This window comes from Scardinius erythrophthalmus (genome assembly GCF_964197995.2).
Source record: "Scardinius erythrophthalmus genome assembly, chromosome: 6".
NCBI lineage: Eukaryota > Metazoa > Chordata > Actinopteri > Cypriniformes > Leuciscidae > Scardinius > Scardinius erythrophthalmus.
The window spans coordinates 11,714,683-11,858,861 of NC_138226.1; the positions used below are offsets into that span (position 1 = coordinate 11,714,683).

Below are 144,179 nucleotides of genomic sequence, written 5' to 3' on the forward strand. Positions count from 1 at the left end.
ATTTGTGTGTGGCAGCTGCATGCAAAATTATTAATAATAATAATAATAAATACGTTTTAAAGGGTTTATTGCATGAAAAACAGGCTTTTTAATTTATAAACAAGTGATCAATGCATAGTTAACAAATGTGAAAAAAATCATACTTTGACATTTAAATTTCAGCATTGTTTGTGAAAGTCCAAAAGTTAAATGTGGCAAAATAAATAAATAAATACTCAAACCTGAACAGTTGTGTGGCTCCCACACTGTGCTACAACTAACCCCGCTGTGTAAAAAATTGTTTAAGCCTATAGCTAACAGTAAACAGTTGCGGATATGTTTCAAAATGGATGGTGCTATGTTTTAGCCAACAAGACAGTGATTAAGGTAATATAAAGTTAAATTTGGTGACGTACACACCCAACTCAGAAACCGAAAAAAACGTATGATGAAAAAAATTACTTGCATGGTGTCAAAACACTCTTTGTCCAGAATCTTCACGAAATCTTATCAAAACTTTCCACAAATCCGCGGGAGACCGTCTTCTGGCAGCGAGAGAAAAAGAGCGGAAACACAACCTGCTTGACCCTGACTAACTATGTAAAATTAGGCTAGTTAGTTTTTTTACGTGCTATCACTTGAAAAACAAAAAATTTACTCAACATGATAAATGTATGAAAGAGTTATGGCTATCAAGCGGTATTTCGTCCAATCTAACACTAGAGGGCATCCTGGGATTTGTATTTGGCTGTGCAATCTGACAAACAGCAAATAACCAGTGTAATGTGGCAACACTGGAAATATCTATTAAAAAAGAAAAAAATGTCCAGTTTCATTTTTAGATTGTTTCCCTTGTTTAACCACCATCACCAGTCCAACAGTAGAGGAAAAGGAATTTTAGCTTGACCTATATTTTATTGAAATGTGTTCTGCTCTGATCAGGGTCAGAAAAGGATCAGAGATCACAGCAAAATGACAGAATGTGGTGAAAATGCCTTAAAAAGAACTATTTAAAATTATTACATATTTTAAAGCATTATTGATTGTTTTGTGGTACAATACTTACACATAGAATGTAAGTATTGTGATTTGTTTTTATTTCATTGTTTATTTTTCATTTCGTTTCAATTAATTTCAATTCATTTCATTTCATTTCATTTCATTTCAATTCATTTCATTTCATTTCGTATTGAAACAAAAGTTGAGTTCTCTCAGAGCAAAGCTTGTTTTGGCTGCTTGCCTCATGCTCACTCTGATCGGCTATTACATCTTCTCAGTCCATGACTCCAGGGTCATTAAAGACCTCATAATGGCCACACTGGCCCTCAGCCCATCTCATGCTGTTTATTTGTCTACAAAATTACTATATTTAACAATAGAAGAAGCTGCCAAATTCAACAGACATAATTCAAAAACTGTTTGAAATTGTTATTTACTGATGGTTTTATCTTTCTACCTTCATGTGAAATGCTTATTATTTCAAGGAAAGCGATCAGACATAGTAAAGTGTTACAAAGAGAAACAGTAAACTGTTCGTCATCTGAAAAACATTTGAGAATAACTGGAGATTTCCTCAATAACACTGATATACTTTGGAACAATGCATTGCATTGCACGCACGCACACACGCTAGGCACACACGCACGCACGCACGCACAAAATTCTTGTACAGTCTAAAAAATGCTGGATTATTATGTTTTAACCCAAATACTAGATTCAGCCTAGTTGGGTCATTTCATTCAAGAAGTTTCTCCTCAGGAAGTTATAATATATATATAGAGAGAGAAATGTCACCATAGGCTGCCATTCAAATTCAATTGTTGATATCAACAATTGATTTCTTACTAGTTGAAATTCCAATTTCATATATCAGAAATACAATTCTTACTAGTAAATCCTTTATTTTCGATATCAAGAATTAAATTATCACTAGTTGAAATGTCTATTCTTGATTTGCAAAATTCGAGATGTTGGTGTCCGTGCCGGAGATGGTGGTGTCCGTGCCGGTGTCTGTTCTGAAGAAGTTGGTGTCCATTCTGGAGACATTGGTGTCCATGCCGGAGATGGTGGGTGGTGTCCGTGCCGGAGACGTTGGTGTCTGTGCCAGAGACGTTGGTGTCCGTGCCGGAGATGGTGGTGTCCGTGCTGGAGATATTGGTGTCCGTGCCAGAGACGGTGGTGTTCTTTCCAGAAACGGTGGTGTCCGTGACGGAGACGTTGGTGTCCATGCCGGAGATGGTGGGTGGTGTCTGTGCCAGAGACGTTGGTGTCCGTGCCGGAGATGGTGGTGTCCGTGCTGGAGATATTGGTGTCCGTGCCAGAGACGGTGGTGTTCTTTCCAGAAACGGTGGTGTCCGTGACGGAGACGTTGGTGTCTGTGCCGGAGATGGTGGGTGGTGTCCGTGCCGGAGACGTTGGTGTCCGTGCCGGAGACGGTGGGTGGTGTCCGTGCCGGAGACGTTGGTGTCCGTTCCGGAGACTTTGGTGTCTGTGCCGGAGACTGTGGGTGGTGTCCGTGCTGGAGACGTTGGTGTCCGTTCCGGAGACTTTGGTGTCCGTGCCGGAGGCAGTGTTGTCCGTGCTGGAGTTGTTGGTGTCCGTGCCGGAGTCGTTGGTGTCCGTTCCGGAGACGTTAGTGTCCGTGCCGGAGAAGTTGGTTTCTGTGTCGGAGACTTTGGTGTCCATTCCAGAGACGTTGGTGTCCATTCCATAGATGGTGGTGTCCGTGCCGGAGACAGTGGTGTCCATGCACTTGTCCGTGCCGGAGACGGTGGTGTCCTTTCCGTGCCGGAGACGTTGGTGTCTGTGCCGGAGACGGTGGTGTCCTTTCCGGAGACGGTGGTGTCCTTTCCGGAGACGGTGGTGTCAGTGCCGGAGACGGTGGTGTCCATTCTGGAGACATTGGTGTTCATGCTGGAGACGGTGGGTGGTGTCCATGCCGGAGACGTTGGTGTCTGTGCCAGAGACGTTGGTGTCCGTGCCGGAGACGGTGGTGTCCGTGCACTTGTCCGTGCCGAAGACGGTGGTGTCCGTGTACTGTGGGTGGTGTCCGTGCTGGAGTTGTTGGTGTCCGTGCCGGAGTCGTTGGTGTCTGTTCCGGAGAAGTTAGTGTCCATGCCGGAGAAGTTGATTTCTGTGTCGGAGACCTTGCTGTCCATTCTGGAGATGGTGGTGTCCGTTCCGGAGACGGTGGTGTTCGTGCACTTGTCCGTGCCGGAGACGTTGGTGTCCGTGCCGGAGACGGTGGTGTCCGTGCCGGAGACGGTGGTGTCCTTTCCGGAGACGGTGGTGTCCGTGCTGGAGACGGTGGTGTCCATTCTGGAGACATTGGTGTCCATGCTGGAGACGGTGGGTGGTGTCCATGCCGGAGACGTTGGTGTCTGTGCCAGAGACGTTGGTGTCCGTGCCGGAGACGGTGGTGTCCGTGCTGGAGACATTGGTGTCCGTGCCAGAGACGGTGGTGTTCTTTCCAGAAACGGTGGTGTCTGTGTCGGAGACGTTGGTGTCCGTTCCGGAGACGTTGGTGTCTGTGCCGGAGATGGTGGGTGGTGTCCGTACCGGAGACGTTGGTGTCCGTGCCGGAGACTGTGGGTGGTGTCTGTGTCAGAGACTTTGGTGTCCGTGCCGGAGATGTTGGTGTCCGTTCCGGAGACTTTGCTGTCCATTCCGGAGACTTTGGTGTCCGTGCCGGAGACGGTGGTGTCCTTTCCGGAGATGGTGGTGTCCTTTCAGGAGACGGTGGTGTCCGTGCCGGAGACGGTGGGTAGTGTCCGTGCCGGAGACTTTGGTATCTTCCAAAGATTGGAATTTTGGTGCAATTTTTTCTCTATAGAGTGTTGATATGGCATGTAGTAAATACACTAAGTTTCGTCATTCTAGCATGTGTGGAAGTATTTAAAACAAGGGTGTTACAAAGGACGGTGGTGTCTGTGCCGGAGACGGTGGGTGGTGTCTGTGCCGGAGACATTGGTATCTGTGCCAGAGACGGTGGTGTCCTTTCCAGAGACAGTGGTGTCCGTGCCGGAGACGGTGGTGTCCGTGCTGGAGACAATGGTGTCCATGCTGGAGACGATGGTATCCGTGCCGGAGACGGTGGTGTCCTTTCTGGAGACGGTGGTGTCCGTGGCGGAGACGTGCCAGATACGTTGGTGTCCGTGCCGGAGACGTTGGTCAGTGGCTTTTAGCCAGTCATAACCTTTGTTAATTTTAATACAATAAAATATATATATATATATATATATATATATATATATATATATATATATATGCCAACAGGGACTGATCCTTTTTCTCTGATCTAGGCATTTCTCAGATTTTTAAACTTCTGTTAAATCACTTTTAAATAAAAAGCCTGATTTCTTCTGACCCCCACCCTTGTTTTTCAAATATCTTCTCCTCTTTACTGGCTCTGGACAAGAGAATATTTTGCCCCCCAGAGATCCTGTTCAAACAACACACTTAAAAAAAATAAAAATAATGGTTTCCAAGATCTCAGCACACTAATGAACATACTCTCCCTCTTCAGGCTGTGGATTAAGTCCAGGGTGAACTGTGAGGAAGGAGTTGGCTGTGGAATGATGGATATCAGATGGACTAGGTTAATAGCCATCTGGAACTTTATAAGTGTGATATGATGATCAGAAAATGAAATGATCATTATAATTGACATTGAACAATGACATTAATATTAACATTGAAATGGTGACCCTTGTTACAAGATATCCTGGGCATCAGATTCAGGTACAATGACCTGATAATGGGCGTAGCCATCATTTCAAAAGGGAGGAGGACAGAAATGTCAAGTGTTAGGGCTGGTTCACACAGAACACATTTTTGCTTTGAAAAACGATAGACACGGCCAAAAACCGCAAGGTCTCGCGATGCTTCTTTTAAAATTTTTACTTATTTTAACTTGAGGGCCATGTTTTTAGAGCGCTGTGCCTAGCGCGTGATGCTGCAAAAGACGCAAGGCGTGAATGCAATGGTCAAACACATCCGTCTAGCGCTTGTTTACATAGAAAAATATGGGAAAAGTAGCGCAGTGGAATGGAAAAACGCGTTCTGTGTGAACAGCCCCTAATAGATTTTTTTTGTCTAATTGACAGATTTTATTTTTTCTTGTCTCTTGCTTCTAAATGCCTAAGAATACACTGCTGACCAATAACCAATAATTTGAGTTCTATAAAATTATAATAATTAAAATAATATTTCCTGTATTTTCCTAATGACAGTTTTATGATTGGTGTATGGAGGCTAAACTTATGTACATCACACTTGTGCATTGTCATCATGGATTTAAAACCATATTTTATTACAGAATATTTAAGTTCAGTAATTTCACTTTAATGACAATTCATAGGTAATTTTCATTGTCATTTAAGTGAAATATACGAGCTTGATAAAAATGATCATTCTAGAAGAAAATTTCAGATGGCACTTAGAGGCTTTTGCATCTGAACTCTTCATATATCTATTCTAGGAATAACTTGGATGTATGAACTTGGAATAACAATGGATGTTTATTAAATAAAAAGTACTTATGTTAGCAGGCCTAAACTAGTCAACAGATCTCACTTTTCTAGTGCAGCGCTCGGTGCTTAAAGTCACAGATCAAAGTCAGGAGCTCTTATTGTTCAGCTCACACTACACACAATGTCACCATTCATGCATGGATGTCTTTTAAGCCAAAAGCCTCTCATAACCAAAACCATTGCTGGGTAAGGAGAGGAGGGTGCACTTGCGCCCCAAACCCTGACCCGGTCAGATGTCTTTGATCCCGAAGCCTGTGTTCTTCGCGAGCGTCCTTTGATGGAAAGTATTAATCAACACAATGAAAGTACAGAGGACAGGCTGCAGTAAAGTGGATTAGTTTAATGTGATGACCTTCTCCTGAGGTCAAATTGAGACAATTTTTTAATGCACTGAAACAGCACTTAAAGCCTTTATGATGCAGGGATATGTGATGAAATGATATATCATAAAAGCTGGTACAGGTGTCAAGTTATTTCTAGAATAAATATTATAGTTTGCATATTTTGTTAGTCCCTGAAATACTTTTTCGTCTTGGCATAAAAATGAAACCCCTTAACCGGGCAACTGACCTTTTCCCAACTGTTCGACGTCTTCCTAAGATGGGACCAATGCACAATAATACTTGCAAGGGTAATAATGCAAGGGTGCATTATATTGATTAAAAGTGGCAGTAAAGACTTTTACAATATTAAAAAAGATTTTGATTGGAATTCTTTGGAATTTTCTATTCATCACACACACAAGAATATCATGGTTTCCACAAAAATATTACAAATGCAGCTTTGGTGAGCATTTAACATTACACGTGAGCATTCAAAAAACATGAAAAAAAGACCTTACCAACCCCAAACTTTGGAAACATGTACCGATACAGTACTGTTGGACAAACTTTTCTGGAATCGTCAGTGTGGTTCCTTATCATCAGTTGCTAGTCAACTCCACTTTCGTGCTATCCTCCTGTTCTTCATGCTTCTGAGATTTACCCTGGGGCTATTTTTCCTCCATCATTTCTCTGAGAGAATAAAGAATTACAAGGCAAGAGAAATTATTTGGATGTGGATCAAATAAATCCTCAACAACATTTTTCTGTAAGGCTGGAATTATATAATTCGCTCCCTGTGCATATCAGCGTACTACCAGTCTCCACGATTCGCAGCTATTCAACTAAAATCAATAATTTAAACTATAGGAAGTGCTCAGTATGCATTTCGTTTTTGTTCATTTTCAAACTAGGGTGTCGTGCATACAAATTTAGAAATAAATGCTGTTACACAATGTTACACAACTACTTCCGCATTCTAGTTAGTACATATCGGGAGTTTCCGGTTAGAGCGTTCAGTGCACCTACATACATGAGAATGCAGATGATCACTGTTTTATGGCTGCCGATTGATTCAAACAATGAATAATGATCTCTGTATTAATTATCTTGAGCCTGCTGAAATGTACCTATAAATATATTTTCTTTCCAACTGTGCATTCTGAATAATAAATATATATTTATCCACTAAGTTGCAGCAGTGCTCGTCTTCTCATTAACAGTTTTTTTCTGGGTAAACTCGTGAACGCCCCCCATGAACACAGGACTTATCTAACTCTGGGGGATACGGTGAATAAGCTAAAGTCCCAAAAAGTTCCTTTAAGGCAATTCACTAGTTCACACTTACAAATAAGTCAGATAGAAATAGATGCGTATTTGGCGTGCTGTCCGAGGAGAGGGCTCCGGGCTCGGTATTCGGCCCGAACCCAGAGTACTCCCCCCGTATTCCTGGCTGTAAAAGATTGAGCCAAGAGTGAGGAGTCGGGGTGGTGGAGGGATGCTGGAAAACTGTCACGGAGTATTAGGTGAGTTGACAGAGTGGATATATATATACTTCTTGTCATGCTGATTAGGGTAGACATAATTGTTTGATGACGAGTAGATTGGATTGATTATTTGAATGTGCTCCTCCCGAACTTTGTTTATAAAACATCATTTAACAGAGTGCAATGCCCTCTTACAGTACACATCCACAAAATACCTAAAACTATACAAATGAACAGATATATCTGTGTTATGACAAGCTCATGGTGATATTATTACTTTTTGCTACTGTATTTTAATGAACATGCTCACTTTGCACTTTTTCCACACTTATTTCTTAAATTCAAAAGAGTGCGCTAGAGAGCTTCTGAAACAATACCTGCTCCACAAGGAGCAGATGGAAGAAGAGACTAAACAAAACCAGTAAACAGAAAAGTTAAGATGCTTTATTGAAAATGTACAAAAGCTATACATATGCTGAGTTCTGCAAATGGCATCACAAAATACCAACCAACGCCGATAGTTTAGACTTTCAGAATCGCTCTGTCCTTGGTGGGAATTTCTTGTAGCGGTCCTAAATCAAAGGCAGAAGTCATTTTAGTATGTGCCTGTGGTTTATCACAAGCTCAAGAGGGTGATGGACCTGTTAATTGGGATGCGATGTCCGCTGAGAGCATACAGAGTACTTGCATATTCCTTTAAAGACATCTCAAATGGACGCACGGGTTGCAGTCCTTGGATGCAATGCTGCCCTTCAACATCACACAGCCAGATGAGAAGCAACTACAGAGATCTGAAACTCCTGGAGCATGCTTTGAGGGAATCTGTCAATACAGATGAAATTGACCAGCTCCGAGGAAATGTGCAGACATTTATGTCCATCAGTTTCTTATAATTCCCCTAAGGAGTGACAAGGGGGTACATCAGAGCATTGAGCACATTATGAAGAAGCATGTGCAGTTAATATGCAGTACACATAATTTAAAGCATGAAGGATATGGAATAACTATAAACAAAACAGCAAAATGCAATAAAAATATCCATAACTCTATTAGTTTAGCTACATACCAGATTACATAGCATTATATGAGTTTAAATCTTATTACTTCTTTTATGTGAGGCACTTAGTGAATTTCAGTGCACTGTTGAGAAAAGGAAAATCAGACTTATACAAGTCCAATAACCATTACCCTGATGTACACTAATAAGCATTAACAAACAAACTTACATAAAACATATATGGCTTTGTGAAACATCATCTTGAGGTTTTTGCCAGCCTGGTTGCATACAACAGTTGTGTTAGCAAATGTCTGATAATGTAATTGACAGTGTCCACCTGAATGCTGCAAGTTTAACTTTTGCAAGATACTGTACTTCAGTGCCTTTGCCATGAAATAATGCATAAACATGTTTTTCTCCCCTTTAGAGAACAAATTAGTGTTCATTTTTATTCTTTGTCACTTTATTGTTCAATGTCTTTACATTTAAAGAACATTAAAAGCCACCCCTGATTTTTGAATAAATTCTTTAATTCTCAAGCCATCATGTTTAAGAATTTGCTTTCCTCTGCAAGGGCCGTTAACATTGAGCTCATGTCACCAATGGCCATGTTGCCAATACCTGCCGGTATCGAGGCTAAAGTAACAGAGTTGCGAGGGGTGGTGAGCCGTGAGGAATTCTGCGAAAGACTCTGCAGAATGCCCGGACTTAATGTGCCGGACATTAGGCTTGAATGGTCTCCATCATCCAAAATGGCATCGAAGTCTATTTGAGTGTGTTCAAGGGTTTGAGTGGAGTCCACTGTGCTGGTGACCTGATTAACCCCAGGAGACGCCATTGTAGACACTGAAGCAACAGGGACTTGGTTTGCACACGGGGACATGGGTGAACCGTAATCCACACTGGGGTCCAACATATGGATCTCTCCTGAATAATACACAGTGCCGTTCCCATTGCTGTGTTGACCAAAGTCACCTGGTCTCTTTGGGATAGCTTCTGAGGAGTTGACGTTAGACAGGGAGCAACCATTCTGTTGAACCATACCTGACCCTGAGTGTTGCCTATTCAAAGGTTTGGGCTCGGATGGAGGTCTGGGCTGTATCAGTCCTCTGCCTGCATTTTGACCGGCAGTCAGAGTAAGAGGAACATAACTTTGCTGGTTGGCGTTATTCATATGTGTAAAGTTTGATCTGAAATTCTGCATCTGTTGGTTTTGCACCGCTCTTCCATTGGGCGGACCCATGCTGTTGCATGTTAGGTGTTGACTGGAGTTGAAATTGAGGTCCTGCCGATATACCGGTTGAGGGTTTACTTGCTCGCCGAGATTCTGACATGGATTGGTAATAGACTGCCGACACAACTGGACAGAGTTCATCCTCTGGATGGTCCTCTGTGGATAACCCTGTTGCATGCTAGCCAGATTCTGGCTCATTGATACAATCTGTTGATTAGAGCCAAAGCCCTGGTAAGGGCCAAAATTCTGCTTCTGCTGAACCACTGCCAAGTTCCCTCTGAGTTGTTGCTGCTTTGGAAGCCTTGCATTTGTTTCTACAGAACCAGAACTGACCTCGTTCCATTGCACAGGCATGTTGTTCTTGTTCATGTCTTGCGTATTGGCCATTTGCTCTGGATGTGAGCAAATAGGCTCTACATGGCTTCCATTGTTGCTTGTCATGCTAATTCGCCGTTGCCCGTAGAACTGTTGTTGTTGAGAGGTCATATTACCATGGAAGTCTAGTGCATGACCACCATTGAAAGAAATCCCTGGGTCCTGATTTGAGCTACCATTCTGGGACCTGAGGTACTGTACCATGTCATCCGGAAGCACCAAATCATCCTCTTGCTGATCACCTCCATCACTGGCCATATTCTCCATTAAAACGTTCTCTGAAATACTAGGAGGCCTTTGGCTGAAGGGATGACGGTGCAAGCTGCCATCAGAACAAGCGTTGCTCTGCAAGTTGAAAGCACGTCGATCTAATGCAGGCAGACGAGAAAAGTTCATGTTGCTGATGCTGTTGAATCGCTGAACCCTTGGCAAGGAGAGCGGGTCGAAAGTTGTTCGACGAACAGGATCACTTGCTCGTCGCAGAAGATTAGCCTGAACTTCATGAGGCATCATGCCAGGGGCACTGTAGCCGGTGTCACTGCAGCGTCTTGAGTTGACTACACCTTGGGAGTGGTGTAAATGTGTTGAACTTTCTTGCGAGTCGTTGTACAGGGCCATTCTAGTTCTAAGACTCATGCGATCCATGTTCGGTAGAGGTGTCGGTGGCGCACCCCCTGTGGCTGCAGCGTATTTCGCCTTGAGACGGTAGTGTTGTGCCGGCGTGAGATTTAGTAAACTTGGGAGTCCACCTGCACCGCCGCAGTGGCTAGCTTCACTGGAGCGCCGCGACATATCTGTGGAGATGGGGTCATAGGAATCAGCTGAGCTGATGTTGTTGTTGCGGATTCCAAATTGCGAAGTCTCGCTAGAGCGACGACTGGAGTAGCAGGGTGAAATACCAGAGGACCGACGACTTAGCGTGTATGCTGAGCTCATCGTGCTGGTGGAGCTGTCTCTGCGCTCATGCAGCTGATTTAGGATTGTCATCTCATACGAAGACAAATCTCCTGAACGTTGGGTTGGAGGTCCAGGCATCTGAGTGCCCATATTTGAAGTCTCCAGCAATGAGTCTAAAAAACAGAGTAATGAGAGTAATGTTACTTTCGCACAAAGCATGAGAATGCAAACATGGAACTCAATTTCCAAAGTAATAAAATCACTTATAATTTTTTGGCTGCAGTACTCACCAATAGTGGGTATTGGAGGCAGCTTGGTATTTCGGACTTGAGGTGAAGCATTCGCCCAGGAGCAGGAGTCTCTTAAGGTTTTTAGTTTTTCCTTCTTGATGTGATCAAGATGTAGTAGTCCTCCCCTGTTTTTACGCAGCTGAAGACCTACTCCTGCAGAAGAACCCGGAGAACCGGTAGAATCTACAACAGGCATGTCATCTAAAGCATTCAGGTCCCCCAAACTGCCTCCACTGTGCATGGCCATCTCTACTCCACTGTCATTGTTGGTGGCACTGCCAAGTGGCGATGGCTCACTGCTACATGATGACTGACCACCAGGGCTGGACTGGTACATCTACAGAGGGACAGTAATAAGCAAAGGTCAGTTCCACAGTTCCATTTAATCACAGAATCAGTGACATTTGTGGAATTAAGGAAAAAATGGTCATGTGAAATGGAAACATTCAGATGTTTGCTGCCTCGTATTTATTATCTGGTTAATGGAATCCTGAAATAAAACTAATACTGTTATGTAGTTGTATTAGCATTAAGATTAGTTCTTCATTAATGTTAGATACAAACTTGTGTAAGGGCAAGTTCCTTTTGGTTTCTCCTTGTGAAATGTACAGCTTACTTGCATATAAGGGAACATGTTTAAATATTTTATAAATAAACTGAATTGATAGTTCTTTAATAGTTCTACAGAGAATGAACTTTTTACACTAAAAGCAGGATGTGACAAGGGCAAAAGTGTTGGCCTCTATCATAGCACGCAATGAAGTTAACATCAAATCACTTCTTTTACAACTTATATTTGGTTTCAGTTACAAAAATTTTCACAGTACAACTAAATCAAACATTACTGAAGTTTTTTTTTTTAAAAGTAATGACTTTGCCATGCATTAAAAAGAGATTTCTCCAGTGCTCACCTTAGTACAGTCTGTCCATTATTTTCAAAGAGAAGCAAGTTAGTTAAGAAGAAAGGATAGTGTTAGTATATTAGTAGAGGAAATGGTTAGTACATTAGTTTGAATTCTGCATAAAGAGCATTCCACACAGTACATGATAAACAGCAAGCTCTGCACATGCTGCATCTCTGCATGAGGTGATTACTGTAAAAACTGCATATCTTACGTGCAAAAAACGAATATCTTAGTCAACAAAAATAAGTAGTTATAGCATTTATCCCTCCATAAAATAGATTAGACACAATCTTACATTTTAAATAGCAGCAGCATGGAGCAGCAACAATGGCCATTGTTTTCTCTTCCGTGTTATTTGACCAGATAAATGCTAAATAATTAATTGATTGTACTGGTTGTGAATAACATCACCTTCGATTGTTCAATAACATACCACAGTAATGAATCTTGTACTGCCTCTCTCGCAATGGAAAATTATCTGGGAACTTGTGCTTACCATGCACCGTGTAAAACTGCTTTTAGTCAAGAACTTTGACAGAACCTCTCATCAGTGATGTAATCATTTGTTAAGAATAAAACTGACTATTCTTACCACTGTTTTTTCCGTCTTGATAGACTTGACATTTTGGCAATCCTCCACTCCTCGGGTGGTGCTGTTGGCCTCCCCTAACCCGTCTGCTCTTCCCCTTGCATGCTTTGTGTGGGCCTCATTTTCTCCATTCCCTTTAGGGGGATGAGGTTTAGGTGGCACATCACCACGCTGCTTCTTAGTGACATGTGCTTCTGGACCATGAACGGTCTTCACATGTTTCCTGAGAGAACTGGGGTCTGTATAGCGTTTTGTGCAACCTGGGATCTTACACACATATGGTTTCTGCAAAGGAGTGACAGATAGCTTTCAGAGTGCAATCAAATCTGACTTAAATCAAATCTCTTGGTCTCAATGAGATGGGAAACAAGATGCACATAATGAAACCTATGTTGAATGCTCAAACCTCATTTGAGTGTGTGCGGTTCTGGTGCTTGGCTCGGTCTGAAGCATTGGAAAACGCCTTGTTGCAACCCTCATGCTCGCATACATAAGGTTTCTCGCCTGTGTGGGACCTCAAGTGAGTTTTGAGGTTTTCCAGTCGAGAGTAAGCTTTCGAACAACCTTCAAACTAGACAGAGAGAGTAAGAGAAAGAGAAAAGCAAGTTATTACATCAGCCCTCTTCAGTCTGAACCCAAAATCAAACAGCTTTATGAGTGAATCTCATAAACCTGTCAAGAACATGTCTGGGTTATATTGCACCCCTAAATCAAAAATAAAATAAGAAATTATACTTTTCTTAAAATACATTGTAGTCTATTGGACAATGAAACATATTTGCTATAAAATTATCATTACCATAATGAAACAATTTGTTTTTGTTAAAATGTGACCTGGATATGTTTTCAAGAGATTCACCCTCAAAGAAACATTTTTTATTGTGATAGCTTTGATAATTTTGCTTGTTCAGACCATGTCATCCTCAGTTATTATGATAAATCTACTGGGTTTTATATATATTAAATTTGACTGAAGTTTCCACACACCTTCAGTGTATGTATGTGTATATATATAATTATATATATATGTGTATGTATGTATGTATGTGTGTATGTATGTATGTATGTATGTATATATATCCCAGTATATATACACACACACACACACACACACACACATACATACATACATATACACACTTACACTGAAGGCGTGTGGAAACTTCAGTCAAATTTAATAAAGAACCGTGGCACCTTCCTCTCCTCAGACTTTAATTATGTCTCCAACCTGTCAATCAGCACGCTCAGAAGTTCACTTTTTAATAGGATCTCAAGCCACTAAAATTGGCTGGAAACGCAAGACAGCAGAGCGCCTTCATGATGTTTTAGGAAAATAAAAGTAGCCAAGATGAAAATGTGTCCTGTTTAAAATCATATGTTTTGCTGAAATAAGAAACACGCCTTTTTCTGTAAAGCAATGCGTGTATTCTTACAATTAAAGGTAAAGGCAGTATATAGTTTTTTAAATAGTGAGGGGGAGGTAGTAAGTGTGGTTACACTTTATTTCGATAGTCCACTTTAGACATTCTCCTAACTATAAGTAACTTTGCAACTATGTGTCAACCAATTCTCATTAATTTGCAACTACATGTCATGTAGAGCAACTAACTCTCTTTAGAGTATTAATAGACTGTTAGTTTAGAATTAGGGTTAAGGTTAGTAGAATAAGTTGACAAGTACTTATAGTCAGTAGAATGTCTGTTGGGGACCATCAATGAAATGAAGGCCCGGTGAGCAGTGGTGCATCACTTACTGTGCACTTATGGGGCTTCTCCCCAGTGTGTCGACGCATGTGAACCACAAGCATGTACTGGGCCTTAAAAGGCTTCTCTTCTCGCGAGCACTCCTCCCATCGGCACACAAACTCCTTCTTCTCTCCATGGATGTGGTCATTGTTGATATGCTGTAGGTAGAGAAAAGTGACAACATGAATGTCAACAATGGCCTTAATTCCTTAACTCTGCAATAAACGGCCGATGATATATATTTCTGTTAAGAAAAAACTAACTCTCTGAGAGCTTGTCATGGTAATGGATATGACAACGTTAATATATTTGGTATTGGCGGAATAGATCTGCTAAATGTGTTTTTGCTGAATAACATTAAATAATAATAATAAAAAAAAATCATACTGACCCCAAACTTTTGAACGGTGTGTATATGTACACATATAAAATGAAAAAAAATACAAATAACTGCATTCTGTGTAGCTTGAACAGTACTTGCTTTGTATTCTTCTAACAGCATCTAACCTATTCTAACCCTGAATGAAGTTCTTCAGGGAAGGATTGCATGAAATAAAATCAAACCATGCCATTATTTTGTTTCTTGAGGTGTATAATTTAGATCGCGAGCAGAGAGCACAGACTGTAGCCTTGGGACTAAAAAGGGTGTGTAGGAAGGAAGTCCAGGCTCTCAGTTTTGCTCTGGTCTCTAAACATTCCTTTGTTTCCACTTCTGATTCCTCTTCCTTGTCTTCTCTGGCTGTAATTATACCTTACACTTGGTCTCGCTTTTCAAAACCATTTTATCGTATTTCTTTGAAATCCGAATAATGACGGACAGCAATCTTGTAATCCCCAACAACAATTCACTTGCAACTACTTAAGACCATATGTTTATTTGTGCCTTTATATTAGACTAGTGTGGGTTTAAAAAAAAAAAAAAAGGCTCAGCTTAGACTGGTTTGGGCTTGTTCTGGAATTAGAGAATGGCAGGAACCTAATTCCACTGATCCAGAACCCCAGAGAATTCCTAAGCTCCAGGTTCAGGTCTCATGAGGAGCCAGACTGGCTCGGTGTGTTCCTGTCTAAGTAGTGAGTCTGACTCTGGGCCCAAGTGTATCTGTCACATCGTGGCTTTCAGATTGTTAATAACGCCCAGCAGAGGGGCTGAGGTGTCAGAGGTGGAAAGGGCCACTCCAGAGCTGCTGGCATGATGACGGATTTACTATATGGCCTCAGGGAAGTTTAAAGGTCAGAGGGTGCACAGAGACAGGAGCCATACATACGAGAGCATGTGTGTAAGTGAATGTGTTCTGCACCTCTGCGGGTATCAACATGCTCATTAACCTTACACGTGTCAGTGACAGGAAAGGATCAGTTACAGCTATGGCTGTAGTGTTTCTAATTATTTACAGTTGTTTCTGCTTTAAAAAGGCAGATAAGTTGTTTGCAATTTGTGTTTGTTTTGGTTAGTCACAATGACCATTACAAGAAAATAGCTCTGTTCCAAAACTGAGTAAGCTGTCTAGCTTGACAGCATTTTAAGGCATCATATGCACACCCCTAACATGAAGGCTCTTTTGTTTTTTCATTAATTAAGATGCTTTAGAAGATTATTAACCGTGATAGTAAAGACATTATACAATTTTACAAAAGAGTTGTATTTAAATTAATTGCTGTTCTTTTGACTTTTCTTTTCATCAAACAATCCTTTAAAAAATATCTATAAAAAGCCCTGACACCAAGAATCAGGGTTCCAAAGGTCTTGAGAAACCTAGAAATTTCAAGTTTATAATATGTACTACTGTTTAAAAGTTTGGGGTCAGTACGTTTTTTTGTTGTTGTTGTTGATGAAAGAAATTAACATTTTTATTCTGCAATGACGCATTAAATTGATTAAAAGTGAGAGTAATCCTTAAAAAAACAAAACAAAACCTGGTACCACAAAAATATTAAGCAGCACAACTGCTCAACATTGATAATAATAAGAAAACATTTTGAGCAGCAAATCAGCATATTAGAATGATTTCTGACGGATCATGTTACACTAAAGACTAGAGTAATGATGCTGAAAATTCAGCTTTACCATCAAAGGAATAAATTACAATACATTACATAAGACACTTATGAAAAACATAAAAAAAAACACTTAAAAACATTAAATTGATAGTGAAACTAGTGAAGTTACATAAAAGTTAGGATGCTGCTACAGAATGTAGGCAGGAGACAGCAAAGGCAGCTCACTAGGTTTTGAAAAAGAGCCCTTGTACTGTGGACATTAATAGTGCTTAAAAGTTAGAATACATTTCAAAATCAAAGGAGTTTAATAGAACAGTGTGACTAACATGAACTAGCTGGTCCTGGGTGTCATACTCTTTGGAACATCCTTCCCAGTGGCAGTTGGTCTCATACACAGCCTCAGGTTCTTGCTTGCATTCGTCTTTATCAAGTTCCTCCCGTAACTCCATATGATCCTGTTGAGGAGACAACACTGGTAAACTTTATTTGTTTACTTTATTTTATTAAGCCTATCATAGGTCAGTCAAGAGTAACTGTTGCTTCTCAGTGTTTGCTTTTTAGCTTGTGAGACTGAATGTTATATATAGCTGATATATTGTAAAAGCATAGAGCTATAAGCTATAAGCTATTGACTGATATGGATAGTGTAGCTTTGATTATTTGGTCTTAGAAGAATTTGATGAGAACTGTTTGAGTTCATATTGTGATCTCTGACTTCTGATTCCAGACTTTGTTATCATGGGAAATCCAGGCAAAGCCTGAGATATGCTTGTCTGATACTCTAGAAGAGACATGATAAGTTAATAGGCTGTTTTTCTCAGAAGAAAAATATGACAAGCAGGGTACCTAAGGTACCATTTGGTCTCACTGTGGTCTAGAAAAAAAGAAGAGGAGATATTAAATAGATCTCATTAGTGTTTTATATTTCTTATGGGAACTGATCCAGGTCTTGAGTTATTGAGAATCAGATGGGAACTATTGTTGGTGGTCATGTCGATTTTGCAATCCTCGTTTCTCTTAAGGTTTGGGAATGTTAAGAATGCTTTTGAGATTTAATGAAGTTTAAAGCTAAATGGTTCGAAACCTCTATAATGTGGCGAGAGAACGGAATGCTTCATGGCCACATCTAATGTCACCTCCCACATGCTAATTTGTGTGATATCCAGTCAAAAGTCAAGGGTATGTCTACCAGCGAGTGCTATGTTGTTAAGAGCACTAAAGCAACAACTGATAATGGTTCCTTTGAAACTATCCAGAGTTTGGTTTCTTTCATTCCAAGTGTTGAAACCTCAAATATGAAGGGTTTTGAAAGAGGTCCATTATATTTTATATTTGGCTCACTATTGTGTGGTCATCAATTCACATCTGCCCTGATCACACTCCACACCCCTCCTCATGTATCTTACCAGCACACTATCACAGAACTGGAAATGAGCCGAGAATTCTTCAAAAGAGTAAGATACAAGAGAGACTTAAAAGAGGTGAGCAGAGATGAACAGAGAGATACATATAAAGTGGTTTTTGTGAAGTGGATCAATAATTTATTGAAAAGATTAGAAAAAAAGGACTTTTTTTTACTACATTTTTTAACTTAAATTTAGGGCTGTTTTCCAAACAAAGCCATTGTTTAGCTTCAGAAGACTTGGAATATAGAGCAAAAATCATATGGACTATTTAATGAAGCTTTAATAGTTATTATTTTGAGTCCATTTTGAAGCTTAAGATGACCTAAAGTGATAATGAACATGATCCCACAAACCTGAGAACCAGGTGAGATGGGGTGGGGTCCATCTGCTTCAGTCTTCACCTTTGACCTCTTGAATATCATAGGGTTGACAGTGCTGCTGACAGCAGGATCTCCACCAGCATTCTGCAAGAGAGCAAGAAAAGAGTCATTGGAGACACCATGTCGACGGTTTGGCTTCTGGCATGAGTGGTGATTTCACGCCTACAAGGGCACCATGCTCCAGATGCCATATTTCACAAAGCAACTTGCCGCAGAGACTAAACAGTTTAGACTGCACTATGAGCATCTGTCAGATGGAAATATGAAAAGGAAGAAATTATTACGCCCAGAGAGCGACTACAGACTTTGATCCTCAGATGGATTCATAATTCAACAGACAGTCTCTGTGAACATGCAGGCTCTCCGTTGAAGTGGGGGTGCCTTTTCTTCCAACCACTATAGTATGGCAGAGGCCCATGTTTTCTATTAACTCAATAACCCTGACACGGTTTGCTCAAAAGTGAGGGAAATGTGTTTCTCATAACTATAGTGTGTGTATGTGGTTTGGAGATCAGCAATAAAGCTGGAAGGAAAACTGATTTGGTGAGTTTCTGGATAGTGTGAGAGGAGGTTAGAGGAAGTTTATATTCTGGATGGCCACAGTGTTTACATGGGAGTGGATCCTTGGATCCTTGGTTGATGAGCATTACACAGCCTTCTATAGAAGCTGATGAATGAAAAAATGGGGATGAATGAAAAGATTAGTTCAGATTAGCCTGAATTCCCTGGTTTGTTTATGTTGGGTAGTGATGGTGTACCACTATAGCAATGCTATTCACCTTTGCCATTATTTAACGCTTAAAGTTAATCTTTAAACACTAACAATTAAATCTTAGATACCAAAATTAATATCCATTTTTCATGCAGTACATTATAATATCGTGATCCCTTAATTCACTTGTAGCGTTTGATGATTTATTTTTGTTGTTAGTTAATGTTTATAATTTACTTAAAAACAACAGTATAGAATTTCAACATCTGCAATTATTGATTATTGGCCATAATATGAACGCAATTATTGGCCTATCTGTATCGGAAATAATTATTTATTGGTGCATCCCTTAAACTATGCACTACTGTTCAAAAGTTTGGGGTCAGTCGGATTTTTTAAATATTTTTTAATTCAAGTCTCTTATGCTCACCAAGGTGTAAAATAGTCAAAACAGCAATATTGGGAAATATTACAATTCAAATCTTTTTTAAATCTAATTAATTCCTGTGATGGCAAAGCTAAATTTGCAGCAGCCAGTTTTCAGTAACATGATCCTTCAGAAATCATTCTAATATGCCGATTTGCTGCTCAAGAAACATTTCTTCTTATTATCAATGTTGAACAGTCTTGCTGCTTTTTGTGTAAACCGTGATAAAAAAAATTCAGGATTAGGGTAACTTTTAATCAATTTAATGCTTCCTTGCTAAAACAAAAGTATTTCTTTCTTTCAAAAAACAAACAAAAAAAAACTTACTGACCCTAAACTTTTGAATAGTAGTGCATATTATAAACATGAAATTTCCAGGTTTCTCAAGTCAAGACCTTTGGAAGCCTGAAAACACGTATGGAAACCTCTGTAAAATCACCTGGCTGGACTCTGTGTTGGTGTCGGCGCTGTTGTTGTTGGTCAGTGCAGCAGCTGCCACCAGCGTCTGCTGCCTGGAACTGAGGGAAGGAGAAGGCTGTAGGAGGGGGGGAGTGTGTCCAAATGCATTCAGACTTCTCTGTTGGGACAGCAGCTGGTGGTATGCAACTGGTGTGATAGGATGTGGGAATGTGAAGGACGGACTGAGATGTGAGAAAAAGGAATTAGTCACATTTAGGGTGAGTTCAAACAATGGGCAACCTGCAAAAACATTTACAAGGAGAATTCAACACAGATGGGGGAATGGTCATTCCTGTACCTGATGGCCCCGACGGAGAGGTGGCCGTAAGAGCTGCTGGCAGCCGAGCTGGAGCGGGAGTTATTGATGTAGGCCACCAGAGAGTTGGGCGAGGTGCGGATCATGGTCTGCAGGTCGATGCTGGCATCCGAGACTGGCGAGATGGACAGCGCTCGCTTCCTGCTCACCCTCGGCGTCAGTCTGGGACTGGGGAAACGGGACACTGGAGAGAAAAGACACTTTTTTCACTCTCACCTTAAAGAGATCCGTTCAGTTCTCTTTATCTCCAGAATCACTCCTATGTTGGCTTGCACACAATTCACTATGAATAATTTAACAGTCTAATCATACCAATCTCACCCAATGAGGTGTTCTGCAGAATGCCAAACAGATGCTATTTAACAACATTGATCAGAGAGTAAAATTAGGCAAACAAGCAAGCAAATAATGTTTGGAATGCTGAACAGTCTATATTTAACTTAGAGGAGGAGATTTGAGTAAGATTATTTAGGAGTGCCTTTCCGTTGATAATTATCTCCAAGAATATATATATCTGTGTATGTTAATCAACTTCAAAAAAGTAGTAAAGTTAGATTTGTTTACAATTCCGTACAAAGTTTGGGGTTGGTAAGATATAAAAAAAAATATATTATTTACTATTGTGAAGTATTATTTAAATAATAATAATAATAATACAAAAAATACTTATTTAAAAATGACTTAAAAAAAATAAAAAATAATAATAGAATGTAAATTATTCCTGTGATGGCAAAGCTGAATTTTCAGCATCATTACTCCAGTCTTCAGTGTCACGTGATCTTTCAGAAGTTATTATAATATGCTGATTTGGAGCTCAAGAAACATTTCTTAGTATTACTAATGTCACAAGCAGTTGTTCTGCTTAATATTCTTGTGGAAACTGATAAAAAAAGACCAGAATTTACAGAATTTAAAATTACAGTATTTGTTTTTATATTCTGTACTGTACTTTACAGTTTCTCTTACTGAATAAAAATATTAATTTCCTTAGAAAAAATATTTCCAACATTTTTTTTAAACAAAAGTGCAAATGCTGATGTCAAAAGTTATGTAACAAGCATATCCACATTCACACTTGATAATTATAAGGGCAAAAAAGGGTGGAAAATTACAAAAGTATCAAAAACTTTGCATTTCCATTTGCATTCCAATTGCTGAGTGAGTGTTGACTTAAAGGCCACGTTTCTATGTGCATGTGCTCTGAACTGTAGTAAACAGGTGCTGTGCATTAAGCACTGGTGTAAGCGGACAGAGAACAGCAGTCGGGCACGGAGGCTTTTTTGCCTTCCAGGGGGGCATCAGCAAAGGTGCTACAACAGGAAACATGTAATGGGTCCATTAAACTACACACAAACATGAGCACCTCACAAAAAACCTTCAACTGACATTTCAAACAGACGCCTGTCAAACTCTCACAAATCCACAGCCTCCAACCAGTTAATTACTCCCCTGCCATTCTTTAAGCAACAGTTTTGATGTGCACTGCAAACAGCAACTATTATTGTTACGCTAAATATAAAAGAATGAGATTTTGACATTTGATCCCTGAATGCTTAATTTAAAGGTAAAGTGTGTCATTCTGCACCATTACATCAAACGGAAATTTTATAATTTTAATATATTAGCGAAATCTCACAATTATAGATACTTCAACAAAAACTAATACTAACTAATGTAAGAAAATGGTCCTCAAAACAATTACATATGACAAATTAACAGTCAGCAATACAATAAAAAAAACTAATTACAAACAAAATGGACAAATAAATTCAACTGAACGAAAATACAAATTAAATAAACAGTTTATTAAGTTTTTCGGGAAGATGTACTAACAGTGGTATTCAGACAAGTAAATAGCCTACAACAAAAAAGTAATAATCAATTGTAAAACAACACTGCATTGAACACTGCATAGTCTTACTGTACACATTAAATATAGATTAATCCCTATTAATGCTACACAAGTTATTCAACATTTGTTTTTTGATTATCATTAATGACAGACTGCTACAGGTTTATTAGGCTGCTGTCACTTTAAGAGCTAATTCAGGATCCAATATACAGTACTGTTACACAAGTGTTTTCTTTTTTTAACGGTGTACGTTTACATCAGACAAAACCCACTGTTTACGTGAATACTCTCCAAATAGGCATTTTGATATTTTTGTGTGTACTTGTTTATGTGGATATCCGAAGTACATTTGCTGATTCGTGTTTAGCTCCCATCTAGCGGTGAAATTGTATATGACAACTAACTGAACATTATTTTCTAGCCCCTCCCATTCTGAAGGCGTTTTAACTCCTACGCTGGCCGTATTATTTCAAATCTGCCGGCAGTCGCGAGTAATCTCCCCCTCGCATTCGTCACGGTGCCACTAAGTGTAAAAACGTGAAAGGCAAAGCTTGAATTTCCAGGTATGTCCCTCTTTGGCTAATGTATTTTTAAGATGGAGGCGCAACATGGCTTCCGCCATTCGAGCGACTAGCTCATATGTATTCTAAATGGCAGATTCAACGCTTACGGAAAAGTAATAACACATTAATGAGCACATATAGTTTTGAAAGAACAAAGCGTTTTTTGCTAAGAATCAACTTAAATTACACAAGTGTAGCTTTAAGTTTGGGCTTTTACGGAGGAACAAAAGCGCACCACTGTGAAGGAAAGGAATGTGCGCTTGACGGAATGCGGCAGTGGCACAATAATCATTTTATCTCGATTATCTGGTTTTCATAATCGTTGGAAGTCAGAATCAAAAATCAATTACGATTAAATCGCACAGCCCTAGAGGTAAGTATTTTTTTTTTTTTTTTAAGGTTCCATCTTAGGAAGGTTAAATAAATGTGTCATTTCATTCAGTGTTTTTAAGATTGGGAGGTTGGCTTTGGTTGGAGAGGAGCAGCAATAGTTTGCGAGTCTGGGGTCAGATGGCAAACCACAGGATGACAAAAACAAGAAACTTGAAATTAGTGTTTCATTTAGTTGTATATAAAAAAACAAAAAATCAATGTCTCTATTTAATTATACCAAAATAAACTAAAAATATACCTAAAACCGCTAATAGATTCTGTCTAAGAACTTTTCCAGTTTGCTGTGCGACTGCCACGTTGATAGGACGGTGTGTGGCAGCACTTAGCAGGCCGCTGCCCACAGAGTGAAGAGAACAGCAGGGGGTATCAGCGCCTGGCCTGCCCTCAGCTGCCGAGTCCCACACACTCTGCAATGGTCTGTTTTTATAGGCAGTGTCTCTAATTTAGGGGTGCACAGGTTCCTGGGAGAGAGCTAAACCAGATGTGCAGTGCTGTGAGGCGGTGGTGGCAGAGGCTGGCTCAGGCAGTCCTGTCGACCCTGTGGGAAGGGGAATGGTGGGTAGGAGGAGGTGCTTCTAATTGAGGATCTGGCCTGATATATAGCTTTATAATTACAGGCGCTCTCTGCACGTATACGAAAGAGGCAATTACATTAGGCATCTGCTCTGATGTTTTTATTGGGATGCCAGAAAAATATGTATTTGGAAGGTGTTATTCCTATGTTCCTACTCTGCTTGAATTTCCTTTCGGGGATCAATGACAATCATCTAACATCTAGAATCATCTAACCATTATCAAATAATAAAAATCAAATAATCGTATAAATCATAAATACTTGAATGTAAAAATGAAACAGGTAAATACATAAAAAAAAAATGCAATCAGTACCAATTTTGTTTTTGAAAGAAGTTCAAACTGCATTTATTTGATAAAACAAAACAAAACAAAAAACTGTAAAAACAGTATTATTGTTTACAATTTAAAATAACTGTTTCTATTTTATTATATTTTAAAATTTAATTTATTCCTGTAATGGCAAAGCTGAATTTTCAGCATAATGACTTCAGTCTTCAGTCACATGATCCTTCAGAAATCTTTCTAATATGCAGATTTCTCAGTGCTCAAGACATATTTGTTATTATTATCAATCTAGAAAACAGTTGTGTTGTTTAATACTTTTGTGGAAACCGCGATAAATATATACAGTACATTTTTTCAGGATAAAAAAAACAACAACTTTTGGACAAGTGTACATTACAATTAAAAAGAGAAAAAAAAAGAAAGTTGAAGTGCAAAATGGGAGCGTCTTGTGTTAATGTTTGTTGTGCAGGCATATGTATGTGTGAGTATGTTGGACTGAGCAGCAGTGGTGACAACGAGACTCCATTCCTATACACCCAAAAACCTCCGTTCCAAAACACCAGAGTCCTGCCTGCAGCCGGACAGCAGACATTTGCTTTGGCAGTAGCTATTATCACGGGACCTTAAACTGTTCCCTCTGGCTATGCCATACAAATGAGTTCAGCACTTGTTTCCCCCCTCTTTCCATTCATAATCTTGAATCATTCCTGTGAAAGCAACTCAATTAGAGGCTGCAAACCCCTTCACGTCAACGTAGAGTTAAGAAGCAGAGCTGAATTGAGCCATCGATAAAACGGAGGTCTGTTCAACCTATTATCCTGCTGTTTTGGGCATCAGGCAGAGTCTGACTGTGAGCCGGAGGCTGTGGTGATTTATTTATTCACTTTCATCCATCCAGAGGGCGTAAGGCCAACATTTCCCATCTCACCCATTGAGAAGCATTGACTGAGACTTCTCATAACATTGCATGTGCAATAGATTCACTGAAAGTACACAAAAAGGGCCTACGGAACGTGCCCATTGAGTAAAAACCCGTCTGGGTGTGATGGGGAAATGCGGCTGTGTTGTTTTTAGTGGCGACTGTGCTTTCAATCGGCGTGTCAGACGCAGACCATAATTAACATGTAAAGTGCACGCCAATGGCATGCACATGCACTTGGCTCAGCAATGGAGCATTTCAGCAAGACGTGCACTCATAGCCGACGCCGTCTCCGTCTCCTTTCATTGTTTTCCTCTATTTGTTATTTTGGGGCCTGTTGGGGCAAATGCGTTTGGCATTCACATAGTTGGCAGGAGGAAAGTGATCTGCAGGAGTGAGCTACATGTATTCAAAGCTTTTTGGGTTTAAATTCAAGAGGGGGGCGATGATCCATCATTCTTGCGTCTTAAGAGTTTACTCTTACCTTTATAAGTCATGGATGACTGATGTGGGGTTACATACTAATCATATTTAAAGACGGGAGATTTGTTTTAAATACTACTTTCGGCACCAAAGTCTGTGCATGTGAGCCACTGCATGAGTGAAAAATAGCAGTATTCACTGCATTATAGCATATTTATTTAAATTTGCTTGTTAAAATAATAAATAATATAACAAATGAAATAAAATGCAAAAATAGTTAACAAAATAAATAATTAAATATAATATTATATTATATATATAATAGCATTTCAGTTTTTCAACTCCTCATGTATTGTAATGGGGTCTTATAGGTGGATTTTATCCAAAGTGGAGTTGGTAGAAAATACAGCTTTACAGTGAGGTTTACAGCTATATGAAACGTCAAAATGCTTATTTTGCCGTACAGTGAAGTCTATAACAACCTATTCAACGCCGCATGACTCCAGTTAGTGTCTTGGTTTGACCCAGTAGTGCGTGTAAAACTGCCGAATGTCCAAATAAATTTACAGTGCTGCACATGTTGGCTCTAAATGACAGGCTGGACAGATTTTCCATGTGCACGGTTTTCATTTTTTACAACAACGATCACCATTTACAGGAAAACCCGAACATTCTCTCTCCAAGTCAGCTAATGGGCAAATGGGAATCATGAAGGGAAAAACAAGAGGGCCACTTTGTGCATGCTGAACACTCACTCTAGTGGTGGGTCTGCTGAATTTATTAGAACATAAATTGATTTTTAAATACGCATACGAATTTTATCTGCACACCATTCCAAGACAAACGCTAGGCTCTGCAATGCATATTTATCAGGACTTTGCTCTACTGAAGGGCTTGCTTTATGCCACCACGCCATGAGCTGACATCGGCCATCAATGAAAGCCCTGTGTCTGTGGGTTGGTGTGGAGAGCCGTGAACACCTGAGTGCCCAGAGTGAGACCACATCAAGCCAGGCGGACGAGAAGGCCAAAGACACAAGCTGGGAAGGGGAAAAACCCCATGATGTGTTGAGCTAACAAGCCTCACTAAACAAACTGTGGGCAGTCAGCTCCGCGGCGGCCAGCGTTAGCAGTCAGAGATGCAGAACTCTCATGACCGACTCATTACAGTCATAAAAACGCAAAGGTTCCGTGTTTGATTTGTGATTAGAAGTAATTGGGGCATGTGATGTGAGAGGGTACGTGGAGTTACTGTGGGTGGCTGGACTGTTCTATACACAGGTGAAGATTTAAAGACAAATTTTTTTGACGTGGAAAGCTTTTTTACACAATTTTTCGCTACGTGCAGTAAATTAGTTAGCTATTAGTACTTGCCTGGGTTATTATCATTAGCTAAAACTAAAAACATTTCTGCTACATGCAATAAAATATATGTAAACTGAAATAAAATAAAATATAAAAAACTTGGAAAACCGTGGATTTGTGGCACAATGGCCGCAATATATTCATAGCTCTTTTTTGTTCTTCGCTTAGGGGAAAAAATAAGTTCAAAATACCACACTGTTTGGAGCAGTGTTTAAATTAACATGTAAAGATGTGCTGCGCACTTTCCTTTCAATAAAAAAAAAACAACAACAAAAATTACAATATTGAGAAAACATCTGATCATAGCGATGTGGATATGTTTGCATGAGCTCTGCAATTCGGCAATCTAGTCAAGTCACGTCACGTTTATTTACGAAGCACTTTATACAATAGATTGCTTCAAATCAAGCAGCTTTACAGTATAAAACATGAAAAAACAGTGTCACTTTCAGTTTAAATTACAATTTAAGTTTCTACTATAAAGCAGCTCTCCAGTGTGTTCATGTTTTTACCTGCGTATTACACCTCCCTATTACGTAATAGGCACGGACCAATGGTTACTTGAAGGTGTTCATCAGCCAGAGCAAACTTTTCCATAAACTTCACTTTGGGAAGCTGTTTTGAACTCCAGAAAACAAACTCCAAATTACCTTCACTTTGGCCTGATTTTGTTCGAAATGACGTCACACCAGTTCGCTCTTCGATATCACTTGTAGTATATAGGGGCCTTAAGAGTTACTGTGTGTGGCTGAACTGGATCACAGAAAGAGTGAGTGCCAGCCTGGTTACTTTCAAATTAGCTATTTGTACTGGCCAGGGTAAATACAGTTAACTAAAATTAAAACCATAAAAAAAAAAACATTTTTGTTACTTGAATTAAAATAAACGTACGCTGATATAAAATATTGAAAACTTGAAAAAATGTGGATTTGTGGCACTATGAGTTACTGTGGGTGGCTGGACTGGATCAAGGCAAGAGTGCGTGCCAGCTTGATTATTTACAATCTCAAGTTTCCTGAGCAGACACCCTACACTGACTTCCCCCTCATCCTCTCTCACAGAGTTACCCATTCACAACACTGTATTTCTCGCCTAAACTCTGGATGAGAGCCGAAAACCTGCTTGGCACCGTGAGACCTGCAACCTACTCGCCCTGGTTCACCCCTAAAGATTACGCAACGACATGCAATCGTGATCCTCTGGGCATCTTTTAACAATGGTACATTATTGAGCCAGGAGTAATCAGTACCTTACAAGATCAAGAACATACACCCGTCCATTACATGACTAATTGGATCACATTACAAAGAAGCAGAAGGGGGTACATAGTTGCCATAACACATCCTTGAAAACAAAAAGCAGAGATGAAAGACCTGGCATTACAGCCACAGCAAAAAAATATGTCTCCTCCAAACACTGTATTTCCCTTTTAAGGTGAGGTTGGAGGGAAGTCGAATGTTACTTATAATAACACATCACACCTGCAGCCCAATCTGAATTAGAGGCCGTAACAGAAACGCCTCGTAAATTTTTGAGATGGCTCATGTTTACTGCCGATTGCCACGTGAGTCATGTTTTATACACAGGTGAAGATCGAAAGACTTATTCTTTGATGTGGAAAGCTTCTGATCTATTATTTTTTACACAATTATTTGCAGAGTGTAGCAAATTAGTAAGATATTCGTACTGGGCAGGGTTATTATCGTTAACTGATTTTTTTTTTTTTTTTTTTTTTTATAAAATAAATTAAATATTGACTGAAGTAACATATATACATATATATAAAACTTAAAATTATTTTATTTCAGCTAGTTGCCAAGGCAATTTTTTTACCATTTTTGTTGTCTAATTTGAAGTATTAAAATACAACTTTATAAATCTAAAAAATAAATTAATAAAAACGTATTAATAAAAACTATATAAACATAAAAAAAAATACAAAAACAAACAACACAATTACTAAAACCTGAAAAAAAAAAAACCATGAAAAATGTTAAAATACCAAATAATTTGTATAATAGTATATAAATTATACTAAAATAACACTGGTACTGATTGCATCTAATTTTGGTCCTGTAAGAAAGACTGATTTTTTTTTTTTTTTTGAAGATGTCTAAAGTTTCAGTGCTAATAGTGGCATTAAACAGAATTGGAAAAATAAAGATTATCTCCAAACAGGTTTGCCATACTCCCCTTGTTTGTCCTGCTCGATATACAGAAGTCAAAACACCATTGGTTGAGTTAGAAATTGACATGCCGGCCCATTTAAACCTACAAAACAACATTTTGAAAGCACCACAAAGCCACAGTGTTTACACTCTTGGAGAAGCAGGGGTCCAAATAATAATAAAAAAAAACCTCACACATTTTTACTTTTAAGAGCCAAATTACTTTTTTGTTTATTTTACAAAACTGCAATTGCATTTTTTCCTTATTTTAATTGTTAAAATATTAGAATATAATTTACAGTGTAAAAAACATGCTGTTTATATGGCAACATGCAGTTAAAGATGCATGAGTTGGTAATCAGATTGATTTAAAGCCCACAAAAGTATGTGAATGCAAACACGTCTGGCTACACTAACACATTTCTGTGCATTGTTGCATTTCGAAATGTCTCAGACAGCCATTCAAGGGTCGCTATAATAGATATTGGAATAAGCCTTGCATTAATTAGTTGAATTAATGTAAACTGATGACTGCTAATCAGATGAAATCTGACAAGGTCACAAATTGACAAAGTTTTCATTCTTACATTCTAATATTAGATCTGACAGTATTGTCGCAAATGTATATTTTGTCACATTTGCGACTTTAAGTCGCACCCTGGGAACCCAATACTTACTTCTAGCTCTCTTCACATGAAACAAAGTATTGCAGCACAAATTCTTTAAAGGGGTGGTGTAATGCCCTTTTTACAAGATGTAAGATAAGTCTTTGATGTCCCCAGAGAGTGTATGTGAAGTTTTAGCTCAAAACTACCCCACAGATATTTTCATATAGCATGTTAAAATTGTTACTTTTTGAGGGTGGGCAAAAACACACTGTTTTTGTGTGTGTCCCTTTAAATGCAAATAAGCTGCTGCTCCCAGCACAGAGGGCGGAGCTTCAAGAGCTAGTGTGTTAGCAGCTACGATTACCTCACACAGACATGCACTGAAAATTTAAAACAATTTTAGCCTTTTATGTTCAAACCGGAGTTGGAAAAAGATGGAGAGACTCAAGAAGAAGTGACAACATGTAGACAACATTTCTGAATGGTTAGTTGATAAATTTATGTAGCTTATAAGTAGATATCTTCTAGTCATTGATTAGCATATTCTGTCTTGATAATCTATAAATCGCGTTGCCGGGGGTGGGGTTTATGTAAATTTTAGGGTTCATGATGTCACTAACCCGGGAGGAATGTCGTGTTGTCCCTACCAGCCGTTTGTTGTAGTCCTTAAAAAGCAATTTCTTTAAAAGAAAATATCTCCCTTTGCTTTGAACTTTGTAACTTTGCAGATGTTGTTTATGCTCAAACAGCAACATTACAAACTAACTAAAGTTAGAAAAATGAAATCAACCACCCCTTTAATGGATGTAGTATATTGGTTAGTGCTGTGCTCGTGGAGAATAACTCACTGTCCACTGGGCTCATGTAGTCAGGGAGATGAGCAGCCGCGGCCCCCGTCTGCATGAGCAGGTCTCCGTAAGGGCTGCGGTGACTGGTGATGAGGTGATAGTACTCTGAGGGGTTGGCCCCAGGCGGGGGAGGGGGCAGGCCAAACAAGCTCCGCTCCTTCAGGTGTTCATGGGTCACTGCAAAGACAGAGAAGAGTTTAGTATTTCAGGAGTCACACAAACACATAGGTGGGGAAAAGTGGGGTTGGACGTATAGTCCCCTGCACAATGTTTGTCACATGACCTTATACAGTATTTAAATACAGTATACCGCTGCTTATGAGAGATGTACATGAGAAAAGTTGTAAACATTTTTGGATTTTTAGTCACAAAATGTAAATTATCTAGCCATGAATTATTCAATAAAGCATTTTGTGTACCAGATGATTTGGGGCAAGCTGTGCCAGTGGCTTAACTAATATTAATAGTAAGCTTTCAAATACTAAATATTACAAATGCTGAGTAATGAACTGTTTAATAACAATGAAAGTAAAAAAATCTGTATTTAATTGATAAAAAATACAGTAAAAACTGCCATTTAAAATAACGGTTTTCTATTTAATAAATAGTTTATAGTAGACATCTTGAAATATGCCTAAAAGTAAAAAGTGGCACAGCTTACTTTGCTCTCCCCTTCCCCTTAAGCCCTTTGCCTAAACTTTAACACCTGCACCTAGTAAACGCTAATCTAAAGGTGTCAAAGGCAATACATGCAAGTGATATATTTATTTTTCTGTCTGCTGAGGTCAGATAACCATTAGTGCCTCCAACGTTATTTCTGTAACACTCGCCTACGACGAAGAAATAACAGCAATTCACGCCCATGCTGCTTAAGTTATGGGACGCTCAGGATGGGGGGAGGGTTCCACCCCATTCTTGCTTGCTTGGCCATTCATACCATAACAGCTCTATCAGGAACAATTAGGCCCCAGCGAGGTTAAAAAAGAACAGGCGTGTGTTTGTGCTGGATTCATGGCAGAACAAGGCCGTTTATTTTCTCCACGCTCGCCGGATCGTATAACTGCGTCCCTAGAGGGGCTCAGAAACGGTGTAAGGAGGGGTGCAGCAGAGGCTGGGGCTAAAAAAGCCCTGAGGCAGTGGACCAATGAGGGCAGATCAGCAGTCAGAACACTGCTCTGGGGCTTGGGACATCTTCAGTGATCTTAATCAGCAATTCTTTAAGGACCGTCTGTTACACAGAGAACATGATTGACTTCTGCAAGACTGAAGCTCTGTCACGAAGTTAGTTGATTGTATAATGTGCAAAAAATCCAGTTTAGACTAGGATTAGCATGGTATTTTATGCAAATCATTGAATTAATCACATATAATTATTTTATGTGAGACCTTTTAAACTGTAGGTGAACTGTTGGGAACACGGTGTATATGAGACAGTCAAAAAAGGCTTTTTAGGTTTTATTTTTATTCATTCAAGCTCAGTTCCTTCCATTCCTTCCAATTCTGCCACCATTTAATCACCAACACAATCTTTTCCACATTGCTTATTTAAGTGTGAAAGCAGAGCCATTACTGGAAGGAGAATGTGCTTGGTGACTTATCTCTGGTTTGGGGTGCTCGTCCCAACCTGTTATAGTAACAGGGCTGAGAGGACCATGCTTTATGGCAAGGGCGATAATGTCTGGGAAATTGTTTCTTTCTCAATATTATCTATTTGCACATTCAGGCTTACAAGCCATGTAAGAGCAGGGCTACAGTAATGTTTTTAGCATTCCAAATGTCTAAGTCATTGACACAATAAAGGAGATAAACAGAAGAGAGAGCTTCTGTGGTGTTTGAGTTTGTGGAGGAGCAGAACCATTAAATTCTTTCATCCTTAACCAATGTTTGTATTCTTCCTCCTAGACATACTCCCATAAACATACAATCCATTTTTAGGTGGTACAATGGGTGATTTGAAAGTGCTCTTGGATCTCACACTAATGTCATTCCAAACCTGCGAAGTTAATGGGTGACTCTCTTCTTTTTTAAGCACAAAATAAGATTCTAGACAGGATGTTCACAAAATGAAAGTGAATGTTTCCCAGTGACTATCAAGTGCACAAAACATAAAACATTAAAGGAGAACTCCGGTCAATTTTAACATTGAGCTATTTTTTTTGTAAATTTGGAGTGCTGTCAATACAGAGAACAACGACAAAAATCGGTGTTGCCTACACCGTGTTATCCTCTTTTTAAAATTTGCACCCTGTTGACTTCAATGGGGCAAGTTTTAAACCTGCTTTTAGCCTCTTAACATCCTTGATGTGTCATTACAAGTGCACAGCTAATGTGAGTGATTCCTTCAGAGTGATCACGGGTGAATCTGACTGCAGTAGATGTGAAAGATATTAATAAAAATTATGTTATTTCAGCCAGCGCACACACCTGTATTTACATCCTGTCTTCGGTCGAAGTCCATAGTAATCGATTGTCGAGTTCACACGCATAGGTTTAGTTACCTATGATCACGCGCGTGAACTCGACAATCGATTACTATGGACTTCGACCGAAAACAGGAAGAAAATACAGGTATGTGCGCTGGCTGAAATAACATCATTTTTATTCATATCTTTCACATCTACTGCAGTCAGATTCACCCGTGTTCACTCTGAAGGAATCACTCACATTAGCTGTGCACTTGTAATGACACATCAAGGATGTTAAGAGGCTAAAAGCAGGTTTAAAACTTGCCCCATTGAAGACAACAGGGTGCAAATTTTAAAAAGAGGATAACATGGTGTAGGCAACACCGATTTCTGTCGTTGTTCTCTGTATTGACAGCACTCCAAATTTACAAAAAAATGAGCTCAATGTTAAAATTGACCGGAGTTCTCCTTTAACCCTCTGGGGTCTGATGGGTTTTTGGGGTCCTTGAGATGTTCTGACATGCCCTGACATTTGTGCTTTTTTCAGTTGCTTATAAACATATTAATGGCAAAGGTGTAAATTCACTCTATTTAGCACAAACAGGGCTACCATAATATGTGAACAACTTGCATGTACATGTTTGTATTTTTGATAGAATAATGTTTATGCATGTTTTTTTCAAAAAAAAAAAATAATAATCACAATAAAAGTATGAATATAATGAATAATAAAAGAAAGTCATATAAATATAAAAATACATGAGGGTGAGTAAATGAAAATTTGAATTTACAGGTGACGTTGAAGTTTGGGGTTGGAAAGAGGTTTAAATGTTTTTAAAAGAAATCTCTTATGCTAAACATAACAAGGCTGCATTTTTATATATATATATACAAAAATATTGTGAAATATTATTGCAATTTAAAAGAACGGTTTACTATATTAATATGTAACTTATTCCTGTGACGTCAAAGCTAAATTTCATTACTTCAGTATTTAGTGTCACATTATCCTTCAGAAATCATTCTAATATGATGATTTGCTGCTCAAGAAACATTCATTATTATCATCAATGTTAAAAACAGTTGTGCTGCGTAATATTTTTGTGGAAGCCATGAATAAAAAAAATATATTTTTTGATGAATAGTAAGTTCAAAAGAGCAGCATATATGTGGAATATAAATCTTTTGTAACACTATACAAATCTATACAAAAGTTTTGATCAATTTAAAGTGTCCTTGCTGAATAAAAGTATTAATTTCTTACTGAACGGTAGTGTATTTGTCAGCGACAACAGCACACTGGTACATGGAAAACAATATGACACTCACCGTCAGCAGGGCTCAGTCCTCGTGCTGCGGAGATCATGGAGAGAGTGGGGCTGCTGTGGACTGAGCGCAGGTAGTGCTCCATGTGTGGGTTGACATACGGGTGTGGTGGGTTGAAGGGGGATTCTCCGGTAGTTGCAGCGTGAGGCGATAGTCGGATGAGAGAGATATCAGAGATAACTGGACTGCCAGCTAATCCATGAGGTCTAGCAAAAGACAAAGAAAAAGAAGACCGCAATTAGTTTCTTACACAAAGACAGGCTGCCACATAGTTTAAGTGCTTAAGTGTAGAGCAATTAGGAAACCTTTGTGCAAATCCATGTCTTAAAGTCACGTAAAAATACTTTTTACCATCCCTATCTTTATCACTGTGTCAGTGACACTTTCCACTTAAAACAAGCTCGGAACTCATCAGGAAATTACCATTTACTTCCTTAATGCATATTCCTGATTGTGTGGTGCACGATTCATTGACTTTCCCTTTTAGATGACATCACAAATCCATTTGGCTCCTTTCTGGTATGTAATGCTCACTTTTCACAATTCAACACATTTCTGATGGATACAATTAAATCTCATCCAATCTTTTTTTCTCCTTGAATATCCAGTTTCACTTTGAAATATGTTGCATATTAAAGTAAAGAAATAAAATGGTCCATGAACAGTGTGATTCGACAATCTAGACTTTAAAACTTTGTCTTGTCTTCCATTCAAAATGTCTAAACATTCTCAAAAGTTTACCTGAGAAGCAAAATTATAAATATTCAGATTTTTTTAAATCAGAAAACATATCTTTATTTATAGAGCTGATCTAACTAACATTTTATTTGTCTTACCTTATTGGCAAATTGTTGTTTTTCTTGTTTTAATGTTATAATCATGTTTCAAGATTTATATATAAAAACATATGTACTGTATATACCAAGCGGCAACCTTCCGATCTCTCTCTTGAATCCAACACGGAAGTGACTTAAACTGCAATTCATTGACTGGCAACAAGAGACAGAGTCCAAAAGAAGGTCAGTCCCCTAGACCCCCATGTTAATATGCCCAACTTTACAGCAGATTTTTTTTACAGCCTGGTACAAAAAGTGGTTTTGGTCTATATAGCTAATTTTGCCCTTCATGACAACTGTGAGGGGGGGTGATTTTTTTATTTTTATAACTCATCCATTTAAATTATATTAAGCCTTAAAGTTATGCATAATTAAGGGCATGGCCACTTTCAATTTCAATTTCAATTTATTAATGGATAGCCCCTTGAGATGCAACATCTCATTTTCAAGAGGGTCCAAAAACACATATACACTTGAGTGACAGGTGGATTGCGCTGTTGTCACTCTTAGCCGTTTGTCTGCTGTCTGTTTGCAATCACGTCACCTCAGCTAATCCCGCCTTTTTGCCCATTTTCGATTATCCGGGAGTGACGGCCGGCTCAGCCCACTTAGGGCTTTAAAAATGCTCCAGGTCCAGATGTAACATCTGAAAGCACCAATTGGTTCAAAAAGTTTCTTGGGCTTCAGACCTTTACTGTCAAACTGGTCATATTTTGCTTTTCACAACTCCCAAACATAGACAGTCTACTCCTCCCTTTACACCTGAGGTATTGAACAAGTAGAAACTGAGAGAGCTGTAGTACATGGTTGGTTGTAATGTTTGCGTGGGATTGATGCCTCTGAAGACACACGCCTGAAGTGTTATGATGAGACTGCTTAATTCTCCCTCCCCATTTCTCAGTCACTGTTTGAAGAGGCTGATGTGTAGAACAAGATAACGGGGCAGAAGTTCACAGATAGCCCACAGGGTCAAGGTAAGGATATAAATGTGTCACGTCTTGGCAGGTATATCACGCCAGGCCAAAGAACACCAGCCAGGAGGCAGCTGTAACTCTTACATTTCCTTGAAGTAGAGCACACATCTCTGATCTTCAGTAGCAAGAAGACTTTGAAGAGATGTTTGCGTGTGGTTCCCTTAATGACATATTAGTATACAGTGGTTAAACACTTGGACGAGAGCAAGATCAGAACCTGATGTCCCACATTTACATTTATGCATCTGGCAAACACTTTTATTCAAAGTGAACCCATGACCTTGCCGTTGCTATACTGCCATGATCTACTCTTTGAGATACAGGAAGGTCATGAAAGAAAAAAAAACAAACAGCTGGTCATTATTGCAAAATAAACCCAATTATATGATCTGGAACCTAATGTCAAACTGATTCTGACTGGCTAATGCTGTGTTTGACCAATCAGAATGAAGTATTCGAGAGATCTCTGTTACAGTTGAGTCCCTAAATGGAGCGTTCTTGAACACAGAGGGAATGTCAGACAGTGTTAAATAAAGCAGACCTGTCTATGTCCCCGTACTACTTCACTTTCCACTGGGAGAGGAAATGACCATGCGTATGAATCAGAGCCTGCGTTCCACAAGGGTGTGTTCTGCACTCGGGCTGCAAATTATGGGGGGATGGTCGGTTCTTCTGGGGATTTGATGGCAAGCAGGCTACAACTATAGCTACACATTCATTTTGTATCGAGGAAAATTAGACCATACTCAATGGGGGAGAAAAAAAAGCCTTTGCCTGAATGAAAGGCGAATGTTTCTTTTATGAAAGTGTGCGTTGTTTACATTTGTTTGACACGTGAATGAAGAGGATTACAGATTGCCTCCATCAAAATGCATTTAGTTATGTGCCAAATCTTTAAAGTAACAGTTCTGTCATCATCTACTCACTGTTTCCAAACCAAGGAGACAGTTCAGTCCTGCTCTTTTGCATACAATGAAAGTGAATGGTGAACATGGCCAGTCAAGTTGCAAAAAATGACCATAGCACTTTAAAAGTATCATAGGCCCTGTTTCCAGAGATTCAACTACCTCTGGAAGTGGTGGAAAACGTTTTAGACCCCATTTACACCTGTATTTAGTGTCTTCCAAATGTGATCTGATCGACCAAAACGCATTTTAATACCAAGGCCATTCAGGGTAAACAGGTGTAAACAGGGCCACACATGTAAAATCATTATATTCTAAACTTTCTTAAGCTTTGTGTAAGGAACAAACTGAAATTTAATTAGCTAATTATTTAAAGCCCCCCTGTAGTTAATCATTTTATCCCTTAAAACTAATCTTTGATTACCAAAATGACATTTTTAGTATATGAGGTTCTATGAAAATGCAAATTAGCCCTGCCTCCACTCACTCACACCAGCTCAGAGATCCACTCGTTGACGATCATACATTGACGCGATTACAAGGTAGTTTTTTATGTCAGAAACACCAGCGATTTCAAACCACATTTTTGAGACTGCCATTGGTTTACTGCAGTTTTAAGGAGAAAATACTCAGCAATGGTGTTGACTTATGAATTTGCACATGGTTTATCTTAAACATTAAAAACACCACAGAGACATATAAACAATATTAAAAGCTTGATTTTCAATACAGGGGGACTTTTAAAAAAAATCACCCAACATGACGTCAAGACATGTAACAGTAGGTTTGATGTTGATGATGCCAAACGCCATTGGTTATTGTGTGGTTAGTAATTGATTATGATGCATATGTGCATATTCAGATTGCGCAAACAACATTTGAGAAGAGAACCGAGGGGAGAAATTAACTTCAGTAAATAACTTGAATTTTGGTCTGTTTATCACACAAAGCTAATCTATGACTTCATTAGAAGTTATTGCACTTATGATGTATTATCATACTTATACATGCATTTTCATAAAGGGATAAACCGTTTTTTGTACCTTTAATGAGATGCGAGCAAGGCCTACAGTGACTATCTGAATGGCAGGTATCAGATGCATTATGCTTGGCACAGTCTGGCTTCATCTCAGTCTCTCATTTATACCATCTCTGTTCGGAGGCCAACTTGCACCCAGCCGGAGTCGTGCTCAGTTTCCAGTAAACGCCTGCAGACTACCAGGCTTGTCCTGTTGCCAACTTTCTGCCATAAGCCTCCTTGAAAGGATAGCCATAAAGACGTCTCTGTTCTTGAGGAGCTGAAAGAAAACAGACTCGCCATACACAAACCACCAAACCCTCCCCCCATTTGTAGAGGGGGGTGAGGGTGAAGCAAGTGCTCAAAATTAATATTCGCCTGCAATAGTGCTATGATTTTGCAAACTGCCAGCAAAGGTGTGTTATCTGTATGTGGCCATAAGCACGTGTCGGTTGTCATCTTGGTCACTGACAACAGACAGTATGACAACAGATGGCATCACCACAGAAAATGTCATGATGGTTGTATTGTAAATATTGTGACCATTGGTTTCAGTGTCATCATCATCATCATCATCATCATCAAAAGATGTCAATTAAAATGGTTAATTAAAAACACACAAATATATTTGATGCAGAAGACAGCTTGACAGAAATTGCCTTCTTTACATTGACAAACTCTATTGTTAGTAGGAAAGTATTCTTTCTTAATGTACTGATTCTTTACACACTTGTTTTTTTTTTATTTAAAACCGCCGACTAAAGCTTAAAGCCAACATGAAACACCAATTGCAACCCTCTTTACTTCTGTAAAACAAATCATGCACAAGAAGTCCAGCAATGCGCATTAAAAAACTAAACAGGATTAATTTTGATTTCATGCTGACTTGAAGCATAATGTCATTATGAATTCTCAGCCTTACTGGCACATAATTAAAGATTTGGAGTAATATTTACAGTGGTTTTGAAGTGTTGCCTGCCATAATTGAACTACTATGAGAAAGTATGTCAACAACAGTGAGAGACAACGCTTAAATATACATAAACACATATTAACCCAGTTTTGGGTACATTCCCACATTTCTCAGTGTTCGCCAGACAGTCAAAATCGACAAGACAACATGTCAACGCATTAATAAATCAGGAAAACTGCTCTGGGTGTTTGAACCTTCAATAATAAGCCATTATTTACAACTTTACCTGTCAGGGGATAAGAAAAAGTGGGCCCCTACTGACAAGAATGATAGCCATGGTCTTGTTGTTACGCCCTCTCTCTGACAAGATGGTACTTGAAAAGTTGAGGAGACCTTAGTCATAGACAGGGTATGTCATGGTGCATTTAGAGAGCTTCTTCTTAATAGCTACCTGTCATTTTTAGCAGTCTTCCATCGTAGCACCATGGGTGGTACCAGCCCATAGTAACAAAACACAATAACTGTCTCCATTTGACATTCTTTTTAGTGTCTCTATTACCACACACACAAAAAAAGAGAGCGACTGATGCAACAATATCATGAAGGTACTGTTACCGTCTTACAGCAGTCATTAGCAATGTTCCTCGTGACCTAACTGCTGTAGAAAACCTTTGCAAAAACCACCGACTTGATATGTAACTTGAAACGGTCATGACAAGTTTAATGGCTACAAACATTATGGTTTTAAGTTATATATATTATAGGATATATATATATATATATATATATATATATATATATATATATATATATATATATATATATATATATATATATATATATATATATATATATATATATATATATATTATAAATTCCTATAAAATGAATATAAATTAATTCCGTGTTTTCATTCCGCAGGCACTGTGGAAATATTCAGAATATGCCTATTCCCTGCTGACTCCAGAGAGAATATCTGTATGCCACATCTCTAGTCAGGTGCTCTGATTTAGATAAATAACATCTTATCCCACAGAGACTGCAGTTAACTGCCACTGTGGCGGCCGTGGGAACCTTTTCCAAACTCAATGCTTGCCCTCCAGTCACTCTCTTTCTCTGCAGTATTACTGTATGTCCAAAACTTACAAACATGCATTATCTACCATCACATTTACCAAAAGATATGTGCAAAATTTCCCTTCACTATATAAAAAGACTTATTAGTTTAGACAACTTCTTTTTAGTACATTCATTGGTTTGAAAAAATGTTGGGTGGTGCTTGATACCACTGCAATCTGAAACTGTTTTCCAAAAGAAAAATTCTTTTGAGCAAATGATGTGTTTTTCTCATTCACTCTGCTGTCATTGAGGTTTGGGGGAAGGATTCTGGATGCTAATTGCTTTGTTTAAATGTTGAAATACTCTACAAACATTTAGACATTCATCTTGAAGACTTGTCAACTATTCCTATTTATGCGTGTGGGGAGAGATTTGATTGCTTTGGAAGATTTTTTGGCAAACACATATCTGCAGCATATCTGAATAGATACAAACCACTATTTTAAACTGCAGCTCACGAGCCAAAATAACCCGATTGCCAGTGTTACATGACAATAAATGAAGATGTTAATATTGAGTAACTTACAACCGCTGCAACACTGTAATGGCATCCCGGAATGAATCAGTGTTCGCATGAATCATTTAAGAGAGCAAATCAATTAATCACTTTTTAAGACAGTCACTAGTTTCATTCATAAATTAATCAGTATGTTTGAACAAATTAGTTGAATTAATGACTCAATGACTCACTCCTATTACCTATTCTCTCATACAGAAAGAGACATTGAAAAATCCCTACCACCAATGTACAGATCTAATCGTATTTATTCGTTTCGCAAATGTTTGTCCAAGTGTGTCAATGTTTGGTTGCCACGTGTGAACGCTTTGAATAAGTGAGTCGCGATGTTGCCCATTACAGTTCGGCACAGATGTCTCCTCGCAAAAGATCTTTGTTTGTGTGTGTGACGGAGGGATTCCTGCCATTTTTTGACTACTTTACACATTTTATAAGCTCTTCACAAGTTCTTATCAGGGCAAAATACCATCACACAGTATGTAGGCTATGCACATAAAACGAGCATTATTTTGGATGTTCGGTAAGTTCTGAAGTGAAGTCTACGTAATAAAAGCTGACCCATTAGGTTGTGAACATATCCCTATGCCTTTAGGTTCAGTGCTAAAATGCCAACTTGAACGTTAAGAGGACCAGGACTAAATGTTTTTTTTTTGTGGTCCGGACCAAACAAACCAAGCGAACCGAACTATAAATGTGAACACACCCTAAATGTTCCTCTAACAACGACTTTTACATGGCAAATATGTATAACTTAAGGGTGAGCATAAAACCTATGTATCATGAATCATTCTATATGATCCGATCACTAAATCAGACCCTTGCCACTACTACTCCAAAAGATAACATTGTGCTTAATTTGCTGTGCAATACATGTAATTAGGTGAATTGGGCACAGGCAGTGAAAAGGACAGCTAAATCAAGGTCTTGATGAATTAGGGGGCCTCTGTCAAGGCCAAGTCACATTAATCAAAGAAGCCAGAGCACAGAAAGAGAGAGGCCAGGAATTCTCTTTCTCGGGCTGTTCTATCCTGTGATTAATTGTTCTAGTGTCGCTGGGCTCACAGTATGTACCGCTATCAAATCTGGGATTTTCAATGCAAATGCACCGATTGTTTCTCAGGTTAGTCTTCATATATGTGAAAATGCTCCTATTTTGTAATTTATTATTTTTTATTCTGATTTTTAACATAACTTGAGTGAATGCTTATCCCGATAAAAAAAAAAATATATATACTTAATGTCTTATTATTTGGTTTGTCTCATTTGCTTTTAATATATTTAAACCCAAGACTTTCTTATTATTCCCAGGTTTAAACGTCAAAACCTTCCAAACCGGTTCAGATGCTGTCCAAAACAATGAAATATTACAAGGATGAGAAATGCTTCTGTCTGTGATATGAAACTGCTTGAAACGTTGGCATTTGTTTCTCACTACTCGGACATTTGTTTTCCATGTGCTGCACATCTCCGACTAGAGCTGAACAATCTTTCACGCAGAAGACAAACTGCTGTACTGGGCGTGACCTGACCACAGCATGTTCTGAATCTGTGTGTTTTATACGGAAGATGACTCAACAGGTTATTTTTTTCTTTGAGACTTGATTAATGATGATTCCATCAGTGCAGACAGAGGAAAATGAATGTCGAAGTGCAAAGGAAACTTACCCATGCATGGAGTGCAGAGGGTGTGGCTCGTAATGGTACCTCCCCTCATGGTGTCGCATGTCGATCGGAATCGGCGTGTGGAAAGTTGAAAATAAATGAGGAGCTATGGAGTCAAGGACAGAAGAGAAAAAAGACAAATAAGACAGAGGCCAAAATACAAGATGGGTGTTTTGTGCGCTTTTGTGACCACACACACAATTCAATCCAGTGTTATTATAGTATCATTGCGATAGTATTATAGTTTTTATTAACAGCTTAAATTATTATTATTATTTTATTTATTTTAGTTAAAGTTTAGTAATTTTGCTGTGTGTTTTGTCATTTTTATTCTATTTTTTTTAACATGTCTATATGGGTTTCATTTTAGTTAATTAAGTATATCTAGTTAAACTAAAATCAGATTTTGGAAACTAGCTGAAATTAAATAAATTCAATTTATTTAAATAAAAAATAATAATTTTTTTTATGGTTTTAGTTTTACAATACAATACAATAACCCTGATTCAAACCACACTAAACATAAACACGTTATGCATAACACCATAGAAACAAGAAGAAAAGGAGAAAAATGTATTCAAAATGTATTTGTTCACAATGTGCTATGAAGCCGATTTGTAAACTTATTTGAGCCTAAGTATGGTGTTGTTAGCTTAGCAACATGCTAATACCAAACCATGTTTGATTTTAAAACTGAGCTTGAAAACTTACAGACGATTCGTCAATATTAGTGGTCTTACATGTGCAATGAGTGAATTACAGTTTCTCATGATGAGTTTTTATTTGTCTGGGCTAGAAAAAGAGAGGACTGAAACATGCTCTTCCTGTCATAAAAAGGTTGATTGCTTTTAAGGGGGTCTTGTTAAAAACCAACATGCTTTCATTAATGACTGGAACTTACTTGAGGTGGTGGTTATAGATCTTTGAGTAAGCACTAAATAGAGTATACTGTCTGCGTCTTAAATGTGTGTTTGTCATTACTATTTGCTCTTAATGAGCTCCTGAAGCTATTTTTGGATCGACTCATCATCTCATCTCCTGTGCGCGTCTGTCTGTGCCCATTCCTCGCCTGTATTAAAATTCTTGGGCATAACATGCACCGGTGAGTCAGACTTGACCGGAGAACATGGGGGTAAAGTCTTCAGATCATTATCTTCTCCTGTGAGGAGATCAGGGTAGATCAAGGTGGGGAAGGGCCACAGGAGCCTCTCAGGGGCCCATCAGGAGGAGACCTATATGAGTCAGCATTCCAGAGCTGCCGCTTCCACTCCAATCATCACGGTGACTCTCAAGCATGCATTATCCTGATTCAAGACTATAAAGAATGTGTCCAACAACCTGGGGCGAATTCACTAAAAAGTTTTCTGCACAATTTTTCAGTGCAAAAACCTGCACTTCATTCACCTGCAAGTAGCAGGTTTCTATTGAAGTTATTCTTATCATTTAGTATAAGCAGATGTTATACCACAGGGAACGAGACCAATAACGAGACCTACTCAGACTACAATCATTTTACATTATTTACTGGAATTGTAAGTATGAAAGAGGCCCATCATATAAAATAACTTTTTTCTTCTTTCAGAAAATGAAGAAAAAAACAAAACAATACTGTAGTAAACAAATGGACCCTTTTATAAAATCGCTGTAATCCGAGTATCCTTACTTTAATTATTATTAATATAAATATTATTTAATTCCATTGCCAAATGCATACTAATTTACCAGACTGCCAATCAATCTACCAAATATAAAAATTATTATATAAATATAATAATAATAATAATAAATAATATATTCAATATGTAATTTAATATGCATAAATATAAAATTATACAACAGTGGCCAAAAGTGATGTCCAGAGGGGTTGTGTGTTTTTAATGACCTTACAAGTTTGATTAAACAAAAATATGAGGAATTTTTTTTATATTTTTCAAATAGTTTAAGTATGAGCAAAAACATTGCAAAGAACATGACTAGTATAATCAGTTAATTTTGTATTGGTTCTCTCTTGTTTTTGCAAGTGTTTATAATTTCTTCATCCAAACATAATGTCTCAAACTCAATTCAAAGATTTTGAGCTGTAATAAGAGTCACATTTTTGAAACCAAAGCTTTACAAAAAAACAGCGTATGGTAATGTACTTTGTGAGCTTGCATTAGATTTAAATGTTGGTATTTCCAGTGGAATTTGTCCTGGAGAAATGATCAACTCTTCAACCCCTTCATCACTGTCAAAAGCGGAAAGTACAACTGACAGGTAAGCAGCCTACTTCACAACTGCAGGGAGGGATGATGGTGTGATGGCTTAAATCCATCTCAAAAGCTCAAAATGACTGCATACTTTCAGGCTGTAGTAGAGCATTTTCCTTGCCAATTAGGTGGACTCCCTTTCCTTGGTGAGTTGGATATAGAGAGGCATTACTCAAATCCTGGTGTAGAGGCCAACGTAATGAGGGCTTGCGTGTATGAGAATAAGCATGCATATACATAACATATTCATTGATGCTTTGGCCAAGTGTGCAGCATGTCAGCGCTTGAGTAAGCCGTTGGAAACTCATGGGATTCCTGTGTGTTTAAGAATGATGGGAACTGGTGCTGTAAAGCGTGGAGGATCATATATGAGGTAAAACGTTTAGAAAGCTACGCTTAATGTTCATTACTAAGAGCAGTTTTAAATTTTTTCTCTCACTGAGCTAATGCAATGCTTCACATTAAACACCATAAATTCACAGCAAAAAAAACTCAAACATCATATAATAGTCATTCTCTGGATGGCAACCACTGAATGACCTAATCTTGGATGCACTAACTCTGACCAGAGATAGGGCAAATAGTTGGATGGCCTGAGAAGGGCTTATTTCATCATCATCATCATCATCATCATCATCATCATCATCCATTGTTTTTGGAGCAAAAAAAGGACCAAAGTCCACCGCTCGTGAAGATACACAGGTGTGATCTTATGGTTTGACCCACTTTCTTCTCTAGATTGAAAAACATGATATGCTCCTACCAAAGGCAAGAGGTTTGAGCATAAAAATTCTCCCTAAAACAGACCAGGTTCAGGTTGTGGCCAGGTTCATGAAAATGAAAATAATAATAATAATACAGAACATTTGAGATTAAAAGTTCGTAAGAATGTTATTAAGAGTGCTCTAAATCTTTCGATGGTTTCTTAAATTTATCTTAAATTTATTATGAATAAAATGACAGATTTTGACATTTTCTGACTGAGTATTCCATAAAAAATAGGAATGGTCAATTTTGACTTCATGATGACATTAAAGTAAATTTCAACTGTTATGCACATTCTAGGGTTAAAAATATTACATTAAAATTCACCAAAATACTTACGAAATGTATGATTTTTTTTTTTTGGCTGCAATCCAATCATAATGCATCTAAATTAATGCATCTAAACTTTTAAGTAAAATTGTATTATTTTATTCTATACCCCCCCCCCCCAATTAATTTATCATATATATATATATATATATATATATATATATATATATATATATATATATATATATATATATATATATATATATATATATATATATACACTGTATGTATATATATATATATATATATATATATATATATATTTGTTTTATTCATACATACATTTAAAAAAATAATATTTAGCACCATGTTTAGGTTACAAAAAGTAGTATTGTTTCAGTCCCCCATTATAATTTTTCAAATGTGCAAAACATCCTGTCAAGACCTGGTGAGAACAAGGCATCCACGTTCTGTTGCAGGATTAGCTTGTGGTTTTATATCCTTTTAAAGACAATAGCAGGTGGTAGACATTATCAACGGGTACTCAAAGTAGAGGAAAAACATTCACTTTTCATGTCCGAACGGAGCCGAGAGACAGGCTGCTTTGTACTGAGAGTAGCTCATCTTTAGAGGAAGCACTCAAGAACAATAATAATATCCTGAGAGGCCAGGCAGCAGCGGTGTAATTAAAAAGGCTTTTCTGTCTCGCTCCAGGAACGAGGAGGGAGTCGATTCAGACAGGAAATTCCAGCAGAATGGCCTGGCAAGGGGCCTAACTACACAGCACCATGCAAACCGCTCCACACCAGATACCTAAGCTGCCTTGAACCCTGGGAAGCCGCAGGCCGAGTGGTAGCCACCAGTGGAGTCAGACGATCATGGTAGCATGCAATTTGTTCCCATTTTTGAACAACCTAGTGAGGCCTTTTTTGACTTAATGGCACACATCGGTGTGCAGCAGTACGCAACATTTAAATACTCAGGGAGAAAAAGGAGGCTTGTCTTCTCTATCCATCCTGCACCTGGGAAATGTCACACTGTATAACATCACTATTTAGCCTGTGTTGATGGTTTTTTCCCAAGGCGTTAGTTGTGGCGGCAGAAGGATTAGGGGTTTAGGGAAGAGCACGAAAACTGCTTCCAGCACTGAAAGGAAGTATTAAGTGAATGACTCTTCTTTTAACACCCCAGGGGCTTTGTAAAACGATACATTTCTTATTAATAGAGGATTTCTGGCAAAGGCCAAGTAGATTAAGTTATGGCATCCATACCACAGCAATAACTGATATACCTCTTGTTAACTAGATCCTTTAATATGTGTCACATTAGAATATTGTAAGTTGCTTGTTTGGAAATTTGTCCAAAAAAAAAAAAAAAAAAAAAATAGAATATTGGTCATTGCCTTGTTGCTATGCTAAAGCCGCGCACTGTAATTTTCATCATCAGGAAGGTCCGTGGACGGTCCGCATACAACAGGGCATGTGCGAGTGACTTAAGCTCTTGAAAACAAAGTCCACTCATGTCTTCCCGCGCTCACGGCTAACGGAGTATACTTTGAAAGGGTCTCATGCTCAACTGTGTGAGAGAGGGAGCAGAACGTGGAAAATGAAGTACACCCGGGCCTTTAGGTGTTCTGAGTAGTTTTAGTGCATTGCTTTGTTGTTGCTTACCAGCCTAAACAAAACCTTTGAAGCATTTCATACAATTTTAAACGTATACTACTGTTCAAAAGTGAGATTTTTTTATGTTTATGAAATTGTGCTCATTTATCTAATTAAAAATACAGTAAAAATAGTAATATTGTGATATATTATTATAATTTAAATGAGCAGTTTTCTATTTTAATAGATTTAGAAATGTAATTTATTCCTGTGATGGCAAAGCTGATTTTTTTAAAGGCCATAGTTTTACAGCCATAGTGTCACATGATCCTTCAGAAATCATTCTAATATGCTGATTTGTTGCTCAGAAAATAATATTCATCAATGTTAAAAACAGTTGTTTTGCTAAAATTTTTTGTGAAATCCAATTTTTTTTCTATGATTTTTGGATGAAAACAAAAAACTTTTTTTTTTATTTGAAATAGAAATCTTTTGTAACATTAAAAATGTCTTTACTGTCATTTTTCATCAATATAATACTTGAGTAAAAGTATTAAAAAGAATCAGACCCAATCTAATCTAATCTAATCTAATCTAATCTAATCTAATCTAATCTAATCTAATTTTTTAAATGGTAGTGATACCAGTTATAACCTGCCATGCGTTATATAATGTTTGTCGACTTAGTCATAAAGAAATTACATTCCATTAAAATGTATTAACAAGACACAAGGTATCATATTAATGTTTGAAGTTTTTTTTTTTTTTGACTAATGTTTTCCTAATGTCATTAATGACAGAGGGTTAGTTCATAGCAGGTCTTAGGTTTACAAAACCCTGTCATAAATACAGTAGCTCCAGATCCTCGGCAGGCCTTATGTGCCTTTCCTGTTAATGTTTACAATCGCTGGCTTCTCTCCGGCAGTCTAAGGCCATGTCAAACAACTGGCAAAATCCATCCAATCACTCACAAAATTTCCAGCATGCTGCTGGCCCTTATAAGCCCTGAGAGCCGAATGTGATTTATTAAGCCTCTCTGAGGCACTGGACTAGTTACCTTAATTGTCTTGATACTTCCACAATGTCTCAGACCTTGGACAAAAGCTATCAGGGCAGTGGGGTCACCAGCAACTAACCCCAATGTATCACAGCACAAGGTATAGAGCTGGCACTATGTGAGTGTGTGTTTTGCAACACATTAACATGCTTTTGGTGTAACAGTGCCACTTAGATGATGATAAAAGTCTCAGCAAGACTACTTACACGTAAAGCTAATCACCCACCTGATTTATCATTAAAGTTGCTAATCTTGTCATCAAAATTACTGATGAAACAGTTATTGTTTTATAAATAAATACTCACCAAGGCTCCATTTATTGGATCAAAATACACTAAAACAGTATTATTGAGAAATATAATTATAATGTATATTTTTACATTTAAATATTATTACAACAGCAATTACTCCAGTCTTCAGTGTCAAACAATCCTTCAGAAATCATTTTAATATGCTGATGTTAAATAGAAATCTTTGTAACATTATAACTGTTTTACTGACTTGACTTTTGATCAATTTAATGCATCCTTGCTTAATATAAGTAGTATTTTTACAAGGAGTACACACACACGTACAGTATATAACATCAGAATACAATGGACTGAAATGAACTAATATGAAATTACAAAATATTAACTATACTTAAAGGATATTTGAATCAATAAAATGAACACTGAACACATGTGTTTTGTCAAGATTAAGTACATACTTTTGCACTAAGATGTCTATTATCTGCAGGGCTGTAGATATTATGAGGTTGCAGAATGCCAAAGCTCTCAAAACCAAAGTTAGTCATTTAAAATGGGTGGATTAAAACAATCACACTAAAGATCTGACATCCATATAGCATGCCTCAAAATCTCATTGGATGACTGGTTGCGGGGTCACAGCACTGATATTTGTGGTTTTGAAAATGGCACTTAGACATCCTCTTAAGAGCTACTTTGTGCCTTTGGTGCTTGCTTGAATCAGTGATTTACTGCTTTTAGAGTACACACTATCGTTCCTTACCCATGAAAACCCAGAAAACATCAGCTTAGCGTGATTGAGGGTTTCCAATACAGGCTCATGGTTATGCACTCCCTTAAGCTCTACAAATCTAAAAACGGAAAAGGGAGTTCATTTTCTTCATCTTCTCTTGGGAACGCTGGTCTCTATGGTGTTCCACGAGGCCCTTTGGCCTCTGCACTGCGGCTGATACAAAGGATGTCCATTAACACAATGGATGCACTAACAGTGGTCAGTGCTGCTTCAGCACTACTGGTCCACCAAAAGATCTTTTACAACAGGAACTATGGCCGTGAAGGAAGTATTCCCACATCAAGACAAAGCAAGAGCTCAAGAGCCAAAGTGATTCATTTGAGGGAATCCCTGCTTGGGTTCACATGGGGGTGAGACCTTGTTATCTGAGTGGACTAGAAAAAGTCAACAAATTGTGAGATGATATTTTCCCCAGTGTTGCATAAAGCAGTGGTTTCCAAAAGTTTTCATGCTAAGGCTGAAAAGAGACCTACAGTAGCAAAAACTTTACTACCAGGTAAAAACATTGTTTTTACATACACTTGTCAAATTGTGAGATTTTGGGCTAATTGCCTTCTTTCAGACTAGTGTAATGAAAACACCCTAAAATACACATTTAAGTGTTCATTTTATCATACTTTTTCTGTTTGGTCTGTAGATTTCAATAACAATACAGATCTTTAAAGGCCGTTTTCTCAAAAAGATTTTTTTTTTTTTTTCATGCAATGAGCCAGAAATCTCCACTGTAATACTTACAAATACCAAACTTTACAGTTTTATTTCATTTTGTTTTTTGTTTTTGCTATTATCATTAATTTCTGATTTATGGAGTGATAAAACGAGAAATCCCCTATAATCTCTAATATATAAACAAAAATGCCTGTATGGCTTTCTTTATTCAGTGAAACAGTGTTGCCGTTCATACAATGAAAGCCATCAGGGTCCAACGTTGTTATGGACCCCACTGACTTTCATTGTATAGACAACAACAGTTGTTTAAAATATGTGACCTGGACCACAAAACCAGTCACATGGGTAAATTTTTTGAAATTGAGATTTATTGATCATCTGAAAGCTGAATAAATAAGCTTTCAATTCAAGTATGGTTTATTAGGATATGACAATATTTGGCCGAGATACAACTATTTGAAAATCTGGAATCTGAGGGTGCAAAAGTTGTCCATTTATGTACGATTGTGCTGCATCCACTCACAAAAACATTTTTTATATATATTTACGGTAGGAAATGTGCAAAATATCTTCATCGAACACGATCTTTACTTAATATCCTAATGATTTTTGGCTTAAAAGAAAAATCGATCATTTTGACCCATACAATGTATTGTTGGCTATTGGCACAAAAATATGACCCGTGCGACTTATGACTGGTTTTGTGATCCAATGTCACATATGATCTTTACTTAATATCCTAATGATTTTTGGCTTAAAAGAAAAATCGATAATTTTGACCCATACAATGTATTGTTGGCTATTGGCACAAAAATATGACCCGTGCGACTTATGACTGGTTTTGTGGTCCAGTGTCACATATCATCTTTTGTGTTATGCAGAAGAAAGAAAGTCATACAGGTTTGGAACAACATGAGGGCGAGTTGATCATTATTGGGTGAACGATGCTTTAAAACATGACTTTCAAGCACAGAGAGAGGTTTCCAGGTGCGAGAAGATACAGTTCAGCTAATAGTCCATTTACATAAAATAGGATCCTGACTTTCTAGCCAAATGTTGGCTCTGATTGCAACATGCTCTGGGGAATTATGTGAAAGAATTTGTTGTAAACCCTTTAAACTGAAAACATCTGTGAAGGCACACTGTTATTGGTCTTGTGGATGCCTCAGTTGGGGGTCAGACAGGCTGGTTGCGGTACCTCTTCTTTGCCCTCTCTAGGGGGGCCCTCCATTTTCTGTTTGTATTCCTACTTCAGATGCCTCTGGCCACAAACGCTAAGCAATTCTGTGCTTTTCATAAAATAAAGCTTTGGTTCATTCTCCATTTCGGCCTCTTTGTTATTCTCCTACACCCAGGCAGTGGTCTTCCTGGCAGGTTGGAATGAAGTAAGTAATCGCAGCAAAGCACTCATTCCTGTTACTCAGCATTTAACATCCTTTTTGTGCAATTCCAGGTCACAAATGCTTCGCCTCAATGCCACAGACAATAAGACCCCTCATTAAAATTCTTTTCCATTGTGAATGCATCACTTCCCGTGGATGAAACTTCCCCTCTTGCTGCCATATCCCCGTGGCTCATGCCTTTCATTGCCATCCATTACTTTTTACTCAGCCGTTTGGACCCTACATGCTTCAAAGAGTCCTGTCATTACCACCAGTGCCGAAATTGGCAGCATTCTTTACTTTAACCAGAAGCGTCTTGGCTCACGATAGCCATCTCATGCCATCACGCTGAGAAAGTGAGATGATTTACAGACGGCTGCAATTTTTTTTTTACAGCATTTACGACCAGGAGAGGCACTGCCAGCATCAGCGCCATTGGACACATAGATAATGAACTGCAAGGAAACGTTTCCCGTCAGCCCTCCTCTTTTCTGCGGATGAGAGGATTAGGACTCTTAATTAGTGCCTCCAAAGGGAGAGCTCAATTTACGGGATAGCAACAGAGTGCTGGGGGTGGGTGGGTGCAGGAAAATGTCTAACAGGCCGGAATGGGGGCCTCCCATTAGAGAGGGGAAAGGGGGATGGGAGGATGAGAGCTTCTTTCTCCCAGACAAAAGGGGTGCATTCCGCCTGTACCATGATTCACAAAGTTTTAGAAGGAGGGTGCACAAGAGTCTCAAATTCTGGATGACCCATGATTATGGGGGAGGTCATGGAGGTAATGAGCATACATAAATCAAATTTTAAACAAAATGTAAAAACACTTTTTACTTGATGAATGTATATCAAAAAAATTATAAGTTTGGCAACTATACAAAAGATTTACATTATGTCACATGAGGTAAAAACTAAAAAGTAAATATGTATAACATTTTGTCTAAGACATGGACATGGTATATGCAAATAACTTATATATGCACAGTTGCTCACCTGTAATAGTAGCTGCGTTTACATAGACCCTAATAATCTGATTGTAATCGGACCAGTAGCACAGTCGGAATAAAAAAAGACACACGTAACCACGTCAATCGGAATTAATTGGCCAAATCCAGTTGAAATTTAATCCGGATTGTAAGGGGTGGTTTAAATTTTTTCCAATCAGATCGAGAGGACATTTTATCGGATTGAAAACCAAAACTGGAGAGTTCCGTGCAAGTGCAATGACGCCGAAATAATGTATGACGCGTGGAACAAGCGGTTGTTGTTGAATCAAGTTTCATAAATGACTGTCGTGTCATTCTAAAAGTTTCCTTCGACTCATCATCTGTGAAGTGGAGTAGGACAACTGTCCCACCAGTCCTTGTTTCGGACTCTTATCCACAGACGCCTTGTTTTACTGGTTGATAAATATAAGCAGCATGGCACAACGGTTCATGTGCTCGTCATTTCCTAGTGTGGTTTGCTCTTTAAAACAAAGAAAAGAAGCAATGTAGGAGAATAGCATGCGTAAACAAACAGCAGGAAACTTAGTATATTCCTGCAGAGTGTGCGCATTTCAAAAAATCAATTCTGATTTGAAGCTTGTGACATATAAACAAGCACATCAACCCAATCACTTTATTTAGCATTCATGTAAACAATACGTTCGGATTCATCAATCAGAATTAATTCATTCCGATTGAAACAAAAGGCGTCCATGTAAACGTAGCTAGTGACCACATAACAGTTTAATTCGATATTCACATGCAAAGTTGCAATGTTGCTTGGGAACCATTCAACCTTTAGTTACACCGTATGGTTTTTAAGAACATACAATAGAATTGTTTTGGTTGACGCATTTCTACCATCAAATCATTAATAAATGACAAATGTCATACTGCCCAGCTCAACTTCACAAAAATGTTGGCTCTAGTAGTGGCAAAAACAGGGCTGAGTGGGGAAGTAAAGAAGAGCAGACCTGTTCCTTTCCGGTGATGAGTAAGACTTAAGGAACTTACATGTTTCTTTGTGCCATGCCGCCTGGTGTCCATAAATCATTGTGGTAGTCCTGTGCTATCCAGTGAATGTCCTTTCTTATGGGAAACCTTTCAGTCAAGTCATGCTTTTCCCACCATTGTTTCCAATTTGGGAGCCCACCTGTTTACTACTTTTAGTGCTCTAAATGTTTACACAGGACCTTATCCTGTAAGCGTATTTTTTCAGTTGGCTTCACCAAGCCTGACCAAGATGTTTTGAATGCTGAACATGTCATTTAAGTGGTTGGTGTGAGCTTTACGTTAATATCCACGTACAGAATGAATATGATTCCAGTTGAAATTTTAATTAATGTTTAAACGTGTCAGCTTTAAATCCTGTTCGTTTTCAGTCAAAAATCTCCCTGTAAATAAACTAATCCTATGTTTTGGTGGTTGCTGAGGTGAACCCAGGTAAAGAGGCACTAGAGACCAGCTCTAATGTAAGGGTCTTCTGAATGCAGCACACAGAGTAATCTGCTATCCTGCCCCATACCTCTGAAACCACAATTTGCAAAACTGACTTTCTAACAGACTGCAACTGAAATGTTTACTTGGCCGCAATGAAAGCATAAAACTAAATAAACAAGAACCCTTGAGTAACACGTGTAGATTTTTTTTCCCCTACCCACACTGGAAGGGAGGTCAGAGAGGGGAGATGTGGGCAAATGTTAGTTTATATGTCTCTCTTCATTCAAGTCCAAATGAAAGAACACAAACAAGACAAATTAATGAGAGCGCCTCGTCATTGTGAACGACCAATAATATTTGCCTGGACAGACCCGTGCTACATGTTGCTACTGTGTGGGGCACTGTTTTTTAAAGCATTTCCCCATAGGATAGGATTTAGGATTTAGGATTTAGGATTTAGGATAGGATAGGATAGGATTGGGTAGGGTAAGGTAGGAAATAGAAAAAATATAAAAACTTGATAAAAAAAAAAAAAAATGATTTGAAACAATGACTTTCATTGTCAGTGGGATCCAAAACAACATTTGCGGTCAGACCGCAACAAGGGCTCCTCTCTGAAAATGAGTGAAAATAGTGTGTAGAATTGTCACATTTCATTTAATTATTGCTATCATATATAATGTTTTTCAGCAAACTTGCTCTTAATTTTTGTGCACACGCCTGAGCCATTTTTAGTGGTGTCTTGAATCAAAGCTAAAAGTTCAAAACATCCTTGTCTTTAACGTCGGGACAAAAGTCAACTGTGAGTCTACTACGTTTTGTTCACACACTCGTTTAACTCCTCTTAGAGCTCTTGTAAATATTGTCAGACGAGCAGAAGCTTGCCTCTGTCTGCCTCTCGGAGAGCTCTCTACACAGGGCAATATTTATCTTAGTGCGGGCCGCAGGGAGGGCTAAAGCTGAAGAAAGGGGTCTAGGTAAACACTTCAGAGGGGTCTGAGACAGCCCTCCAACACTTTACTGAAAAGTGCCAGTGACTGACCTCACAGCTCAATGGCACAGTGCTAACTAGGACAGAGACAAAGCGGGCAAACAGCCAATTGTTTGAAGATAGAGCCTGCAGTGCTAAATAGGGGACGGGAGGATGGGGGCAGGGGGAAATGCCAAAACTCCACTGCAGCTGTAATTTACAGCATTAGTGAGCAGCATTAAGACAACTTGTGCTTCTTCTAATGCAGTGGTTATAGTCTTAACATGTCCAGGTCATATTTCAGCCCACGAAACTACTAAACAGCTCTCTGAAATACTTCATTCTGACTTGTCAATTGTGGCATTATGTATTCAAACAAGTTTGCATTATGACTAATCAAAAAATATTTCACACTTATTTCATTATTTATGTATCCATCTAATAAGAGGTATAATGGTTGCTTCATGACTTCAATTAACTACATCATTTATCCATTACCATAATGCTAAAAAACAACAAAACCCAATGATATCATATTTAACTAAATATTTATATATAGCCTACATCCTAGTAGCAGTTTTGTTATAGTTAACTAAAACTGAAAATTGTTTTTGATTATTAAAATAATTGAAATACAATAAAACATACATATTTGATTAAAAACTTGAAGTACTTTGAATTTTAGATTTTAGTAGTTAAACTAAAATTAACTTTAGTAAAATTGTAATATTTAAACTGAAGCTAAATAGATATATCAAATACAAAATTACAAGAAAAAAAATATATATATATATGTGTGTGTGTGTGTGTGTGTGTGTATATGTGTACACTGGAAATAAAAAAAAGTTAATACAAATATAAAAAAATACTATAATAGCAACAAATTAATACTGAACTAACACTCCTGGCAGTATTTTTGTACTGGCTTTAATTTCTGAAGTTTATAAAAACTGATAAGTAAAATGCCTAGATAAATCGTGTTTATTTGTCATAAAAATCAAAATGTAAAAAAAAAGTGCAGTGGTCCTAACAATAGGCTTTATGCACAAAATTTATGTTAAAAAAAACGGATTTCTTATTTTGTGGTAAATTTAGTTGTGATCTGTTGCAGGTTTGCATGAGATTCACCTGTATACTGTTCAGCCGAATAGGAGAAAGGAGACTACAAAGATAAGATAGCTTTGAATTTTACATGAGTGTCTTTTCATTCTTTACAGTCAAACCTTACACCTGCAGGAAAAACTGACAATAAAGACCATCAGAACATCTTTGTGCTAAAGTTTCTTATAACTGTTAAAGTCAGCACCCACTCAAGACTGACCTGTCTGAATTAGTCCGTTCTCATTACATATATGACGATAGAGTAAAATTAGGACTGATAATTGTCAGCAATTAGCTCAAGGCAAAGAAAGAGAAGATGACAAGCTTCAAGATATGTGTTGTGAATACTTAAAACAAGTGGAGACTAAGAGCCACTGTGGCTAACTGGTCACATCCTGACAGCCAAGATGAGCAATACAATACACTCTGTCTGAGCTAAGAGGCAGGTCATTAACACATAATAGAGAGGGGTGTCACTTTAGACACCTTAATTTAATAATTACTGACAGGTAAAATTACACTATTGAATGATGACAGACTACGGAATAGAAAAGTTTGCTGTGCCTTCAGCCAGTAAGGTACAATGAAACACTTCGGCCAGCCTGTTCTACAGTATCTAAACCACAAAACACCACCAGGTGATTTTCCAGAATAAAATGACTCACATGGAGACTGTGGATTTATCCTGCGGGGCAGCACATGAGTCTCAATATTTTTGCATGCGTCTTAAAACATGGAACCCAAATTTTGCATTCATCGTTCACGATGCCTTTGATGAAGCTTTTGTTCTGAATCAGTTTTTGTCACTAGGCCAAAAATCTAAATGACTGCCAGAAGTTTTCTCTTACAAAGATATTTAGACAGTAATCAAAGCACCTCAAAATGTTCCTGTTTTCCATTTAGAGTTTGCTAAGGAGTGTGTGTTTACTCTAGTTTTCTTTATCTTTTGTATCTTAACAGGTCAGCTCACCCAAAACGTATAAATAATTCACCCTCTGTAGAACACAAACAAAAGGTACCTTGAAATTTTTTTTTTTTTCATACAATTCAAGTCAATGGGGTACGGTGATGTTTTGGACCCCATTGACTTTCATTGTTTGAACAAAAACATTCCTCAAAATATCTTCTTTCATGTCCCCCAAAAGAAATTAAATGCAATCGCATGTTTACAAATGTAAACAGAAACGGCAATTAGAGTAGCACATCCACGCACACAAAATAAACATCTGGTTTTCTAACGTCTGTCGCGATAGAAACGGTGGCGTAAAACAGAACCATGCTTTACCGAGAAATCTGATTAAAAAGCAGTTATCCTCTCTCGCAAAGTAATCTCAAAGTGCATTGAAGTTTAACAGTTGCCGCCGTCTTGATGAAGATACACATGTGCCACAGATGTATTAACATCCACGAGCTGATCCTTCAATGGGTATCAGATGCTGCCCTGCATCAGCGTTTGGTTTCTGAAAGACTTACTTACAGTGAGCTGACATGACATGGGTACAAAGATATCAAGTTTAGACAGAACGATACACAGATAGAAAGATAGACAGAGGAATTATAGAAAGATTGATAGAAAGATAAAATAATTATGGAAAGATAGATAGAAGATAGAACGATAGACAAATAGAATGATAGATAGACAGAACGATAGACAGAGAATGGCAGACAGATAGATAGAACAATAGATAAAATGATAGATAGAATGATAGAACGGGCGAAAGAAATAAAGATAATATAGAATGACAGGCAGAAAGACAGACAGATAGACAGGGAATAATAGCATGATAGAACGACAGAACGATAGATAGACATATAGATAGACAGAACAATACAGTATATAGACAGAAAGATAGATAGAATAACAGACAGATATAATGATACACAGGGAATGATAGAACAATAGATAGACAGACAGAGAGAGAACAATACATAGACAGATAGCACGTCAGATGGACAGACAGACAGATAGATATATATATATATATACATAGATAAAACGATAGATAGAATGAGAGACAGATAGATAGAATGACAGACAGATAGACGACAGACAGAGAATGATAGAACGATAAAATGATTGAATGATAGATAGAATGACTGACAGATAGATAGACAGAACAATAGACAGAGAATGATAGAACGATAGATAAAAGGATAGAACGATAGATAGACAGACAGACAGAACAATATATAGACAGAACGACAGATAGAACGTCAGACAGATAGACAGACAGATATATACTGTACATAGATAAAAAGATAGATAGAATGAGACAGACAGAACAATAGACAGATAGACAGACAGACAGATATATACATAGATAAAAAGATAGATAGAATGAGACAGACAGAATGATAGAATGATAAAATGATTGAACGATAGACAGAGAATGATAGAACGATAGATAGAATGACAGACAGATAGGTAGACAGAGAATGATAGACAGAAGGATAGAACGATAGATAGAATGACAGACAGATAGATAGACAGACAGAATGATAGATAGAATGACAGACACAGATAGATATAGACAGACAGACAGAACGATAGATAGATTAATGCATAAATATCTATATAAATATAGTTTGTGTGAACTGAACATGCGAGTGTGTCACACTGAGTATTCTTCTGTTTGAGACATTATCATTAGCAGTTATATGCCAATTACAGTGTCTCAGAGCATTTGACAACCTGCCAGCTCGAGGTTTCTTGAGGTGTCAGAATTGGGCTACACAAACAGATGAGAACACAAGGTCTATTTAGGGGGATAAGCAGGCTTCATTTGCAGAGTTAGCATGAACCCACCTGCAATAACAGACATGCCTGATTCTGGAAAAAAAATATAGCCTCTAATAACAGTAAGCATACTGCTTTGAATGGAAAGCCTTAAAGGCCAGTAAATATTAAAATAAGTAAATGGCCGAAATGAATCTATACTGCTGTACATTAATGAAAAAAAAAAAAAAAATCAACAATTTAGGCATCACACCATTATAATGTACAGTATGAAAAATGTGTATTCATTAAGAAAAAAGGACACTTGAGTATGTTATTAAATTATTAATTTTTTTTTAAGGTTCATTTAAAGTGAGGTAATCTAAATGTAAATGCACTTATATTAAATATCCAATATCAACTGAAATAAATAAACAAATAAATAAATGTGTGTGTGTACATAAGATAACATTCCCTTGGGTGTGAATTTGAAATCAATTCTTGAGAACATACTTCGCTTTGTTAAATAATTTTCCATTGAAATCTATCAGCAAATCAAAAGTCTGCTGCATGATATCGGTGCGCTGACACAGCGGAGGCCTGCTCTGAATGCCTGCGGTATTCGCTGACTACTTGAATTAGATAAGAGAAAGCATATTTACACACTGGCCCAACACTACAATTCAGTCTGTCAGTGACAAGGTCTCAGTCAACATTGCTCTCAATCCATTTAGCTATTCTGCGGTTGCGCAAACAATGGTAATATAAAGGCAATGATGTTTATGCTATTAAGTGGTGGGTTGTGTGGGAGAAACTATGTTCCTTTTTGGCCTCCTGCTCTTGGCAGAGCCGGCACAGCTCCCTCTGGCTCCAGACGCCTCTATGTCGCTGCCAGCAGGGCGAGACTCGCTTGACAGAAGAAAACGTTACCTGGAGCAGACTGCTAATTGGCTATGTCCCAAACACCAGTTAAGAGCTAATGAATACATAAATTAACTGAATGTTACAGAAACACATGAGGGGAACAAAAAGTTATATTCTTTGTTCTCTCTCTATAATACAAATAGAGTCAACAAAAAACACTATGAAATAAGAATTTAAGTGATGATTTAAAAATGCAAAATGTAGGATTACAACAACTAATCAATAAAATTAATTAAAACTAGGGCTGTCAAACGATTAATCGCGATTAATCGCATCCAAAATAAAAGTTTGTTTTTACATAATATATGTGTGTGTACGGTGTATAATTATTTTCTATATATAAATACACACACATACATGTATATATTTAAGAAATATTTGCATGTATATACTGTGTATATATATTTATATTATATATATATTATATATACATATTTTATATATAAATAACACATTTTTCTTAAATATATATGCATGTGTGTGTATTTATATATAGAAAATAATTATACTCCATACACACACATATATTATGTAAACACAAACTTTTATTTTGGATGCGATTAATCGCGATTAATCGTTTGACAGCCCTATTTAAAACAAATATTAATGTTGCAATCATGCAACATTAAGCAGCAAGTTTGAAGGTTTTTTTAAAAATGTTTTTTCAAAGAAGTCTCTCATGCTCACAAAGGCTGTATTTGTTTGTTTAAAAACAGTAATATTGTGAAATATTATTACTATTTAAAATACATTTTCTATTTCAATACATTTAAAAATGTAATTTATTCCAGTGGTGGCAAAAAAAATTGTCACTTGATCTTTCAGAAATCATTCTGCTGATTTGCTGCTCAAGAAACATTTCTTATTTTTATAAATGTTGATAACTGTTGTTCTGCTAAATATTTTGTGGAAACCGTGACCATTTTTTGATGAATAGAAAGTTCAAATGAACATTTATTTGAAATTGAACAAAAAATTGTTAAAAAAACAACAACTTTTGAATGGAACTGTATTTTCGATGTGACGTCACTTAAAAATGGCAGCGACCACTGTAATTAAATACTATTACGTTTGATTTCTCCGTAAAGAAATGTATCTTCTACTAGCCTTTAAATCCCATAATTCACTGTACATTATCAGAACATTGTGATTGAGCACAAATACATGCTAAAACGTTTGAGATTTTACTCTGCTTCCTGTTACTTTTTGATCTTTCATACCTTTGTTGATACCTTCATGGCTCCATGCCACAACATGTCAAGTGCATGTCTTGTTTATTCCATCGGTCTCATGCCGTGTGAGTCAAAGATAAGATACTATCCTACTGGATCCAGGTTAAACCGCTCGGCTCCAGGAGGAGGAGGGTTAGAAGGAACGCTGGGGCCGGGAACAAGTCCGTATCTGCTGGTGCCATGCAATGACCTTTTTTTTTTTCTCTCTCTTTGAAGCACAGACCAAGAATGCATAGTTTACACTGTGGGAAATTACCTGAGCCACAACAGAGTTTAAATTCACACCAATTTATACCTGAAGAATCAGACGGGCCTTGAACTTGGACTTTGCATGACCAAAAACCTGCTTTCTGAACCGTTTGGGTGTGTAGGCGGTGGTTCCAGCCGGATAAGTATTCCGATGGCATGGATTTCATTTGGAAATGATGTCCATTTTCCTGAAAGCTACACTTTTTTTTTTTTTTTTTCACTTCTTCTCTTAACATAAGCCAGACTTATTTTGGGAAAATTGTTTTAAGAATGATTAAGACTATAAGCTGCTGCCAGCAGTGTGAGCTGGCTTTTACAAGCAGCAAATGAGTAAGGAAACATTTTGATTCCATTTCCCATGTACAAGCTTTCAAAATTCCAAAAGATTTTGGTCTCTGGCAGGTTTTCCCGGCTGCCCACAGGCCACACAGAAGGAGAGGAGTGAGCAGTACATATGATACTGTACATCCGGACGCTTCCTCTTGAGGCCAATGCTTCAGCAAATCTGAGCAAATAGCTATCCATGTATTATTTTCTTAACGCTGTTTTCTCTGACATTTCAACCAGCAGGTTTACGGGCACTTGTTCTGCGAATCAATCAAATCTGCAAGGCGGAAATTCAAAGAGCCAGCTAGCTAACATGGCAAGCCCCACATAAGGCTTCAAATTTCTCTTTACAAATGAAAAAAAAGTGCACAGCAGACATTTCTGATGATTTTTTCCCCCTACCACTTTAAACAATCTCCTCTCTGAATGATTTTTGGTTTCATTAGAGTCTTATCTGAAAACTAAGTCTCAGAGAAATAGTTAAGTCATCATTTATTCACCATTATTTCATTCCAAACCTGTAATTTTTTTTTCCTGTTAAACACAAAATATGTTTTCAAGACTGTACTAGTTGCCCTTTTCCATGCAATTACAATGAGCTGTTCTTCAAAAAAAGGTGCAAAAAATGTAATAAATGTGTTTATATTGAACATCTTCTGATACCAGACTGAATTTTATGTCATTATTTACAAATGTTTTCACATTCATCCCAGCTCTCATTGACTCGTTCACTGAGAGTTTACAAGTTCACGACAGAACTCGCTATTTGGTTTGTGAACCAATCTTTCTGTTTAGTCAGATATTTGGTTCACAAATCCAGTATAAGTGATTAATTCATGAATCAAACTGATTTTGTTCTCAAGTTCAAATCACTGACTCATTCATTTAGTCGCAGTGGTTCTTGAGTTAACAGCTCATTGGAGGGAAAAATGATAACTGAATAATGACTTAAATTTCAGTCTGTTTCTCACCAAAAGTATAATTTCAGAACATCTGGAATACAGCACACAAGTAGTACTTGTTACTTGCAAGCATCAGCATCCATATTTTACCCAAAGTGACTACAGTAGATTAATAACAGAAACAGTCTCCCCTTTGCAATCTTGGGTTCAGTGCTTTGGTGGAGTTATCATGGGTTACTACTATCTGGATTTATTCCTGCAACTGTTATGTTAGTAGCCCAGATCCATCACTAGGTCACTGCCATCCTATCAAGGGCACAAAGATAACAGGACAGGATTGTGTTGATACAGTCCTGACGATCTATCTATGATACTGTGCAACAAAAAATGTATGACAGAGCTACTACAGCACTGGCCACTGACATTCAGTACTTGAATGAATGGCCAAAGAAGCCAACCGCAAGCTTCTGTGCGTCTGTCTGTCCACCCGCGGTCGGAGGATTCCTCTGTTTGTTATCACTTGACAGACTGCATTTACACAATCAACCCCCTCTGCTTATTTTGCTGGTCGCACAGTTTACTATAGCGCATCTAGGCCCTGTCCTTGGAGCGTGTCCAGAAATGACTACTGCTGTCGGCCCCCCTCCGCCTGTCTTCAACGCAGGACAACCTGCTGACACACCAACCGCCAATCTGTGGGAAAATTTCCCTGGAAAGCAGCATATTCTAGACCCCTCTGCAGCTGTGCATTTGATAAATGTGCTTTGAGATATTATATTTAACATACATTTCTGTGCAGACCTCCTGCAATGGTCCCCGTATTCTGAAAAAAAAACGGACCATTTGCTAGTCTCCGCCCCTCTTGGTTTACAGTTTCTACTAAAAAAAAAAGAAGTTAAAAAAAGAACAAGTTATAACTTTAGCGTAAGAGAAAATAAAATTCTAATGTTTTTTTGTACAGCATACTCACTATGGTGCACCAATTTTGAAATTTATGCCAGTAGCGATTAGCTGTTTTTAATGTTATGGGCAATATCCAATAAATGTAATTAAATTGTTATATAAATGAAAATTAAGAAACCAAAAACTAAATTCATCTTTTAAATGCTACAAATGCATTCTATATAAACTAAAATCCACTTTTAGTCACATTTAGTCATTGCAACATTATAATGTACAGAATGAAAAATGTATATTCATTTTGATTTGCTAAAAATTACATTTAACAATGTAATTAAATTGTTAATGTTGTTAAACATGAACTCTAAATGAGCCAATATAAATGTAAAAATAGATCAAATTAGCAATTAAATATCCAATATTGACTGACAGCAATAAATAAAAAAATAAACATCTTTAATATGGTCCCACATATTTTTGTGCATCCCTAATTGCCTCTATATGACCTAAATTAATACATACATGAAAAGAGTGCATCATTACAAATGCTTAAAACGAGTTTTTTTCTGTTTGCATTGTAATGAAGCAAAGTTACAAATTTTGTCTTTGTTTATCCTCTGTAAATATCTGGAAGACTTCAGACATTCTCTTCCTGTCATGCTTCACTGGGATGCGGGTCTGGCTCAGGACTGCGTGTGGGTAGAGGTTCACACCCTGTTTTCATTAACGACAGTACAGACGTGTTAGGTACAGGCCTAATTTCACCGTATGCTGCCTGAGCCCAAGCCTTATACATGTATTCTAATCTTTCATTCTCAATAAAGTAAAAATGACAGTAAAGGGGCCACCAAAAACACCTGTGTGTGAGCGAGTCTCCAAAGCCTTTGAATACACACTAGGAAACATAAAATGGATGGAATTATCTCAGAGTTTGAAGTCAGGACTAAACGGTTCATGCTGGGAATGGCACGCTGTTAAAAAAAAAAAAAAAAAGGAGAAAAAAGGAGGCAGAGAAGAACAGGGAAGGAGAAGGGGAGTGGGCTAATCCCCCGGAGCATCCATATATTGCTCCTTACTCCTCTCCCACTGCTTGTAAACGCCCTGGAATGTAACATGTTGTCTTTGGACCCTGTGTGTGTGGATGTCTCCAGTATGGAGAGATTTATGTGCGCAGACGTTGCCTAAAGCTCCCTCTTTTTGACTTTTAACAAGGGGCTTTGAAGCAAGGAGCCTTTCAGCATTAAAGTAATATCAGAGGCACATTCTTTCATTTCTCAGTCAGTTATGCATTGTATCTTTGTGTGGTTGGTGTATCGTTGTCAACGTGTTATGTCTGGCAGATACAACATATGAGAAATGGGTCAAAACGAGTTTGTCTTCCCTTGTAATAGTGAATCTTCTCAAAGTTTGCAATGCATAAGGCTGTTTAAAAAAAAAAGAGAGAAAATAAAAAGTACTTTCAGAGCACTTTAAATATTCCTCAGAACTCAGATGTTAACAGTGTACATATATTATTCTTTATTTTCAAGCACACTAATGTTCGAAATACACCAGACATTTTTTTTAACATCAAACTGTCGAAAAGTAAAAAGACTAAAACCCATGTGACCGAATCCAAGCAAACTTGAAGGAATAGCGCACTGGACTTCCTTTTTCCAGTCTCATTCCGTATGTAGGGCACCACTTCTCTGACTTTTACTTTCTTTAATGAGTGTGGAAGGGAGAGGAGCTACTTCTTCAACTTCTTGATCAGAATCTCATGTTTTTCAAGTAGACTTTATGCCACAATCAAATGCCTGTGGACTCTTCGAAAAAACAAAAATCAAGACATCCCCCTGCTTTCACTTACCATATCTAATCTTTAAATCCCCTTTTGGGGCTGGTCAGTCCCCCATGTGAAATTTAAGATGAGGAGAGCAGGGGGATCTTGGAAAGCCATTTACTTAACTGTTTATAAAAGCCACATGAAGGAAACTTTGCACAAATCCCTTTAACCGCTGGTGAAAGAGCTTGTTTCCACACAGAGAGAACAAGCAGCACGAAATAACAAAATGGGAAGAAAAATTAAGACGGCAATAAAATTATCCTTTAGTTTTTCTTGTCGAGGAAGGATCAAGGCTAGGTGCTTTTACACAGTCTTGGTCACCTTTTGGGAAGCCGAAATTAAAGTATTTCCCACTCTAAAATTATATCAATCTTCTGCAAAGACTGCAGCCTGTTCCAGATAGTGGGCGGTCACACATCTGACAGGAACAAAAAAAAAAAAAATTCAGACTCAGTCAATAGGCCTTCCTGTAAGCTGCCAGCATGACTTCTCGGGTGTCGGGCAATGGTGGGGTCAGTATTGACTGAGGTAGTTTCGAAAGCAAGAGAAAAAGTAACTATTCGTTTCATGCCATAAATTTGTAGGGTTCGCGCTAGTTTAGCAAAATCACATCGCCAGTGGTAACAACGCCAATGGTTCTAGCATATTGACTAAAGCCGGTTACACAAGACGGCAGTCCAAAAAAGTGAATCTAATCACTGTACGGGCCCAGAGTTCATTTAAAGAATGAACAAAGTGCCATTAATGTAAAAGGAAAAGCCAAAGGGTGATCTATATTACGATATTTCTCTATCCGAAGCATAGACTTTATTCAAGCCACAAAAAGACAAACTTATTACTGAAACACTAATAGAAAACAAAGTATTTGAAGACATAGTACTGCGCTTGTCACCCAATGTGCGACCCCATTAAAGATGCCATATTCAAGTACAGGGGTACAGATTAATGTCTTAAATTCATCACACAGACTATAGTACAGCTAAAAACAACTGGAACAAAGCACTTAGTAGTATAGACTACTATTTATGACAGTTTTATGGTGCTATTTACCATTTTGGAGAATTTTACAGAAAAAAAAAATCATATGTGCATGTGTGCATACAACTTGTAATAGTTCTAAGACATGATAAACTGGTAAACATAAGAAGAAGAAAAAACCCTAAAACTCCAGTATAGGCTAAATGCAGCCTGCTCATGCTATCCTGTCAGAGATCCTCTTTCTCTGGACCAGAAAACCCACTGCAGCGGAAGGGCCTCATTTAGAGAAACAGAAAGGAAAGGCGGAGGAAAAAAAGAGAATAAATCCCTTTCTCAGGAAGATTAGTGGCTGTCCCTTTAGAGTGGGCTGTGTGTGGATAGAGCGGCTTTTTAAGCCACATTTTTCTCTGCCAGTGGCTTGACCCCTGGTGGACTGCCTCTCTCCCCTGGGCTGCCCGCCGCACTGCTCTCTGCTCCTCCCACCCAGCCTCCTTACCCATTCTTCCCCGTCTCTACAGAGAACTATTTAGAAGGGATAAAGAAATACCTCTTTTTCTCTGACATGGTGTCTGTGACCAATCTAGAACCGCTCGGTGTGCTTCCACAAATGAAAAAGGCCTGGAAAAATGATCTCCACCACCTGTCATCAATCTGCTGATATTATACCAGGCACATACAGGTATCCAAACAAAACTAATTGGCACCAAACTTGATAATTAAGCCTGCCTGAAGTGGTGCAGCCACAATTTTACATTGTAAAGTGTATTAAATTACATAAAAGATTTGAATAGACAGTTATTTTAAAACAGTAATATTAATGTTTTAACTGTATGTTTGATTAAATAAATGTAGCCTTACTGAGAACGAGAGACTTCTTCCCAACCCCAAACTTTTGAGCGGTGGTGTGTTATTAAAGCGTAAGCTTTGCAAACAGTTTTCGGTCTTTGCCGTTCATACAGCAGTAGCTGTGCTTGCATCATTAAAAGTAACTGCCCAAGGGTGTTACCAAAATGGCCGCCAACTGGACTGACTTTGGTCGGGATCATGTCAGGACACATTAAATTTGAGAACACCGGTTTAAAATTTGGCCTGAACTGGTGGGAAAGAATGTGTTGTGGTCAGAGAATTTTCTTTGCAGATTTTCCTTTGAAACACTGACACCTTTCCTTGTTCCTACTTCGTATCATGTACCTACACTGAGCACACATTGTCTCGAGGTACTGAACAAAAGTTGGACTGAGCAGCTAATAAATCCTGCAGATCCCCTGTAACCACTAAACTGATCTCAATAAAACAAATTCTGCACCATAAAAGCTGTAAATAGACATAAAAGTGAGATGAAACAAAAGGTATCGAATAGCTCAGAAATGCTTTAAATAAGTTCAGTCCTGCTCCAGGAGATCTATATCGCCCTGCAGGGTTCAGATCCTCGAACTCTAGTCAAACACACTTCAACCAGCAAATCCAAGTCTTCAGGTTCATTGGCAATTACAGGCAGGGTTTGAAATAAACCATACAGGGAGGCAGATTTCCAGGGACAGGAATGAGTATATGTAACTTTGCAAATATTTTTATAGAAAAATACCTTTTTTAACGTTTTAAAGGGATAGTTTCTGTTAGTTTTTTCAAACCTGTATGACTTACTTTCTTCTGTTGAACACAAAATGATAGCCTACTGGTTGTTTTTTCCCCCAGTGAATGGGGTAGGGAGCTTTCAAGCTAAAAAAAAAACAAACAAAAAAATGACACAAAAGCACCAAGTTATTCATATTGTGCACTATATTTTAAATGAATTCAAAATGAAATTGAAGTACAGTAAGTACTTAGTAACTTGAAGACTGTTAAAAATGATTTGTGAACGTACCATTCAGACTAATCAAACCATTCAAACCAAAGAAACATTTGTTTATGAATTGGGCATTGCTAATTCTCTTATAAACACTTATGAACATGTTAAGGAGAACTAGAGCGAATAACAAGATTTTCAGTGAACAAAAACTTAATTTTCAGTCCACTTAAATGATACATTTTGAAAGCTTCACCCATTTATTGTTTTATTTATTTATTAATTTATGATTTAACGCCGTATATGCAGCAATGGCTGGAACAGTATGGCAATCAACAGTATTTCAATTTTACAAATATTTATGATTAAAAACAAATTAAAACGTTGTTTACAATATTTTAACAATTTTCTTAAAAACAATCAATATATAAAATCAGACTTATATACTAATAGAAACAACAGTAATAATCACCCATTTATTGTAACTGCATATAAAGAAAATGACCAGGGATTCACAGAAGAAATAAAAAGTCATACAGGTTAGGAATGACGTAAGAGTGAGTAATTTTTGAGAGAATCATTCCAGTGTAACACTAAATTGAATGAAAAATTCATGAAAAGATCCCAACTTCCTTGTCTACATCTTTTTATACACGCTTGTAAAACTTCTGGTCTCTAGTGGTGAGAGCAAGGTCCTTCACCATCGCTGAGGTTTGTATTCAAAAGCCTTTTCAGCAGGCAACTAATGAAATGAAGTACTATTCCTTGAGCATTTCCTATAATCATATTTCTTTCTGTTTTAAATATGAATTTTCACATTCAAAATAACCCACAACATCATACACTGAGACAAAAAATAACACCCTTCTGAAGAGCGGGTACACCGATGCCCTATTTCTACTTTTGTCTTAAACAATTTATGATCATTGCTTTCTTATGGCAGGCCACCAAACCCCTCATTAAACAGTACGATGCCATAATATGAGCAGGTCATTAGCATTTCAAAGGTCTTTCACCATCTTCATGTTTGTCAGATGGACAGCGCAGTCCACTGCTCTCCCTGAAGCTTTAAGAAATTTATAACATTTATACTCTGGAGGTAAGAACAAGGTCTTTCAACCTAGTTAGAGAAGGGTTTTCATCACACATTCACTGACATCTTTTAAACATGTACAGCCTCTCGTCCATTCTCTTCACTCTTTCCTTTGCATCTTTGAGTCAACAAGTGATACACAAGCAAACCGGTCCGATACACAATGAATTTCTATACATCTCTCAGCCGATTTATGAACGAGTCTTTTCTAATTTGGCGTATTCTAGGGTCTTAATAATAATTTAAAACTAATATTTTTACAAAATGTCAAAATTATGATCAATAATAATTTAAATATTTTTTAATTAAATAATTTAACAAACTACTAAGCATACCAAAGTTAACTTAAAATAATAATAATAATAATAATAATAATAAATAATAGTAACAGCCAAACCATTAAAAATAGTTTTTTAATAACTGAAATAAAACTGAAACAAAATATAAATATTAAATGAAAAACTTGTTGTTCAATGTTGCCATCGCATCTAACTGATTGGTACTAATCTAAGTACCAGAATTACTAAAAATAAAACAAATAAAAATAAATTAAAGCCAAGTTGAAATATATAAAAACTGAAAATATAAAAGCTTATAAAAATATTAATAAATTCTATAATAGTATATAAATAATACTAAAATAACACTGTTCCAAACTGGTTTCCCAAACACTCCTGGTCATCAATGGAGTTTCAGCATTTACCACCAGGGGCAAATTGAGTCATGCTAACCAGCTAACTGTAACCCTTTGGTAGTAGGACAACAAAAACAAATAAAGAAAAAGTTTTGAAAAGCGCCAGAGTCACACTTCGCAAGTCAAGCTACGAATTGCCACACAAATTACTGGGATGGGAAAGAAAGTGGTTAAACATCAGAAAAATAAGACAATGCACCTTTTCCATTTGAGAACACAGTACCTCGAGATGCTGTGGTCGGTGAGGGCTTTTTGGGAAGGTCTGAGAAACTACTGCCATCCAGGCCTGACCCCTTGCATTCCTTCTTTTCTGTGGTGCTGGGACTTGTGGTCTCCATGATGAGCCTGAAATAGAAAAAATGATTTTTACTGTCTTCTGAGTCACACAAATAGATGACCTGAAACATGCTACAAAGTAGCTTAGCGGACAAAAAGAGGTGTCGCAACCTGTCATCGATAGGTTTTTAGAAACATTCGACTGATGCAAAATTTAATATTATCACTTCCCTCGAAAGACCAACAAATGCATGATATCTTCAGAGGTAGTGACTGAAATGTTTCCATTATATAAACTACAATTCTACAGAAAAATCCTTCACTTCCTTCTGCCCTGTCTCATGACTTGTCTGTTTGTTTTGAGAGCTTAGAGGAGCCGTTATAGAAATGCCATGTTACCAGAAGAGACAAAGCAGAGAGCGTGCAGAGTACCTCCTCTATGGCAGCTCTGTCAGAGCGCTCAAGTGCCTGTGCTGAAGGCAGATGACTTGGCAGCACGCCGCTTGTTTAACTTTGTGTAACCTACAAGATTATCCTTGGTTCAGAGCAAACAGCGAGCGGTTTAGGACTTGAAAAGAGGTCCAAACTGAGGCCATTCAGTCTCTGATTGTGGCTGCCCATGTTGTTTGTTCTTCAGCAAATTAACAAGTACTGTATGTTTATACTTTATACCATACGTTTATAAGCAAGGCTTAAAGTTCAATAAATGCATAAGTCAGTGAGTAATTAAGTTAAATAATCCTGATCTTAATACTGAGCAAAATAATCATTTATTTTTATTAATTATAATAATTATTATAATTTTTGTCAATCAAGAAGCCCTGCCCTATTGAAAAAAAATCTATATCAAAATGCATTTATTTCATACTAAGTATACTACAAACCCATTAACATATTTACTGACATTTCGCTTGAGAATTACTGACATTAATATTATAGTTCAACTTTATTTGGAGCATTTCTTTATTGCACAATGCACATTTATTAATATTAAGCCTAAAATGTGTTTTAATATCACTATTAGTAAGGATAGTATGATCTATAATAAATGCAAGATATTTAAAGTGCATCAATAGTTCCACTTTAGCACAATAAAATATACTTAAGTATATTGTTAGTAGGACCTTAGCACTATTTCCGGACAACTAAAGTGCTTTAAGTACAAAATTAGTGGTTGCAATTTAGCAGACTTTAAATACCAATTCAGTATACCAAAAGTACAATTGCATTGTATTTATATTAAGTACATAAATATGTGAATGTATTTGTAGTATAAAATAAATGTATTTAAAATGCATTTTAGTACATCTATTTTTCACTTGTGGTATTTAGAAGCCTGAGAAAAAAAAAAAGTCTAATTGTGAGACAAGTCACATTGTGATACACTTTATATTTTCCTTCTACCAAACCAAACAAATGTTTTTTTTTTGTTTTTGTAATCATATAACAACAGCCCATTAAAGAAAATAACTAGCATATTATTTGCAGTGTGCTCCAAAAGGAAAATGATGCATGCAAACTAAATGATGCTTTCCTTTTGACCTTTTGAATGTTGTTTCTACATGCTAATTCAAAATGTAATTTTCTTATGTTCAGTATCCTGTAAGAGTACCTGTGGCCACATTCATCAGCCTTTTCTCGTGCCAGTCAAACATCCCTTTGCCAAGATAAGCCGATTAGAGGTGGACTGTTGGAGTTGGCCAGCATCTGTCTCACTACTTGTTAGCCAAGAGGGTACATTTGCCATCCTGTCTCACTGACACCTCTTCATAGATGTAACTAAACATTGTAGCTGTCAAAGGATTCATTTATACATTAATAATGAGGCCTCCTAATGCTGCTTGTGAACTCTGTGTTGTCTTCAAATGTACACAGGCCAATTATAACAACTGGGACGTTTCTATACGTCTCTTATGGAAACCACCTTCCAGGACTCAACGTTTTTCTTGTTCCATATCATTACCACGATTGTTAAAAGAGAATGTTAAATGAAATGAATCCCTGTTTGAGGACATTAGTCAAACACAAACATGCTATTACTGGCGCTGGTCACCTTTATTTGCCAGAAACACCTATTACTGCAGCCAAAGCTGCCCTGGAATACACGCACAGCAACAATGACTCATAAACACCTGTCAAAGATGATCAATCATTATAATTTCAATAACATCCATCATACAATGAGTCCTTTCAATACTTCAACGATTATATATTCATTTCTTAAAAAAAAAAGAAGATAAAACTACTGACCCCAACATTTTAAACAGTAGTGTATAGTGTTACAAAAGATTTCTATTTTAAATAAATGCTGTTCTTTTTCTTTTTTCTTTTTTTTATATCATCAAAGAATCCTGAAAAAAGTATAATAGGTTATAAAAAAAATATTAAGCAGCACAACTGTTTCCAACACTGATGATAATTCAGCATATTAGAATGATTTCTGAAGGACCATGTGACACTGAAGACTGGAGTAATGGCGGATGAAAATTAAACTTTGCATCACAAAAATAAATGATATTTTAAAGTATATTCAAATAGAAAAGCATTATTTTTAATTGTAATATATATGTATACACAACAGTATGTGACCATGGACCACACAACCAGTCACATGGGTAAATTTTTTGAAAGGACAATATTTGCCCGAGATACAACTATTTGAACATTTGGAATCTGAGGGTGCAAAAAAATCGAAACATTGAGAAAATGGCCTTTAAAGTTGTCCATTTATATTCGCGATTGTGCTGCATTCACTCACAAAAATAAACGTTTTATATATTTACGGAAGGAAATTTACAAAATATCTTCATGGAACATGATCTTTACTTAATATCCTAATGTTTTTTGTCATAAAAGAAAAATCGATAATTTGGAATTTATTTGTGCATTAAAAAAAAAATCTTTGAAAATCTCACATTATTCAAATGGCAGGGTTGTTAGCTATTGGTTCAAAAGTTAAGGCTAAAAGGCTAACCTGGTATGGCTAATCATCCCAAAGTGGCCCAAATTCTACCGTTTGATTTGCATAGCCAATATATCAGTACCCCATATTGCCATTTTCTCGTCACGGTCTGTAGTCTAAATCGAACTCTGACCCTGTGATGAAAAGATCTGACAGTACAGGTGTACATAACCGAGTGGACAGGTGGCGGTGAGGGGGGAAAAACGACAAGAAAGCAACTCTGTTCTTCTGCGTGGCTGCTTTGACAAATGCAGCGTGCGAAAAGGATCAGAATCTCAGGTCCGCATGACAGAGGGGTGTGAGATCACGCAGGCCTGCAGGCTAATCCTCCATAGCCGCCCCCTACCGCATTACCCCACCTACTGCTGGGCCAGAAAGTTCAGCCGTGACCGCTCACAAAAATCCCCCCTTTGAACACTCCGTGTAGACCACCTTCACAAATCCACAATCACAGATAATGATTAGAACTGATTGTGTTTCCACGAAAAGTGAGCTGCAAGGGAAGAGCCGAAGGAGGACATTTCATTAACTTTACACTTCTTGTAAATTTGATTTCCCTTTCAGCCAATAGACGAGTGAAGTCAAGCAATAAAGCTGGACACAATCCACTTTATCTTCACACAACTTTCCCTCCATTTTTAGGAAAGCAATTACACCGACTACTTAACACCAGCAATTATGTGGACTCCAAAAGTGTCAAAAGTGTTTTTCTTCCAGGAAGCTCCATGAACTTTTCTTCATTTTCCCTGAATACATGACAGGCAGCTTTGACTGCTTCTTTCTGTGCCTGTCATCAGTCTGAAAGGAAGCAACAGGTGTGAAAAAGACACCCCAAAGGACTGGGAGGGTGAAAAAAGGACAAAAATGAGAGATAATGGGTGAGAAAACCATGCGGCCCTTCTTAACAATCAAACTGATGCTGAAGAAACACCTTGTACCATCTTATAGAGCTGACCATTTTTTTTTTTTTTATCAATAAATGATGACTGCAATTCTAGAAGCCCACGCTTCTGTTCAACACTCCAACAGCATCATAAGCTCTAGGCAGAAAAACAATCCAAAGGATAAACAGATAAATAAACAGTTCAATAAACACTAGTTGTATGCTAATGACATGAACATGCTTGGCTTGGAGCATCATTTATTTCAATAGTGTTACAGCTTGCCTCTCACACAACACAAACTTCCTCTTATTTGAGGATCTCTCTAGTCTTCTGTGGCATTGTGTCTTTTGCACAGAACCATGGTGAGGACATAAATCACTGCTTCTTCATCTGTACAGTTATAAATGCTAGTGAGAGTTACATTCAAAAGAATAATTCTGGTGTAATAGTAGAGCAAAGTGATTAGACAAGATTATTTCTTTACACTTAACCTTACTCTTGTAATCCAGGAACATGGATAACATTCCAAGCATGAAGTGCATCTAATGTCACCAAGTCAGCAGGGTCAGGGAAGTTACTCCAAAACGGTTATCAATAATTAATCACTAATGGCTTTCTCCACATTATAATGCGGCCACTTTTCTAATTACTTCAACTGAGATAAAATTACAACACTTTTTAGTGATAACACACTATAACATTATCGTATGCCATGAAAAGAAATGTATCATTTTATTCCGCAAGGATGCATTAAATTGATCAAAAGTGACAGTAAAGGCATTTATAATGTTAAAAGTTTTCTAATGCTGTTCTTTTGAACTTTATATTCATCAAAGAATCCTGGAAATAAAGTATCACGGTTTCCACCAAAAAAATGAACAGCTTTCATTAATTTTTTTTTTTTTTTCATTTTTGGGTGAACTAACCTTTTAAAATCTCCTCAACTCAAAGAACCCACCCCAAAAGAACACAGTTCAGCAAATTTCTACCTACAGTAGATCTTGATCATTTGAAGTCAAGATTTGATGGCATTCTTCTAAAACTAAAGCACTATTTTTCGCTTGAAATGTTGTTCTCCACTAATGCTTACTACCAGAGAAAAATATTTGACATTTTCCTTCTTAATTTGTCTTCAATGTTTTTTGTTTGTGAGCGTTTCAGCTCCAAGAGCTCGCTACATATCAACAGGCATTAACTATAACAAGCTTGTCATATCCCGGAATATGACAATGCTGCACCCAGTCAATGTTGGAATCAGAATATCTTACTATTGACTTCCATAACAAACCTGATGCAGAGATCAATATGAATGAGCATGGCAGCAGAACTATAACATCCTCCTCTCAACACTGACAGCAGGGAAAAGACCAGATGATGACCTTACCCATCCCCCCCCAACCCTAAACCCCTGTATATGTGCAATATCCTGTGCTTGATCTCTTTGTCCTCCTAAAAATCTGAAACAGATGTTTACTTTACAACCAAGTCTATCGTTTAAGAAACTGTCCCAGCGAGGGTCTCGGCGAAGCTCCGCTGAGTGCGCCGAGAATGCCGTTGTATATGTTTGTGCACCTAATTAAATCGTTATGAGAGCTGTGTTTATACTACAAGTGTTTATAAATAAGGTGAGGCTTACTGAGAGGATACTTTAACAGAGCGTAGTGCAGCTGTTGCGTGTCACATCACAGATCTCATGAAAGAATTTGCTCTCTCTGCACACCATTTGCTCGGGTCACTAAACCAAATGGGTAGTTAGCGCTCTCTCGCTACAGGCCCAGCTGTCATCCCTCCGTCTGTCCTCCCAGAAAGAAACAGACACAAATGTTAATTACATGCTTGTGAAAGAAATTATAGTTGCGGTGTAATGTAGTTTCAACGTAATTAGCAGCTAACTTACTGAATGGGACGTATTATATTGTACAGTTTGGCTCGGCAGCTTGAGGGTGTACTGTATCATTAAGGGTAAATATCATTTAGGCTAAGGAAACATTATGAATGCCGACCGCATAAACAGCACATTACTGTTTTTGGGATTACGCATGTTCTAAAACATCCAATGTATTTTAACAATTGTTTTTTCTCTTTTTGTAATAATTCAATTACTCAAAAAAAAAAAAAATTATATATATATATATATATATATATATAACTCATCAAAATAAGTTAAGCAATCTTCAACTTTTTTAAGTAAGATTAAACTCATTTTTTTAAGTCAGTTTAATGTAATTTAAGTTGAAATGCATTAAACATACAAGTTGACTGTACTTAAATTTAAGGCAGAAACTTTTTATTTTACAGTGTAGAAAAGTATTAAACGTTGTTTTTAATATTGTTGTTGTATAAGTGTTTTTGCATTCATAAAACGTCAGAAAAGGCAATATTTAAATTTTTCTTATTATTTAAATGCATTTACTGTTTAATATTCATTAATAATCAGAATTATTAAGTAATGTAATTCATTAGCTAACTGACTATTTATGAACGGAGTGAACACAATTTATTATCCAATCAGAATTTAGAGTCATAGGGTCCATTTCATAATATCATTTCACTGTTTGGTTTATACATGCACAAACTTGAAAATATCGGTCCATCATCATGGTCACATATAGTGTCATTCGCAACCTGAACCCTTAGGTATGCTCATCTTCTTCTGTTATCTAGATCTCTCTGATGATTTCTTCATGGTGTCGGCATGTGTGATCTTATTTTACAGCTTTTTTTGTTGTTCGTTTTGCAAGTCAGGGGTCTGTCAGCTGTGCAGGGGTGCGGAGGGTGGAGAAACACTGGTATCTGTAACGTGTGATGGTGTCTGTGTGGAATCCAAACTCTACCAGCTGCTTTACACCCTGACACTTACCCGTCTGTATGCTGGACAATTAGAAACATTCAGATTATCGGTCAGCACTAATGAGACTATGAATTTGTTTCAAAGAAATCAGCCAAAAATACATATTCAGTCATTGTTTACTCACCCGCATGTTGTTCCAAACCTTTTTTGGTCAATTATTATCTAGTTCTTGCCAAACAACAACAGTTAAACAAGCGATCTAGGAGCTTTTTACAGAAGATGCCATTGAAAACACAACAAGTCTATCCCTCACAGCCTCGCTTTCATGACACTGCTTTGAATAAGGTCTATATAGTGAGAGACCAGGGGCTGTAAAGCTCCAAAAAGTACAAAATGGACCATAAAAGCATCATAAAAGTGGTCCAAACTAAAGTTTTCTGAAGTTATACAATAGACTGCGGCAGGGATGAGGTACTTTTGTAGGACAAACCATCAGTTTGCTTCACCCTGGTTCCCTCGACAAAAGGCCAATAGGCTTTTGGATTATTGTAGAAAATGCCAAAGTTTGATTCTTACATACTTATCAATATAATATTCATAAACCAATTCAAATTATATTCAAAAAAGTTTAATTAGTCAGGGTCACATGACTTCAACATTAACACCGGTAAACTTCAGACAGATCTTTTAATCATTATTTAAAATCTTCAAGTTGAAAAGTTTGAATTAGAATAGTTTGCAAGAGTATAAACACAACAAGGCTGTAAAAGTAGACTAATGAGTCGATGATTTACTGTTCGGTCACGGTGATGTTTAACGTCCCCAACAACCTCTGTAGTCCCATTTAGCCACTTGCTAGCAAGTCTTCTTCAAAACATGTAAAAGCTTAAAAAACATGGAGTAGGGTATTACTGATGAATTTTACGTCATAGAATAAAACAAAATATCCTGAACTTTCCATAGACCTCATTTCAGCCATATATATATATATAAAAAAAAAGGCTTCAGACCCCCACAGACTTCAGGACGATGGAACCAGAAGTTCTAAAATGCTACCTCGCTTCTGGGTTTTAGGATTAATTGTTTTCCATATTGTTTTGAGCAGAGAATAGACCACATCTGAACTTGGTTATCCTTGCGTCTAGCCTGTGTTGAGAGTTCAGAGTTGAGAGCCTCAGTTTAAAATTATTTTTTTCATCAGCACCAATATGAACTTTTGTTTGTATGGCAAGGGCTGTGTAACGGTTCTTTCAAAAAAAAAAGAAAAAGTGGTGCAATGAAAAAACTATTTTCCCATTCCTTTTCATGAATGTTTCTAGTCTTTGAGATGCACACTGTTCCAACTACCCCAATGTGGGGAGTCATATATTTAAGCTACACCGGGAATACACTGCGAGATGATGACAGGGACACACATGATCCTTATCCAGCATAACGTAGTGAGAGAATTCCACAGTGAGCCTGGCCGTGATCCAGCGCGGCGTTCAGGGAGAGGCCACGAGCGGGAGTGGACATGTGTGACGGGGGAACAAGCGGGCTGATTGCTAAAGATTACCACATGGCTTCTCCTTGCTCAACACATCCAGCTCGTCTTCCAGTCTGTTGGAGGAGTCTGTGGCCTGGCAGGAATTCAGCGCTCCTCTTTGGATCTCCCTGCTCATCCTATGGAACGCAATGAGACTGATCTATCTACCCACTCCATTCCTTGCAAGTCTGGTCAGGAGCTGGGAGGCCGCCTGATAAATCACAACTCCCTTGCATCGACTTCTCCGTTTCCAATAACTCCGGAAACAGAAGACTACCCTGCCGAACCGCTGGTGGCCTCTGTGCAGTTCAGACTCGGTTTCTGCATCCGATTAGCTTTGACAACAAACACTTGGAACAGCGTGCTATTGTTTGAGCCTGCAACAGTGAGAGGGTAAACTGCGACTCACAGGCTGTGAAGATGATACAATAACTGCAATAACGATACAGACAGCCACTGTGAAGAGGTTCCCATAATGAAGAACTGGATAGCCCGTCAGCAGCCCTTCAGGAATTAATTAACTAGCACATCAAAGCTAACCCTCAGAGGCCACAGTGTCACACAGTACTTTGATTTAACGCTGACTGTTGACTTGATAGTAAGCTGCACATAATGCCTATCCTGACATTCACTGGTTTATATTCTGTCCTCTCACATTAAGATGGGTTCTTAAGTAAAACTTCTACTAACTTTTCTCACAAACTTTTCAGGATAACTACCACCTTTGATCAAAACACTCAAGTCAAGGATGGGAATTGTAAAGAATTTATCGATTCCTGTTTGGATTCATCTTAACAACTCCGGTTCCTTAACAGCTTCATCAATGATTCTTTTAGTAGTGTTAAGCATGTGTGAAAATAAAATAAAATAAAATACATTCAATTCCACTGCAAAAATGGTGAGATCATTTCAGTAATAAATTAATTTAACACACTCTTTGTATCGAGTTGTCACTGACTTTTTAGAGACAGCATAGATGCAATCCAATAACTGGCCTTAATATTTAACAACAGCACTAATCAAACAAATAATGCAGAAACATACTTCATTCATTCATTCATTAAAGAGTCAGGAATCAGTATACGCTGACGTTTTTTATCCACTAATAAAATTACTTATTGGAATCATTTGGTTGTAAATCAATCTACGCTGCACTGGTTGCGCTATATGTTTTTTAGTCACTAAGAAGAATCGATTCAGAGTCATTCGTTTGGGAATCAATACACTGGTTGTTCTATTTGTTTTTGATTCACTAACAAAAATCAAATCATTACAGTCATTCGTTTGGGAATCAATCTACACTGGTTGCATTGTAAGTTCTTGATTCCCTAAAAAAAGGACCAATTCAGAGTCATATTTCCAAAAAAAAAACTATGCTGGTCATGTATAACAATTGTATTCACTTCAGTGGACTTTTTCTGGTTCAAGAATATAAATGTGGTGGATGGACTTTGATTGCTCCTGTATAAAGGTGTCTACAGATCATAAATTAGAAATAAAACACTGAACATATTTAAATAAACTAAAATAAATAAAGTAAAAAAAGAAAAAGATATATTGAGTTGTGACGTCTACCAGCCGGGGAAACTCCCATGCAGTTTGAGAACCACTGAACTCATTCTGACAGTAATCTACATATAATTCCCAGCACCACAGCTTGTTTTCATGTTCTCTGGATATTCCAAAAGACTCAGCTGTCACTACACCTCATCTAAAATTCAAATACAGACTTGTAATTTTGGTCTAGTAAGATGTTTATTCATGGTCAGCTAATAAAATAAATTTAGGTCCGTCCTCCGCATACTGTGTCTGGAGGTTTGCATGAATCACAGGTGGACGTGTGGTTTGGGAAATGTTAGAGTCACAGCAATGGTAAGTCAAATATAACTTAATGTAAACAGTATACATTTCAACTGTTCATTTTCCAGCTGTCTTTAAACGGTGGCCCGCCAGCCCACAGCACAAAAGAAATGAGTTAAGAGCAAAAAAAAAAAAAGAAGAAGAATAAAATAAAACTTTGTGAAAGAGAACAAAGCAGAAGGCTTACAGTTTAACAGGCCTTTGAGGGAGGTGAACAGTGTTCCTGCTGGTGTACTTTCTTTACCCGCACACATGCGCATGCATTAAAAACCAACAACTTTTACCCAATGCACTGGGATCTGGAATTCATATAAAACTGCACTGCTGCATTATTAAAAAAACACACATATGGTGAGTCTCCACTATATGTAAAAGATCAAGCAGTCCCTCAAAATGAAAACTTGCTATTTCATCTAAGGCACTAGGACCCCATGTAATGGACCTTATTTCCTTTAGGCTTGGCAACAGTTGATGATGACTAATGAGGTCAATCAATCAAATTCTGGTCTTTCACTTATTTACTGTATGCTATTTAATGGCATTATTAAAGTCTTTTTATATACATTTGCGTGTGTGTGTGTGTGTGTGTGGTTTCTGTGATGATATCTGTACAGACTTAAAGGGATAGTTCAGCCAAAATTGAAAATTCTGTCATTAATTACTCACCCTCTTGTACTCTCAAACTCCAAACCCGTAAGACTTTTATCTTCGGAACACAAATGAAGATATTTTAATAAAACTTGAGAGCTTTCTGTCCCTCCATTGACAGCTACGCAACTACCACTTTGACGCTTCAAAAAGAGATCGAAAAACTAATCCATATGAATTGAGCGGTGTAGTCCTGAAGATACAAAATCGCTTTATATGATGAACATATTGAATTGATACATTTTTTTATTCATATACAGTATAAACAATCATCAACTCACACATCAGTTGTGGTTAACGGAGGCTCAAGCATGAGCTTCCGCAAGAACCGATGAGGTTTGTTCTCACGTGTCAAGCAGGTTCAGTTGAGCTTCGGTTTATATTCGCTGATCAATGTTTATATGTGAATAAAAGCCTAAATTCAATCTGTTCATCATATAAAGCGATCGAGTCTCCTCAGAAAATTTGGACTAAACCGCTCAATTCATATGGATTAGTTTTACGATCTCTTAACTTTTGGAAGTGGTATTTTTTCATCAAAAATATCTTAATTTGTGTTCCAAAGATGAACGAAACTATTACGGGTTTAGAACGACATGAGGGTGAGTAATTACTGATAGAATTTTCATTTTTGGGTGAACTAACCCTTTAACAATGCCCTGATAGTTGCATGAGAGAATGAGGGAGGAAAAAGCTGTGAAGGACCCCATCCACACTCATAAACCGGATGTGATGTGATCCTCATTAACCCCAGACACTTGTGAGAGAATGAGGCGGATGTCTGGAGGGGTGTCCGACACAAACTACTAAAATGCAGGGATTGTCCCGTGTCCTACGGGCCAAAGCTGAGGAGATGGGTTTCAAAGAACAGCCTTTGAGAGGGCAAATGAATGTAAGCAGCTACCACTTCTCACATCTCTGTTTTCTCACCACACTGCCCTCATCTTGAATTCAGTCCGACACTAGAGACGCAGCACACAAACTTGAAACACAGCTGTCTTTCACAGCACTTTAAACGGCCATTAAAGTCTCATCAATTCACTTTGAGGCACAAGTGTACTTCAGGCACTCCTCAAAGCTTTTTCTTACCGATAAAGAGATTCAAGGTCTTGCCCGGCACACAACATTGACCAAGATACAAAGTCTAGTTCTAGTTCGTCTCTTTTCAGAAATCACATTATGAAATAAATGTTTTTCTCCAAAACACATTGGGAACAATTATTTGCTCCCTTTTATTAAATACTTTTTGCAACCTCCTTTTTCCAAGATAACAGTCTTCTCCTATAATGCCTGATGAGTTTGGAGAACACCTGACAAGAGATAAGAGACCATTCCTCCATACAGGATCTTTCCAGATCCTTCAGATTCACAAGTTCATGTTGGTGCTTCTTCTCTTCAGTTCAGCCCACTCATTTTCTATAGGGTTCAGGTCAGGGACTGGGGAAGTCCCCTCTCCAAATAGGAGAAGACTCAGAGCTGTTATCTTGGAAAAAGGAGGTTGCAAAAAGTATTTAATAAAAGGGAGCAAATAATTGTTCCCAACGTGTTTTGGAGAAAAACATTTATTTCATAATGTGATTTCCCCCCCACGTTCAATTCTTTTAGTTCAATGAAAGGTTCGATTTTTGCTAATATTTTTTATAAAATATCAAAAGGATTAACAATGCAGATTAATTTTAACAGCTATCTTTGAACATATTTACGAAGGGGGCAAATAATTCTTTAGTTTTTACTTTTGATTTAACAATGACTAAACATTTATAATACACCCTATTTTCTTTATAGAAAATTCAATGATGTTTTACATCCTAACAGTAGAGTTACTCTTAAAACTTTTTCTTTGATTGTCATTGCATTGTCTTGTCCTTGTGCGGTGCATGTGCAATGTCATTCAAGATCCCCCTTTTTATGAGCGTTTGTTAAAATCTCCCGCGGAATTCCAAGGATGAACAGCCCTGATTTAGGCAGCAGGACAAGAGGGAAATGTGTGAAAATGTGCAGAGCAGCAGGAAGGGAAGATGAAAGTGACACGGTCTACCCATGTTTAAGAAGCTGATGACCATAGCCCAAACCAGGCTGAATAATTTGAATGGGCCATCATTTTTTCCCCCCTTTTTGAATCCTTTCACTCGCTCTGCCTCTGACTGCTGGCGCTTCTCATTCTACACAATGGGAAATTCACTAAGACCCTTTATTCTTATGCTAATGCTCTCAACTGGGCATCACATTAAATTTAACACATGCACACACTTTTCTGTTTTTCAGGAAAACAAGGCACACTCTTGCCACTCTTTTTGCCAATCCTTTAAACACAAAAATTACATTTACATAATACATTCAATTCTTTGCAATATTTTTGTAGAGAGTTACTATAGTAAATTGAGTTTGTGAACATAAAAATCAAATAATACTGTATTAAAAAATCTTCTTTGGGAACTTTTCAGTTTACAACCCTAACTATAATACAGACAATATTTTGAAGGAACTGAGAACCATTTTTTTTTTTTTAGAAACGGCTAAAAAAATGAAAGAAGAACTGAATGTACTGAACTGTAAGAAATGTCAACTTCTTACACTACTATTCAGGGTACTTTCACTTAATCTTATGCTTCCTACCAGTATAGTCGGCTACGATTACCAACGACTCTTATCAATCGGTTCTTCTAGGTGAATCACAAACAAACAGCGTGAATAGTGTAGACCAACTCATGAAGGGATGACATGATTCTGATTCTGAACGAATGACTCTTGTGAGCCGGTTCTTTTAGTGATTCAAAAACTACAACGCGATAATTACGAGATAATTTCAGATTTGAACAGTCTACAACATACTGTATATGAGAAATCAGATGTCTGTATGAGCCTACAGGCTTTTAAACATGTTTATAGGCTTTTGTGCAATACCAATATATTATTAACAACAAAACGCAGTGTGTATTTAGGCTATATTAACGTTGTCAAACGAGCAGTCACTCAGTAACTACTTTTAAGTTTCCAAAACCTTAAATATGGTTTATTTTCTAAGCATGATCAAAGTAATAGCTAACTTGTAGTTCAGTAAGTGAATCAGATTTATTCAGTAATCGACTCATTTATAAGCCCATAACAGCTATTCATTCGGGAATCATTACTTAATTAAAATACGAAACGAATCTTTAATAGAACCATTAAAGAACCGGAATCGCTTAGAGGAATACGAATCGCAAACGCTAAATTCGATTCCCATCCCTACCTGGGACACAAGTTGACAAAAGTTTGAGCTTGCAAAAGTCACAATATATGCCTCTAAGTAACGAAATGTAAAGCGCTAAAACTCTCTTCTCGTCAGCATAGCAATAATATGTAGTTTATATGACACATTTCAATGGCTACAGCGAGTTAATGTCGCGACACTTGTAACAACTGAAAGATGTAGCCTAATGAACTGAAAACACATTCAAGCTGCGTACACATTGTAACCTTAAGAGTAAATCATCATAACGAAATACATATTTACCTCCTTTGATGTTGTAAAGTTCGTCAGTTGCTCAGTTTTCCAGCGTGCATCCGAAAAACAACGCAATTGTACTTAAAACAATAATGTTAAAAGTGATTCTGTCACGAAACTCCATCAGCGGTTTATTTTGTTTTGCAAGAGCAAATGTTTTAGCAAAACTGCATCATTCGGGGACGACGAAGCGCTACAGTTGCACCTCGCAAACTTTGACGATCCATCACACACGCGTCTTCAAAAGACTGTACTTAGCCTACCCGAACATTAGAAAGTAATTTAGCCCTCGACACGGCAGAAATGTACCCCAAGCAAGTTTGTTGAGTCGTCGGTTGTGATGTGCGGTGGAAGATCTGTTGGCGTGATTTGTTTTCAATCCGATCTGCCCTCCTCTATCTCCACTTCTCCCCCCCAGTTCTTTGAGTTTTGGGCCACTCACTCTCTTCACCAGATGGGCCGGGTTACATCAAACCAAAGGTAGTTGCATGAGGCTTAAGAGGAGTTTGCTTTCAAGTTTCACTGGAGATTTGCAAAACCTTTGCATAAGAATATTTTACTTGTTTTAAAGTAAATCGATGAGCAGTTTAAGTTTGGTTGAGATTTGGTTGCAATTTGCAACTTCAATATAGGGTATGCCTAGCCTACCTCTATTAGCCCATACAAATCAAAAGTAATCATGTCTTGATTTTCCTAATCATTTGTTAAATTAAAAGTGCGTTGAACTGTAAGTTGTAACGGAATTTGTATTTTTTTTCAGAGGTTAGGGTAAGTTGCATGGAGATTGAAGTTTTTAGACTGTTTGTAAGTTTTGTGTGTATATGTGTCTGATTGAGATCTGACATAAAAATAAAATTCTTAATGTCTTTGTGGTTGATGCACTCCACATTGCAGATGATCACAGCCTGTGATACCAGCTAAAAGAAGTGAAAAAATAGCTTGAACCAGCCTAAACTAGTTTGTTGGTCTTAGCTGGTTCAAGATGGTCTCCCAGCATGGCTAAGCTGGCCTTCAACTGGTTTACAACCACTCTAAACCACTATACACAACCACAATGTTTTTTAAAGCAAGGACCTATACTATTTTACCATACGGTAAACATAATACAACGCCACCTAGTGGAGAAGTAGGGGACGTTTATGTATTGGAGTGGTGCTATTAGTGTTGGGATTGAAGTAGCCTACTTGCAACTAATTAAAGATGATTCAGATATTATTACACTTTCCAAATAATTCCAAATCACCTGTACCATATGGATTATAAACAATTCTGTTTTAATGTATCCAAACATATACTTATGTCATAAGACATTATATAAAAACTAAAAGAATAAAGAAAATAAAAGTGAAATCAACCCATTCATTTGTACATTCATATAATACATAAAGTAAGCAAATATTTTTTTTTTTCCATGTGCATTACATACTACTAAAAGACATTGAATAAGACATTTGTTCAAGGCTATGCTGGGTAGACAGACAAAAGTGTGTCTTTGAAAAAGCCAAGTTGATTACTTAACTAACTTAAAATGATCCCCTTTACATCAAACAAGGGTTTCCAATTTAAATTGAGACTATCTAAAGCTTCCATTATAACCCTAACCCTATGTCTCGTAAAACTTATCAAGAAATTGACAAAGGCCTTTTGTACTAAAATGCATGCAGGCTGGCTTTCTCCTGACTCACATTATGTCATAGTCTACATCAAATACTGCAAAGACAATCGTTGTACGTTATCTCAGAAGCTTTAAATGAGTGTTAGCAGCAAAAAAAAAAAAAAAAAAAGGCCGAGACACTCCATCTGGACGATTGCAATTGATTCACACCCGTAGAACCACATTCACCTTTTCTCAGTCGTGTCTGTAGAGAAAGCAATGACAGACCAATGGAGATACCGCCATCTAGTGGTGCACACTCTGACAAAAATTCAGTCCAACTGTCTGTCAGTTCCATAAACTGCTTAGAACAAGTCTTAAACAATTTTTTTCTTCAAGACGAGTCATAACTTTTAAGTCATTTAGATCGGTATAATTTGATTTGGAAAAGTAAGACGGTTACTCCTTTAATGGTAGGCTAGTCGTTGTGTGGTCTTGACACTAGTGGTGGCTGTTTTTGCAACTGGAACAAGTTGTTCTTACAAGAACAGACGATAAGGACTCTTTTTAATTAATAATTGTATTAGTGCCATATTCAGTTTATTGTGACGTTAGTACGCTGAAATACGAGAAGGTCCGTCAACTTATTACTTCGTCAATTCATCTCCTTGTCGCTGGGTGGCGCCAAATATAAGCTACCGTCCTAGCTCAGGTTTTAAATACCTCCAGATTTAGATTTAAAACTGAAGTCTTAAAATACTATCCAACAAATAGTTTCAGTTTTAACTGTATTATTTTATTCTGAAGCACTGTTGTTGTCAACAGTCCAATTTAAGATACAGTTTTATATTTGAAACTCCATATGCCACATGAAAAGGTATGTTTGTGTTATTTTTTTCTTTACAGTCTCACAAAAGTTTCAAATGATCTCCAGTGTCATAGTTCGAAATATACTTGTGGAAAAATTTTGAATTACAAACTGGGACAATTGAAAATACTGAATGGTTGTGTCGTCAGTCTGTGTTTTAGATAAATAATGATTGTTGATGACTATTTAGGGTTCTTTGTATTTGAAAGCTCTTGGTCAAGACCAAAGCATTATTGTCAAACCAAGAACACTGTGACCAGACCAGAACTCATGTTTATCATTTTGGTTGGGCCTAACCAGATGCTATTTACTTTCCTTTGTCTTTTTAGGGGCATCGTTTAAATATTTACATGAAAATTAGACTGCTTCATATAACGAATGCTATATTGCTTTTTTGAACTATGTCTTTTATCTGGTATTTTATTTATTTTTACCATTTATTTGGAGAATTAGTGCTTTAGTTTATCCCAAATTAGCTTTATGTTAGAAATAGCATTGTTTGCGTTTTAATGTAAATAAGTAAGTGTATGAAAGCATGTTGAGGTTGGTCATGCTGGTGGACTTAGATAGAGGCCCATCATGTCTAGACTTTCATTGAACCCCAAATGAATACCCATCGTTTAACTGCCCTATCGATGTTATCACAAAGCAAGTCTAACGTTTTCATGCTAAAGTTTCCGTGAAACTAACGGAAAGGCCATTCAGGAGGTGGTTATTGAGCTGGTTTGTCGTGGGATTTTATTTTGTTTTGACCAGTGTTGCCACTTCAAAGAACAGGAAAGTTGGTGGTGGTGGTGGGGGAATACTGTGCCCTCCACTGACTCATGCCCATGGTTTAGATTGTGGCTTACCCATTTATTTTAGGCAGATTATATGTCGCCGTCTATTTAAATGTCAGAAGATGTTTCAATAGTTTTATTTAAAGGAATAGTTCACCCAAAACTTAAATAATTCAGTCACCATTTACTCACCCTCATGTCGTTACAAACGTCAAAAACACAACACAAAAGAAGACATTTCTGTCTTTACAAGGAAAGTAATTGGGGTACAGTGTTGTTTTGGACCCCATTGGCTTTCATTGTATGGACAAAAACAGTATACAGGTTTGAAATGACAAGAAGGTGTGTAAATGGTGACAGAATTGAACTTTTGGGGTAATCTATCCCATTAAATCTAATTTAAAGATTAAAAGCATTTTTTGCTTTTGCTTGTTATTTAAATCTACTTTTAAAAAATAAAAATTTCCTCTTAATTTTCCTCCAAAGATCCAGTTATGACATTTTGACTGAGCATTATGATGTCAAAATAAACCTGAAAATGAAACATGCACTGATGAATTGTTCACAATAACATGCATTTATAAAACAGATATGGGTCATTTTCATTTCATGTCGACTTAAAGCACAATGTCAGACAAGTATACGAAGAGTTCAGATGCAAAAGCCTCTGAAAGTGCCATCTGAAATTTTCTTCTAAAATGATCATTTTTATCAAGCTCGTATATTTAAGTACAGGAATTTCACTTAAATGACAATTAATAGGTCATTTTCATTGCCATTTAAGTGAAATTACTGAACTTAAATATACAAGCTTGATAAAAATGATCATTTTAGAAGAAAATTTCAGATGGCATTGTTCACATTGTTTTCCAGACAGTGTACTGATGCTGATCTTGTCTGAGGGCCAAACTGAGTGTGGGGCCGATCATGGATGTTGTCTGACCCTAGATGCTAATCTAGTGCTAAATATGTTTGTGCCAGGCAGGCGACACTCATCTGTGACTCATGAACGACTCTTTCCTCCATGTCGTGCTAGCAGTGCCTGAGCCAGAGCACGCGACCCGGCCATAATATCCCCCTTGCTAATGACAAACTTGCGCTTCCAGAGGAAAAAAATTAAAGGCCTCTGAAGTGGGACGGTGACCTGGAAAAACGCCTCCGGTTTTCCCGTAATGTATGGTTCTGTGCGGTTTGGCCTGCTTTTTACTTTAATGATAGAGATGCTGTATCACTAGTTTGAGATCCTGGAAGAAGAGAGTGCCATAGTTTGGGAAGCTGATAATGTAAAGTTCTTAATTTGGGCACTAGAGGGCAGCAGTGAACTTTTAATTTTTTTTTATTTTTATTTTTTTACGTAATTATTTGCTTTTCTGACTGATTCTGATTTTATAGGGTTGTTTTTTATGTAATGAAATACAAAATCAAATTTTGGGGTGTCTGGGTGCGGTGCAGACAGTTCTGCTTCAAATTAGATTCCTAAATTGTTCCAAATTGCCTAATCTGTAAGTGCTTTATGATAAAAGGGTTTGAATCATTATAGAATCATTCAGGGGAATGTAATTTTGCCAGTGATTACTCTTTATATCGTATTGTTTTGTGAGTTTTGTCTTCATTTGATAGGATAGTAAAGTGAGGACAATGAAGGCCAGGTTCAAACCCATGTCTCTAAGAAAACACAATTCATATGCATCATAAGCATGGTCGGAATTTGATTCTGATTTCTTCTGGAAATGAATAAAACTGTGTCTAATGGCGTGAGATGTTGAATGGCAAGTGAAGTGTTTCACAGCGGTCAAAGATCATCTACCACACTAAACCGCAAGAATACATTCTGTGTGAATTGCCATTGGGTGTGTGCAAATTATGCTAAGACAGTAATTAGTTTACCGCATGTTTTCTTATATGTTTTCCCAAAGTCACTTGGATATTTACGGATGTGTCTGTCCGCTTGCACGCATTCACACACACATTAAACTTAGCGTGTGACCTTGTTTAAGCACTGACACCGAGAAGAATCACCCAGCAACTTCGCCACAGTATTTTTAGAAAATCCAGTGGGCAAACAAATTGCATGGTGACCCTCTTTCACCTCTCCATGTAAAAGCTTGACAGGTGTGTAACTTATAGCCTGGTCTCCTCCACCCTTCTGATTACATGCCCCGGACCCCCTCTACCCCCACCTTCTAGTATGTGAGAACCTCTGTCATGGGAGGAGTTCACCTCTGACCCCTATTTCTCCTTGAACTCCACACTTTTTGTGTGTTAAATTGTGCCATGTCCCTTGTGCTGGTGTATCCTACCCTATTTTACAAGGAGGAGAGGAAGAACAAGCCTTTACTTTTTAGCACAAACAGCTTTTTTCCTGTGACATTCCAATGAGACTGTGGTTTTTAACAGGTGGTTTGAGCAGCTGTGTGTCCTAAAAGATACCATAGAAATAGCCTTTGGTATGATCTATTCAAGGAAATCTCCTGTTGTTTTATCACTGAAATCTGTTTATAATCAAGTTCTTTAAGCTAGTTCACTATTGATAACTGACTCCAAAAGATGTCCACACTTTTGGCTTTTGGCTGGAGAGCATGTCTGAAATTTATAAATGCTGATTAACAAAAATTCTGGCCAGTACTGATAAGCTATAAAAAAATGTTTTATATAATGGCTGATATTAAAAATCTGTACTACTTTGCCCAAAAAAAATGAAAAGAAAGAAGAAAGAAAAAAAGATAATACTAAAATCAGTCATTTTAAATGCTGCAAGTGAAACTTAAAATGAAACCTTTTAAAATGAGCGTTTTTAAAGTTGAACTTTAAATTACCTTTAATATAAAAATGACCTTGGACTATATATATGAAATATGAAATAAAATACGTCAATATAATATAATTATTATAATTATATTATAATAAAACAATCTGTAACATCTGCTGCTAACTATTAGTACCTAAATATAAAAATCATGCATCCCTCCCTAGTCAGAAACAATGTTTACCTGGTTTTCTAGAGGGTAACAATGCCTCTATTCTTGAGTTGTAATGTTTGACGTATAAGGAAGATTTACTGCAGATATTTCTTTCCACTTCAATCATCTTTTTTCTTGGCATCTGATATCTAGCTATATTGTGTATGGGTTGCATTGTCTAATATTGGATGAATCGTGGCGCTCATGGTTCTTTTCTCGGTGTTGGTGCTGTCAAAACGTGAACTGACAGGAATGTGTCTGATGTTCCGATAAAACGCTGAAGTTTCGTGCGTCACTCTCTGGGTATAGTGCTTTGAATGCTATCTTCTCCCTTTCAATCCCAAACACCAGGGAGAGTTGTAAGGATTCTCGGGTGAGGCTACATCTTGATATGAGTTTGGATATGCAAGATATGATATCATTCGTGTATGCATAAAAAGAGGAAACCCTCCTGCTCGCCGGTCACTTGGGTGAGGCTCTCCAATGCTGTCTCTCTGCAAAGCCTTGATGACACTTTCATGCTTCTGGATTGTGCCACCCAGAAAAGTATGTGTCTGATAATGACAGAGAGTGTAGCTGTGTTGTTTAAGGATCAAAGTGAGAACATCTACCTAACCTGTGTCTATCTGCTTTGTCAATATTCAGTGTGTTTTTGCACAAAACATTTTAGTAGAAGCTTCTCTGGTGTTCAAGATCTTTTTCCAGACCTTTGTTTTGCATATGACGAATTGAGATCACTTAACCAAGTCCCCCAAGCTAAGGTTAAGCCACAATGGTGTGTGGATCACTTTTGGGATCATATAAGCTTCATCAGAGTTACTTGATTCCTCTTGGGAGCACCGCAGGAAGAGGAGGTCAGAGGTTGTTAGGTTGCCCTGTTGTGCTTTTGTAACCCTTCCATTGCTTCACTGTTAGAGCAGTGAATTAACTCTTCACTACTTGCCTTTCCACACATGCTTTGTGGCTTCTTTGATGTCCTTTTGCCAAAGGATAAGGGTGATTGTTCTTTTGGCAGGTAGGCTTGATGAAATTTCAGAGCCCTTGAAATCAAGACTTGTTTTAGGCATTTGAGAATTTAGAATAGAGGGGAAAATGAACCTCGAATGTTCCTCCATATGTTTTTTTTTTTTAAATAGTACTTTAAGCACTTCAACAAATTTTGATAGTCATCCCATCAGGGATCAAATGACTCATGTTACCACTGTGGTTTTGTGGGCGTTTGATGGACAATGAAGCAAGAAAATGTTGCATGTTTACTGGATAAAAAAAAGATTATTCATCCAACAAAGCTTTTGCTTCTCTTTTGGTGTCAACATGATGTGAGAAAACCCAGCTGATGACATCTTTATTCTGGCTGTTTTGCTTCTGACGTTATCTTCCCATTTCCATGCCGATCTACCCACTCACTGAGATTCTCAGGGATGTACCTTTGCTGCGTTTTCTGACGGTCCACTAACTCTGTGTACAACATCCCACCTCCTCAGTTTTCTTTCAAGATTTTTTTTTCCATAATCAACATTCCTTTTTCATCCATCTTCGGGGTAGCAGGTGGGGGTGCTTAGCTTAACTCTCTGTAGAGTAGTTTTTGTCATTTTATTTTTAATTTATTTGAATGCAATCCACCCGCGGAGCCAAAAGAGACCAGCATGGTTAAATTTCAAACTCTGATTCGGACCAATTAAAACAAGTCTGAAAACAGCCTAAAACTGTATTCTATAAGTTTACCTTTTTTTTAGAAAATGCGATGCTACTTACTTACTGTATAGTGATCATATTCACAAGTCTCTGATACGATCTGAACAGTGACTGAGGTCTGTAGGCTTGTTTCTACTATCTACTAGAGGGGATTTGAGAGGTTTTTCAGAATACCTGTCATAAACATGGGCTGTAAACTGGACAGTCCATCTGAGAATGTCCTGGGGCCTCTTGCCTGTCTTAAAGCCCCCCACCAGCTGCAGTCATTCCTCTCATTTCTGCATGTCACTTAACACCTCAAACCACTGCAGTCCACCTGGGCCCATAGAAATGCCTACCAGAAGCCTTGGAAGTTATGATGTCTTCATTTTCAAATGGCAGTGTGTCATATTGTGTAGCTTGATCATGCCACATTTTATTTGTCAGCTTACTTCTATTACTGTATGTTTAAGAAAAACGATTAAACTTGTTGTTTCGATGACTAAGGTTGGTCAGTTTGCTTCATGTATTATGAGCACTAACTTAATCACAGCAAATCTCATTAAAACGCTACCGGAGTCTAGACTGTCTCTATGAGCAACAGCATCCTTGGCAACACAAACTAACATCACCGGGACACTTACTCCATCCGCCCCCATTTCAGAAGCACTGGCTTAATCCAGGAAACAAAAACCCCCACTGAGGTCACATAACATCAGCCAGACACTGACCTGTGATCTGCTAGGGGGGAAAAGTAGGAGCTAGAAACTTTAATCCAGGGAGAAAGCTGTTTTTCCTATTTATACTTGTTTTTTCACTTAAGGGTTTTGTGTTTTCCTGTTTTTTAAGTATTTATCTTTTCTGTCTTTTTTTTCAAAGGCCCTTTGCTTGATTGGATAGTAAGTCCGATTTGTTGGAAAGGATATGTTCCAGACAGTCAAAAGGATTAAATAAACAAACACACTGAACATCATGTTTTCATATCAGAACACACAAGCTGATTACATCAATAGAACATTTAGTTATTAACATTAGTCATTTATTTGACAAAGAATAGTACCTTACAATCCCCAGCAAGCAAATCAAACAAATTTCTTTTTGAAGGGACACCACTGGTGGTCCTGACACACGTTCAATACATGAACGAAGAAAAATTATATTTTTTAATGAACTAAGTAGTGTTGCAACTGAACTTGACAGCCAGTGATCATTATGCATTTTCACTGTATGGAAAAAGGCACTTTTGACATTTTGATGAGTGACAATCAGCTGTTATTTTCTGTTGTGTGTAGGGGTTGGGTAACACACCTGACATCCACTTTTCGAGGAAGCTTTTTGACAAGAGATGTGAAGGTTGAAGATCAAGTTCATCCTTGAGAGCATCTGGATGTATCCCAGTGGTAACTTATTTTTCAAGTCTTTCATATGCATGCTTGTTATAACCTCTTTAATTAAATTAAATTCAGTTCGTTACCTACAACAGAAGTCTTAGCCAGTATTATTTTTTTTTGGCCACTGGTCTGTGTTGTCTAAGTTGTCAGTTGAAACTAAGAGGACTTGTTATGTTGTTTTGGAAAAAATTGCATTGTTGAATTCTGCATAACAAACCATAAAAAATGCATTAAGAAAGTAAACAAGGTTGATTTTGATTTTATAGACTTGCCAAGTATAAGAACGTATACTGCTACAGGTAACTACAACATTGCCTATCACAAAAAATATTATGTTCCATAATTAATTACTATTTGTAAATGAAACATTCTTTTGCGCTAAGGAAAGTTGTTTTTAACAAAAATGACTCATTAGCCTTTTTCTAGCTTGTTTTGGCATTTCAAACTATTGACGCAAGTATTAAACTTTATTTGTCTAGTGGAGTTTTGGAGAAGTGCCAGTGGTTGGTTCTGATTGCTATGTTGACACATCTATTAGCCCTGTTACTGAGAGTGAAAAAAAGCTCTGGAATTTCTTCGCGTAGTTCCTGCCTTTTCTGTGGATTGTGCTTTCAGTATAGGTGGATAGCACAAAGCTTTATATGTTTCTGTTTATAAGGATCTAGTAAATTATAATTCTCTGTGTTGCTAACAATCATAAAGACTATGTGTGAGTTGTGGCCGACTGCGTTTTCCAGACTTTGATTCTTTGTTACCTCGGAAAGATTAATACCATATTAGTGTTTATTGCATCCTTTGAGTATTGCTTTCATTCACAAATAGTGAGTCACATGTTTTATTGTGTCTCTTGAGTTTATTGTTAGAAGGGCTTGGAGGCATAAGTGACTTTTCTTGAGTTCCTCTGGATAACTTGTTCTTGGCTCGTCTCCCCCCACCCCCCCACCCCAACTAACAATAAAATGTATCTACTCCATCAGATCAGCCACCCACGGTAGGAGTAAATTCCTGTGTACAAATATTTTCGGTTCTTGATTATATTATAACTGGGAAATATGAACAAGCACATTTTTCGCCTTATATTTGTTTTAACATTTGTTTGTTTAAGGATATGCACAATTTTGAATCTTTTACCTATCGCCTTTTTTCTCCCAAAGACTCTTCCTCCTTCCTGAACATCCGTCTGGTATTTATTTACCATGAGTAGCAAGAGATACTGGAAAAGGTGGGGTGGTGTTTATTCAGAGTTCTGGGAAGTCTGACACAGGAATGCCTGCAGCAAAAGACCAACAATTTCAAAAATTGTTAGTAGGAAGACACATTATGGCCATATTCCAGGATGACAATGTCTAGATTCAGCAGATTCATCAAAATTGTGAAAAAATGGTTGGGAAGGGAGCCTGAAGAATCATGCCCAGACCTTAAATGCATTGAAAGTCTTTGGGATGTGCTGGAGTAGACTTTACAGAGTGCTTGAATCTTGCATTGTCAATACAAGATATTGGCCAAAAATTGATGCACCTTTTGGTGGAAATCACATCACCACATTTATTTCCATCAAGAGGTGCATCAATCTTTTATTGACAATGCAAGAGTCCAGCACTCTATAAAGTCTACTCCAGCACATCCCAAAGACCTTAAATGTATTTAAGGTCTGACTCAGGTGCCAATGTGTGAAAATGAATCTTTATGCTCCTTCCCAACCATTCTTTCACAATTTGACCCTGATGAATCTTAACATTGTCAACCTTTAATATGGCCATGATGTGTGTTCAACGTGGTTGTTTAAGAAATGAAAAGCTACACACTCCATAAATTGAATGAATGAATGGCTTTTATTTAGAATATGTTAAAATAATACAATAAAAGCTAATAGACAAAAACAAAGACAAAACAAACAATATTAACTTATGTCTGAAAAGGAGTAGGAAGAATAATAATAGTAGGAGTAGAGAATAAATAGTGTAAAAAAATAAATAAATTATCTGTGAGAACACCTAGTCAAAGCCCTTCTTCCTCCTTGTACCTTGTGAAAACCATATTTTTGTACCGCTTTTTGAACTGGGTCTTGCTTGGACATTGCTACATTGCTGGATCAGTTCTACAGCTTCACTCCACATATTTAAAAAAAAAAAAAAAAAAAAAAATTTAATGGTGTACAGACACAAAGATGTTTTTAAGTTGCACTCCCCCCTAAAATTATATCTCCCTTCTCTATTAAAAAAAAAAAAAAAATTTAATAATGCCAGGGAGTAGGTTGTTGTTTTGTTTTCAATGTCTTTGATTTTATATCTTTGATCTCTATAACTGGTATTAAGATTGTCCTCATGGCTCTTTTTTGCAACATAGATAGTGATGATAATCTGCATTTATAAGTATTGTCCCAAACCTCCGCACAGTAATATAAATGTGGTAACATCAATGCGCAGTAAAGATTGTGGAGGGATTTGTGGTCCAGAACATGCTTTGCTTTATTCAGTACTGAAATGCTTATTGAAAGTTTATTGTGTACATGTTTTATGTGAGATTTCCAGCTTATTTTGTCATCTATTATCACCCCAAGAAACTTATTTTCAATAACCCTTTCTATGTCCACACCATCTACCTGTATCTGGACTTGTGTACTCTTTTTACAGTTACGTTTACTCTTTTAACATTTCTGTCAAACCACCTTTTTAATTGACAAATTTCTGCAGTAATACTCTCCAGTAGCTCCTTTAAATCCCCCCCAGAACAAAAATATTTGTGTCATCCATGAATAGAACTAATTTTACTATTTTTGATACTTTGCAAATATCGTTTATATAAAGCAGAAATGATTTTGGACCCAGTACTAACCCTTGGGGGATGCCACAAACAATGTCAAAGCACAACGATGAATATTCCCCCAACTTCACAAATTGTTTCATGTCTCTTAAATAACTTTTCACCCAGTGCAATACTACCCCCCGATCCCATACCGTTCCAGTTTATTGATTATGTTATGATTGATTGTGTCAAAAGCTTTTTTAAGATCTATGAAAACTCCAACTGCATACTGTTTGTGATCTCTAACTTTTGTAATCTCCTCAATTGAATCAATTATTGCTAATGATGTTGAACTGTTTGATCTGAATCCGTATTGACTGTCAGTATCTACAAATTTGTGTAATCTGTTGGTAATTTTTTTTTCTTTTCTTTTTTTGGAAAATTGTGGAAGTAGAAAAACAGGCCTGTAATTTGTGAAGTTGTGTATCCCCAGTTTTTCCCAATTTGTATGTTTGTATGTCAAGTCAAGTCAAGTCAACTTTATTTATATAGCGCTTTTCACAATACAGATTGTATCAAAGCAGCTTCACAGTATTAAATAAAATAGTACATCAGTGTTTGTTTCTGGTGTAAAACATCCACGTTTGGTAATGCAGATCAATAGCACTGGTGAATCGATTAATCAATTTAAGTATCCCCAACTGAGCAAGCCAAAGGCAACAGTGGCAAGGAACCGAAAAACTCCATCAGGTGACCTAATGGAGAAAAAAAAAAAACCTTGGGAGAACCCAGGCTCAGTCGGGGGCCAGTTCTCCTCTGGCGTTTATGAAGTAGAGACCGGATTTAACTGTAAGATTAAAATATTATATGAATGCCTGGCTGAAGAGATGCGTCTTTAATCTAGTTTTAAACTGGGAGAGCGAATCTGAGCAACGAACAGTATCAGGAAGGCTATTCCAGAGTTTTGGTGCTAAATGTGAAAATGCTCTCCCTCCTTTGGTGGATCTGGATATCCTAGGTATGACCAGAAGCCTCGAATTTAGTGATCTTAAAGAGCGCGATGGATTATAGGGCGATAGAAGATCCGTTAAATAAACTGGAGCTAAGCCGTTTAGGGCTTTATAAGTCAGTAGCAATACCTTGTAATTAATACGGAACTTTATAGGTAACCAATGTAGTGATGATAAAATTGGTGTTATATGGTCAAACTTTCTTGATCTAGTAAGAACTCTAGCGGCGGCATTTTGGACTAACTGTAGCTTGTTTATCGAGGATGCAGGACAACCAGCTAATAAAGCATTACAGTAATCTAGTCTCGAGGTCATGAATGCATGAACTAGCTTTTCTGCATCAGAAACAGATAGCATGTTACGTAATTTAGCAATATTTCTAAGGTGAAAAAAGGCTGTTTTTGTAACATATGAAATATGATTTTCAAAAGACAAGTTACAATCTAATATAACACCCAGGTCTTTTACTGTAGAGGATAAAGTAACAGGACACCCTACTATGTTAAAGTTGTATTGTAAGAGGTTTTGTGGGCGGTTTTTTGAACCGATAAGTATTACCTCTGTCTTATCTGGATTTAATAAAAGAAAATTGTGCGTCATCCAATCTTTTATATCTTTAACACACTCTGTCAATTTGGATAATTTAGCGTTTTCATCCGGCCGTGATGAAATATATAGTTGAGTGTCATCAGCATAACAATGGAAACTAATTCCATGTTTCCTTATATTTCCAAGTGGCAGCATATATATTGAGAATAATAGAGGGCCTAACACAGATCCTTGCGGCACTCCATAGTTTACTGGAGTTATGATCGATTTTTCTCCGTTTAAATAGACAAAATGGTAGCGGTCAGATAGGTATGATCTGAACCAGCTTAATGCTTGTCCTTGAACACCGGTATAGTTTTGTAGCCGATCTAAGAGTATTGTGTGATCTATAGTATCGAACGCAGCACTAAGATCAAGTAAAACTAGTATTGAGATACAGCCTTGGTCAGAAGCTAAGAGTAAATCATTTGTGATTTTAACGAGCGCAGTTTCAGTGCTATGGTGCGGCCTGAACCAAGACTGAAACTTTTCATAGGTGTCATTTTCTTGCAAGAAAGAGCCCAGTTGGGCAGACACTACTTTTTCTAATATTTTGGACATAAAAGGAAGATTTGAAATGGGTCTATAATTTGCTAGGTTATTTGGGTCTAATTGTGGTTTCTTAATGAGAGGTTTTATAACTGCCAATTTAAATGTTCTTGGAACATGACCTAAAGATAAAGACGAGTTAATAATATTGAGGAGAGGCTCTTCCACTATAGGTAACACTTCTTTCAATAGTTTAGTTGGTATGGGATCTAATAAACATGTTGTTGTTTTAGAGGAAATGATAAGTTTATTTAACTCTTTTTGTTCTATAGTTGTAAAGCACTGTAATTGTTCTTGCGGGGTGATAATCGAGGCTGAATTATAAGGCGCGATTGAAGATTGAACGTTTACAATTGTGGATCTGATGTTTTCTATTTTCTCAGTGAAAAAATTCATGAAATCATTACTACTAAACTGTAACGGAATATTATGTTCAGGTGACGCTTGTTTATTTGTTAGTCTAGCCACGGTGTTAAATAAGAACCTAGGATTGTTTTGGTTATTTTCTATTAGTTTGCGGAGATGCTCAGCCCTGGCCGCTTTTAGGGCCTTTTTATAGCGTGACGTACTGTCTTTCCAAGCGATTCTAAAAACCTCTAAATTAGTTTGTTTCCATTTACGCTCTAAATTACGGGTTTCTCTCTTTAGAACACGAGTAGTATTGTTGTACCATGGTGCTTTAATTTTCTCTCTGACCTTTTTTAGTCTCATAGGTGCAACAATATCCCATTTTCCAGAGAGAACGGTGCTCATAGTGCTGGTTAGTTCGTCTAGTTCATCTGTTTGTTTAGGTTCAGGCAGCAGCTGAGACAGATCCGATAAGCAATTTGAAAAATTATCTATGGTGGATGGAAGGATTGTTCTGCCTAATCGATAACGCGGCGCAGCATGATATATTACCGGGGTACGTAATATGCAAGTTACCATGTAATGGTCAGTTACATCATCACTTTGCGGAATGATATCTATATCGGTTGGATCGGTTCCATGTGATATAATTAAATCGAGTGTATGATTAAAACGATGAGTTGGTCCGGTAACGTTTTGCTTAACCCCAAAGGAGTTTAATAAGTCTATAAACGCAGCCCCTAACGTATCATTTTGATTATCTACGTGTATGTTAAAATCTCCAATAATTAATATTTTATCGACATTGACCAATAGATCTGAGAGAAAATTTGCAAATTCTTTTAGGAAATCAGCGTAAGGCCCTGGTGGTCTATATACGGTAGCCAAGGCTAAAGATAATAGGGATGTTTTTCTATCATCTAAGAGCATAACATTTAGTACAAGTACTTCAAATGAAATAAACTTATAACCCGTTTTCTGAGTAACATTGAGAATATCTCTATAGATAGTTGCAATACCGCCGCCACGACCAATCAGACGGGGCTCGTGCTTATAGGAGTATCCTGATGGAGTAGACTCATTTAGACCGAAATAATCATTTGGTTTAAGCCAGGTTTCAGTAAGGCAAAGTACATCTATGCTATTATCTGTGACTATTTCATTTACAATAACTGCCTTAGGTGTGAGTGATCTAATGTTTAAGAGACCTAGCTTTAGAAATTGTTTTTGTTTACTAATAGCAACATTTTCTGTTTTAATAACAATTAGATTTTTCCTAGATCCTGCAGTAGATTTATTATTTGATCGCACTAAACAAGGAATAGACACAGTTTCTATGCAATGTTCTACACTAGTATTTATATCAGTTAATTTGGTGCAGCAGAGACTATGATTTGGACTTTTGGTTACTAGTCAAAAGGTATTTAACATTTTGGAGATGTTATCTGACAGAAGATCCGATCCGAATCTGTTTGGGTGTAAGCCATCAGCACGGTATAGCCTAGGACGCTCCCAAAACAGATTCCAATTATTTACAAAGAGCAGTTTCTGCTCATTGCACCATGACGTTAACCATTCATTTAGCGCGAATAATCTACTAAACTTGTCATGTCCTAGGACCTAGACGGTACGTGGGAAGCGGTCCTGACACAATGATCGTTATATCAGGCGATGTGCTGCGTACCGTATCGATCAGATTCCTGAAGTCTTTCTTCAGAACTTCCGTCTGGCGCAGCCTGATGTCGTTCACTCCCACGTGCAATACCAAAGTTCCGACGCGCTCGTTATCGTTCAGAATCTCGGGAACGCGAGCAGCGATTTCAGAAACACGAGCACCAGGAAAGCAGTGACTGTGCACCTTATTTTTACCTGATGTAGCATGGACGTGACGAACAATGGAATCACCGATGATCACAGCATCGCGTTCTGTTTCGCGAAGAGGGGAGAAGCGGTTTTGTGTGGATAACTCGAAAACCGGGAGGGTCGGAGAGGGTCTTGGTCTAGACCTGACTCGCGTCTTCCGCTGCGGAAATATCCAGGCTTCGTGGTGGCGTGTTGGAGCCGGAGTGAACGAGACCATGGCTGATCGCGACCTTGGCGCTCGGGACCGATGCCGAGTAACGCACGGAGTAGACGAGGTCGGAGTCAGCGGGTTAGTAACATTAATCTCTGATTTGTGAGCATCAGCGCGTGATGTTTCAAGAGCCAAACGCCGGTCTCTCAGCTCGGCCTGTCTCACTAAAAGGTCGTGGATCTGTTTCTCAACAGCTTCCAGCTCAGACTGTACCGCGTGCAGCTCAAATGTGTCCTCACCTGCACCAAAAGGTAGACTACTTGCATCTGATATATTCGCCATTTTAACAGATGGACAGTAAGTTAGCAACGACACTACCAGTGATGCTATCAATTAATACTAATTTCTGACAAGCGTCTTAGATATAATCCGTCTTTTAAGTGGTACGGGTGTAGAGTAGACGCACGATAGGTGAAAAATGTTTGTAAGTGAGTGTTGAGAAGACGCGTTCAGCCGTGATCCCCGGGAGTAACCTATAAGAGTATCCAGCGTTGAATCACTAACAGGCTTGAGACACGTCTGCTCAACAGTCCGCGTTGTAACTATGAGGTTTGAGCAGTAGTGCTTCTCAGTGAGGAAAAGTAGAAAATGTTTGTTGTAAGTAAGTTTAAAGAGTAAAATCAAGAATTATAAATCAAATCGATAGAGCTCCAAAGACAACAACGCGTTCAGACGCGACGCATGCGCATTCGACAACAGGAAGTCGAGGAACAGGAGTCTCTCCTGTATGTAGTCTCTCTTGCATCGTGATGCCCTTATTTACAGTTTGTCAGGCTTAAATGCTCTTCCTGACAAATACTTTGAGGCTAACTTTTCTCCTTTAAGGAGGTGTCTGGTTACCTCAGGTAAAGCTATGGCTCAGTCTGTTTTGTTTTGATTCGGGATGTGGGTGACACACTTACAGTACAAAGGAGTCACACCCTGCTTTAGGCTGTGTAGGTGTTAAGTCGAGAAGCATGATTATGTTGTAATGACCTCTGGCAGCAGAGATGTTGTGGGCAAATATTGTGGCTATTGTTTCACAAAATTTTTGCAGTTTTAAAATATTGACTTAATATTAAATATTTTTGATTCTATGTTTTAAAATAAATAAAATAAAACTTAAAATATTAATGGAGTGCGTTTTACAATTTCAGTCTTTCTACTTTAAAAGGGTCATGCTTAATTCAATGTGTTACTTTCGGTTTCTTTGTAATTATTTGTGAAATTCATTTATTAGCAATTTCTGTGTGAAAGTTGTTTCAAAGTAAATCCTACACCAGATATTTTTTTTCAGCGCAGTATCTATCTCCAGGGTCTGCATGGTCACCAAATTCCAGACCGAAGGATTTGACCTTATGAGCAGACCTGGATGACTTCCACATTAGTGTACCAAATGCCATCTGCCCTATTTTTTCTTGGCCCAGACTACAAAAGTCCTTGGCTCCTGGTACATATCCAACCCAAACCATTATGTTATTTGAATCAAATCGCGGTACAGTCACAGTGAAAATGACCTGTTTGATAAGATACATGTATGTGTATCTAGCTGTGATTAGAGAATGAAACATTATTTGCATGAAACTGGATCTTGAACTTCGGATAAGGTGTTTGGATATGAAACTGCACTTTTTGATTTACCTTGAAATAATACGGTAAGAGACCGTTATGTCTACTATGCTACATTCCTTTCTATTTCTCCTGTTTATTATACAATCATCAGGACCAAAGTATTGTTTTTTACATTTGTGGCTGAGCTGTAAATAGGCTCCTCGTAACATGTGCAGTGTTGAAAGGGTTGCGTTCAGGCACGAGAATGAATACTCACCTAATGTTCTGCAATCAGAAAGTCATGCTCCCAAAATAAAAGAAAATGCTGTGCAAACATGCTGCTTGTCAAGAGCTCATTAAAGCCGAGAGGCGTTTATAATGCAGTAGAGGCATAGTAAATCACTCTATTCCCTAAAGCCCTGTTAGAAAGGCAGCCTTTTTTAGACGTGTTTGCCCTCTTACGAGTTAATGTGCCACACCTCTAACCCACTGCTGTCAGACCTGCTGCCACATTACTGCTGAAAGCAGCCATTGGAACAGAAGGATGCATTCAGCTCGCTTTCCTTTCTCTCTTACAGACGCGCGGTCTGCCAACACACAGTTACATAGAACCATTTGCACAGAACAGGGTCAGAAATGAACTTTTCCATTTAGGGGCAATATTTTCCCCCTAGAATTGATATATATATATATATATATATATATATATATATATATATATATATATATATATATACACATACATACATACATACATACATACATACATGCATACATACACATATATATATATACTCTCTCCAGACTTTTTGACACCTTGCTAGTACTGGGTTGGGACCCCCTTTTGTCTTCAGAACTGCCTTAATTCTTCATTACATAGATTCAACAAGGTGTTGGAAACATTTCTCAGAGATTTTGGTCCATGTTCACATGATAGCATCACGCAGTTGGTGCAGATTTGTCGGCTGCACATCCATGATGCAAATCTTCCATTCCACCAAATCCCAAAGGTGCTCTGCTGGATTGAGATCTGGTGACTGTGGATGACATTTGAGTATAGTGAACTCATTGTCATGTTCAAGAAACCAGTTTGAGATGATTTGAGCTTTGTGACATGCTGTGTTATCCTGCTGGAAGAGAAGACGAGTACACTGTGGTCATAAAGGGATGGACATGGTCAGCAACAATACTCAGGCAGACTGTGGCTTTTAAACAATGCTCAATTGGTACTAAGGGACCCAAAGCTTGCCAAGGAAATACAGTATCCCCCACACCATTACACCACCAGCCTAAACCGTTGACACAAGGCAGGATGGATCCATGCTTTCATGTACAGTGGGGAGAACAAGTATTTGATACACTGCCGATTTTGCAGGTTTTCCTACTTACAAAGCATGTTGAGGTCTGTAATTTTTATCATAGGTACACTTCAACTGTGAGAGACGGAATCTAAAACAAAAATCCAGAAAATCACATTGTATGATTTTTAAATAATTAATTTGCATTTTATTGCATGACATAAGTATTTGATCACCTACCAACCAGTAAGAATTCCGGCTCTCACAGACCTGTTAGTTTTTCTTTAAGAAGCCCTCCTGTTCTCCACTCATTACCTATATTAACTGCACCTGTTTGAACTCGTTACCTGTATAAAAGACACCTGTCCACACACTCAATCAAACAGACTCCAACCTCTCCACAATGGCCAAGACCAGAGAGCTGCACAAGGCTGGGATGGGCTACAAGACAATAGGCAAGCAGCTTGGTGAAAAGGCAACAGCTGTTGGCGCAATTATTAGAAAATGGAAGGAGTTCAAGATGACGGTCAATCTCCCTCGGTCTGGGGCACCATGCAAGATCTCACCTCGTGGGGCATCAATGATCATGAGGAAGGTGAGGGATCAGCCCAGAACTACACGGCAGGACCTGGTCAATGACCTGAAGAGAGCTGGGACCACAGTCTCAAAGAAAACCATTAGTAACACACTATACCGTCATGGATTAATATCCTGCAGTGCACGCAAGTGCTCAAGCCAGCTTATGTCCAGGCCCATCTGAAGTTTGCCAATGACCATCTGGATGATCCAGAGGAGGAATGAGAGAAGACCATGTGGTCTGATGAGACAAAAATAGAGCTTTTTGGTCTAAACTCCACTCGCCGTGTTTGGAGGAAGAAGGATGAGTACAACCCCAAGAACACCATCCCAACCGTGAAGCATGGTGGACACATCATTCTTTGGGGATGCTTTTCTGCAAAGGGGACAGGACGACTGCACCATATTGAGGGGAGGATGGATGGGGCCATGTATCGCAAGATCTTGGCCAACAACCTCCTTTCCTCAGTAAGAGCATGGAAGATGGGTCGTGGCTGGGTCTTCCAGCATGACAACGACCCTAAACACACAGCCAGGGCAACTAAGGAGTGGCTCCGTAAGAAGCATCTCAAGGTCCTGGAGTGGCCTAGCCAGTCTTCAGACCTGAACCCAATATAAAATCTTTGGAGGGAGCTGAAAGTCCGTATTGCCCAGCGACAGCCCCGAAACCTGAAGGATCTGGAGAAGGTCTGTATGGAGGAGTGGGCCAAAATCCCTGCTGCAGTGTGTGCAAACCTGGTCAAGAACTACAGGAAACATATGATCTCTGTAATTGCAAACAAAGGTTTCTGTACCAAATATTAAGTTCTGCTTTTCTGAGGTATCAAATACTTATGTCATGCAATAAAATGCAAATTAATTACTTGAAAATCATACAATGTGATTTTCTGGATTTTTGTTTTAGATTCCGTCACTCACAGTTGAAGAGTACCTATGATAAAAATGACAGACTTCCACATGCTTTGTAAGTGGGAAAACCTGCAAAATCGGCAGTGTATCAAATACTTGTTCTCCCCTCTGTAGGTCTGAGATGCTCTTCTGCAGACCTAGCTTGTAACGAGCAATTTGAATTAGCCTACTGTTGCCTTTTTTATCAGCTCATAGTCTAGCCATTCTCCTCTGGCATCAGCAAGGCATTTTCTCCCACAGAACTGCCACTCCCTGGATATTTTCTCTTTTTCGGACCACTCTCTGTAAACCCTAGAGATAGATATGCGTGAAAATCTGAGTAGATCAGCAGTTTATGGCATACTCAATGTTGGGTGATTTGTTATAATACTCAATGTTGCAAAAAACATGTAAAGAAATATTTGATTCAATGTGAGCAGATCTAAATGTAATGCTGCAATCAACACTTTTTTATTAATTATCATTTCACATTACTGCAGTCGTAGATAGTTTTGCCTCCTAATCTTGAATTTGGGAGTATTTTTGTTAATTTTAGTTGCATTTTTCCCCCAAGCCCCCGTTAATTTCTGACATTGGTTCATATATATTGTGGCATGAATTTTAATGGAATTCATATCATCAGAGGCACATTTCTGACCAAACAATGAACAGCCAGCAGACAGATATGATCGCTCTCCTCAGCTGATATGAATAGAATTGGATAACAAGCGTGAGAATGACTGCTTTCTTGTTCAAATTAATTGCTGCTCTGGGCTTCCCTCTAGGCCACACTGTTTGTTTTTGTGTGAGGTAAATGCCCCCCATTCAGCAGCCCAGTTAATGTTAATAGGCATTATTTAAACAACTGCTAAACAGTGGATTAAGTTGGATTTGGCTCAAGCAGGCTTGAGGGAGCACTGTTTTCCCTCTGTGTGTGCTCACACTCACATAAGTGCAGGGTGACACGCTATGCAGGTAGACAAGAGCTTAGGGTGGCAAAAGTCGGGATGTACTACATCAGGTCACCCAAACACGTATCAATGAAGCCAAGGCTTTTAGCTTCCACATGGAACTAATCCAATTTTTAAGTCTAATTATAATAAAACATCTTTTTAATTTCATTTTTATGTTTCTGATCAGAATTCAGAAATATTCCAAAATCTTTAGGGTTTTTTTTTATCATTGCATTAGAAACAAACAGGATTAAAATATAAATATACAAATGGAATGCAAACAAATGATAACTTTTCTCAGAAGTGACTTTTTATTCAATCATTTCTCCTCAAGTTAAAGGGTTACTTCAGGATTTAGCATTAAGCTTTGTATTAGTAGAAAACCTGTAGTATTTTCGAATTACCATGCTTTCCCCCCTCATATCCCCCTGAGAGGAGAGATTTATGTATTTTTTGTCTGGAAAAAATCCTCCGATGACGCAAAATTCGTCATTTTGCGTCATCGGAGGATTTTCTGTCCAGAGGCTAAAGACTACAGCCAGTAGATGGCGTTGTTCCGCATGTTTTCAACCCGCCCATACAGGGTGGGATCTCACTCACAGAATGTACACAGTATCAGCCGTCTTTCTTTGGAAGCTAAGCTAGCATGCTCTTGTTCTGTGGAGAAAACTGAATAATAGGAGAAAGCTGAGTAAGTAGGGGTTACCATCTTCCTTTTCCCGGACTTGTCCGGCGGGCGAGACTGTTAAAAATGTCCGGGATTCGGCTTTTGCGTTCTGCGGTCGCCATTCATTGTTTACATGCACACCTCTCGTTTCAATCTAACTGAATTAATTCCGATCGGTGAATCTGACTGTAGTGTTTACATGAACGCTAAACATGTGATCGGTTGATGTGCGTTTTAACATTGCTAAGAAAATTCCCGCTCCTCCGTGAGAGATGCGAGACCCGGCGCGTCTCAGTAATGAAGCCACCGGCCTCGCGCCGTTCTCCCGCGGCCGTCAGCCTCGTCCTGCTCGCCACAGTAAACATGATGAATGGCGACTGTAGAACGCAAAAGCCGAATCCCGGACATTTTGGGTCTCTAAATCCCTGGCAAACTCATCACTTACATAGGCTAGCCTTGTTGTTTTCAACTGTGCTCTCTAACCCGTAGGCGTGGCCTTCTAAGGCAGCGAAGCAAGTGCATTCTGGGAGTTGTTGTCTTTCATCCACATAAGCCAAAAATACATTTTCTGGCTTTTCTCAGTCTAGAAAGCTCCAAATTCAATAATTTCTCCACATTTCTTCTACTTAAATGACCTATTTTAAATACACATTCATCTTCCCAGAGGTGAAGTATCCCTTTAAGTTCTCCTCAAGTTAAGTGTGTTTATATAATGTAAAATAATGTAAAGGTAACGTGTGTGTTTAGGGGTGTCAAGCGAATACAATTTGTAATCTAATTAATTAAATGTGCCGATTAATGACGTTAATCACAAATTAATCACACATCAAGTTTGGCTGAGAAATTACCCCCAAAAGATAATTTAAAAGTCATTATTGTGGTAAATGAGAAAAGCATCAAATAGACATTGCAAAAAGTAGCTTTAGAATTAAATATTTAATTTGATTCAACTTAGAATTTATTACTTGGTATGCACCTAAATTACTTTTTCCAGAATGAGGCTGATACTTATACTTTCATTTTTGGTACTTACCGATACCTGTATATTCATTGCATTTGTTTTTAAAAATATTGGGTATAGAAACCAAAAGAATATGAATCAAATTAGTTAGCTTAATTAATTTAGCAAATATTTATCCTTCAGTTATTTTCAACCCTAATTATGCGTTTTAAAATGTATTGTTGGAGCTTCTTTTACTTTCACTGTACATTCTATATTGCTCTATCATATTTAATATTTTATTTAATAGCACAGTGAATATTTAGAGCTGCGCCAGCAGGGCTCGATGCTAAGGATTTTTTCCTAATGTCCCGGTTGGGCTAGTGGTTAAAATTTTTAGATACCATAAAACATCACAATTTTCAGGTACAGAAATTGAATAAAATAATGAAATGTAAAATAACACTCACTGTATAAATGAAATATAAATCCTAGGGGTGTAACAGTTCACAAAATTCACGGTTCGATACGATACAGTGGCGTCACGGTTCGATAGATTTTCGATACAGCAAAAAGAAAGAAATGCCAGAGAAATGTACTATTTATTAAAAGAAAAATTATTTTTAAATAAGTGTGAGTTTTCCTACATGTTGAAACTTTTAGTTTTATAAATGGGGGTAATCTTTTAAGGATGAACAAATAATGTTTTGGTCATCACATTAAAAATAACATTTAAATACGATAATATTTGAGTTTTGAAGTGCTGTAAAAAGATGTGACGTACTTAAAAGCATTTTACTATTTCTGCCAAACTTCCATGGTTACAGTTAGTGTTACTATATCAAAGTCCCCGTGAAATCAAAATGACCCTATTTACTTTGTTAGCACATATTACTAGTCTTGTGGTGAACAATTAATCCGTGCAAGTAAATATATATAAAAAAAATTTTTTACCATGGTAGTCTTTAATCAAAATCTGAAAAGTTACTTCCGGTCTGGAATGGCGTCTTTTTCTGATGACGTAGGTTTGACGGCTTGGGTTGAAAACGCTTAACCACTCCCCTCAAACCGTTAGTCTGCTATGAGCGAGAGATAGAGAGGAGGAGCGCTAAGTAAAACCCTGGCCTCTGTTCAATATTCCGTTTCACTTGGAAATACGTCATAACACTTGAGAAAAGTCTTCAACTTCCAACTTCCAGTTCACGGGGACTTTAAATCCATGGTGAATGTTGCTGATCTGTGGACTTAAAGCTTATGGGCCCTATCTTGCACCCAGCGCAATTGACTTTGTACACCGACGCACGTATCATTCCTATTTTGCACCCGCGCACAGCGGACTTTTCCCTCCACAGACACACGTCTGTAAATTAGGAAATGAACTTGCGCTCCCGGGGGCGATTCAGCGCAAAGAGGCGTGTTCCGGCGCAAACGTTCCCTGATGCTATTTTGCAGGTTTAGAAAACAATTCCACCACTGACCAGAAAAAACCTAGTCTAAAGTCAGTGGCGTGTTGTGCATGTTATTCATATGCTATTTTAAGGGCGCATGCTTGGCTATAATCAATGTAGCGTGTGCACACCCATGCAATTTTTAGAAAACCATACATTATTACAGGGAAAAATATTAACACACGAGGGAAATCATTGTTGTGTCCATGAAGATGTTGATGAAGCTTACACATTTACCCAAATTTTTATACGCCTGTTTAACCGAAGCTAATTTGGATGGGTTTCTCCCATCCCCATACAACATCATTTCTCTGTGTTTTACGGCCCTGAAGAGAATGTCGGTCTCCTTGGCTGTGAACCGCTCCTGGCGCGTGCCTGGCAAATCTGCCGTTATAATAGCAATCCGCCATGGAACAAACGTGTCTGCTCTTAAAGGGAATGTGAGATGTCGCTCTGATTGGTTTATTTCACGTTACGCCCAAACCACACCTATGAATAATGAAGCTACTTCAGACCAACCCATTTTAGATTTGAGTTGGGCGCAAGAGTCATTTATCCCGCCGGTATAATAGCAACAGCGCCCAAGAGTTACTTGCGTTTCGCGCTTGATACTTGCGTTTCAGATCGTTAAAATAGGGCCCTATAACTAGTTCATTCATGGAACAATGTTTCTCCTGGTTTGATCTGTTAATAACGGAGAAATTTGAATGCTTCTCACTGAATCTCACAGCAATGTTATTACTTCAGTGGTGAATTCAAATGCTTTCTTTACTGGATCTCTTAGCGCTGTGTAGTAACAGTCACTTGATCAAGATCGGCTTGTGCTGCATTGACATTGGTCCAAACTGATAAACAGTCCGTGAAGCATAAAATAATGAGTAGCACAGTTTTGTTCCGCTTTCATTACGTTTGCCATTTGATGTTGCACAACGTTGTGGTGGTCACGCCAGAGTGAATTTTGGTCGGTAGGAAAAATGGTCCAACGAATCGTTCGGTTTGTAATTGCTACCTAAACCGTAAGCCTCGTACTGAACCGTTCAATACGAATACGTGTATCGTTACACCCCTAATAAATCCTTATCAAAGTTACAAAGTCATTCAGTCAAAAGCCGTGGGTATTTTTTTTAATATATTTTGTAGTAAGATGGACATTGAGGACAAAGACAGCAGCAGGGTTATTAGGCTGCTGTCACGTATCCAAAATACAGTTAGGGCCTGTTCACATATCGCGTCTTTTGCGCGCGCAAGTTCGTTATTTCAAATGTAGGCGCGCGGTGCGACGCGCTCATTTTTTCCAAGCGCGTCCACGCCGCATCGAGATAAAAACATCTCAACTTTTCAGAATGCCGCAAGCGCACCGCAGGTCATGTGACAAGAACCAAGCTTAGCAACGACAGACGCCTCCGAAGCGCAACCACCCGAGCGCTTTGGAAAAAGGAGAAGCGTTTTCTATGCGTTTTTAGGCGCGATATGTGAACGCCGCCTTACATACCCGTTTTCTTTCACAAATGTTTATGTTCACTGAAGACATAACCAACTATGCTTCACAAGGAAAGGATACTCACTGATATGTGCATTTTGACATATTTCTGTGTGAATTTTTCCGTTCAAACGCAAGAAGATGTAAAAGAGAACTCAATTTCGTAGGCTATTCACACTCTGTCTGAGAGGCAGCTTTCTGGGCATGAGCTTTCCACTTTTAGTGATGAGTTGATTGTGTCAGTGCTGATCTAGAGAGCTGTGGCAGGTTATGCACACATTATCTAATCAGTCTGTGCATCATTCACTCTTCTATCCCCACTGTTGTCTGACCCTGTTTATATGTTTTTAAGCCAGTAGTTTAAAAGTGAATACTTTTCTTTTGAAGGGAAAACCAAACCGCCAGATTTATTTTCCCTTAATCCTAATTTACTAAAATAATTGCACTGCTTGCACTGTATTTGACAGCAGGTAATTCTTGCAAACGTATTTCTATAAGCTAATTACCTCACTTCCACTTGCAGGTAGACAGTGCTCTCATTCCCACTCGGAGTGTTGTGGCTGAGAGTGAGATGGCGAAGACTGATCTCTTTCTCTCGCCGACTGGAAAGTGATTTAGGTGAGACTTTTTAAAGGTGTCTATCTGGGCCACCTCGTCACGAGACTCTCGGAAATTCAGCCTCTCTTTCTAAGACGACTATGGCCTCATTCTTAGTTCATTCGGAGTTCATCATTCTGAGTTGCCCCCCCCTCCTCCTCTTGCGCTTTCCTTTCCAATGTGTAATTACAAGGCAGACGCCAGTCAAGGAAATGCTATGATGTCATCACACTCACTGTTGGTTATGCATGCGTTGCCTCTACATATTGTTTGGACATTGATGATGGTTTAAAATGATCAACATATAGGCAATGTTAAATCCATGAATATATTTGGTTTTTGTTGTTCATTGTTTTTGGCTCACAAAATCACAATTTTTACTCGTTATGCAACTAATAACAGTAATGATTTTGTAAAAAATAATTGTGCAAGAATTGTTGTGGAAATAATGCAATAAATGGGTTCTTGCATAATTATGGAATGATTAAGAACGAACAGAGGCGTATCAACTGAATTATAATACCTGTTGTTTTTGGTTGTGTTTTGTCCCGCCCCACTTAATGAACTGAAACGGGGTGGAAATGAGAAGTGAGTGGGGGTGGTGTGGACAGCTGGCCCGTCTGATCCCCTGAGTCTGCTCCTAAATTGGTTTTAGCAGCACTAATAAAGCTGATTATCTCTCTGCTTCCAAGTCCCACTAACCCTGACACCCGGGCAGCTGGGGCTCTCGTACGCCAGCCCGGCCCCAGCTTACCCGCTGCAGTCACTCCGCTTCCCTCCTTTTCTCTCTGCTCTTATCAGTCTAAGCAGCTGCCATTAAGCTTTCATTGATGCCTCCGTTTAGGGTGGCACATGATGTTTTTTAGTCTATTTATATTAGGACTGTAAATCGTTTAATTGACTTACATGATATGTAAATTATTTAAAATTTAGGTCAGAATATTGTTTGTTTTTAATCATAGGACATCAGCCTATCACTGGTCTGCAGTCCACATCAATTCTTTTTTGCAATTCAGTTTGTTAATCTGTGTGATGTAGCAGCAGAGTCTCCTGCAAATATCTTTGGCTCCTTTATGACATATTTCTTTTGTTGTTCAAAAGTTAAAAGCATCTGCTAAATGAATACATTTAAATGTTAATGTAGACTTGAGGGCTGTTCTATCAGGAGGCGTTCTTGTATTGTTTTTGTCATATATTTTTGTCATATATTTGTTGGTCTATTTACACTTGTCGATTGATGGCTTTTGGTCTTGTCGCTGCTTTTCTGCATTAAGCCTTGATTAATTGCTTTTTTATCCCATTATTGTTTATTTTAAATAAGTATTGATCAATTTACTTAATTTTACAGATTTACATAGGGCTTTAATATGATCTGGTATCGCTTTTATTAGTTTTAGGGTTAGACGTTTTATTATGTTACACAATCTGTTAGTTCTGGTCCTATTTTGATTAGACAGTTGGCAATAAATAGTGCTGATCTTTCGTGAGACTGGGTTAAGCATTCCACCTGTCTGTGTTTGCACTGATCCCTTCATCAGTTTGCATTTTGTAACTAAACTATTGTTTAAAAGTTTTGGGTCAGAAAGATTATTTAAAAAAAAGAAAATACATAAATATTTTTATTTAGCAAGGATGCATTAAATTGATCAAAAGTGACAGTAAAGACTTATAAATTGTTACAATTTAAAAAAAAGAAGAAAAATAAATGCTGTTCTTTTGAACTTTCTATTCTTCAGAGAATCTTAAAAAAAAAATACATATATTTTCACAAAAATATTAAGCTGTGGTAATGGAGTAATGGCTGCTGAAAATTCAGCTTTGGTGTCAGTAATAAATTACATTTTTAAATATATTCAAATTATTTACAATTGTATTAATATCTCACAGAATTACTAGTTTCACTGTATTTTAGATCAAATAAATGCAGCCTTGGTAAGCATGAGAGTTCTTTCAAAAACACTTAAGAAATCTTACCAATCCCAAACGTTTAAATGGAAGTGTACTTTCATTTGCAAATCTATTGAAGTATCTTTTGTCCTAATTACTTTCTAATTTATTCATATTTAAAAAAATAAGCACTATTAGATATTACTCATCCTACCATTTACAAAACATTTATATACCAGTCTCTGTTTTTTTCTTCTTCTTTTTTTCAACGTGTTTGAAAACTTTAACTAAAGATAAAAAAAATGGTTTTGTTTCCTGGTGGTGCTTTCATAGTGGATGTAGTGTTTTTTTTTTTTTTTTTTTTTTTTTTACAATTTGTGGTTTAAAACTCTCCCTTAAACTCTCCCTTAAGAGAATCCAATGGGAAATTGGATCTGTTGTGGCTGTGTCAGATATGATATAACTCGCCTTAATTCCTTCCCTTAATTACATGTGAATTGTTAGAATTATTTCTTGTAAGTGTCATTTGTTTCATTGGGTCTAGTGACGCATGCATCCAGAACACATGGCCTTCCGTAACACCCACATGAAGGTCTCACGGACAACCCCCATGTTAATAAAAAACACAGATATCCCAATCCCATTCAAATAAGTACATGAAATCACAGGCATCCAGTGTTAATAACTGTAACTCAAACAGCATTGGAAAACAAATTTAGTCCGATAAGTGCTTGAGAACTTCATCATGTGTCATCTTCGTCATGAGTTCGTTAACTGAAAGGGATCTGCTCATTAAATGCGAAATTGCTATTTTAATGAACAGTGAGATTGTAATTGTAACACCGACTGTAGGAACATCATGTGCTGTTCTGTCCTTTCTCTCTGATACACCCTCTGAAAATGAACTATACTGTTCATCCTTCTTGTTTTGCAAAACATTAAAGGCACCCAAAAAGGGCTTACCATGTAATCATGGTCCCTGCTACCTAGTTTTGCATTCATTCCTTTAATCGCATTCTATCCCGGCACATTCTGTCTCCGTAATCCAGAATTTACATTCTCATGTCGGACATTTTTAATAACTATTTTGATAACTGGTCTTCATAACATTGTTTTTCCTGATTAAGTAGTCAAAATTTGCTCTGCAGCTGTTTTCAGACTGAAATCAGCCTTCAGTATTTTATTAAACATGTAAACAGAAAATTACCTCGTAAACATGCCACTTTGCTTTGACATTTTAATGAGTATGCGGCTAGATGCAAGTTTCAGCTGTTTATAGAATATAGTCGAATATACCAGATGGTTTACGCTGTACGTTCTGCAATTGAGTCAAACATCTTAAAATGGTTTCATGTTGTTGCATTTCCTGTAACTGGACTGTGAGGTTGCCGGTGGCCTATAAAAAAAAAAAGCACATTTTTGAAAGCCAATTCCGATAAATAACTGTGATTTATCAAATTGGTTCAATGGATGTTGGTTTTGCCCATGTTTGGGGAGATTGTGGAGAACTTTACAGTAAAGTGAGGAGGAAAAAAAAGAGATATCTGGGTAGAGGAAGGAGAGAAAGGGGAGTAAGAATTTGGACCTGTTGGACTGAAACCCAAATTGGCCTTAAGAACGGGAACTGCCTGAGAGCAGGAAACAACTTCAAAGCCTCGGATACGTCTCAAACATTTGTAGACACCACAATTGCGATGTTCTTTTCTCTGCTGCCTGGTTTTTATGCTGGAATGCTGGGAAGTATACTTGGCTGTTTGACTAGCTTAATTGACAATAAACGGATTGTGTTTTTGTTTTGTTTTTTCCCCCACAAGATGTTCTATTCGACTTTTCTTACACTAACTGAAACATAACCAGAACCAGTGCACAGCAGATGTGGAGTCAATGGCTGAGACTTGTGAATTACACACAGGGTGATATATGGATACATGTCTTCTGAGATGGTCATTACTCTCACTCATTTCAGACTTTCTGAGATTTTGCTTTTGTGTATACACGTGAAACTCTCATAAATTTGGTCTGAAATAGCAGGGGTGAATAAGTATTTTTTTTTACATTGTGTTTATGGTTTTTAAAGATGTTTTGCAATCTGTTGTTGTTGCAGCTGACTATCTAACTAGTTTCTACCAAGATTATACAATGTACACATTAAAAAGGTATAGGAAGAAATGAGTAGAATTCCAAAGATATTGGAAGTGTTTTCTCCTCCCATTTGGAGCAAAAAAATCTTTATAAATAAACTGCATTTAATCAACTACATTCACTCTCTTAAAACTACATTCCGTGACACAACAACATTAGTATTTGTAAGCTTATGTTGGGTTTGCTCCTCTGCCACGACACTCGCTGTGAGAGAGGCTGCATCAAATTTTTAATTACTGAATTACTGAACTTGTTTTTACTCCAATTTGTTGGTGAAATAGCAATAAAACATAATGACTTGTCTTCATGACAGATTTATTCAAACATACATTAAATAAGACATCACAGGTTAAGTAAAAATATAATGAATATGTAATACAGTGCATATTAGCAAAATGCTCTTCTCTAATGTTATTTTTTTCTAGCTAACTAATGACTTTGTGGACATTAAATAGCTTTCTTGAGGTAAATGTAACGTTAAGTGACATTGCATAGCCTACAAGCTGTTTTATTGATGCATTTCCCCAGTTGAAACACTGATTGAGCGATTACATGAGACAGGATTTATTTCGGTAAGTAAATGTATCTTTCAACAGCTGGTGTTTACCCATGTTGATTTTGTGCTGTACATTAATCTGTCACGCCAAAAAGCGCCAAAATTTTTTTTTTTGTTGAATTTCATAATAAAAACAACAGAATTTCTAAGTTTTTACCTTTATTTATACAGCGCTTTGTAGAGATAGTCAAGGCAGCTTTACTGGGATAAAGAGGAAAGTAATGATTCAATAATGCAAACAGAGCTCAATTCAGCTGTAAAGCATGCAGCTCTAAAAAATAATATGGGGAGGAGTCAAAGCTCCTCAATATAACACAATATTACAATTCTTTTGTATTTTTAATCAAATAAATGCAACCTTGATGAGCATAAGAAACTAAAAAAAAAAAAAAAAACTTTAAAAATCTTGTCTTATGTATATTCAATAATATATATTGAAAGTGGTTCTACTTTTATAATATATAAATATATGGGTGTGTGTGTATATTTTTTTATAATTATATAAAGTGTGTGTGTGTATATATATATATATATATATATAATTATTATTATTTTTTATATACAGTACTTTCATTTTTTTTGTTGTTGCAGTTTTGCTAATGTGTCATTGTTAATAAATCAACACATCATTTACAATATTAATTATGTTAGCTTGAAAGGAATTAAATGAAATATGCCATTTTGGCATTTCATACTCATGAAACAGGATCAAATCAACACCAGTTCAGATCAGTCAAACCTTATCATGGCTCATTAAGTCAGCAAGAAGTTTGTAATTTATCTCTGAAGACATTTCAAGTCTGTAGCTTATGTATGTCTATCAGGATGAACGTGTGGTGCAGGTTACCAAGCAGAACAACAGAAGCAACACGTCAGAACAAGCACGTTTCAACACATCTTGTTGGACCCTTAACAATATGTGGAGCTAAGATAAGATTAATATGCCATGGATTTTAACATTGTAATTTCAAAGTAACTCTGAGCCTGACCTGTTCCCCTGTTGAAGGTGGTGTCTTCATCATTATCTTTTTTACGATGGCAAAATACTTTCGCCTGTCCAAGTTTAGCACAGAGTAACAATTTTATGTACCGGTAAGCCATTTGTTCAGAAAACACTGGGCTCAAGCAAGTGATTTTTAAAAGCAAGGCATTTTGGGGTCAGAAGACCCTGCAATTTTAATTAGTCAACATACTTTTCTATTCTGCACGCTGTGTTGAGTGTTGTGTGGCAGCTGAGGCTGCGGGCAGAGCCTGACTGAGTCACACTGGCAGGAGCTCAGAGTGGTGGTTCACCACAGTCAGCGCTGAGAGCAGAGAAGCACAGCAGGACCTACAATACAGTCAAACACCACGTGCAAATGGCCCAGAGCTGTTAAATATTTAATGTCTAACACCCTTCTCACATGCGAAAAAAAAACAGCAACAAAAACAAAGTCCCGTTGAGAGCAAATGCTACTCTGTAAAAACAAACCATTCAGCCTCCCCTTTACCCCACAGTGCTTTTAATTGATTACATATTTTAATCAAACGGAACAATGTACTCTCTTAGTTGATTTTAAACTGCATAGCAGTGCTTAGAACAGCACCCAAATGAAGACACTGGAGCTGAATAGACCTTGCGCCAAATATATTTTTTTATGCTATGACAGTTGTAAGTTCATTATAATAAAATAAACAATAAATTGATTTCTATAAAGTCACTTTTTTAATTCCTATAGACCTTGGTCAAGGTTGGGCCTTATTTATTTGTTTGACAGGAATGGAAACAAGGCTGTGAGGGATAGACCAGTCTTTACAATAGCATGCACTGTATAAAGATGCTACATCTTGTAATTTTCTAAGTTTACAACGTTTGAAATGGTTTTATGGAGTTTTTGTCTACTGAAAGTTCTTTTGGAAAGATGTTTTGTCAGCTGAACACACTGTACCTCACAGCCTCGTTTTCATTCATGCAAAAAAAAGTAAAAAATCAAATATGTCGCTACCCTAAGGTCTATAAGATTTACAAATTGACTATAGAAATGTATATATGTGACCCTGGATCACAAAACCAGTCACAAGGGTCCATTTTTTTAAATTGAGATTTATACATCATCTGAAAGCTGAATAAATAAGCTTTTCATTGATGTATGGTTTGTTAGGATAGGACAATATTTGGTCGAGAGACAACTGTTTGAACATCTGAAATCTGAGGGTGCAAAAAAATCAAAACATTGAGAAAATCTCATTTAAAGTAATGCATTTATGTTGGCAATTGTGCTGCATTCACTCACAAAAATAAACGTTTTATATATTTACTGTAGGAAATTTACAAAATATCTTCATGGAACATGATCTTTACTTAATATCCTAATGATTTTTGGCATAAAAGAAAAATCGATAATTTTGACCCATTCAATTGCCACAAATAAACCCGTGTGACATGTGACTGGTTTTGTGATCCAGGGTCACATATTGTTTATTTTCTTAAACTGAATTTACAGCTGTAAGATCGTCCATGGCCAGTCCATTTTGCAGTTCTGTCTGGTCATGGTCTTTTTTATTTATTTTTTATTTATTTTTAATTTTTTTGTAATTGTTTGTCTGTGTCACATGGACATATTTGGACATTGCATCAGCTGATTACAGAATTTGTGATTTAGGTGGCACTTTTTAAATTACAAAAATGTACAGTCAGATTAAATTAAATGGTTTATTTATTTATGTTATATTTACTTTTTGTTATATAAATATTTATTATCAATTTGTTTTTGGAATATAAATAAATATTTTTTAAATATATTTAATTAATAATTAAAATGAACAAGATGAACTTTATAATTAGACGTGATTGAGATGTTTTTATAGGAGTCTGTGTTTTGTAGGATTTGTGGTTGGTTTAGTTTGGAAATATGAGAGTTTAGTATCCTCAGGATAAAAAGAACGAGAAAAATGAACAAGCTGACTAAAGCTGATTTCGTACGTAAGCAACCGTGATGAACTGTTTATACCAATGCCCTTTATTTTAAAGTTGGCAAACTAGAACTGATGGCATTATGATTATCCCACACGTGTGCTGTTGCACTTCAAAGGGATAAGCTACTTTAATAATTGCTCAGTTATACATGCAAGTGTTTGCTGTGCAGCAATTAATGAAATCCTGGGGCCTAAAAGAAAGCTTCTTAAAAAGTTGTTCAGTGCTAACACACTTTTTCCTCCCAGATTAATATGCAGAGATAACTGTAAGTAAGATATTCGTGTGTACCCAATGAGATGATTTGTGGGCGGGGCTATCTGTTTGGCTGACCAATGACAGGGGGTTCTAGAAACGTATTGTGAACAGTCTTTATTTTTATTGTCTTTATAAAAATGTATTTATCCCACAAACATTTTCCTTGTATACTCTAGAATTCCTTCCCTTGCTCTGTGTTTGTAGCATTTATTATTGCTGGGTGTTTATGCATGTGCATGCATAGCGTGTTTTGTTTTCAGCAGCACTATTCCTGTTTTTAGAGCACATAACCTTAGATAACTAAGTTTCCCTTTGATTTCTTAGCTTCAGGGTACTAATGCTGTCTTTGTGATAAAAAATTGAATTAAACCGCATGAACAAAAGCCAAGTAGTTTCATTCTATTGTGCTTGTAAAAGTCACATGACACTGTGTTAATTGAACTCTTCAAGCACATATTGACAACTTTGAGTCTGATCTGTGCTGATGTACAGCCAATGCCATAACAATCTATTTTAGTGATCCATGGAAGCAAGAAACAGGTTTGGAAATAACATGAGGGTGAGAAAATGATGACAGAATTTTCATTTTTGAGTGAACAATTCCTTTAATGCTTGATCTGTCTCATAAATCTCAAACAAAGACCAATCCACCATGGATGGTTCATTGTTTGCTAAGGCAAAACCCCAACAACGAGTAGCACTTGGGAAATGAGCCATTGACAGTAATGTTCAGTGCCCACATTTTGGTCCATTTCAGTTTGATGCCTCTCCTCACATACCTTTAATGAAACCAGCGCAGCTTGAGCAGCAAAGTCCATTGAAAGGTCACCCATCACATCTCAGTGATGTAATTCAATGCTGACACATCTGGAGCTTGTCAAAGTATGTGGGTGTACGTGTGTGCACATGTAAGTGTGAGCATGTGTTCATGACTTTCATTCATGTTTGTGCATGTCTTGAAACAGAAAAGTGTCACTATTCTGGTAATGTGAGATGCTCTGTCATGTGTGTTTAGGATGTAGAGAACGCAGGGGCGTAGCAACCATTATAGCCGCTTTTAGAAATGTCTTAGTTCATCCCTCCCACTTTGAAGGGGATAATCATTATATTTAAGAGTTTCATTTTGCTTGGCTGCAGGGCAAATAAAAAAATGTAGCTGGTCCTTTAAAATTATGACTTTGAGACCAAGTAGAGGCCTTGGAGCTGCATGGCAGTGCATTTTTTGTTTGATTTTTTTGTTTGATCCTGTACTTTATTTTAGATGTGTGTCTTTATGATATAATACAATACAATATATAGAATTTCAATATAAAAAGTTTGGAGTCTGTAGGATTTTATAATGATTTTGAAAGAAGTCTCTTGCCCACCAATACAGCATTTATTTGATAAAAAAATTAAAGGAGAGCTCCGGTCAATTTTAACATTTAACATTTTTTTGTAAATTTGGAGTGCTGTCAGTACAGAAAACAACGACAAAAATCGGTGTTGCCTACACCGTGTTATCCTCTTTTTAAAATTTGCACCCTGTTGACTTCAATGGGTGAATCTGACTGCAGTAGATGTGAAAGATATGAATAAAAGGGATGTTAATTCAGCCAGCGCACATACCTGTATTTACTTCCTGCTTTCGGTCGAAGTCCACAGTAGTCGATTGTCGAGTTCACGCGCGTGATCATAAGTAACTAAACCTATGCGTGTGAACTCGACAATCGACTACTGTGGACTTCGACCGAAAGCACATCTACTGCAGTCAGATTCACTTGTGTTCACTCAGAAGGAATCACTCACATGGCTGTGCACTTGTAATGACACATCAAGGATGTTAAGAGGCTAAAAGCAGGTTTAAAACTTGCCCCATTGAAGTCAACAGGGTGCAAATTTTAAAAAGAGGATAACACGGTGTAGGCAACACCGATTTTTGTCGTTGTTCTCTGTATTGACAGCACTCCAAATGTACAAAAAAATGAGCTCAATGTTAAAATTTACCGGAGTTCTCCTTTAAGTAAAAGACAGTAATATTGGGATATATTACAATTTTATAATGTATTTAATTAATACATTTTAAAATGTCATTTATTCCTATGATGGCAAAGCTGAATTTTCAGCATTATTACTCCATTCTTCAGTGTCACATGATCCTTCAGTAATCTGATTTGGTGCTCAAGAAACATTTCTTATTATTAGTTGAAAACAGTTGTGCTGCATGGTAAAAAGAAATTGTGATTTTGTTCCCTCCTCGGTCTTGATCACTTTCTTTTCGCCACTCTTGATCATGTGGCATGGTGGGATTGTGCCCGTTAGACCACCCTAAGGACGCATACACGTTTTGTTATCCATCTGCACAGACACGCTACATAAGAAGTGTTCTTAATGGCTTGAGCAATAGTTCAAAAAATCCCCTGACAAAAGAACTAATTCAGTGTATGATACTGTCCCATCTTCAGTTACCTCATGGCAATGGTTCAGTCAGATTCTCAAGCATGACTGATGGGTCTTTCCCAAACAATGTGAACATTATCTATTTACCACCGAAAAAACAGCTCACACCATTGGAATCAGAGTCAAAACCAAGTGAGAGCAATTAGCTAGTGTTTGCTTGTCCTTTCCTTTTCCCCTGCATTGCAGTGGCTGCTGCTCTGTTTTTGGATCTTGGATCAAGCACCGGGGAGCGGAGTATATTTAGTCCATAGATCTCGTCTCTCATAATGTGCTGTCTTAGAACATTATGAAAATGAAAACTAGTTGCGGTGTTCACGGTGTAGGTAAATTTTTTTCTCCAGTAGAAATCAAGATTTTTAGCAGAATTAGCCATCACTTTGAGATTCAAATAAACATGCAGACAAAACAAAATTAGTACCTGCGGTCTTAAGAAGCTAAATGATCGATCTATGCAAGAAACTTAGAACATTATTTACAACATTTGTACCTCTAATCCGCACCTTGGCAAAGGCTGACAGTTTGCAGATGCTGTGGATTTATGGTTTTAATGTGGAGGTAATGATTTTGTAAATAATGATCAGTTTCTTGCATAGACCAATTGTTTCGCTTCTTAAGACCTCAATGTATCATCAGGAGCCACGGGTATTTATTTTGTTTGTCTGCATATGTTTTTTTGAATCTCAAAGCAATCACACCCATGGACTTCCATTATACAGTATGAGTCACCAAGGACCACGGTTTCTGCTGAAACTCTTCTTTACTGTTCTATTGAAGACAAATACATTCTGTATGGCCTGGGGGTGAGTAAATTTGCAAATTTTCATTTTTGGGTGAACTATACCTTTAAGGTTAGCCTATATTTCAAGTCATTTTCAAGTTGAAAAACAAATGGATCGTCTTTGAAGTGAACTACATGGCCAAAAGTATGTGGACACCCCCTTCTAATTAACGGGTTTGTTTCAGCCCCTTAATCTTAATGCTACACCATACAGTGACATTCTAGAGATTTGTGAGCTTATGGCAGCAGTTTAGGGAAAGGTCTTTTTCTGCTCCAGAATGACAAGACCCCTTTGCAGAAATTGCTCCATTAAAGGTACATTGCGCAACATTTCATGTTAAAAATGCCCGTTTTTCTAACCCATACATGCTTAAACAATTGCCTGATGGGCTGAATGAGCCCTTCTCTGATCACTGCGATTGCCTCTATAATCCTGTACAGTAAAATAAATAAGAGGGATTCGGGTCGGAATTTGAGACTGGGCGTGACGTCATGCGCGTTCAGTTGCAGTGTTGCAGTTTCGCTTGTCGCCAGAGTGGGCATAGTTCTGCAAAAACTCAGAGACTTGCGCAATGCACCTTTAATGCCCACGATTTAGAAAATTACACGTTCAATAAGCAAGTGCTGTCCATGTGTCTACATACTCTTTGCTATATAATTTATAACTGTATCAGTTCTTTCCTTGGAAGGTGACTAACTATGTCGCCATCACTTTGCAACATCACTTTGCAACCACAAGGTCATCAGTTTAGCAACATCTGATTATGACACTGGCTTTTCAGTGCTTGATAGTGGGAGAAACACCTACAGAGCACATGTTCACTAGCCTGGTTCTACCAGACTCTCGTACATTTCATTTGTACAGAAAGTCTGGCCTCTCTCCATTGACAAGCGTTAACTTCCTTGTAGGCGGGTATTCTGTTGAAGTTTAAAACTATTGGATCTGCCCAGAGTCACTCTGGATCTGCCATAACCAATCGCTAACCTTTGGTCGTGACGTAACCCTTCAACTCAAACTAGCGCACAACCTCAACGTCATCGTTCTCAGCCACTCCCTCTGTTCGCTGATTGGACCGCCAATAAAATGATCGGAGAAAACCAAAGAATACACCACAATCCCAGACGTAGTACTGAAGGGAAATAAAATTGAGCGGAAGTACGCAGGAGGGCGTAGCCAGGCTACATGTTCACCATCTCTGCTTCTTAAAGGGTTAGTTCCCCCAAAAATGAAAATGATCCCATAATTTACTCACCCTCAAGCCATGGTGTATATAACTTTCTTCTTTCAGCCAAACACATTCTGAGTTATATTAAAAAAATATCCTGGCTCTTCCAAGCTTTATAATGGAAGTGAATGGTCATTTGGATTTTAAGCCAAAAAAAGTGCATCCATCCATCATAAAAGTAATCCATATGGCTCCAGGGGGTTAATAAAGGCCTTCTGAAGTGAAGTGATGCATTTTTGTAAGAAAAAAAAATCCATATTTATGACTTTATAAACTATAATCAGTAGCTTATGGTTATTGTCCTACGTGAATCTAGTTCCGGCAGAAGAGTGACCTCTCACCCGACGCATGACATAGGATGTAGGATTCAAACAAATAGGGCTGGGCAACAAACTCAAGCTCCTCCAACATTTCTCTTTAAAAAATATTGTGACCGGTGTTTTGTTTTGCTCTATCCTCTGCCCTTCAGCGTTCATCAATATGACATGCGTCGGGTCAGACGTCACTCTTCGGCCGGAACTTGACTCTCGTACAGCTGTTACTGGAAGCCAGTGATTAATTTATTCATTAAGGTTGCATTAAATTGATCAGAAGTGACAGTGAAGACATTTATAATGTTACCAACAAAATCAAATATGTATAAATAGTGTTCTTTTGAATTTTCTATTCATCAAAGAATCGTTGGGGAAAATATGTATAACGGTTTCCACAAACTGTTTTCAGCATTTCAAAAACAGCTAAATGTTTTCAACATTGATAAAGTTTCTTGAGCACCAAATTTAGAATGTTTCCTAAAGCAATGCATTCAGAAAATTCACCTTAATTAATGTATTACAGTAGTTATTTTAAAGTGTAATATTTTACAGTATTGCTGTTTCAACTGTATTTTTTGATCAAATAAATGCAGCCTTGATGAGCATGAAATACTTCTCTCAAAAACACACACACAAAAAAAACTTGATTGACGTGAACAAAAATGATTATAATATCTTGAAGTTTGAAATTACTTTGCTAGATTTCACACTGCTGGCTAGTGGTGTAGTTTACACTGGTTAATGTGGCCCAGTTAGCCTCTGCTGGTAAAAGCCGTAACTACATCTTTATGCTGCCAGAACTTATCTGTCATTCAAAACTATTCCTGTTATAATTATAATTATGTTTTGCCAGTGATCATGCCAATTTTGACATGACAGCTCAGGCTTAAGAAAGTTTGCCCATCTGCATTACTATGACTTTTTGCTGCGGCTCCAGAAAAATTGGTCAGATGGCACTTACAGCTCAAGTGATTGGTTCATAAAGTTCTATTATCCAATGAACAAACAGGTTGCATTCTTCTGGCTTTGTAATTTCTGGAAGAATCAGACATTTGAACACATAGACGGTGGATTAAATTTGGTCTGATCCCTCTATAAACTGCAAATCCAAGCAGTGGAGTGGATTGTCAATTTGCAGATTCATCTGTAAATGATTAACCAATCAAAAAAGTTCTGAAAGGGAAAACAATGCTAATTTGAATTGCAGTGGCACACAATGTTCCCTCATCTCTTTTTGCAAATGAAAAGCAAAAGTAAGCAGATCGCTGTTGATGGTATGAAAAAATGCTAATTTCAAGAGGATGACCCAGTAAATTGAAAGCAAGCAACTGACTCCTGTGTTTATGGAAAGTGGGTTTGAAAAAATCTGGGTTTGAAAAAAAAGAGGCATCTGTCAAGTTGTGGTTTACAGAAAGAGCGCAGGATGTCCTTCAGCTTTAGTGAGGACAGAGTTAATCAGGAAAACCGCAGGAGTCTTGGGTTCTGTAAGGCCGCACCGCATCCTCAGACCCTTCATTGATTCCTATCTGATGGAAACAAAGACTGCTAATTGGGATTTAATCTTCCTTATTGAGCATGAAGAAATTCCAGGACTTCTCTAAATGATTCATTTGTAAGATAAGATTTTAATAGCTTAATGTTTTGGCAATTAATCTCATAAGAGCCTTTTTCCCCATCCCCTCCTGTTAAGCATCAAGAGCTTCCCCATCAGGAAACCAAGCTGAATTAATCCATTACATTTGTATGCTGCTTTTTTTTTTTTTGTGAGATTTGCAGTCTGGAGTTGTTTTTTAAACCATTTCATATTATTTGTGATCGAAAAGTCATTCAATAATTAAATTAAGTCAAAGGATAATTTTATATATAGGACATTATTTGAATTTTGTTTGTTGTCAACAGAGTGTGTTTTATTATATTAGTTTTACTGTTTTGTTTTTAACTCAAGTGTTGCATAATGTGAAGCAGCTGTTTTTGCACTGATGCCAGACTTCAATTGTTATGAAATATCCATTTTTTTGGTTTCCGCCCATCAAGTTCCCAAAAAAAAAAGCAAAACATTTAATTCACTGAGTTGTACAAAAATAGGAATTACTTGGTTTATTTATTTATTTAAGTTTCAGCTGAAACAACTATATAGTAATAAAGTACATACATTTATTAATCATTTTGGTCACATAACATTTTGATCGTACCACCCACCCTATAGTCAACAGGCTTGCCTCAATCTGTTCTTTAAAGATTGGTGTTCCTGGAGGGTGAGGGTCATTAAATGAGGATTAGAAGGAGAATATAATTTTCTGGGAGATTAAAGAAAAAAGAAGACAATTTCTGGATTATTTTTTATCATTGTCTGATTTGTTACTATCACAAAGCTGTGGTTTCATTTTATTCATTCACTGTGGTCACTGTGAGTGTGATGTTTATCCACCTAACCCTGATTATATTCAATATTGTCTCATTTGTTGCTTGATTGTTTGTAATAATCAAATATTGTCACTCATTTACTAATTTAGACCTGCAGTTTCCCACCTGTGGATAAAGTCCATATTAGTGTGCTTTTCAAGGGCTTTTGTCCAACAGATGGTTTTGCAAATCCCCCATCATTTGCTTCAGAGTATGGACATTTGTTTGTAAGAGAGTTTAGAAAAACATCATATCCTGACATAACATCCAAAAGATACATTTTAAATTGGACTTGTACCCTAAACAAATTAACCGATTACAGTGCTGAGCTTTGATAGCATATTCCAGCCACTCTAATGATGTTTGGTTGCAAATTGAGTCTAAAAAAAGAGATAAAGATGCAGGGCAAATATTTGGGATATGCAGTAATCCCCAACATGCAAAAATACTTACTGATCTTTTCTTGTGCATGGATAAATAGGTCAGAAAGAGTTATGTAAAAGAAGTTCAGCAAAGTGCTATAAATATACCAAATCTGCATGTTTTGAACGGAAGTCTGTGTTTCTGGGAAAGCACTTAGTCATTGCAATGAAATACTTTTTTTTTTTCCTTAATCCGATATGCCTACAAGTCCATGTCGCCTTGAATGATACAGTACCACATCCCTCTATCTAACCATTTTAATCCTTAAAGATCCAGAAGCAGAGATGTCTCAGAATAGTCACAGACATTTAATCTTGTACAAATATTGGTGAACATTTTTCTTTCATGACAGTCGTTTTTATTCTCAGGGCAGGTTTTGCATGACTGCAGCTCAGAAAATGTGCAAGAATCAGATTTGCCCTTCCGTAGTCAATTATTGCTTCTGTTCCGGTCAGGAAAATACCCCCCACAGGATGCTTTTATATTGCTTTGAGGTTAAATTCGGGCAGAAGTGGCAAGGAGAAAGGGTACAGCATGGTGGATGGCCTAGAACAACAAATTCATTGTGGTTTGTGCAGGGCTTACAAAGCCAAAGCTTATGCTTAGACCCTTTGTCAAATGTACAACAGATCAGATTCCTCATCCCCTTTACCAAAATGCCACTGTATGTACAATATGTCCCAACTTTACTGTTTTAGGTTTGATAAAATCCCCCTGAACTGACTGAACAGTTCTGTTATCATTTACTCACTTTACATGCATACAAAATGACTTTTTTGTCCATAAATGAAAATCAGTGTTCTGGACCCTTTTGACTATCACTGTATGGGGCAAAAGCATTTGAATCACTCTTCAAAATACATATATTTTGTGTGTTCTTGAGAAGAAAGAAAGTCCTACTGGTTTGAGTGTGAGTAAATTATGATTTTTGGGCGAACTATCCCTTTAAGTGTACGTAGTGCTAATTACAGGATATCTAATGATGCTTATGTAACCTTAGCTGTATTATTTGTTAAAACTTGTCTTGAGGAATGCTATCATGTTGTGTTGATACCATTTAAAACGGTCCTGTTTAGGATTCCTCGTGGAATGTGAGGAATGGCAAAGCAAAGCAAACATCGCTGCCGACTCTGCGCCCCCCTAAAACAACATAATGATTAATGCAGCAGTTTAATGTTCGGGACATGTGGCAGAGATTAATTCACATTTGGCTCTTTGTGTAAATGCTATCTCATGCATCTAAGGAGCCTGCTCATTGTCTCACCATACTGGCAGGTTTTGAATGATGTGCACTTGTGTCTTTGTCAATGTATTAGGTTGAATCTCTCTGTCCATTCACAGACATTGTGATGAATGAAACAAGACTCTTCCGGGCTCAGAATCTCACACCATCATCCACCATATTGGCACGCGATACAATGAGATTTAGCGCGGAGGCCCTGCAGGTGCTTTCTGCCCTGTGTTTCCCACACCTGGAAGGGCACCAAAGGGCATGGACACCTTACACGCCTATTCACCGCCGTGTCTCACAGGCTCCGCCCACTCTATAGGATATACTACTCCCCCAGCGTGCTAACAATGAGCATCGCTATCACTGTCCATCTATTCAACGTTGGGCGGGACGCACTTATCATAAAGGCTCCTGTCATTTTGATGGCCGTTATCATTGAATACGCCTTCATGAAACCAGACATAAAAAAGACTGCCACCTTGGGAGGCCCTGTTCCGAACCATCTCCAAAGGAAGAGAAAGAGTCGGGGTCAGAACCTCCACTTTTCAGTTGTCATTTATCACGTCAATAGAGACTGTACATTACACGGCCTTAATCGGGCTGAATTGAGGCACCTTGAGGAAAAAGGATATACGGGACGGCTTGAAGATCAAGAGATAAAAGAAAGTGGTAAAGAAAGAACTATGGGATTTTGAGCCCTTTGAGGGGTGGCCAATCTGGCACAGAGTAGCGGCGCCAGCGCCAGCAATATGTCTTTACTGTATTATGAGCCGTGTACTGGAAAGCTCAGTACTGTCATCAAATGTCATCGTAAGGCTGTAATTGGACTGCATCCTTAGGCTTTCGGGTCGGAGATGGCAGAAGCTAAGCGTGTCGGATTTGCGTCCTCGGATGGTCCCGTGTAGAAATGAGCAAGCTGATGGCATGCAGTCATTATTTCCCCGCCACATGCCTGCCAGATTAGTCTTGTGACTACAGCGGGACTCACAGGCCCCGCTGCGTCCACTGTCCCCTTTCTTCATGTGCACTGGTTTGAACATCTCTTTTTGAAATGGTCACATGGCAATTCATTTACTGCCATTTATGACGTCATTCCTTTGTTACTCGACTTGCTAAACAGATTTTTTTTTTTTTTTTTTCAAAATGGGAGCTTATAAATGATTTGGGATGGTTTGCTGCAATCTTTGTTTGTTTTGGAACATACCTGTGCTTTTAAAAAGAAATCCGGAAAACTTCCTGCTGAAAACACAGGTGCCTTGTACTGCAGTAATAAGAGCTGTTTGTTAATATGTGTGGGTCTGAAGTGTGAGAATTTTAATCTTTCCTTCTAGTTTTATGATAAAATGTAGCTACTAAGTATATTAAGTTGTAACAAATGTTCTTTTGACTGTAAGCGTATTGCAATATAATAACTCAACTGTATGTTCAGTCATTTGTTCTACTCTCAGTTCAGGGAAAGGGGAGTTGGGTAGAAAGAAAAGGATTTTGTGTAATATTAAAATGGCTATAAATTCTTTTGGAAATTCCGTTAGAATGAGATTACTGTTGTCTCCAGTATTTTTCCCACTTGTCTTTGAAATAATTCGGAGCAGGAGAAATTTGTAGTTATTCAGTAATGCATTTAACCCAAATTTGATTAAAATGCATTATAAATAATCTAACACTGCCATTTGGAAAACTAACTAGCACTGTAAAAATAAAAAGGGGTAAAAACATGGAAATTCTTGATAGATTTATACAGCTGAGTCACAGTTACTCATGTTCACTACATTCAAAAGTTTACTTTCGGTGAGATTTTAAAATGTTTTTAGAAGTATCTTATGCTCACCAAGGCTGCATTTATTTGATCAGAAATACAGTAAAACAGTAATATGGTGAAATATTATTACATTCTAAAATAAAATAATGAAGTTCTTCTACAGTGCTTCAGACTTGGATGGCTCCATTGTTGTGCTATGTGTGCGTGTGTGTACATAAAGCTCTTCTTTGTTGACCTTCTAGAGTAATAGTTTCCTTGTGAAATCTTTGAATTAGTCCTCCCTTCCACTGCCTTACACAATGCAAGCTGTTGTATTGTCAATCAGAAAAGGGTTAAGAACGCGTCAAACACATATCTGAAAATTAAATGTATCAAAAAATGCCCAACTTGTGAACATTTAAGGCTCTTGTTATTTTTTCCCATGTGTGCCAATGTCAAAGAATAATACATAGAGAATATTGTTCACACAGAATTATTTTATTTTTATTTAGACTTGGTTAGTTAGTCTTTAGAATGTATTTTTCTTTAACTCTCACAACCAATTATTTCTCTGAATTGCTAAGAATGGATTTTTTCTTTTTTGTCTTTAAACGATTTGAAAAAAACTATTTTTTTTTTATTCTTTTATTTTATAGGAAAGTACTTTGTACTGTCACGGTCACCAGGTAGTCACCACCTCATCACTACATTTCCCATCATCCTCCCTGGCCCTCACCTGCATGCACTTTCCTATCACAGAGATTACTAATCACCTGCACCTGTTGTTTATCAAGCATGGACTACTTAAGCACACACCTCAGTCACACACACGGTCTGTTCTCCCAAGCAGATGCTAGACTGACACTCGAAATGCTACTTACCTGTTGAAAACGTCTCTATGAAAGATTCCTATACCTTCTCCAGCGTTCCACGATCTCCACTCTGTCACTGTCTCCATAGTCTCTGTGCATTTCCCTGTCACCACGGTTTTCTTCTGGTCATTGACAACTGAGTTGACATCTCATCATCCCTCATCACGCTGGTTCCTCTTGCTATCTACGAATGGTCATTCTCTTTGCTATTTCAATAAACTGATATTTACTGTTCTCCCAGTCAATTTTGTTACATGTACATGCTCCTTTTGACTTTTTATGAGCACCTCTGTTCTCATATAATATTTGTCTTGGATGTATGCTTTTGTTTTGTTTTTATCTAAAATCATTATTTTATAAATTTGATTTAAGATTTATACATAACATCTCACACATTTCTTGGAGCAGGTTACTTATTCAGTGGATTTACGGTATAAGCTAAACCGATATGCCCATATCAAATTTCTAAGCAACCCATACTAGTATATAGATCTTATTGCCCTATCTTAACTGGGTCATGCAGTTTGTTTAATTTGTTACTTTGGTTGCCTGTTCAGACATTAAAGGTGATTCAATTTACATATGTCTTAAATGGGCCACACCAATATTTTAAAGTTATTTATGCCCGTGTACACCCTTGCCTTCATTTGAGGCAGTGACTCATTCACTTGTGATTAATGTGAAGGAACATTATGCTAATTGGGTAGATTAGCATTGTCTTGACAAGACCTTGAGGAGCATTTATCTTGTCATTTCTCAGTACTATTAAGTAGTCTTGTTTATTAAAGCTTTATACTGCAGTGAAAACAAATGGAGACAAGGCTGAAATCCATCCACAACAGTGTGCCTTGTCTGTAGATACAATGTATAATCTAGTTATGGGAATGCACAGTTTTGGCTTTACTCCCAGAGTCCCATGCGTCATATTGAATATTTAGATAAGACACAAGTGTGATGCCCCATTCTCTGACAAAAGAGCCAGCCACGATGTCCTTATGCAACATTTTGCAATTATTTTGTGTGTTCAACAGTGCTACTTTAAAGGCCTTTAATGAACTGCAGAAATCTGCACACAGATACATGTGATTGTGTTTTTTGTTGTATTGAGATAATGTGTGGAACACCTGTAGCATTGGTTTGGTCTTAAGCCTTCATAAAAGTCCACCTGGCCCAGCTGGGTAAGTGATGTCAAGATCCTCACAGACTGTTTACTCTATCTGAGCCTCTCGCCACTCTCTTAAACTTCTCTTGAACACTTCTCTGTAATTATCTGAGCCAGATACTTGGATTTAAACCAGGGCTGTGATTTAATTACACATTGTGCTGATTAATGAATCCCATTCATTGCAGATTTTTTCTCAATTTAACCAATTAAACATAAATAAGTCTCTTATAAGGCTGCATTTATTTGATAAAAAATACTGTAAAACAGTAAAAAATAATTGTCCTCTTTTTTTAAATATTTTAAAATGTTATTTATTCCTGTGATGGCAAAGCTGAATTTTCAGCAGCATCCAGTCTTCATTGTCACATGCCCCTTGAGAAATCATTCTAATATGCTTATCTGGTGCTCAAGAAACATCTTATTATTAATGTTGGAAAAAGTTGATACGTGATATGTTTTTTATGTAAGCTTGTTTCTGCCACAGAATAAAAAATAAAAAAGGTAATTGCGACTTTTTATCTCACAATTCTGACTTTTTTTCTCACAATTGTGAGTTTACATCTTACATGATATAAAGTTGCAATTGTGAGTTATAAAAGTCTCAATTACCTTTTTTATTTTTTATTCTGTGGTGGAAACAAGCTTCCATAGTTTTTTTCCCACTATTATTTGATATATTGACTGTCACTTCCGATCAATTTAATGCATCCTTGCTGAATAAAAGTATTCATTTCTTTAAAAAAAAAAAAAAAAACTTTTGCAGTGTAAGTCTATATCTATTTTGCTATCTATTTCTTGTATTTTGTCATCACAATTATTTAATTTTTGTTTACAATATATATAAGTATACTATAAATTGCCATTGAATCACTTTTGAATCTTTTGGCATTAGCAAGGCATTTTTAAGGTGCAACGTCAAATTAAAAAGTGTTTTCCGTACAGGTGCTTCGAGATCCATACTTTGGTCTTTCACCTAAATTAAAATTGTTCACCCAAAAATAAAAATTCTGCCACCATTCTGTCATTTCATAAAAAAAAAAAAAATCGCTCTAGTAATGATTGTGACATTGATTATACAGACATTGTTGCATGTGTTTGGTGGATCCTCACGTGTCAGCAGACACCTCCTCAGGAAGCCTCGTGTTAGCTCAGCAGTCATTGGCCAAAACGGAGGATTGTTTGCTTGCGATGACAGGGGCGTCTTGGCCTTGATGACCTCTTTTTTTTTTATTTGGCCCCTAATAAGTCTTCCTTCTGCAGCAGTAACAGAATGGTCAAACATATGTCAAGAGTAATCAAGGTCCAAATGCACCTGACCTGATATAATCCCCTTTGAATGGGGCTTCCAACTGTTTACTATTGTTAACAATGAGTACACCGCTAAAGGAGCTTCATAATGAAAATAGTTTATTGGAGCAGTTTACCACCACATAAAGTGTCTCATAAGACAGGAAAAAAACAGGGCTTAAAGGGATAGTCCAAAATTACATCCAAAAAACTTGTCATCATTTACTCATGTTGTTACGAAACCTGTATGAAGCACAACAAGGAAACTTTTTTTTTGTCCGTACAATGAAGTCCATTGTTGACTTTAGTGTGTACAAAAAAAAGATAAAACATTCTTTGATAACTTGTTTGTGTCTTCTGCAGAAGTAAGGCATACATGTTTGGAACGGCAATGTTCAATATGTTTTTGCATTGAATTCTCCTTTAAATCAACAGATTAAACTTTTTAAAACTGAATGTAGGGAAGACTAAAGAACTTGTGATTGATTTCAGAAAGAAAAAAGAGATGGTCCTTCCAGTCACAATTAATGGTCAGCTGATCGAAATTGTGCAGTCATATATTAGGCATCCACTTGGATGAAAAATTCAATTGGAAAGAGAACACTAATGTCCTAATGAAGAAGGCTCAGTCATTCAAGACTTTTCTTTTTAAGAAAACTCAGATCGTTCAACATCAGCAGAAAGCTTTTAGATGTTTTTTTTATCAAGGGATCTTGAAGGGACAAAAATAGGATAAATAAACTGATCAAGAGAGCTGGTTCGGTTATTGGTCTTACCCCAGGCTTATTAGAGGTTACTGTGGAGAAGAGGATAAGGTCGAAACTAAAAATCGTCTTGCTTTTTGAAGGCCATCCACTACACCGTTTTTTTAAAGAACTCAGAAGCTCTTTCAGTGAGCGATTGGTAATGCCTCGGTGCTCTAGTGAGCGAATGAGAAGGTCTTTTGTTCCTGCAGCGGTCAGATATTTCAATGAACACTGTTAATTGTTAAACATTATTTTTACAGTTTTTGTATTTTGCACTTTTGTATTGTGAAACTGAATCTTTTTCTAATCATGTCTCACTGGTTCTTAATCAGGTTTTTAAGGTAGAATGATTTATCTGTCTGTTGGTTAGTTGTGTATTGTGTTTGTTGGCTGTATGGTCTAAGTTGGTGGAAAACCAGTTTCCCTATAAAGTTTTTCTAATCTAATCTAATCTAATTATGTTCTTTTAACCTCTTGAAATCACCTCGGTTCTTCGGAAGTAAATAAGCAAGAAGGGTCCTGGCTTTCACAGGGGGTCAGAGGGTGATACTAAGGCGTGCAAGTTGCTCAAAACGCGCACCTCTTAAAACTAGCATTATTGCAGACTCCCGCATCGCTCATCGGCCATGCTATGCTTTATGTCAGCCTCCATTACCCCGCCACACTAACTTACACGGTCCAACCCCCACCGCTAGCTCAGTTTTGAGGGGGTTGGGGTGACAGACCGACCTTGCATGTCCACTAACGGTCACTTTAATGCACTGGGGGTCAAGAGATTAGACCGGGAGGGCTCACCTCTCTCACACCGCACTGATAATGTGAATGAGGTCAGTGTCGAAGAGGGAACCAGCGGAGCCCAAACTCCCTCCCTCCCTCCCTACATCTCTTAGGGCAGCAGCAGTCATGCAGAACTCACAAGTGAACACACAGAGTATGAGCTCATAGGATTAGGTCACTGAATAAGGTCAGGACACTTCTGTGACAAGGCTTGGAATCTCTTAAACCTGTTCTATTGACAAAAAATGGTTTGTGTCACACTGGTGGTTGTTAGGCAAATGGATTTTACTTGAGTTCTGTGGTTTAGCACTTAGGACTTTTAAGTCATTAGCTAACGATAGAGAGAAAGAGAGGAGAGAAAAAAAGTCATGTTCATGTTCAAACCTTGACTGTAATTTAAGCCTGAGTATTTTTCCATATCAAAGGCTTGATGCTTTACTTGTTATCCCTGGCATATACGCCACAACAAATACTTAGCTCATTGTTCATTCACTGTGGTTTACCAGTCGTACAAGACACCATGATCTTGCCCTATAGCTATCAACATATCTGTAATCCCCTTTGAAATACATGATCTAGGCTTCGAACATGCCTGCTGTCAGAGAGGCAAGTCTCTTATGATAATACAGAACAAAAACACAAACAGTCATTTTCAGGGCTGACATAAACAGCGATATCACGTCTTGTTAAAACATGCCGGAAAATAACACTGTGAGAACATAGCTCAGCATACGCATAGGACGTGACATAACTGCTAGCCTCCACATGAAAATGATGAAATGGATGTTTTTAATGTGTGTGTATACATGTACATGTATTGTACATATACATATACATACATATACATATACATATACATACATACATATATATATATATATATATATATATATGTGTGTGTGTGTGTGTGTGTGTGTGTGTGTGTGTGTGTGTGTGTGTGTGTGTGTGTGTGTGTGTGTGTGTGTGTGTGTGTGTACCCGTTCTTGTCTTAGGGCAGCTTGGATAAACTTTTTTAATTTACTTCAAATGTTGACTACTGTATATATATATATATATATATATATATATATATATATATATATATATATATATATATATATATATATATATATATATATATATATATATATATAATACACTCACCTAAAGGATTATTAGGAACACCATACTAATACTGTGTTTGACCCCCTTTCGCCTTCAGAACTGCCTTAATTCTACGTGGCATTGATTCAACAAGGTGCTGAAAGCATTCTTTAGAAATGTTGGCCCATATTGATAGGATAGCATCTTGCAGTTGATGGAGATTTGTGGGATGCACATCCAGGGCACGAAGTTCCCGTTCCACCACATCCCAAAGATGCTCTATTGGGTTGAGATCTGGTGACTGTGGGGGCCATTTTAGTACAGTGAACACATTGTCATGTTCAAGAAACCAATTTGAAATGATTCGAGCTTTGTGACATGGTGCATTATCCTGCTGGAAGTAGCCATTAGAGGATGGGTACATGGTGGTCATAAAGGGATGGACATGGTCAGAAACAATGCTCAGGTAGGCCGTGGCATTTAAACGATGCCCAGTTGGCACTAAGGGGCCTAAAGTGTGCCAAGAAAACATCCCCCACACCATTACACCACCACCACCAGCCTGCACAGTGGTAACAAGGCATGATGGATCCATGTTCTCATTCTGTTTACGCCAAATTCTGACTCTACCATCTGAATGTCTCAACAGAAATCGAGACTCATCAGACCAGGCAACATTTTTCCAGTCTTCAACTGTCCAATTTTGGTGAGCTTGTGCAAATTATAGCCTCTTTTTCCTATTTGTAGTGGAGATGAGTGGTACCCGGTGGCGTCTTCTGCTGTTGTAGCCCATCCGCCTCAAGGTTGTGCGTGTTGTGGCTTCACAAATGCTTTGCTGCATACCTTGGTTGTAACGAGTGGTTATTTCAGTCAAAGTTGCTCTTCTATCAGCTTGAATCAGTCGGCCCATTCTCCTCTGACCTCTAGCATCAACAAGGCATTTTCGCCCACAGGACTGCCGCATACTGGATGTTTTTCCCTTTTCACACCATTCTTTGTAAACCCTAGAAATGGTTGTGCGTGAAAATCCCAGTAACTGAGCAGATTGTGAAATACTCAGACCGGCCCGTCTGGCACCAACAACCATGCCACACTCAAAATTGCTTAAATCACCTTTCTTTCCCATTCTGACATTCAGTTTGGAGTTCAGGAGATTGTCTTGACCAGGACCACACCCCTAAATGCACTGAAGCAACTGCCATGTGATTGGTTGATTAGATAATTGCATTAAAGAGAAATTGAACAGGTGTTCCTAATAATCCTTTAGGTGAGTGTATATATATACTGTATGTATATATATATATATATATATATATATATATATATATATATATATATATATATATATATATACACACACACACACAGCAGTCAACATTTGAGGTATATATGTATATATACACACTCATATTTACGCACACACATTAATTTATAATTTAATATTATTTACATGCATGAATGTTTATTGTGTATGTGTGTAAAATATTATATTATAATTACTTGTCATATTTATTATCAATATACTTATTATCTGTTTGGCTGTTTGACTGACCATTGGAAGACAAGGGGAGAAACATGAAACCTGTTGGAATACAGTCATTATTTTTGTTGTTTTGTTTGGATGCTAGTGGTACATAAATTACACACTTCAACTTTAACTAGTAACTAGTAACCCCCCCCCCCCACACACACACACACACCTCACCCCCCGGGAATCTTGCATCTTATGCATTGAAATGAAAAGATGTAAGCGTTGGCGAGGAGGAGGGTCTGATCTGGGATCAGGGACAAGGAAAGAGAGAGAAAGGTGAGGGAGTGTCTTGAATGGAGTGAGGGGCTGATGGCTTGTCCTTTCAGTCATGTTCTTTGTTCTCTTCAGAGCGGCTTATGTTCTCTGGCTCCACTCATGACAATCAACAGGGGACCGACCATGTACAAGTGCGACGTGCTTCTCTCCCGTGATAACTCCGATCAGGGTTAATACACTGCTCCGTGCCGATTCATTATGTGGGTTGTGCAACTATCACAATTTCATTTAGAATTTTAACAAGTATTTCCCACGGTTTTGATGTACGCAATGTTAAATGTAAGAAGGGGCAGATGAAGGCATGTTGACTTTTTACTACAAGGTTTGTTAAATCACCATTTCTGTGATTTAAGCCCCAAGGTAAACTCAATGGCATTTGTGTAAAATGCTTTGAGCCATTCATTGAGGACTACAGCTTAGGTTTCTTAATACAAAACTGTTTTCAAATAAGTAATCTGTCTACTGAGTTAAACCTCTGCTAAGAATTGAGAGGGATTTCTAAGAAAGCAATGCAACTACTAGACTTTTTATTTTATTTATTTTAACCTCATTTGAATAATTTATTCAGGAAACTAAAGCGGATGAACATGTTGAGACCGACCCCTAATTAGGACTGCATTCTTTGGCTCTATTTGAGTCTCTTCTTTGAGCTTGTGAAACAAGTGAACCTGTGGCATTGTGCTTTATCTGATTAAAAAGAGCTGCAAACATTTACTCAGAGGAACACAATTCTAAGCTATTGTTTGTTTTGCTATAGGCTTGTTGAGCGTGGCGTGGACAGCATGCATGAATCTAAGCAGTTATTGCCAAATTTGCCATATACACCTTGTTATTATTCTGTGAGATGGTCATGTCACCTTTTTTCATTCTCAATAAAGGAGCTGTTGTGCTGAGCTTTTTGCTCTCTTGCTCCTGTGTGTTCCCATGTTTGTTTTAACTGCAGTTCACCATGTTTGGGTTATGGATTGTAATTTTATAATAGTTGTTTGGATAGCCCCAGCTCCTGACACAAGTAACACTCTCATATTTCTGTGCATTTAGCTACCTTAAGGCCAATGCAAAAAAATAAATAAATAAAACTCAACCACCAGTCACGAACAGTCTTATATATATATAAAAATACACAACAAAAAATAAATAAATAACATACATATTTTGTAAAAAAATAACAAAAAAAAAATTGTGTCAGTAAGATTATTAAAAATAAAATATATTAAAGTTTAATATTAAAGATAAAAAATTTTAAGTAAAGACTTTTATATTATTTTAAAAATGTTTTAATTTCAAATAAATGCTGTTCTTTTGAACAACAACAACCAAAATAATGGTTTATACAAAAATATTAAGCAGCACAACTGTTTTTAACATTGATGATAATAATAAGAAAGGTTTTTTAGTACAAAATTAGAATATTTTATGAAGGATCGTGTGACACTGAGTAATGGCTGCTAAAAATTCAGCTTTGCATTACAGGAATACATTTTAAAATATATTAAAATTAGTGTTATTAAAATTATTAAATTTATATATATTGTATATGTCTCTGTGTGTGTATATACTGTATACACACATGTATATTTATACACATGTGTGTGTGTGTATATATAATTTTTTACAGTCTATGGTATATATACGTACATATAAACAGACACGCACACACACACACATATATGATATATGTATATATATAAATTTAATAATATATACATACACACATATTATGTAAACATACACTTTTATGTGAGATGCAATTAATCACGATTAATCAATTTGACAGCACTAAAAAATAAATCTTACATTTTACAATATTACTGTTTTAGTGCATTTTTAATCAAATAAATGCAGCCTCGGTGAACATAAGAAACTTCTTGTATTTTTTTTTTTTTTTAAATCTTACAGACTCTTTTGAATGGTAGTGTACATACAGGCATACATTTATTTGTTTATTTACTTGAATACTGATAAAACAATTTGTGTAAAAAGATATTAATGTTTACTTTTAGACATGCAGTGTGATGACCTCACGAATCAAGACAATTTTGCAGTGCTCGTCGTCAAGCAGGTGTTTATAAAGTGTTGTGGTGGATTCTCTAGCTGTTTAGTGCTGCGAGAACAAATGAAATCAAAAGACCTTTACCCCAGGGGGCCTTCATCCCTGTAATACCCTATACATATTTAAAATAACTTATTCATACTCTTTGTATCCCCATGTGTCTGTGGTTATGATACTGCAGCGAGGTCATACAAAGTGTTTTGCTTGATTTCCCTCCCTCTATCCCTCCCCTCAAACATTCCCCAGTCTCCATCAAATAGTTCCGCACTCCCACTATAGAGCTGTAATGGAATGAAAGTGGCTGTAAACTGTTGGCATACATGACTCTTCTCAGGAAAATGCCTTTTACACCTTGTTCTCCAGGTTGCAAGAGGCAGGACTTCAGGAATTCAAAGTTTATTCATCATACCAAAAAGGCCTAAACCATAATGTGTCCTTTTATGAATGGTTGCTTCATTAGCATCATAGAATGGCTTGTTGTTTGATCATATCATGAATAGAGCTAAATTAAATATAGTGTTTCCACTTTGCACCTGAAAACAGGAAACAAAAAAAAGCAAAAGAATTGGAAAAAAAATAATGATAGGCAACAACAAAGTGTCCACACCATCAATTTAGAGCTAATCCTAAAGTCTGAAAATGCCCATTTACCTTACGATTAAACCCTGAGAGGATCCAGATGTCAGTGTTTGTGGTGTTTCATCTCTTTTGAACAGACAGTTTACTTTTGTGCTTTATGCTTCTCTGTCTATTCAGCTCATATGAGACAATAGCGGTTTTGTTTGACAAAATCAATGCTGTCTTAGTGAAGAGAGGGAGAGAGGATAAGGTTCCATTTATTGAACAAAAAAACAGCTGTTCAAATTCAGTGCAGAGCAACAAAAATATAGAGCAACCAAAAAAATGATGATCAGCAGCAGTGCATGTTAATAAGAGAAAAATATTGGGTATATTTAGAGATCAAAGTGTCCAGTTGATAATTTTTAAGCAATTGATAAATCATGCTTGAGGTATTTCTGTATTCTTGATTCTGATTGGTTTAAGTTGCATTGAAATTGTCACAAAGTATTAAACTTGCAGACGTAATTGGAGGCATAAGAAAAATTTATTGTTCAAAGTTTGCTTTTTCATAGCTCAGATGGCTTAAAGTAATTGGTAACACTTTACAATAAGGTTCATTAGTTAACATTAGGTAATGTATTAACTATCATGAACTAACAATGAGCAATACATTTGTTACAGTATTTATTAATCTTTGCTGCTCATTGTTTGTTCATGTTAGTTCACAGTGCATTAACTAACGTTAACAAATACAACCTTTGATTTTAATAATGTATTAGTAATTGTTGAAATGAATACTAACTTAATAGATGTTAAAGAAGTATTTTTCATTCTTAGTTCATGGTAACTAAGGTTAACTAATGTTAACTAATGAGCCCTATTGTAAAGTGTTACCAAGTAATTCTCAGTTGTATCAAATGTATTGCCATTTATGTCTATTAAATCAATTAATGAAGACAGGATGCCAGATTATTTGATAATAACATGATTAGAAATGTGAGTGAATTAATAGTGAAATCTATAACAATGGATTGACTTTGGCACCTTAGCAAATCTGATCACAGTGTGAGACATTGAGACCTTTTCTGAAACTCCGAGAGACAAGACATTTTGAGTGCCTTTTTACAGCAGAAAAATTTTATAAAATGTTGGTGACATGGGTGAGGGTCCACTTGCTGTCTAATAAATTTCATTTTCTGTCTTGTGGGTCCAGAGGAAGTTTTTGTTGCTTTTATATAGCTCAGAAGATGCAGTTATCATGATTTCATTTCATTTGAGTCCGATGTTTCTCCTAAATCTTCTTAAGAGAGATAAAAATACAAACTGTTTACATAGGAGTATCGAGTTGCACGAGTGTGGATGTCACACTTTAGATATGGTCTTAACTGAATCTGAGGATAAATGTTTCATACAGAAATCTCTGACTCTAGATTGCAGACTTTTGGTATCTTGGCAAAATTGAGCACACTATGAGACAACCTCCTAGACTGGAGAGTCACTTTTTTTTAAAACATTTTTGCTAAATCACCATTTGAGAATATGTTAAGGTTGGTTTTTAAGGAGATTTGTCACTTTTCTTTCCCTGGCTTCTCTGTTTTTTGAAAGACACAGATGCTTGAACATTATTCTGCCTGCAGATCATTTTGTCATCTCCCCGTTATACTATGTGTAAGAAGTTTATATTATGTTCAAGACCCATAGGGGCTGGGCAAAGAGCAGAGGATTCTTCCTCTGAAGATAAACACCATTTGCTCACCCGCCACGCTTTTCAATGAAGAGGGACCAACTACCATTCATAAACAACAAGGAGATCAGTGGTGTTGGGCAGGTTGTAGAGTTCAAAGCTGGGTCACAGCACATATATATATATACACAGAGGAGAGATGAACCAGGTGTTGGCTACCTCAGAAAGCCTGTTATATGTGGGTCATGAGGGCTATTTTCTGCATCTATTCAGTCCGTCCCTCTTAATCACACCTGGATTTGTTAGCACCCCCAGAATCCACATCATCATTGAAAGATCAAGGGAGAATGATCAAAAGTCTGCATGGTCAAGACCACGTGTGCCTTAGAAGTATCTGATAAACAATAATTTTTCACGCACTTAAAAGTCTTTATGAGAAAAGTGGGATGTTTTAGCAACCTAAAATGAAGCATAATTTCCTCCTCAATCATTAATGAAACATTTCCTCACTGTCTTTGCTATGAAAGGCCGTAAAGATATATGACTGTTGCATGTTTCTTTCAGCTTAACCTCACCTTTATTCCATATATTTCTCATTTAGATGCTGAAAACCTCAGCAAACAAAACACAGAGCTGTAGCGTTTGATTAATGCGTCTTTTATTGACACGCTTCCTCACATGTGGTTTGGCCGTTGTATCACATGTGGTTAACCATGATACAGTAGGCCTTACATCAAGCAGGATGCAAGGCTCCAGCAGGAGACGGTGGCTAGTTTTAATCCTATTTATGACATTGTCGTCCTATAATAAAAGGGCATCATAAATGAGTCTGTCATTATTATGTTTTCTGCTCCTTGCATCAGAATATAAGGCCATGAAACTAAATAGGCCCTCGTGGGGAGCTTTCGGGTCCTATTAAGAAGTGTGGCTTGACAAAACCATGACTAAAGAATTCTTTGTCAGGAAAGAAAGCTTATTTTGGCTTTTTTAAATATAGATGGCAATATTTTCCCATATTTTATTGGATATGGATCTTCAAGGGATCCATATGTATTATGTAAAATAATGCAACTTGTTACTGTAAAACTGCAACTTGTAGTTAAGATAGTAAACTAATTACCAACCTTTAAAATGAAAGAGAAAAAATATTCCCATATATTTTGTTATTGATTGCAAAGGCATTGTATAATACTTGGTGCAAATTCATCAGCCATGCATGACGGCAAAAATAGGTGAAACTTTTTTTAAATATTTTAAATGTGTAATTCGGTAATTGCATTAGATCATTAGATTTTATTTATTCCTTAAAGCACTAAGTATTGATGGAACCATTAACAAAACATTTCAGTAGTAAAAGTTGGCAACATAGACATCGTTAGACATAGAGCATTTTATTTGCCCTTTGCATTTTAAACCTGTCAAGCTCCCCGTTTCTACACAGAACGCATTGTTTCGTCATAGAGGTCATATTACTGAATCTACTGTCTAGTGCAGACCTAAGCACAGAGTGTGACACTCAGGCCAGAGTTTATAGAATGAAGGAGCTCTTGTAGATTATTTTGTAGATTTTATATTTCCACTTGAGCTCGGTTCAGTACGGCACGATTACAAACCAATCTCTGCCCAGAATTCTCCACACGGTTGGCTAACCGGATCGGAACGGAATGGAAAAGTTAAGCGATGAGAGCGGTTTGGCCCGATGATGGAAAAGCGGCTTTTGATAACAGTTGAATGTGCTGTTTCAGCTTAGGTATGCTAAACATCTTGGAAATCCTTTAACGCAGCTGTCACGTGTCAAAATATATTGTTTTGGCTTAGAGCAAATCATTTGATAGTGATCTTATCAAGACATGATTTACAGGGCACGACAATCCAAGTGTGCTGGTTCGTTGACCAGGCTTGTGTTCATTTATAGATTCTCAAAGAGGCGAACTAGTAAGATCTCTAAACAGCATGGATCATCAACTCTGTTGGAACCTCTCAGATCTAACGTTGATAATGCACACTTATTGACACTCGCTTTGTGCTTGTCATTGACCTGTGTGGACACAAGCACGTGTTGGGATGTGACCCTTGATATGGTCAAGGATGTGTCAGAGGGCACTTAAAGGAATGTGCTGAAGGCCATGTTCCAGATGCATTAACAAAAAGCATTATTATAAAAAAAGCCTTTGACTGTGAGCCTGCAGCAATAATTTGAAGGACTTGCTGTTGTTTCCAGTTGAGGCTTTGCTATTAAGGCAAATGGTGCAAAATGGCATAAAATGAGCTTGTAAAGCTCACCACATTACAACAGTGGAAAGTGTTGACACAGTCCCTGTTGATCTTTACAAGTGAATGCAGAAATAAGTGCACAGAGAATCATTCATTTAAAGAGGCTCGTTCTTGAGTTTCTCTGCTGCCTGCTGTGACAATGAAAATGAGCTATAAGTGTGTGAATTTACACGTGGACAGGCCTCACTGTTACCTATAAAGCACTACAGAAACAAACTGGTCATTAATGTTTCAGGATTTATCTATGTAATAACATTTAGGGCCCTATCATACACCCGGCGCCAGGCACAACACAAGTGTTTTTTGCTAGTTTCAGTTTCGGGTTAGTTTTGCCCGAAGAAGTACAATTTTCATGTCCTGCACAAGGTTGTTCAAATAGCAGGTGCATTTGCGCCCATCGGTTCGTCCATGGGCGTGCTGGTCTGAAAACGAGGTGTGTTCAGCCACATTTGTTGACGCGTTGCTATTTTAAACTAACAATTTTGTTTGTTATTTAAAGGGCGCATTAGTAATATGCGACCTAGGCGGGTGCACAGCGCACGTACACTCTGCTTATTAAACTCAAAGGGACGTGCAGCAGCACACAAACATGCCAAATATTTAAAATAAAAGGATTACAAATGTAAAAGATTAATATCGCCATGTAAATAGTGAATCCGCCATGGTGCAAGCTCAACTGGCTTTTAAAGGAAAAGGGAGATGAGACTCTGATTGTTTTTTTTGCACGTTACACCCAGAACACAGTACACCCATTACTCATTAAGAGAATAGGGACAACCCTTTTAGACCATGCGCCGGGTGCGGTGGCCATTTTTCCCGCCGTTAAACAAGCTAAAGTGGATTCGGACACGCCATGAGTGCACTTGCGTCGTGCGCTTTAGACCATACACTTATATCATTAAAATAGGGCCCTTAGATTCTAAAACTTGGTTTTAAAATAATAGCTTATTTGAAACTTTTTTTCCTCTGCACAGCGCAAAATCAGTTCTTCAGCAGAATGTCCAAGCTCCTCTCCATACAATGAAAGTGAATGGTGACCACAGTTCAAACACTTCAAAACAGCTATTAAAAATATAATTTTGGTGATTGAAATAAAGCTGTAATAAAATAACACATAAAATACTTCAATCTAAATAAAACCTTTACCTTGGCAGAAATAAAGGTTTAAAGTTCTAAAAATTTAAATAAATTAAATTAAACCTAATGACAAAAGCACATAACAAAATGACTAAAACTTGAATTCAATTTAAAATGAAA

General features: G+C 37.5%; 1 protein-coding gene across 2 annotated transcripts; it reads right to left on the minus strand.

Annotated features, from left to right (window-relative positions):
* Window positions 1-7,741: 7,741 nt before the first annotated feature.
* Window positions 7,742-83,779, minus strand: gli2a (GLI family zinc finger 2a). 2 transcript variants are annotated; one of them, XM_081368165.1, is made up of 14 exons: window positions 83,318-83,779; window positions 69,099-69,220; window positions 41,725-41,827; window positions 33,781-33,983; window positions 30,047-30,223; window positions 20,030-20,231; window positions 19,712-19,913; window positions 18,107-18,217; window positions 16,674-16,802; window positions 14,358-14,507; window positions 13,011-13,175; window positions 12,608-12,889; window positions 11,111-11,447; window positions 7,742-10,993 (listed from the first exon to the last, which is right to left on the minus strand). In XM_081368165.1, the coding sequence occupies exons 2-14, from the start codon at window positions 69,211-69,213 to the stop codon at window positions 8,850-8,852; spliced, it is 4,320 nt and encodes a 1,439-aa protein (XP_081224291.1). In that variant the 5' UTR covers window positions 69,214-69,220; window positions 83,318-83,779; the 3' UTR covers window positions 7,742-8,849. The 2 variants fall into 2 exon arrangements, with proteins under 2 accessions (XP_081224291.1, XP_081224292.1); XM_081368166.1 differs by lacking the exons at window positions 41,725-41,827; window positions 69,099-69,220; window positions 83,318-83,779 and adding an exon at window positions 37,536-38,778.
* Between the last annotated feature and the right edge of the window lie 60,400 nt (window positions 83,780-144,179).

Coding starts and splice junctions, on each gene's coding strand:
- gli2a (XM_081368165.1), bottom strand. CDS start 69,213: ATGGAGACCACAAGTCCCAGCACCACAGAAAAGAAGGAATGCAAGGGG. Junction 18,218..19,711: donor CCAACACAGAGTCCAGCCAG/GTGATTTTACAG, acceptor GCTCTCTTGCAG/AATGCTGGTGGAGATCCTGC. Junction 12,890..13,010: donor ACCGCACACACTCAAATGAG/GTTTGAGCATTC, acceptor ACTCCTTTGCAG/AAACCATATGTGTGTAAGAT.